Raw genomic sequence first — 144,179 nt, 5'->3', positions numbered from 1 at the left:
TTCTATTCGTCTTGTCACTGTAGATTAAAGATTTTTTCCCCTTTTTATTACCAGTGGATGTTTTAAGTTTTTCTCAGGTATATGGCTCAGGTGGATCTAGTAAATATACTCGTGAAGATGCTCCCACGACACTTCTTGCGGATTTGTCTGTTCTTCGAGGAAGTGCGTATTCTTTTCATTCGAGGGATTAGGAAGGCTTGTGGATCCAGCAAAAGTACACTTTTGGAGGTACTGCAGTTGGCGGTGGAACTTTTAAACTACGCGTTACTCATTGCGGGTTCTCAAACACAAGCAGGAACAATGGCCAACAGGAAGCAACATATACTTCTCCGAAAGTTCGGCCATATTTTTTTTTTTTTTTATCGTTGCATACCTTGTATAATTGAGCGGTAAGATAAACAAATAAGCGACCATTTCTCATAGACAGTGCGCAGATTTTATCTCGAAAATACTGCTAAACTTCAGTCTAGTTATACGCAGTTGCATGGCCACTGATAGATTGCGCCAGTGTGTTCTATCGCCATAAGCGGTTACAAAGGAGCGCAACGCACTGAATTGAGTGCGCTAATACAGAGATGTGTGGACTAAACTCACTGGATCTGGGAAAGAAGCGCCAAGCTCTCCGTATGCTCGTCATTTTGGTTTATGGAATGAACATTTTCATTTTGACCTTTCCATTTTGAACAAAATGGAAAAATCTAAGTTTGCTTGCGACGGATAAATTTATAGAGGCGTCTATTGTATACCAATATTTGAATTGAATTGAACTTATTTCCGCCACATTGTGCCGAGGACACCGGGCAAAAAGCCTTGATGAGGAGACTTGAAAGGATCGGGTGCCCTTGTAGGTGCGTGACATCGTTTATAAATGAAAGCATAAGAAAGCAAGAATATCTATCTAAACAAAATAAGCATAGAGTGCTTTTTGTTACACAATGAATATCAACACCATCTGTAATGAATCTGTTCAGCAGTTCAGGCAGGTTATTAACAAGGAATTGTAATACATAGTTGGTGCGAAAATAAAACGCATTTCAGAACTCTTTGAGACGGATATTGATGACGAATTCGCGTTTGGTTAGATTTGGTAGAACGGATAAAAAAGCAATGACCTCTGCGGATGAGAATAAATACAAAGACAACAAACGATAGTCATAGACACAAGAGACTTTCATAACATTATGGTTTGAAAAGACTGGTTCGGCATGGGTATCATAGCAAACATTCGCAATAAAACGTATCATCGTTTTTTGTAGAATCATTATTCTACTGATATTTGTTTTAGTGATGGTGCCCTATACCAGGTAGCAATAATTAATTTGCAAACTAAACAAAGCCTGATAAACTTTAGTTTTAACATTCTTAGGCAATAAAGACCTACGGTGACCGATAATACCAACCACGTTTGCCATTTTGTGCGCTAAGTATTCTATGTGATGCTCCCACTGCATAAATTCTGAAAAAAAATACACCTAGCGTTTTATGATAGCTTACTATTTCAATCTGACTGCTACCAATGGCTAGAGCATAACTAGTACGAATGCGCTCATTTACAGGTCTGAAAACAACAGCCTTCGATTTGGCAGCATTTACCTTCAAACCCTTTTCCTCCGACCATAAAAAAAATGTTCTCCAGGACATTGTTTCCGTTTGTAAAAAGTTTATCAATATCCGTCGCAGACAGGAAAATACTGGTGTCGACGGCATACATAATGAAACGTGATATATGGCAAATATTTACTGTCATTGATGTACAGATCGAACAGCAGCAGGCCAAGTATACTGCCTTGCGGCACACCAGATTTCAGTAGTTGCAAAGAAGGTGCTTAATTATTCACTGAGACACATTACTGACGCTTCTCTAGGTATGAATGAACAAGGGCTACAGAGGAGCCCCGAACACCGTAAGACGAGAGCTTATCAAGGAGCTTTGTATGATTGCTATCCACACACTAGAGAAACAAGCGTACATCTTCGTACCGCCACCACATACGGCGTCTCTGCTTGGAGGCGTTAAAACTCATTTCCTTGTCTTGAAATCCGTAAGGTCATTAATCTTGCAAAAAAGATCTGCGGAGAAAAGCATGACTGATAGGTTAATTGCAAACACAGTTCCAAAGGAGCCTTTATTGGCGATAGACGCTTTTAGTACGATGACGCTCCATAGACATCTTAGAGCGACTGATTGGGAACGACCCTTTCAAAGTTTCTGAGGTTTGAATCAACTGAAACTGCGATTTCCATGGCAACTGACACCGACCAGCCAAACCCTTTGCGTGGTTTTGTCGTCTGTATGTTAGTGTTTGTTTGTGTCCAGATAGCAGGCAAGGAAGGCAATGGTGGTACTTTCCCAGGATACAGTGACTTTAGTTCACACGGCCCCGTTTCTTTACGTTATGTTCCGTTATGTTACAAAAGTTTACGAGTGCTCACGCCAGAAGTCACCGAGACTACTGGCGTAGCCAGGAATGTTTTGAGGGGACGAGGGGGAAGGGCGGGGGGGGGGGGGGGGGGGGGGGTGAGGTGGCTGGATGTCCATGACTTGGGGTATGGAGAGGGGCGCAGGGGTTAAACTTCTTGTGTATATTATGCACATTTTCATTAAAGGGCATGATGGCGCGTTCATTGCTGTGTTTGTGTTTTATGCATGCATACTTTCTGGCTGTTGCAAATGCGCGGAAGCGCTAGCTTTACTGTGATTTATTTGCACTTGTGGACTATGATTTTATAGGAAACAGGAGAAACGTCCATAGGGTCGGCCTGGCTTTCTTCGGGGTGGGGGGTGGGGGGAGTAAAACCTTATAAGCCTCCCACCTAAAGCCTCTATATCCTGGGAAAAGTGGCGCCATTTATCTTTGAGAAGATGCTCAAGGACACGTGTCGCGTGACACTTCTGGGTAGAACATGGCGTCTTATATCTAGCTCAATGCTTGGCTGTGCCGCCATGATTTTCCGAAGGGCTGCACGTTACACGTGCCTCGTGTATCGACGCACGTTGCCCTACTTTTAAAACATAAAGGCGCTTTACTCCCACCTGGCTAATCCACTGACCGCGACACCTGTGCTTCATATTAAGCGCCGTTCACACACCTGCGACCGAGTACGACCGAGAGAGACAAGAACGGTTTTTAAGCCTCTTGTGACGGCGGAGGACCGTATGCGCTGCTGCGGAACAGGTTGTACGCCGCCGCAAGATGCTTAAAAACCGGTATTGTCTCTCTCGGTCGTACTCGGTTGCAAGTGTGTCAACGGCGTGGATGCCAAAAGTAGATATTCTGGCACGCTACATTCGAAAGACGAATGTTTCGCGTCGAAAAAAGCTTGTCTTTGTGTGTATGATTGTACAGCCTAAAGTTAGTCTGCCCCAACTGGCGACTTCTCTCTCAGCTGTAGATGAGCAATTTAGCCAGTGCAGTAAAACCGCAAGCCAGGGGTTATTAACGTTACAGACGTAGTAGTGATACATGACCGCACGCCGATAAGATTCTTATCCAGATGAAAACGGGCAGGGGTGGGGATTGAACCCAGAATCCTTGGGTTCCGCAGCGCGAGCTTTCGCCCCATGTGCGGCGAGCTGGTGTGCGCCAGAGCAATACCGCCTACAAGTCAAGGCCTTAGCGTTTCCTCCTCTAAACGTCATCACTAGTAGATCCTCTCAGCGCCCCCTAGCTAGCCCGGATAAGCACCATCGTCTGCTACATCATCGGCTCCATCGCCCACTTCAGTGGTCATGCTCAGAACGAGCTCACATTAATAAGCTGCTAAGGCCGGAAATCTTGATAGTGTCGCGTGCACGTTGCAATGGATCTGTGGAAGCTCATTATCAGCTCACGCCGTTGGCTCGCGCTCAGCAGTCGCGGCCGTACGTGGGTCATACTCTCGTCGAGCCTCGGGTGTTCGCCGCTTGCGGCGGGTCGGGGATCTACTAACGAAACGTCATGAGCAGGCCTTGTCTTCTTGGCGGTATTGGTCAGAGCCCTACATAGAGAGAGTTTGGCCATTCATTGGGAAGTATAGGAGGCAAATGAGGAGACGCCATTGGCCGAAAGCGGCGTTGGTCGTGTCCCAAGCCGTCTTCGCAGATTCAAGCATGGCCAGCCAGAAGCCGCGGGTTATATCCTGGCAGTGGTCGCAATAAACAAAATTAATAAGTGCGTAGGAGTAACTCTTGGTGACTGAAAATATGGTGCACGTAGTTTTTCTATTACGGTCGTGCGAAATCAAAATCTAGGAAAACGATCTACGTGATCTATGCGTCAGGACCCGAGGGCCGGGAATATGCCGTCTGAGCCACGTCCGAGCAATCTGACTGCGTTCCAGAAAAAAAAAAAAAGTTAGAGCGGCACATTTGATTCCGACATATTTTTACATGATCATAATCGAAGCATCACGTGCACTATATTTTTCACCATAGAGAGTTACACCATTTAACTCTTACGCATTAAATAAAAGTGTTTCTCGCTACTACCGCTAGCAAAATATTTCCGGCTTCTGGTCGGCCAATAGAGCATGTCAAGCCTCCTATCTGCATCTCGTGCACGCCCTGGCTCTGGCCTTTCATCTCATTGACCAGAGTCTCTCTATATGCGGCTCTGGTGTGCACTAGCACACTCGGCCACCGATCTCCTGTTGCGTCGACCACGTTGTGCTGCATTCCGGCCGGCAACACATGCGCCTCCCCATTGGCTTGTCGTAATTTTTGCGATGACAACAGCTCGACGCAAACAGTCTTAACACAGTCAAACGCAGGTGTCTGAGCCGTTCTTTATATGTAACGTATAAAAATGTAAAAAAAACAACAAAAAAACGGTGATGTGCGAACTAGCTTTTAAGAGGTTGTTGTACTTAAAATATTTCCTGCGTGTTGACCACAGCGGAGACTGCAGGTGCGAACTTATAGCTTCAGTAAACGGTCCCGCGGCGAGTGTAGTGTTGCCGAAACATGCCTGATTGATATTAGCTAGTGTTTGAATGTATAGCCTTCAGGTGGGAACTTAAGGTGAAATGAAACATAATAAAGATGAACCTTAGGTGGATAGATAGTTTCCTGATATAAATAAGTGTTGCCGTTCATACATAGACTGGTACCTCGATAAAAAAAAGACAAAAAAAAAAAAGAGAGAAAGCTCGGTGTCGCTGCAAGATTATAGTAATACATTTCTGTTTAGGGTAACTGAACGTGAAGTGCAACGAGCAGGATCAATATATCGAGTACAGCAATGCGATATATAGCCATATATACAAAAGGGCAAGTAAGGTCATATTTAACCACATTAGATATATGGTGATGTATGTCCTTATTTGCCCGATTCTTGCTATAGTCATATATGGCATTTCTTTACGTAACCCCACACTATAGCTCTGAGAATACCAGGAACCTTACAAGAAAGCTCCGATACATTACGTTAAAAAAAGTAACAGATAGGATGATACAGTCGGTGACAGGTCAAGAGTTCAGCGGGAAGCTCCTCCCACCTCTTTCCGCTTAAGCAGAGGGAACGCTGGAGAGGAGGTCTCCACTCCAGCCCTCGCTTTGTTAAAGCGGAAAGGCGTGGGAACAGCTTCCACTACACTCTAACTTGTCACCGACAATAGAAGAGGGGAATACCACTTGATTCCGGAACAGAAGCTGTATGACGTACATCTTAAGTTCTGAAAGTCATATTTAAACGTGACGACAATATCTTTGTTTCCGTAGCTACTTTAGCGTGCAGGCATTTGTTATTTTGAACCTTTCTTTTAGCTTGTGCAAGAAACTTGTTGACGATGATTTCTTTGAGTCGATGAATCGTAATGCTGGCTTAAAGGTCAGCACACGTTGGTTCTGCCTTTCGCTGCGATGCGATTGGCGAGCGATGTAAAGGAAAGAAATAACAGGAGGAATCCCTTAGTGAGTATATCAGCTTTTCTAGCTCTTGTCCAGCGCTTATAGCAACAGTTATCGTATGTCGTGCTGAGTTTTCTGAACAGAATTGGTGCCTCTACAAGAAAACGTCTTAACTCATATGTCTGGTTAGTATTCTGAGGTGAATATATATTTTCTTTTTTTGCATTGAATTTTTTTATTTCTTAGACATTGTTCATAGCTTCATACCGTTCTGCATCGTCAAAAAGTTACGGTTCTTCTTATTTACTCTTCCCATACATCCGACTTCCCGTGACGTATCTTAAATGATCTTGCGAAGATCAAGACGTCACAGGCCATAAGCACTGGATTTTGTAAAACACAGACAATTGTTTCTCGTATTAATGTTGGATGTAGGAAGAACAGAGGGATTTAGTTGAGTCAGCTTGTAGTTGAAAAGTACGTTACTTTTCGCGTTTCATGCACTTTTTATTTCTAACGTGCTCGCACAGTTGACCGTTATTAAAGATTGCCCCACAAAATTTCACAGGATTGAAATCTTAAAGTGACTCACACTTAGTCATACTTCTTCATATTTACGAAGGTGTCCTCTGGATGAGGACTGTGCCGAATTCGATCCTATTCTAGTGATAAATTGCTCAGAAACGATGTTTAATAAACGACACAATTTGAAGCTGATTTTATTCCCTTTTAATATGAAGTACTTTTTGAAAATGAAAATATCTAACTGCTTTCCTCACCCAATGGCAGGAGGACAACAGGCAAAAGACAAAAATGAGGAAACAAATACTTTTACACCTTTTCTTAGAAACACGTGTTATAGCGATGTAAATCAAAATACGTAGTCGATAAATGGCGAGGCATTAAAGTGAATTCTGGACTAGTAAAACTGTTAAGCAAACATGAAATTATACCGTATTTTTTTGGTAGAATGAGGTCGCAATTTCTCTCAAAAAGTTTCTTCAATGCATTTTATGCAATAGTGCAACGTATATGTGTATGTTTCGCAAGTATGAGCCTCAACTTTGCAAGATGTAGGTCGTATTAACTTTTTTACGACCAAAGGAAGAATGACAAACCACCCGCCGATAACCTGCTCTTCCGGTGTTCGAAGCCCGCCAACGTTTTCATGAAAATTACCGCTTATAAGAGGGTGGGACGTACACAGGGATGGGCAGTATTTAATATACAAGTATTTGGTATACGTCTGAATAACACTTCGGGCATTTTTGTATGTTGCTATTATTTATATATTGTATCTGTCAAATTTATTGAAAGGGAAGCTGAACAGGTTCTTGGAAAAAAGGAGTTCGAGGTGAATTCTAGCGTTTTTTTCTCCGGTGAATATCAATATCACAAGCATTTGACCCAAATGTACCAAGAACCGCGAAAAAAAAACAAAAAAAAAAAAAAAACACCTCGGTGTGGCGCTGTATTCAAAGGTTGTAACTGCGTTGCGCTTGCCGCTTGTAAGGGAATGCGTGAAGCGTTTTTGACTGCTCGGGTAACGCTTGCGGAAAGCGCAGGAATGTCGAAATCTCAGTATAATACGACATGAGTTTCTCTTCGCACCGAACGCGACGAGAAGGAGGAGCTTCAGCGCTATTTTGAAAGCGCTTTTGCGGCTACTTGCCGCATTAATTTGAAATATAATTTTGACATTCGTAATCTTGGAGTCAAAATAAAGACAATTTATGTGCTTTTCCTCAAATACAGAACCGCGTCAGTTTCCCTTAAAAATCTGCCAATGGGATATTTGAAATGCTGTCCAAATACAATTTGGACACTGTTCTTCGCGATAAAATGCAGTATTGGGCACTCCTCGCAATGGGAGCTATATGCAAGAAGCATAAAACTTGCTGTACTTTTTCCACAATAAACATGAAAAAAATAAATAGAAAGAATAGAACAAGAAATGAATTTGGCGGGGAGGGTAGTGTACACTTATTACATTTTTGGTTGAGCGACTTTTTTAACGTCATATCAACGACACGTTCTTTAAACAGGCTTTGCTGCATCAACTGAGCGTTTGAAACTAAACTCACAGCAAATACACTATTTTTTCTGATGTTGTACCCGCTTATCGTATAACCAATAAATTAAATTTGTAGAGCGGTGTCATTTTCTTAAACACGTGCTTCTTGGTGTATAGACACTCTTTATTTCGTCAAGATCTTTTTTTTTTTTACCTGTGCTAAATTTAATTCTAAGATGTCAGTCTACACAAACAAAATGTATTCGTAAGAGTATCTATGGAGGATCAAATTCTTTTGGTGTATTTACATATTGTATTTAAATACGTTTCTAAAAAGTGAGATTACATTTTTTATTGCAATTGTGTTGAAGTGCTTTGAAGATTTATTTCGAAACATTTTAGCAAGTAACTTTTTTATTTCTGAACTTACAGGAAGCTGCGATTTACAAGCCATAAATTAAGGTGTTGTTTTGTAGTTTTAAGGAAATTGTATTGAGAAGGGGCACGTGAAAAACCCCAGGCTCGCGGTTGTACTGCACTCAATAAATTTATCATCAACTGTTGAGACGCCATACGTACTGTGAGGCTGACTAACTTCCGTCTTTCTAAACATACACAAAACATTATTACCGAGGACCAGTATTGCGGAATGGGCACCCCCATTCCATTTCAGTTCCATTCCGGGGAATTAGAGGTTTCGATAATTCAATTCCTTTCAATTTCTAGGAATGTAGACACTGGGTCCATTCCCACTCCTGGAATGGCTGAATCGTTCCATTCCATTCCTCTAATTTCTAAATGTAAAAATGGGCACTTGACAGTTACATAGTGTTGCCAGCATAAGCAGCATAAAGCTGACATTATCAAACGCAGAGACAATTGCAAAAACAAAAACAACTCCTCAAAAAAGCTCTGAATTTACCCGCTGGTGTGGCACAAAGTGTTTATTTACATTGTACTGCATACATCGGGAAGCTCCCTTGATATGTCGATGCTTGTTTAAGACATCGGTCTCGCGACCACGTGGCTCACAACAAACAGCAAAACTTAAATCCCCTCATCTTCTGTTAAAACGGAGGTTCGGGCGAGTCGGTTCTTCATGTCTGACATGGAAACAGCGCACCCTCAAAACAAGCACTCTAAGCTTTCATGCACACAAAAGAAAGAACCACTTACACAGCGCTGACTGACAACTCTATGTTTTATTATATTTACAATTTTCGTTTTCGTCTTTCTTTGGGACTATGTTTCTATGGCAAAAGATTGCCCTTTTCTTCTTCCTTTTTTTCTGTGCTTTTGTAATAGGAAGCTAAACCATAAAATTATTGTATGGCTAGGTACTCAAGTTCTTTGTTGGACAACATTATGGAAGGAGTGCTGACGCATCTCTCCTTTTTCCTGGCAATGTTCTCTGCTTCCATGATTTCTCTTGTCAGCTTGTCGTAGTTCCTGCCTAACACTGTTCATTTCTCCAGCTGCCCTGTGCAGCCACAGTCTCGGCAGTGAATTCCCAGGTGTCCGGAGTTTTTGTTGGTGATAGTGCAGTTGTGCTCACGAAGACGATCGTTGACGCACCGTCCGGTCTGTCCTATGTACTGTCGTCCACAGGTTAGAGGGAAGGAGTAGACCGCCTTTTCGGTACACTGTACGAAGTTGTTTTTATGTTTCTTCGTGCACTTGACTGTGGTTCTTGTGGGTGTGTTTACTCGCTTGCACAGGCTATGAAGTTTGTTAGGGGCTGAGAAGACGATGTCCAGGTTAACTCTATTAGCTATTTTCTTTAGAGCGTGGGAAAAGTTGTGAATATATGGCACAATGATCGGTTTTTTGGCCCTGTCTTTTTCTTTTTGTTTAATGTGGTCCCCTTGCTTGATGTCTTTGATGAGTCTTTCGGCCACTGATGTTAGTAAGGAGGTTGGATACCCTGCGCATTTTAATCGAGAGACTTGCCCGTTGAAGCTTGTTTGCACGGAATGGCAGCATGATTTTGTAAGTGCGTTGTTGAGACTTAACCGCACAATGCTCCGCTTAACAAGTTTCGAGTGCGCCGAGTTGAAAGGTAGAAGCGGCTTTTCCCCCCTGGGCTCATAGGTCCAGCATACATGATAAGGTAAAATAAAAAGTCGCAGATCCAGGAATCTTAACGAGTGGTCAACTGGAAGTTCGTGCGTGATGTTTAAAGGGTTCATGCAGCCTTTAAAGCTGTCTAGAACTTCGGCAACCATGGTTGTAAAGTCTTGATCATCGGTTTCTAGTACGATTAAATAATCGTCAACATACCGGAATACTTTGATAACTTTGGAAGTATCCAAGGTGTGCTTTAACTGCCTGTCTTGGTGGGCAAGATAAAGGTCGCTAAGGACAGGGGCAATGCATGATCCTATGCAAACTCCCTGCTTTTGTAGGTATATATGACCATCCCAAGTAGCGACCGTGGATTTGAGATAGAGGTTAATCAAGTTCAAAAATTCTCCTTGGGATATGCCTGATGCATTCTGGAATGAAATAGTGCCATAGGTGTCTATGCGCTCCTCAATGCACTGTAGGAGACGGTCTTGGGGCAGGGCATAGTAAAGGTCCTTAATATCGATGGAGAACACTTGTAGATTTTTCCGGCCCTGATGCTCATGGAAGAAGGTGAAGACGTCGTAGGAACTTCTAATCTGGTACGGATCGTCAACGGTGAGCATATTCAGTCTTTCTTGTAAATATAAGGCCACAGACTTTTGCCACGTTCCCCTTTCAGAAATGATAACTCTAAGGGGGCACTCTGTTTTGTGAGTTTTTGCGCTGAAGAATAATTCTAAGCTCAACTTTTTACTACGATCAATATAGGAGCAGAGTTGTTTTAAATCTTGCGATTGGCAAAATTGTTTTGCTTCCCTTTTCACTTTTTCCAGAGAAGTCTCGTTGCGGCTGCAGAAAACAGACTCGATTGCTGTTAATGCCTTTGCTCGAAATGTGTCCTCCTGCATGAGAACAAAACCTCCTTCCTTGTCAGCGGGCATACGATATAGTGAGTGCTCTTTCAGGTATGTTTCTACCTTCTTGATGGGTAGAGGAGTAACTGATGGCTTTTTCCGAAGAAGTATGTCCACTCCTTCAGAGGTGCACCGATCAATCTCGGTCTCTGGTGCTCGTCTTGACACTTGCCTGACGATGGAAAGTAGCTCTGGTTTCGTCTTCTTAGGCTCCACCGCGTACTTTGGGCCTAGGCTGAGAACATGCTGCACATAGTCCGGTATATGGATGTCGCCTATTGTGCGCATTGGGTTACTCGAAGCCGTTTCTTTCTTTGGTGTGTTGATGCGGAGATGCCATAGAGTGAGTCTCCACAGATGTTCAGTCATGTTTTTCGTTAGGGAGACGTAGTCGCGCCATATTCTGCTTCCGAAGGGATGGTTCCTGTCCTCACGCAGTTGTAAGAACAGGCAGTTTCGGTAGTGCCGTGTCTGTCGATGCCATTCGGCTTGAAGGATTTTGCAGATCCTTTTGCCATGGCCTACGGATGGTACGAAACCTCCAAATAGGGCCTTGACCTCAGGAGGCAACATTTGTCAAGCGAGAACCTTTGGGTACTGCATACGAGTACAAATGTTGCCTCCTGAGGTCAAGGCCCTATTTGGAGGTTTCGTACCATCCGTAGGCCATGGCAAAAGGATCTGCAAAATCCTTCAAGCCGAATGGCATCGACAGACACGGCACTACCGAAACTGCCTGTTCTTACAACTGCGTGAGGACAGGAACCATCCCTTCGGAAGCAGAATATGGCGCGACTACGTCTCCCTAACGAAAAACATGACTGAACATCTGTGGAGACTCACTCTATGGCATCTCCGCATCAACACACCAAAGAAAGAAACGGCTTCGAGTAACCCAGTGCGCACAATAGGCGACATCCATATACCGGACTATGTGCAGCATGTTCTCAGCCTAGGCCCAAAGTACGCGGTGGAGCCTAAGAAGACGAAACCAGAGCTACTTTCCATCGTCAGGCAAGTGTCAAGACGAGCACCAGAGACCGAGATTGATCGGTGCACCTCTGAAGGAGTGGACATACTTCTTCGGAAAAAGCCATCAGTTACTCCTCTACCCATCAAGAAGGTAGAAACATACCTGAAAGAGCACTCACTATATCGTATGCCCGCTGACAAGGAAGGAGGTTTTGTTCTCATGCAGGAGGACACATTTCGAGCAAAGGCATTAACAGCAATCGAGTCTGTTTTCTGCAGCCGCAACGAGACTTCTCTGGAAAAAGTGAAAAGGGAAGCAAAACAATTTTGCCAATCGCAAGATTTAAAACAACTCTGCTCCTATATTGATCGTAGTAAAAAGTTGAGCTTAGAATTATTCTTCAGCGCAAAAACTCACAAAACAGAGTGCCCCCTTAGAGTTATCATTTCTGAAAGGGGAACGTGGCAGAAGTCTGTGGCCTTATATTTACAAGAAAGACTGAATATGCTCACCGTTGACGATCCGTACCTGGTTAGAAGTTCCTACGACGTCTTCACCTTCTTCCATGAGCATCAGGGCCGGAAAAATCTACAAGTGTTCTCCATCGATATTAAGGACCTTTACTATGCCCTGCCCCAAGACCGTCTCCTACAGTGCATTGAGGAGCGCATAGACACCTATGGCACTATTTCATTCCAGAATGCATCAGGCATATCCCAAGGAGAATTTTTGAACTTGATTAACCTCTATCTCAAATCCACGGTCGCTACTTGGGATGGTCATATATACCTACAAAAGCAGGGAGTTTGCATAGGATCATGCATTGCCCCTGTCCTTAGCGACCTTTATCTTGCCCACCAAGACAGGCAGTTAAAGCACACCTTGGATACTTCCAAAGTTATCAAAGTATTCCGGTATGTTGACGATTATTTAATCGTACTAGAAACCGATGATCAAGACTTTACAACCATGGTTGCCGAAGTTCTAGACAGCTTTAAAGGCTGCATGAACCCTTTAAACATCACGCACGAACTTCCAGTTGACCACTCGTTAAGATTCCTGGATCTGCGACTTTTTATTTTACCTTATCATGTATGCTGGACCTATGAGCCCAGGGGGGAAAAGCCGCTTCTACCTTTCAACTCGGCGCACTCGAAACTTGTTAAGCGGAGCATTGTGCGGTTAAGTCTCAACAACGCACTTACAAAATCATGCTGCCATTCCGTGCAAACAAGCTTCAACGGGCAAGTCTCTCGATTAAAATGCGCAGAGTATCCAACCTCCTTACTAACATCAGTGGCCGAAAGACTCATCAAAGACATCAAGCAAGGGGACCACATTAAACAAAAAGAAAAAGACAGGGCCAAAAAACCGATCATTGTGCCATATATTCACAACTTTTCCCACGCTCTAAAGAAAATAGCTAATAGAGTTAACCTGGACATCGTCTTCTCAGCCCCTAACAAACTTCATAGCCTGTGCAAGCGAGTAAACACACCCACAAGAACCACAGTCAAGTGCACGAAGAAACATAAAAACAACTTCGTACAGTGTACCGAAAAGGCGGTCTACTCCTTCCCTCTAACCTGTGGACGACAGTACATAGGACAGACCGGACGGTGCGTCAACGATCGCCTTCGTGAGCACAACTGCACTATCACCAACAAAAACTCCGGACACCTGGGAATTCACTGCCGAGACTGTGGCTGCACAGGGCAGCTGGAGAAATGCACAGTGTTAGGCAGGAACTACGACAAGCTGAGAAGAGAAATCATGTGTGTGTAAATATTGCTTTTATTATAAATTTAAAGAATAAATAAAAGAGAAAGAGGGATGCAAGACGTAATCGTGGCGGGAGCGCTCGTGCCCCGGCGCTTCGGCTTCTCGAAGTCAGCGCCCAGCAGGGGAGCGCGTGCTCCGGCTGCGTTTGGGGCGGCGGTGGGAGGCGACCTGTCCTTCCATCGCATCAGCGGCTATACCCTTCATTTCTGTTAAACTATAATAACGATTACGCCTGCGAAATTTATTGATTAATCTACCGATCATACGGTTATGCAATACTCGCTGACTAATGTTTCGAACGAGTATAAAAGAAGCTACACCTGCAATAATAAAAAGACTTCCTACTTAACATGGTTCCGACACATTGAAAAAAGAAAACAAAAACGCTTAGTCACTTTGTTCGAATCAAACCATTCAAGCCAGAATTTTTTCATTGAATCTAATTAGTCAATTACAGCTAATCAGTGAGCTTCCTGGTCATGGTTTTAAGGGCCAAGGTGTCAGATGGAAAGGAGTACAGCGGCTCGAGAAACACCCCAGGGAGCAACCATATTACGCTTCTCTTTCTTTTTCCTCCGCCTACAAAGTGACAAAAAGTAAGAGTGACGAAAATTCCTAAACTTAGTGTATTCGAAGCCAAAGAATATTTTTCTCGGGACCGCATTACTCGTGTTGGCGGAATTCAGAAAATGCGCGATACTCACTAATTAGTTCGCTAATTAACTAATTATGATTATATCATTTTTAAATTAGTGATAATAGAAATATGGTTTCGAGTAGAAACTTGCTGAGTGTAATCGAAAATCAATAAATCAGTAGTGTATTTGAGATTATGTACTTGAAGTACATAACCTCTGATAAACTTTGCACTTCACTTCAAGTACCTTTTAATTGTACATTACGCAACCTCGTAAGCAACCAAACACTTTCTGCAAAATCAAGCTCAGGCAGTGCTAAACCTCAAAGTATAAATGATATGCATCCGCAGTCTATCATTGTCGAATAAAAAAGGTTCAAAAGCAATTCTGTCAAAACACAAGCCGCTTTACATTTGTGTAATTTCTTGTTACCATAAAAATATAAAAGTAACTTCAAAAGTAATTCACTACTTTTTACGGTAGTTAGTAATTTACTCAGTTAGTTTCCATTTCAGTAATTTCTACTTTACTTAAATTACTCTTGAAGCCAATACTCAGTAACTTAACTTAATTACTTTCTTTGAGTAACCTTTACATGTCTGACGTGAGCGAATCTTTTATCGTTTAGCACGCGGAGTCGGACCCGCGCGAGCCGGCGTAAAACGCTTTTAGAATATCCTAATCATGCAAATTCCTACCTCCGCTTAGGATCTGGATTCCGTGTCTACCCCGAGCACATTATTTTCCTAAATGAGAGAAAATGTAACATCCGATTGGCGTTACTGTTAAACATCGCAGACATTTGAGCAAGAGCTCCGAGAAATGACACCGCGAGCAGAGACAGACGAGGACGGTCGTCTGCTCTATTTGTCATCCTTCTGCACGGACGCTGAACTGACTCCGGGGTCGCTGAAAAGTCTTGAGGAATTGTGTCTCAACTCGTTCAAACCTGGGATCAATCGAACGCGCCAATGCAGTGGCTATGCAACTTCCGGTAGAATCGAATGCGCCGATTCCTGCACTGGTGAACTAGTTCACCCAGTTACACGCATATAGACCCAAAAAGGGTCTGGATGCGTGTAAATTCTATATTAACTTGCCTTTATTTTATCAAGACGTGGTCGTTTCAAGCGCCAAAAGCATCGTTTATTCTTCGTCCGACAACCAAACCTTGTAACAACTACTTCGTATAGCGCACGAATAATGCACAAAACTTCCTTATTTCTTCATGTTACTACGAGTTTAGAAGAGTGGGGGCCGACTGGCCGAACATTTGTACCCAAAATCAACTATGCACATCCACGTCGTGCGTCGACACGTAAATTCCCCTTCACACACTTGCGACTTCTTAGAACCGAGTGCCTTGGCACCTCTTACAATCTCTCAAGACGAGAGGACAGACTGGCACTACTTGTTGGGTAGCAGTGTAACACTGAGCGGTCCCGTATATTTTTAAATTCTTTCACGCAATAATATTTTTGTTCAAAAAAGTTTACGTTACAAACGAACACCGTAAATACCGCCTAACCTTCGCTCCAGCGAAATGGAGTTCAAAGGTCACCGCATAGATGGCGCCAGCGTGTCAATGTGTCCTTCCGTCGTAAGAAATTTTACAAGGTTTTGAGGCCCACGGTTCTAAGGAGTCGCAAAAGTGTGAACGGACCTTCAGAGGCCACTCCATATACGATGCTTCCTCGTCTCTAATCATGCATTCGCAACGTTGCCGAAAAAAAAAAATGATGGAAAGGACGACGAGGCGACGTCTCGTAAGGGTGCAGATGCCCGTGCCACTTTTCTCATAAAATGCGATTCTGCATATGACGGCCTGATTGACAGATCTAAATATGGCTGCAAATATATTCTTCCCTCCAACTTTCATCTCCCTATCCCAAAATAGTAGTAGACGACTGAGGCAGGCCGCCTCGATCAACCTCCTTGCTATCTCCTTCTGCTTTCAGCCTCTTCCGAGGTGACTTTTTCAGATTTGAAGCAATAGCTTTATATGGGATCCCTCCTGGGGTCTTGACTGCTTGTGCTGGTTGCATTGCATTGAGATCATGCTGTCAGGTGATGTCACAAAGCCAAAGTCACCTGACATCATGGTGTCATATGACGTCACAGTACCACGTCACGTCATGGTGTCACATGACGTCACTGTGTGGCGTGACGACACAGTGTTGCGTGACGGGACGTCACAATTTTTCTACTAAATTTAGCCGGAAGATTGCTAAATTTCGATAGAAAGCAGTGCTCGTTAAAACTACATCAAGTGCTCTCGCACCTCCACTGCATTTGACGCAATGTCTAAGCTAGATAGTCTCGGTGTTTACGCTCTCCCGGTCTCTGCAGGACCCTATTGGCGTTCCGGGCCAGTGAACAACGTACTTTAGGGATCCATCACATCAACGGAATGAAGATGGTGGCACAGGTCCACCCCGCCGAGTTCGTCGTCTTTGGTGGTCTAATGGTGATCAACCTTGGTGTCGGCCTGTACTTCGCCATGCGCAATACGCATCTCGACGCGGGTACGGAGGAAGTGTTCCTGGGAAGTCGCTCACTTGGCGCCATTCCTCTGTCCCTCTCTGTGCTGGCAACCATGGTGACGGCTATTGGCATCGTGGGCTTCACAACCCACTTCTACGTGTACGGACTCCACTTGATCTGGGGTTCCATCACTGTGCTCGTCGTGGTACCTTTCATTGCGAAGGTTGTCATCCCGGTCATCTACAACCTCAAGGTCACGTCTGTGTTCCAGGTGAGAGGTTGATCTTTTGGGCGAAGTTCTTCACGCGCGATGCATGCGGGCAAGGATAATGCATTACTCTCGGGTTTCTGTTACCAAAACTCCGGAGGAACTTTAAGGTAAAACAAGCGTCCTTACAAACTTCAGGAGACCAATGGGTATCAAGTGCATTTTTACTTTATGCTGGCGACACCGCTGAAATCGAGGGCACCTTGTGGCTAAAACGAAAACGTGTGGCGGCAAGTTCGCTCGTCAGCCTTCTCAAGTGAATTAGATATGCATAGCGTCTAGCGGTCCAACGAAACCGTGAGTGTAGATCCAAAAACAAGCGATGAAAATGGCCAATATGCTTAGATTGCCCAAAAACTGACAACCGACAACATATTGCGCGACGTAATTACTTCTTAACAGGTGTCTGTTATTTCTTCTTTATCATAGAAAGGTTCTGTAAACAATATGCGCCGTAAAACAGGTAAAAAGATGAAAGACGTTTACAATCCCCTATAACGCGGAATTAGAGCGTAGCCAAATACGATATAGCTTCGCCAATACTGAAAACTCCTCCGAAAACCTATGGGAGCGGTGGCGAACGTGACAGTGGCGCCTCTAGCGGACTCGGAGTCTACGGAAGCAGACGACGCAATGGAAAAGTATAGGCTCTGCGACGTCCTCGAGCTCTGCGAGCCCCGTTTCTTCACCCCAACAGAAGAAACAATCCATTACGGTCAGTCCGCTTGCAACGCGGAATCCACTGATCGCAACTGCTACGGCAAACAAATAACAGCGCGCACATAAACAAAGATAGAGCAGTTTGTTTATAGGTCTCAAACGCCACTCAGGGGGATCACGCGCCTTTGAAGCGCACCAGGGAAGCGGAAAAAAGGCGTTTAGCTACTCGAACTACGTCGTAAGAGGTTACCGTTTATCCGTTATAAACTGCGTTGTCACAATTTCTTACCTGAAGAGGTGATTATTAAAACGTGCGCAAACAACATGTTAGAATTACCAGAGCAAGCGCACCAGCCTCTGCAGCAGTACAAAAACAAATAAGCAACAAAAAAAAAAAAATGACCGTGCAAACAATTTCCGAATTTTGCAGAAAAGATGGGGTCCCCATCCCAGACCAAAATAAAAAGAAATCTGGAAAAGTCGCGAACAACGGCGAATGAAAGGAAGAAGTTAGCAGACGATACAAAGATACAAATCACCCAGCAAAGACCTCCTTCAACAACGACGAACGCACGGGGCGTCGGCAGGAGCATTGAAAATTAGCAAATGATGCTCGCCATTAATGTTTACCACAAAAAAAAGCAAAAAAAAAATACAACAAAGTTGCAGACGGCCCTCCAAATGTCCGAGCATAGCGTAGCAGACGAACCGGTGGTAGTAAGCGACGAAGCGAAGGAAAGAAAGCAAAAACTAAGCCGAACAAGGCAAAGCAAAATACGCGATGGTTCGAACCTCAAGGGAACACAAGAAATAAAAAAGGAAACAAAAAACGTAAACGTAGGAGGAAGAGAGACGGCCGCGACGTAGCATCGCCTTAAACATTAAAACAAACTAGACTTTGAAACATGGAAGGAAATGCACAACCGGTCCAACGTGTGCTTTTTTTTAGTAATAGCTTCAGCTTTGCATGCGCACAATCGACTTCTTCCAGAGCATACTGACATCGCAGTAACGTACGTGGTTCGAAATTGTCTTTTGCTTCTTGACCCGGAGACGATCGGGATTAGCCAGCTCGCGTATTCGACGAAACGGTTTTAAGCAATACATTCATGAGACATTGGAATTGCAACAACAAAACGAATTGATCGATGTGAGCAGTAAAGTTGAAACATAGCAATGTTCTTAAACTTTTTTACATTGCCCTCTTTCAAGAAACAGTGCGAAGGTTCATTCGTGTCTTGCCTGGCTTACGTCAATGCTGACAGAGTGTTTTCTTCAGGAGAACCCGAAAATTGCACTCTACAAGCTCGAATATCTTTCCCACGCGAAGAAAATGTCCTTGATTCATGAGGTGGCACATATTTTTTCACATTCAAAGCAGCGAATACCGGAGACAATTTTTTTTCATTGGTCACCTCGCAGGGAGATAGGCAAAACCAATGCGGTGTGGAGAATTCGTCTGCAAGCGGAAACTCCGAGCTCGCCAGAGGCGCTGCGATCACTTTTCGCTCGCGATCCGCGGGAGTTGCCACTATTGGCTTACATGGTATTTGGCGTAGCTCTTGAGGAGGAGGAAAGTAAGGTACGGAGAGGAGGCTATGCCCCTCTTCCTCTCCTTCTCGCCTCCCATTTAGGGAAAAAATTTCCGCTAAATTTGGCGGAGTGTTTCCCGCTAAATTTAGCGGGAAAATTTTCTGCTAAATTTAGCGGAGAAAGTTTTCCGCTAAATTCGGCGGGGAATTTTTTCCGCTAAATGTAGCGGGGAGTTTTTTCCGATAAATATAGCGGGGGAATTTTTTCCGATAAATTTGTCGGGGAAACTTTTCCGCTAAATTTAGCGGGGAAATAATTTCGGTAAGTTTAGCGGGGAATTTTTTTCGCTAAATTTAGTGAGAATATTTTACCGCTGAATTTAGCGAGGAAGATTTTCCGCTAAATTTAGTGGGAAAATTTAACCATAATCACCGCGCGGTTACGCCGACGCCGACGGCGACGGCGACGGCGACGGCGACGCCGCTCAAGCCGGAAACGGGCGCCTAAGAGCTGCGCTCTAAAACTAGAGGGACACAACTTGAACCGTTTCGTGCTGTGTCCTGCTTTTCTTTTGTCTGTTTTACGGCGCGCAATGTTTAAAGATTCATGTACCAGCTATCCCATCTCTCCATTTTAATGCATACTAAGGTGTTTGCTACTGGAAACATTATTTTACTGTTTTGTTTTTGTTTGAGAAAAAAATATCTGGTTTGTCCCACGGACAAGTATTTCTTCATTTTTGGTCCAGGTTTATGTGTCTGAAAAAATAAAGGATATACTTATTATTATAAACGGTTCCCATTCTAAGGGCTGTGATAGCAGTCTGATAGAGTTTGGGGATGCAAAACTATACCTGTGAACGTAAGTACGTGCAGCGTGGCCTGATATATAGTTCCTTACCGGCCTCTCTCCTCTGCCCAGTACTTAAGGATGCGCTTTGGCAACAAGGTCGGAATAACTGCCTGCGTCTTCTATTTCCTCCTAAACGTGAGCACCAGAGTGATTTCTTAACTTTTCGAGCTGATACTCGAGTCTAATCGAATTCATGCTTTCCCCAGCAAGTTCAAGGAGCAGTGGGAATCTTCGCGGCCGCAGTCGCGATATCCACGTGTAAGTAACGTTTGTTCGCGCCTTTATATTTGAGCACGAACACTCATACATGCTATTACGTTTCGGGAACACATCAAACACTTTTAGAACGTCAATAAGCCATAGTCAACTTGCGAGTGTCTGAGCCGTGCTTGAATAATTCATGCGACGTATTTTACTCAAAACAATTGAAGGCACCAGTCACATGTAAACACTATCGGGCTTACATAACTTAAAACGCCACAATAATAAAAAAAATTTTTTTTTCCTTTTTCACGTGCGTGCTTGTGTTAAACAAAATAGACCCTTTTAAAACTCAATCAAGCAACAGTGCTGGTCGCCATTTTTGGGGCACGACGCATATGATTGGATCCGAGTCTCCGCCCAACGATGACGTAGCCCTCGTGTGCAATGCATCTTCAAAGTACTTGCCCAAACAATGGAGGACTCGGATAATGAATGTAGCAGCTATTAGACGGCGCGCAACTCTGCAAAGGATATATTGACACGAGTTTCAAGATGACACTGGATCCACGCTCATCACAAAACTAGCTCCAATGACATCACTTCCGATGGATTAGCCCAAGTATCGTAAAGAAACCGATATTTATTACCCCGCAAATATGAACAGCCACCTTTCTCAGGATCTAATGTTTACGTGCGACCACACTTGGATCATTGCTACGCATTGGGGGTGGCTGCGCCAGCCACACTGGATAGGTGGCCGCCACAAGCTTCCCAATTTAAATGTTACAGCCGTGCTATCGGGACTGACCCGTCTCCGAAAGGGATGGACGCAGCGTTCTTATCGGCGTCCCAGCATTTAAAGTGGGACTTCGTAGTGCCATTGCAAGTGACACTCCACTCCAAAACCTTCTAGGCGGTGATTGCAAATTGTCGTGTTGCAGATTCACGCTCTAGGAAACTGAAATACCGATAACACCGATAAGTTTCCTGTGCTTATAACCATTTGACAGCGAAGTGGGCCGATTCCGATAACCCGCCTCCCAAGACACACCGACGCTGATAGTTGCTCACGCTGGATTTTCTTCTGCTTGGATCGCATAGGAGGCTGCGATCCACCATATACGAGAGCCGTTCAGAGTCAGAGAATTTGGTCTTCTTGAGAAACTTTTGACAGTCTGGCAACCACAGCAGCGTAGTCGGACAACCGGGTGATTACTACGATCGTCCGCCATTTCGGGGATCTGACTCATAGGAAGTCTATGCGAATTCTCAGGAATAAAAAAGGTAATGAAGTAACTCCACTTTCCGTTATCGCAAAATCTGTTCTTTCTAGCGGAAAGCAAGTTCCGTCCATAGGCCAAACTTTCTCAGTATAAACAACTCTGCCATTACAAAATAACCCCCAAAATTTAATTTTTTGTTTTACCAGGAAAATAAATTACTCGTTGCCGAACGCTCATTCTCCGCCGAAATATAGTGCTTGCAGTTCGAACCAGATTCCAAAGTTTCAGAGCTGAGCATTATCTCATTCATAAGTTTTAGGCGATTCCCTAAAATTCTCACTGGGGAAATGGCGGCGGACGGAGCTCTCGAATACTGAATTGTGCCAGTTTCAGACATCACTTATAACTTCTGAATGAAATAACAGTCCGTTCTGAAATTTCGGCATCATGGTTAGGACAGCTAGCACTACATTTTGGCGGAGAATGAGCATTCGGCAAAACGTAGTTTATTTTTGCAGTGAAAAGAAAAGCAACCCTTCTTTTTTAGGACACTTTGTAGTTTATTTAGCACTGTGGAATATTACACGTGACTATGCGTCACGCATGTCACTGTGCCCCACTCGAAGATCAAGTGACGCTAACGAGGCATTGAATTGATTTGAGTGGGGTCCATCATGAGGCGGAATGTAGATAGAAGAATTGCGCATTTACAAACACGGACTGGTCAACCTACCTCTACAGCTGATTTGATACTTAGCAAGGCGAAACGGAGTACCCGCGTTCGTATGTCCGGCGATTATTGGCGACGTGCGCGACCAAGGGTTTAGCTGTGGTCGGATATAGCAACTTTTTACGATTGGCCAAATGCCTTGGTCACTGCGTGTTCCAAGGAGTAGTGTCCCATCGAACTCTCCAATCTCTAGTTATAAAAGGCACGAAAAGAAATATTGTAAAACGAATTAAACGATTAGCAAATGCAACCTGGTGAATATATACAGTGTAATCCACTTATAACGATACCAGATATAACGATATATCGCTTATAGCGATCAAATTTTTTAGATTTGATCGCTATTTTTTTAGATTTGATTTGATCCAGATATAACGATAATCGGCTATAACGATTGGATTTTGCGGTTTTCTCAATATCGTTATAAGTGGACTGCACTGTATATATATAGTGTGTGCGTGCGTGCGTGCGTGCGTGTGCGTGTGCGTGTGCGTGTGCGTGTGTGTGTGTGTGTGTGTGTGTGTGTGCTGCAACATTAGGTATGAAAGGTACTATCATCCGGACAAGGTAAATTATCGTCGAAGGAGGCTTCCTCACAAAAATAAATAAAAATATCAAACAGATCATTATGAATATTTAGCTCTTTTATTGTAACTTAAGAAACCACGTAAGAAGATTATTTACTGTGCGGAAGGTATCTGAGCCTGGCGAAGCTTCGAAATACCCGACCTGTGACGATTGTCCAAATCGTAAAATCCGCATTTAGACCTTAAAAAAAGAAACAATTAATGACATGACGCAAACACGGTTTTCAGTTTTCTTCTAGAAGAAAATTTTTTTCCTACCCTGTATATTTTTTTGAAAAACCATTTTGAGACCTTACTCTTTTTTTCATGCACGCCTTAAAATGAAAAGCGCCCCATAAATGACGAGACTTATTTGGAGCTTTCGAATGAATCAACGAAAAGTCAATTCCGAATTAGCCAGCAGGATTCAAACCCCGCCAACTCGACATAAAACAATACAGCTCTGCGAACGTCCTTCTTTTTCTGCATGAAACGACATCACGGTCGGGTGATGCCCACTCAGCAATTGGACCCGAGTACGATGCCGAACATCTTTCGACGTGCAGATCGAACACGAGACCAAGCCGACACGCTGACGCAGCACTTGAGTGCATTCTTAGTCTTCGATCGATCTTACTGTTATGACGGCAAGAACCAACGTTCTTTAGATCTGTCAGTTGAAAAGCTTCACGCCACCAGCTATTGCTGCAACACCTCCAGGAGCAACGGAGAAGTACTGTTTTCGAAGGATGCTCTGTTTGCGCAAACTATCGCGCAAACTTTTTTTTTTTTTTTTTACCACTAAAAGCCGCAATAGAATCCCTTTCCACTGCAGGAAATGTGCATCGAACGTTGCCCCGGCTTACCCCGCTTCTGTGCAGATGGTTTGATAGCGTAGGAATGGACCACCGACCGGACACGCCATCAAAAGGCGCCAGAGGCGTTCCGTGAAGCTTGCCAACTGGCTTCTATCTAAGTATCATTGCTCAAAACTGTCGTGGACAGGCTTTGAATATTTTATAGGTGGTGTTCACCCGGTTCATCCCCATGGGATCCGCGGGCACTGCTCACTCGGCCAAGAACGTTTTCTTTCTTTTTCCTCCCTCGGCTGCGCAGAAAACAAAAACAATACAAAGAATAAAAAATGGCTGAAAGTTGAACGATGTAGGAAGGGAGCGGCGTGGGTCTCAAACAAAGGGCAAAGTTGCCAGTTGTTTTGTGTTGTGACCTTTTGGCGTTTACAACTTTTTTTTCAAACACCGCAGCTTTCCGCGTGTCATTGGTTGGGAGTACGCTGGCGATAGGAGCTGCAGGAACTGTGTATACTGCCCTGGTAAGCCGGACCTTCAAGCTTGGGGCACCTTACAACCTAAAGAAACAAATATATTTATTTATTTATTTATTGACTTATTTATTTAAAGGGCAACTCCGCTCAATTGCGAAAACGTCGGGATAATGAGTTATTTCACATTAAAAAGTACTAATAAAGGCACTACGTCATTTGCTTCGCGAAAAATGGGATATATATTGTTAAATCTTACTTTAAACGTGAGCAGAAATGAGAACCGAAACTTTGGCTTCTTCCGGCGACCTTGGCATTGGGCCGCTTAAAACATGGCTATCACACGGTAGAGATGTCAGTGTCTTTTTAAGACTATACAAGGCATGTAGTTGGGCTAGTTGGTGGTTACAGTGGCCAAATTTTTTAATTATATCAAACGAGCGTCGACCGCCGGGACGTCCAGCGCTGCACCGCGGAGAAATGCGGCGTCACGGGAGAGAATAGGTGCGTGTGCACAAAGCTTTTTCCGTAGCGAGCGTCGTCTGCTAGGCTATTCCGTTGACCGCACAAAGCCCCGATCTTTATCTGCTGGCATAGCTAACCGCCTTTAAGCAAATATCTGAACAGCGCTTGCTTTTATTTTCTCTTTTTTTTTCGACACTGGTCAGGCGTGGGATAAACAGCGCGTCATCTCGAGTTTAATTTACTTTCTTTTTATTTCATGTTTGCGTTTAATCTTGTGAACACCAACAAGAAAAATACGGTGACGCGACAAACTGAATGCAGCGATGCATTAAACTATATACCCCAAACAATGCTACGAGCCATCCGACCAATCCAGTGCTTTCACCCTGCCACGTGACATCGTGCTTTCACGTGCAGTTGTACCCAATGGGAAGACCACGTGACACACTTTTAGCGACGGACTGACCAAGATGGCTCGTAGCGTCGGCTGCGGTACAACGCAAAGTAAAACGCAGTAAAGACAGTGTTTCCGCCTGGTGTTTTGTATTATCAACTGCGTTCTTGCTGTCGTCATCTAGCCTATGTAGCCGGGTAGTCACACTTTTCTTTGACCAGCGGGCGCGCCAGGGGCGGATCCAGATCTCCATTTTAGGGGGGCCGGTTCCTCGGTGTAAAACGGGGGGGGGGGGGGGGGGGGGGGGGGAGTGTTTATATTTTTTGTGGAGTTATCGTTTTTACTAAACTCTGATAACATAATATAGATCTTGAGAGCTTTTGTATCGGTTTACCTGTCGGGGATGAACTCTTTGAATTAAAACCTTTTGGGTGACCACGCTAGAGGTAAGTATCTCGAAAATTGTGGTGACACTATCCTTTCTGAAACTTGGGTTTCAGACCGACACTACGTGAGCAGTCGATTTAGGGCAGCTAAAAGACATTGCCTTGGCAGACATTCTGGTTGGAGCTAGTGCTCAACTGCTGCGGCAACGGGAAGAGCGGCTTAAATCAGCGGAGCGAGTACGTTGCAAACAAGCGACAAAAATGGCCCGGCGGCTTCGACGCCGCTCGCGGCGTCAAAACACTGTTCACGCAGCGAGCGAAACGAACGCTGCCATGCAAGTTCGTCGGTTGTTCGCCGTATATGTGGAATGTCCAGAGCGCAGCACATGCGGCATTGCCAACCCAAACTCGTGTTTTCACGTGTTCTGGATGCAACTTGAGAAAACGAAAGCGAATAATTGTTGAATATTTTTGAAAGCATGTTGCAGTTCGGCAACTATAACTTTTGAACTTAGACAAGACCTTAAACCAGCAATGGATCCTTCCAAATTATATTCAATTGCATTTCGTCTGGATATTTTCTGTATCAAAGGAACACTTACTTGTTTCTGGGTAGTTAGCTCATTCGTCAGGGTCGAGAGGACAGGTGCAGAGATATGATAGGGCAGAGCGGTTGTAAGGTCGGCGAATCTCAACTGGGCTAAAGGCCGATCACGACTGCAGCATGGATGTTTGGGAGTCGGTGTTCACTCGAACGGGCACAGGCACTGTCTATTTAATTTATGTATAGCCACATCTTTGAAAGGGCTCGTTTTCCCCAAGTCCGTTCGACACACACATATTCGCTCCTGCAAAGCCGCGCGAAAGTTCTGCCGTCAATCCACAGAAGCCGCGTTTAACTGGAAAATACGGCGCCAAGGGGAGACAAGGGGTAGCGGGCGCCTTTCCTAAAATATGTCCCGCCACCCTAAGTTGAAACGGCATTGTATACAAATAAACGCCTACGGCGTCCGCTTGAGGACCCCCTGTAAGCAGCCTCCAGCCTTTAGAGTGCTCGTACCGTTTATCTTTCTTTTATTAGCTTCCCGCCACGAGAAGTCGTACCGCCGGCAGTATGAAGCCCATTAGAGGAAACATCTCCCCTGGTGCTCGTCGGCTTCTTTCTGTATTCGCGACTCCAGCGACCTATAGGGGGCGCCACCACCAAACAAACATGGCGGCTGAGTCTAGGTCGCGTCGGCTCGGCCGGGCCGCCTGAACAGGTGGCGCGTTCACTTTAACAGATTTTCTTTTTTTTAATGCCCAATTTTATAGGTATTTGAACTGAGACGGTGAAGTGTAGCCGGTGCACATAAACTTGCAGAGCATAGTTTTGTTTTCCAAGTGTGTTTTTTGTTCTTTTCATGTCAAACTTTCGTTTTGGAGATTTCGTTCGAAACCGAAACTATGGGCTCTGGAGAGACGGTAAAGTACTAATCAGTTTTGATCGTCTAAGGAAAGCGGCAATGACTGCGAAATTCTCCCACCGACAGTAATTTTCAGCCAACTCGCATGCCTCGACCATGCGACTTATCTGTCCGCGAAATCGAGCTTTTGTGCGTATCCGCGTTTAAGAAACAGCTTCAGTCGTCTGCTCGGTCAACAACACAGGGTGCAGGAAAATTACGAAAATTAAGCAAGCGCTTCTTGAGCCAAGGAGCATGTTAACCCGCCGGGACCCCACTAAGCAGCTGATACTCGTATTTCAATTCAGGTATTAGTAGCAATCGAGAAGTCATTTTGACGAGCGGGTTAAGTATTATATTGCGTACTATGGGGGGGGGGGGGGGGGGTCCCACTAAAGCGATATTAGTATATTCTTCGGTTTGAAATATAAGCTTAGGTAACTAGCTATTAGGTGAACTACTGAATAAAAGTATATTTGACAGACAGAGAGATACTAAGTTAAACTTAGCCAAATGGTTCTAGCCGGTAGCACGGAGACGAATGCGGACAAACTGAATTGAGAGTCTTCATTGGAGATTCACGCAGAACCTCTCTGCATTGAACTTGACTTCGAATCCTGAAAGGAAAAAATGAGTATTTTTGTGGCCGGTCAACCTGAGCAATGTAGACGTATATTGCTGTTGGCTTAATTCGACGGGGGTATAATATAAATATTGGAGGCGCGATAGATCATAATGCCGTGACAGCGTCTAACGTTGCGAGACGCGTCCCCCACCTTTTGAAAACAGATAATTTCCCTCATTTATCATTTGCAGCGAGCAGGCTTTCCTGAATCAAGTAATTGCGAAATCAGCCCAACTCCTTCAGAGTGGTCCAGAGGATTTTTCGGCGAAAAGCAGCCAAGATGAGTAGCCAACGCACCGACCGGCGTGGGTGGCTCAATCTTGAAGCTAATCGAACACAACCAAACTAAAAAAAAGCAGTTATCGAACCTCATTCACTTGAGGATTGATGTGCCCTCCAGTGAAACACCTCGTCTGTCGTCCTCAGTCCGCTGTTCTACATCCGTATAAAGAAACCACTTATCAGTTACCAAGTAGTCGTCACTTTGAATGTGATTCGAGACAGGCAAGAAATCAAAACGTTTTCCCGCGATTCCTTTCCATCCAAGAAGTTGAAAACACGTGATGGAAGGAAACAACCTACTGAGGCTTCGCCACACTAATGAACACTCGGGCAAACCTAAGAAATGTTCGGATCTTCGTGAAATTACACTGTCCGCCACCGCGCCGACAACACGTGCCCGCGATAGCCACCAGAGACGCGGGGGGCGAGGAGCGACCTGGACCGGCTGGTTCCCGGTTTTCCCGCTTGGTGGCGTCCGTTTTGCTGGAGTCGCGAATTCCGCGCTGCGGCGCTGATCCTCAGTGAGGGATGGAGGCGAGGACGAACGCGGGCTTATGTTTAAGCCAAGGTCGTGGGGAAGTCCGGAGCGTCTTCAGGAGAAGCTCAAACCGACCACAATGTACCCAGAGCATTTGCTTCCTCTCTCAGTTGAGAAGAAAAGCAATTGGTCACCTGGTTGTACAAGCTGCATCCCCCCGCCTGGAACGTCTCCTCCCGGTACGTCCCCTCCGCACTTGCCTTGGCAATGAGCACACCGTGCCAATAAGATATCTTTAGTGAGCCCGTGGGCGACAGCATCTCAAAGCTAGCCAAAAAAGACATGCCAAAAGACAAGCCCAGAACCACGAAGAAACCATCAAACGAAAAGTGATGAAAAGGCGGCCGCTAGAGAGGAAGGATAATCCGCTACCCTTGAGGAAGGCTGCTTGACGTCTGCGTTTGGGAGCTTTCAGGGCACAAATTTTTCGCAGACAACCCCCAAAAAGGGAGAGGGAGACAGAAAGAGAGAGAGAGAAAGGGGACTAGATATGTTGAAGGTATTTTCCCCCCGTGCTCGACGTGCTGGCCTTGTTTGGAAGTGTGCCTGCAGTCGAGGACCCTGACATTTGGTGCGCCTCCCCACTGTCTCTCCACTTCGAAACTCCTGGCGCCGTCCCTCTCGGGAAGACGTACCGTGACCTTGACGGAGATAAACCCCACTTTGGAAGCGCCCAGCAGGCGCGTCCACGCACCGCTGTTTTAATCTTTTGTTTCTCGCGTCGATTGCTTACGTTTTTTCTTCGAGCTGACGAAGAACCCCGGGGGGGGGGGGGTTGCCTGGCGAGGCGTTCGGGGGGGGGGGGGGGCGGTGGGGGCGATCGCCCCCCCCCCCCTTGAATCCGCCACTGGGGCGCGCGCACATTTTTATGCCTCCTCGAGTGCCTATAGAAACACGGGAACGTGTTGTGAGAATAGAAAGTTTTAGTAGATCGTTCCCATGACTCCGATAACGATACCCGATACTCCGCCACCGCCTCCCTTGCGCATGCATAGTATCGTTATCGGGGCTATCGGAGGTATCGCAACGATCTACTAAAACTCTATAATGTCGATGGGCGGCATGGCGCCAAGGGGTATAACAACAACTTTCGGATTCCACGTCAAAATGTCCAACGAGACGAAATGTCCAACGTGTCAGAATGTCCAATATTGGACATTTCGTCTCGGTGGAATTTTCGTCTCGTTGGACATTTTGACCTGCTTGGACATTTCGTCTCGTTGGACATTTTGACTCTTTGGACATTTCGACCCGATTGGACATTTCGTCTCGTTGGACATTTTAACTCTTTGGACATTTTGACCCAATTGGACATTTCGAATCGGTGGACGTTTTTACCCGATAGACATTTTGACCTCTTTGTATCGTTGGCCCAGACTCTGGCACTGCATAATGCTGAGACGGACGTCTTTAGAATTCCGAATAATTACAGGCGCCCCGGGTTTTCGCGAAAGCGGTAGTAGGGTGATGACTTGAAGAAATCTGACAAACATTTTTTTGGGGAAAACAAAATATTTCTAATCGCAAAAAAAAAGAAAAAAAGAAAAACTAATTTACGTTGCGGACGCTGGTAGTCCGCTAAAATGTAACCCTAGCGGTTGGAAGAAAATGTCAAATTTCAGATTTGTGCTCTGGTTAAAAGGTGGGGGGGGGGGGGGGGGGGGGATTTTTTTTTAATTAACAAATGAGGCACGTTCCCGGCGACGGACGCTGTTCATCTTCATGTATTCCCGGCTATATTGACCACCATTTAAGCACTGAAAATTTCTAAGCATTGCCTAAAATGAATCAGACTACGCTATATGTTCCGAAAAATTGACTTAAGTTGCTCCAGCTTATTTTTTCGATGCTTAAAACAGGGTTTCCTTCCTTAACCTGCAAATTAGGAGACACCTAAGGCAATATAATTAAACGTGATGAATAACGGCAGCAAATGCAATAATATATTTTGTAATTAGGATACGGTGATGGATTAGGTGATTGAAGCAAAGTTAAAATAACGCTAACTAAAACTTTGGATTAGGTAGTTGGTTCATGACTAAAAGCAATGAAAAACGCAAAAAGACACCAACGGAAAAAAAGAAAGGTTGTGTTTTATGTCTTCTTTTTCGTCTGTATCTTTTTGCCTCTACAATGTTATCTTATATTGCGCCAATTTTAATGTATAAAAACCAAGGAGGGTGCTTCGTGCCCAGGTCCACGAGGTTCACATACGGACGTTTGCAGCAGAAGCGTTTAAAACGAGACTCAAGAGGAAATTACTCATTGCACGTGCATTCGTCATTACGTTATTTAAGTCGTCCACCCCGAATCTTTCCCCCGGATAGGGCGAGCACATGAATACGCAGTGTGCACGAAGAAACCCAGCACGTTTCAGATTCGGCATCGCATGCTTTGTTCGCTGCCATCCTAGCTTCCTTCCCTCGATAAAGGGGACAGATGACTGCACCCTTGTTATAATAAAGTCACTGACAGTGGCATTAGTCAGAAGGCCTTGGACAGGGGTCGGCGCATTCTGTGCCTCCCGCAGTTTTTCGCGCGTTTCTATTCCATATCTGACTCGAGCATACTTGATATAAGCAACATTGAACAGGGTTGCAAGAACTTTCATAATAAGCATTCTTAACGCAAGCCATACAGCGTGTATACAACATGGAACGGATAAAAAATGACACGTGGACATTTCGTCTCGGACATTTCGACTCGATGGACATTTTGACCTGATTGGACATTTCGTCTCGATGGACATTTCGTCTCGATGGCCATTCTGACCCGATTGGACATTTCGTCTCGATGGGCATTTCGTCTCGATGGACATTCTGACCCGATTGGACATTTCGTCTCGATGGACATTTTGACACGGGTGTCACGTGGCCTATTGGACATTTTGACTCGATGGACATTTCGTCTCGTTGGACATTTTGACCAGAAGCCCAACTTTCGGGGTTATACAGGCTACCGTTAATAAAATTGTGAACACGTTCCAAGAGGAGGAGCGTATCGGCGATGCACTTCGACATTGCAAACGCCCTGCCCTCCTTTGCTTCGGAGCAGGGGCTGTGTGCGATCAACGGAATCGCCTAGCAGACGACGCTCCCACCAGAAAGGGCTTTGTGCGCACGCGCTTAATCTTTCCCTTTTGCTGCACGCCTCCGCAGCACGGCGCTGGCCGTCCCGGTGGTCGACGCTCGCTTAATAATATTTAAAAAAATGGGCCACTCACTGTACATACTGTTTGGTGGGAACACCACAAAAAGAGGGAGGATCAGGACAAAGAAACACGCAGACAGGGCGCTGATGGTTGCAAAACCGAAATAGTTGATCGAAACAGTGGTATAGACCACAGTCTGAAGATGCCTGGTTTTCATCCATATGAGCTGTGGAGTTATCCATTACTGCAATTAAAATAGTCACATAAATGATGATAAATTCAAACTGCTTTGTAACACCAAGCATAAGCATCGCACGTTAAGTGTTCAACACAAGGCTGTACTTTGTTTTTTTGCTGGCCGCCATTTTATTTGGGAACAATTTTATATAAATCATAGCGCCTGCCATTTTCAAATTGATTTTAAGTTCGCTTTAATGCACAGTCATACTATGGTATAGCTTCATGTTGTCAGCTTATCGTATAATGAAAATAATACAATAAAACGAAATACACAAAGTTGAAATTTTGCGCCCATAATATTTCCCAATGTTGGCAAGCGTTCCTCTTGTCGTTAAGTGTAGCACGCTCAAAGTAATAGCTGAGGGACCACTTCTCAAAGATGTCTGGAGTTCTAAAAATTATTTTTTTCTAATTTGTCAGTACACTTTTAATTCCAAAAGGCGAACCTCCACTAGGTTTCGTTTTACTCTTTACAACTCGGATGTACTGATGAACTTGTATCTCAACTTTTCTTTTTATACTTTTTCACAGGGTGGCCTTCGGGGTGTGGTCTGGACAGACTCTATGCAGGGAATCCTCGTTTTAATATGCCCTATCACCATCATCGTCAAGATCATCTACGACTCGTTCTACGACCCAGAGATCCGCTTGCGCCCTCTTAGTGACCTCAACATTAAACCATACCTATTCGAGTATGTTCGTTTGAACACAACAAAAATATCGTATCGCTTTCATACACGAAGGGACCCGGGAACGTACTAGAAACTAATACTACATAACAATAAAATAGAATATAAAAGAAGAGAAGATAAAACAAATGAAGTGAAGATAAAAGAAGAGAAAAGTTCTACCTGTAGTATAATCACGTGAGCACAGAACATTATCGAGACAGCTAAAGCCTAAAGTGCATGTGTACCTGACCTCGGTTATGACCGAACAAAACATATTGCAGACTGCATATACCAGTTTGAAATGTTTACGTTCGAAATGTACACATTCACTAGAACGTTAAGACGACAACAGCAACAACGAAAGGACAACAATTGTAGCACACCATTAGACACATATATTTGCAGCGAAGAAAGTTACGAAAGAACACAGAAATGACAAATAGATATTACAGATCACTGCTCCAAGTTCCATAACGCTTTCTGAATGTTTTGTTTTCCCCTTAAACATAGTAAGGAGTCTAGTTTGCTGCGCAGGTAAAATAATGCAGCCTCCCTCAGATTAGCCACGCTGACATAATATTCCTTTTTCTGTAAAACACAAGATTTGGACTCCAATATTTTTAGCTAGTTTGAAGATATTTTTTCTCAAAGCCGAACTTGGATCTGCCGTTGATACCATTTCATAACACATATTATATGAGCTGTGTTGCTTCATTTAATATTTATAATGCTTATTTACCTCTCAAGAAGTTAAGCTGCAGCTTGTAATCTCTTGACCTATGATACTTCCATAGCTCTAAAGTTTCACGAGTCCCAGATCGGGTTCATTGCAAGTTTCTAATCTCACTTTATTCTCAACAGGGCCAGCTTGGATTTCACTAACGACGAGAACGTCTGGGCGTCCCTGATTGCTGTGAGCTGTTCACACTTCTACCGCATGGGCATGGACCAGATTGTTGTGCAACGGTACGCAGCAGCAAGGACGCTACAAGAAGCTCAAACGTGAGGAAACCTTAGCTACAGAAGTGACCTGATCCGTGCACACTCGGTGAAACGTTAAACTTTCTATGTGCAGGCGCCGATTTTTCCTGCTTGTTTACCAAGGGAAATTACGCCTGGGGCGCCCCGTATTTCTATATTTTGTTTTTGTTTTTGCACATCTTTTTTTTTCCCGCAGGCTTCGAATAATTTCGACAACGTTCGCAACTATTTCTCATAAATAGCGGGTAGATTTGATCCCGCACATACTGCAAAGCATTCAGTCTATAGACCAACACGCGACCCTGACGTCACGCAGCTGTGGTGGCGCTGTCGACGGCACTGCGCATGCGCAGACGCTTCACCTCACGCGAATTCGGTTTCTGCGCACGCGCAGTGCCCACACCTTGTGTGGGCAAACGCGGGCGTGTTTGTAAATAGCGTGTGGGTCTATAGTAACTGACAAAATGAGAACGTCAGGGTGACAAGTCCTTCGCACTCCCGGCCTCCAGCACGCGCTTCATGCCTTCCGCCGTGCTTCGGCTGCACGCGCATTCTCGAGGTGCACGAAACGCCGAAGCATTGTTGAAGGTAGAAAGCTCGCGCTAGAAGTCGGACAACTGAAGCTCCTCTCTGCCGTTCTCACCATGTCAATTGCCATACTTAGTGACATGTAGGAAACTTTCCAGACCTTCCCGATAGATCGCGCCACCGTACCAGTGCGTCCAGGCTCTAGAAGGAAACGCAACGCACTGAATCACAGTCAAACGCAAGTGTGTGTTCCAGCCTGAGATATGATCGAGCAATTTGAATGCAAGAGGATCCTTTCTGCAGGACGGCGTACGTGGGAACCATCCTCCTCGTGATTTCCTACATTTTTCTTGGATCTGTGGCAATATCCCTGGTGTACTGGTACCGGGACTGCGACCCTCTCCTTGCGGGACTCATCACCAAAATAGAACAGGTGAGGACCGACTACGACTATCGGAAACGTTTTAATACAACGTTATTCAGTCATATTTTGTGCAACGATTATTCAATGAGTTTTTACTAGAAAACGTCAAGTTAAAACGATTGGGTAACGAAATATGTATTCAACAAACAAACAAAAAAAAAAAAACGCGGATTACTGCTAAAGATTTAGGGTGATCGACGGCATAGCGAAGGCTTGTGACGGCTTGCAACGAGATAATACACTGGCGCCATCTGTCGTGTAGCACTGGAGCACTTAATTTCGGCGTAAATTTTATGCACCATTCTTTTACCGTGCACTTTAAACAGGGATAGGCAAAATACTTGCAAAAATGTACCAAAGCCCAATTACGAAATACTTGGACAAAAATGTATGAAATAAAGACCAATTTGCATTTTGTCGAAAAGTGTTTAAATACTAGCGACAATGGAACGAGAAAATTTTATCACCTTCAAATATTATTACGAATACATCCAGTTTTGATGGTCTGATATCTTCGACTTAAATTTAACCCCGGATAAAATAAAGACCGTGAACAAATCAAGAGTGGAATCTATAATGACCCAGAATCAAATGCTTAGAGAAAAAGGCAGCTCTAAAAATATAAATTGATTGTGAAAAACAGGTGGGTACAACTCCAGAAAAAAAAAAAACAATGCATACAGTGTGAGTTTAATTTCAAAGTTGAAGCAACAAAATATTTTCAGTTAATGCGACGTATTTAAGAAAATAAAGTCACATAGCCAAGAAGACAAACACACCCAGACCCCGTTCATTCCTTACTCCTCTCTTTCTTTCCTTTCTTGGCGTTTAATCGTGCGCGAAGCGATGCAAGTGTCGTGCTCTTTTGCATACACTCCCATCGTGAAGAGTGACCAAAATTGCATTTAATTGCGAAGCACAGTACGGAAAATTGTATATAGGAAGAATCTGAGATGCACGTACTTGACATTCTAAACTATCAGTATTTAAACACCATAAACAAATTCGTTACCTATTATGTAATGAAATCCGAAATACAAAATATGCAAAGTATTTTAAACACTTATTTCAAAAATTTGTACTTCAATTACTGCCAATCTCTGGACGGAAATAATGTGGACAATGTTGCAAGAGGCAATCTCTCATAGGTGAAACGTAGATTTCATCTCGCAAATATTGCAAAGCCCTCACTCCATCGTCTCGAAGCACCTCCCACTAAGCTCTCTGCCAACCACTATTGGAGGATTTTGGGGAAGGAGCTTGGTCCCGATCACTTTAATCTGTAGCAGGCTAGAGGTATACGCGAAAAATAAAAAAGGTTTCGAGGTCTTCCGATAGATGGCCCCAGCCTGCCAGTGCGTTCTCTCGTCGCAAACCATCACACGCGCTCGTCGCACAGTCAATCGCAGTCAAACGCAAATGTGCGAAGCAGACTTTACGTTCACTCACGTAAAAGTGCAAGATAGCGATTCACGTTTTTATGACACACGTCGCGTCCCACAGTATCAATGTCATATGAAAATATTTGACACGGAGGTTTAATTGAAGTGTCGCCCAAGCATTGCACCCCTCCCGCTTAAAATATATATATATTTAGATTTAAGAGGAGGCGTAGTGAGCTTCCTAAGATATGATATACACATTTCTATCTAACGTCAGTGTTTAATAAAACATTCGCAGTTAATTCCGCACTATCTGGACAAGAGGCTGGCCGGATTTCCTGGTTTCTCCGGACTTTTCCTGGCTGGCGTCGTCAGTGCTACGTTGAGGTAAACCTCTGTAGTTGAAATATGCGGTGAACCATCGCCAAATCCATTGCTATCTGCGCGATGAGTTCACGATTTCATATCCTCAACTAAGTGTAACGTCACCCACTTTTTTCTCATTTTGTTTCCGTCTTTCAGCACAGTCTCATCTGTCATAAACTCACTGGCAGCATCATTCTACATCGATATTCTTTCGCCTTTCAAACACCTCACCGATAGGTACGTGGATGTTATTACCAAGAGTATAGGTGAGTGATCCGGCGTCCTCACACCGCTATGCGCCGAGGAACCGAAGGAGGGGAGGAGGAAGCGAGAGCAAGCGGGGACGTCAGAAAGCCGATCTCGGGTAGAAACGAGTAGTGGGTACTACCTAAAGCTATAGCTGCTTTTGTCTCCACTGCATTTGTCGAAACCGTTAGAACGCGGAACGTTGTTTCCGGCGTTTGGCTTTCGCATTTGAACACGTTCGATGAGGGCAGGGGTGACTATAGCTTTGGGTCTACCCACTAATCACTCGAACCAGAGCTAGGCGTTGTGACGTCACCACGATCTCTCATCTCCTGCTCTCCCGCAGTTTCTCGGAGAATAGTATACTCAAAAGATGGAAACGCCAGGAAGGACTCTCAGTCGTCCCGCCGCCATCGCGAGCTTCCTAGATTCAAGAACACTTTGTTGACTCTTGATCTTTGAGCGTGCACGCGCAGCCAATGCGCGACAAAAGTGTAACAATGAGTGCTTGCTGGAGGACCCAAAAGGCACTTTCTGTCGTTTTTATCCTGTCGGTGACCATGGGCACAAAGCACTGAGCTTTGCATAACAAGCCACTAACCTGTCAATTGTCTTTCAGCATTCGCTTTTGGCGCAATAATGACGGCCATCGCAATCGCGATCCCTTACTTGGGTCCTGCAATTCGGGTAAGTTATTCCTTCCCCGAACTTAAGGCGCATTCATACTGGCGCTCAAATCGCAGCCGCGAAACGGATCCACTCATTTTCGTCATGAGATGCTCGTGTAATCGTATATGATCTTTAAAGGGGTACGGGAACGAAATGTTTGCACTTTTTTGTTCTTTGTTTAGATGTGGTCCATGTTGTGTCGGCCGCCCAGAAACATTAGCCTAGTGTTTCTATGCTGCGGGCAGAGAGGTCAAGAAGACTAATTTTAAAACGAATGAATTGATTTCAAAATTGCATCTAGTGGCTGTCTCTGAAGTTCCATTGGAACGCCGTTCGCGCCATGAGTTCCTAAGAAGCAGCGCCAATTCGCGGCACTATGGCTCTCTCGTGGAGTTATTTAGTCTTGAACTGCCCCGAATCGGTCGCTTTTCCGATCACCACTGTCTTTTTTGCGAGAAAGGGCTGGTTTGTCTCGACGGTACTAATCAGTTAAACCGGCTTTCAGTTCAAGCTTACAACAATTCCCCAGCGTTTTCACGACTACAGTAATGAGAGAACGCGCGGTATATAAGAACAAAGACTAGACGAGAGAGAAATAAAAATTGGTGGCAACGTTTTTGTCGTATTCGACAAAATATACAGTCAGAATAGTTTTTGATTCAGTAAATCTTAGCGTAAACGTTTAAGTTCTGAGGCTCACATACCGTTACTTCCGGCGAGAACGTAATTGGTGGTCGCTATGGTCACATGATCTCTTACACCAGCGAATGCCAATAGAGGTAAGACGCCATTCACAAGAGGTGGGGCGCTTCTGCGACGTTGACACCATATATTGTTCTCTCGGTCACAACACTTGCGCGTCCCGTTTTTGTGTCTCGACGTCTCGTCTCACGTTTTACCCTGGTCAGCCCTGCCCCAAATGTATTCTACTACGATAAAATATATGATAGGTCAAACGGTATATTAGTCCCTTTGAAAAGGGTCTATTAGACCCTTTTCAGAAGTTCATCAAGAAATATTGGCAGTCGCCATTGCTCAAACACAAAGTGCGTGATTGGACCCGAGTCCTCGCCGAACACTGACTCAGCACTCGGGTCCAATACATGCACATAGTATGTGAGCAAGCAATGTCGGACGGGCGTAGGCACGGTCTTTTGAAAGGGGACTATTGGATCAGAGGCTTAGTACGAAGATTGTGAGGATTGATTTTGAGAACCCATCCTACTTGCTTGCCCCTCTCGGTGGTATACTCTTATCGATTTTACCACTAAACGCATCTTTTGAAAACACACTACAGGTCTTCATGGTGGTCTATGGCAGTATTTCTGGGCCATTTGTAGGGCTGTACCTGCTCGCCCTGGCATTTCCTTGGGTGAACGCTAAGGTGAGTTGTGTCTTGAACAGTGCGCAAAAACGGATGGCCTAGTGCGCAAAACTATAGTTCGAGTTATACGCAGCCAGATTGCATACTGCGCTCATTTTAAGGTTTGAAGAGAGGACTAAAAAAAAGATTGCGATGACACATCCGAAAAACAAATTGTCCTACTATCAGCAGTGTTTGTAACGCTTGAGGAACAATATATTTTTACGGTCATTGAATCACATGAGAGTTTTTATACTTGGTCTACAACGAATGTGGCACAATCTGCATTCGGGTGCTTGTTTTAGACCACATAGAAACACATCCCATAAAAAGTTCCTGAGGCTGAGGTACCAATGCTTTCATCACATGTAATCTCCATCATATCACTAGCACCTATATATTTTGTTTGTTAAGACAAATTATTCAATCAATAATAAATGAATTTAATCATGATTTTAAAATCCTGTCTTAACTGCGTGCGTTCCTTATCCTACCGGGGAAAAAAATACATATCTTGTTGTCTATCTCAGGTCAGACAGACGGTGCTAATCATGGATTGTTTTAATGCGTTCACTGTATATTTTTCCATTATTCGTTGCGAGTTTGAAACAAGATAGAGAACTCAAGCAGGAATAGTTTACCGGATAAACACGTGTAGCATTCCAAACATTGTAAACATATTCAGCCTCTATAGTGCCAGGCGCGAACGTTCAAATATTTGCAGAATTTAAATAGTATTGTATTTGTACAGGTGATTTATTCGTTTCAACCATGTCGCCACTATCGCCGAAGTATGTCCTTGGCGGGTGCGCCGACGACACAAGTAACGACGTGTCCGAAACGACCACGTCACCCTTCTAAGCGGCACTGTGGACAGGGCTTGCGGTGAAATTTTTAGTTCAACTTTAAACTCAGAGGATAAAACGCGAAAACATATCGATTCATATGCAATAAATCATTACAAATTTTGCAAATTTTTAAAATTGAGGTTGCCTCCAATAATATAATTGCAGGCAATACTGCAATTGCCACACCACCCCTGAAAGAAATAATAAAAAAAACATTTAGTTTGTTAGTCAACTTGTAGTGACGATTATTCCCTCCCCTAATGTTCGCCGAGCCTGATAAATATATTTCGAAGCCTACACTAACCAAAGTCTCACCTTTTGTTTTTATCTGTTCCAATTAAAGTCGAACATTTGTATTGGATTGAACTTTGCTTCGTTTCAACGGAAGACAACAATGACAGTTTGGCGAACGTGTTGCTGCTCACAGGGCGCGGCTGTGTCCGCCATTTTTACCATGGCCTTGCAGATTTGGGCCGTGGCCGGAAAACTTGAGGCGGGCATCCACCCTCCCCGAATGCCCGTCACTCTAGACTACTGCCCCAAAAACATCACGGCCGAGATGATCCTCAAATCGACGTCCACTTTGTCGACACCGGATGTCCACGGGTAAGTTGTACCTTAGGCTGAGGTTTGTCATGTGTGGCTATGCGTGTTCATTGGGCGACACTTTTGACGCGAACAAGCAATCGCCGGCTCCTTCTTTTAGAACCCGAGTTCCACTAGAGCGACAAACAGAAACAAAAGACACCGACAAGCTCCAAACCGGTAAAGCATTCACGCGAAAGTATCTTTGGCAGGCTTCGAATCACTCACGCTTAGTTCACGAGCACCGATAAGCTGAAAGCCTGCCAAAGGAACCATCGCGTGCATGCTGCACCCATTTGAGGCACGTCGGTGTCGGTTGTTCCTGTTGGTCGCTCTAGTGAGACTTGGGCAATAGGCTACCATCAAACTAGAAGTTTGATGCGAAGGTCTCATTCGGGGGACTAACGTAGACTGAAAATTTTGATGCCCGCTAATAAACCTTTTGAAGTAAGATGCGGATAAGCGCCAAGGTCGGGTTCGCGCTAACCGTATTGTGCAGTCTGCATGTTTAGGATAACACTAAGAGCATTCCCAACGGATAATCGCGAAAGGTGTGAAAAAAGGTTCTAGGTAGAGCCTAAAGTGTGTCGTGACTTCGGAACCGGTTGAGTTTTGTTCCAAGTCCCAACTGAAGAATGGCGTCACCCCCCACGCCAATCTCTAATTACTTCGAGGCATTGAGCATCGGGCGGAGAGTTCTTTGTAAGCGGAACCTTCCTTGCAGGTGGTGTCTAAGCGCGCAATAATCTATTTTTTACTTCTATGAGCGCATGTATAGTGTCATAAATGAATATTAGCGGCGCTGTAAAACCGGCCGGATCAATCGGCGCCTGCACATGTCGAGTTTAAACTTTCACCGAATGTGCACTTAGGTAATGAATTTTAGTTAGGGACATTTCGAGGCGTAGCTTACTTCCTGTGAAAAAATGCGACCAATAAGCTTCCCAGGGTCAACGGCAGGAGTATTCGCAGACGACCAGGTGAACGACGGCAGAGAGTTTAGATTGCAGAAAGGGTCCAATTCAAATCGTGCCGAGCGTTTGCGATGTAATGTCCGATGCCTCCAGCGCGTAGCGAGGAGGATAGCAGGCGGAGAGGTGAAGACGCTTGCAGATGATCAACGATTTCGCCACCTTCTCGCAGCTTGTATTGCAAGCATGGCCCATCATCCACGTGATCCCCATCGAGCAATTGGAAACGCTTTGTAATACAGGCTCTCTAAGCGACGACTGGTGCTTGTGGCGCCATCTACCGTAAGCACAGCGCGCACACGACAAAACACAGCGAGCGAGCATAAATACCACTTACACGGTCGTCTGCGAACTACTTCATATTGAACCCTGGAAAGTTTGTTCAGCTCATTTGTTGTGGTAAGGAACTTTCAAATTCCCCCAGGTAAAATGAACAACCAAGACGCGCATTCGGTGAAAGTCCGAACTATACAAGTGCAGGCGCCGATGTCTCCGGTCTAATTCCCTGCGCGAAATTCCCTATACATGCAGGGAATATAATATTGAATATTTTGTGCACAAATGCCGAGTGCATATTCGTCTCCTTTGGGCAGTATGCCCAGAAGTAATATGAATTACCTTATGAAACTGGTTTTGTGTCGTTTTGATTACAGAACAAAACCACTGTTTCTGCTTCACCGGCTCTCTTCGAACTGGAGTGGCTTTTTTGCGATGCTTTTGACTATCGTAGTCGGCCTCGGGGTTAGCACTCTTACAGGTGAGTCTTTACACAAGTCGATAAAACAGCTGAACACTGGTTTACTCCGTCCGCTAAAAGTATTTATAATACTTGATGTCGTCAATATTTGCTATACTTTTAGGGCAATGATACATTTAACAAAGAGCTAAAAAATATGTTGTCTATATGACATACGAATACCTTGGCAAGGTGATGGCTTAAACGCAGTCCACCGCATCCTATATTTTGTGTAAGCACGTGCTTCTTGTTTATGCGAGTGTATAAAAGAAACATTTTATAAATTTAATTGAAATTTAACAAGCTGTATTAAGGTCTGGTCTTTGAGACTTATATTTTGCTATTGATAAAATTACAGAAGACAGCTCTTTGAATCCTGACGCACCCCACTTACCTTTTACCGTTGCAGCTCAAAACGCATTCTCCATTATTTCGGTCACTAGTTTGGAGATATGTACAAGTTACTAAAAAAAAGCAATTAAGTTAAGTTACTGAGTATCAGCCTTAAAAGTAATTTGAGTAGAGTATAAATTGCTCTAATAAAAATTAATTGAGTAAATTACTATTTACCATAAAAATAGCAAATTACTCTTGCAGAAACTTTTATATTTTTATGCTAACGAGGACGTAGCCGAATATAAAGCTGCTTGTGTTTGTACAGAAATGCTTTAGCAGCTGACACTGCTTCTGTATGCCTAATTGTTGTGTACTTCTTTTTTAATGCGAAAGCATTAACTGTCTCAAGGAGCGAGCCGACGTCATCAGTTTGAAGCGCGAAAACGGCACCTTAAATCCTTTCTCCAAGTGAAGCCAGCTCCCAGCTACGAAACCAAGCGAAATGCCGAGACAATGGCACCCAGTTTCCCCGATCCCAAAGGAGCGAAGTAAAGCTGATGGATTTTCGGCCTCGGTCCCATTGGCTCCAGCCCCAGCAAAATGATTTGTTGGCCTAGTTGGTTTCTTTTTGGTGAATGATGTGCTGCGGGTGCATCGTTTGTCTATTGTGGTTTAGCACTGTCTGAGCTTAATTTTGCAGACAGTGTTAGCTTGTTTGCTGTGTTGCGTAAAGTACGTCTAGAAACTACTTGGAAGTGCAAAGTAAATGAGAAGGTATGTACTTCGAGTAAAGTAGTAAGCACACCGGGTGTGCAATGTACATTAAGTAAAATACTATAAATGCAATGTACTTTCAAGGTAAAGTAGAAGTACTTTTTAACACAATCTTTAAGAATGACCTTTCGTCCACTATAAAGCGTTTTTTTTTTTTAATTTGTATGGATTGCTAATGGAAAATCGGAGGTGCATCCGTTTTTTTTCGAAAAGAGCGGAAAATCGGAGGTGCATCAGTTTTTTTGTTCGGAAATAGCGGCAAATGATACTGTATAGGTCGCCACAGAGTAATCGTTTTATTCTCACTGACGAACTTTTTAACACAATGAACTTATTAAGCACTTATTTGTATCGGTCTTATAGCCGAGATTACTTCACTCAGAGAAATGACCAGATGACCTCTCGAAAGACAGCACAAACTATACAGGAGCACAAATATGAGATTCAGAGCGGCTGCTGCACTTTTTTAACTCTTTTGAGTGAGGATGCAGTGTGTACACCACCTGTAGTGTTCGAGAGTTCCTACGTTGGGAAGAAGCAGGGTCAATCCCTTTCTTCAAACGCCTCAAGTCTCCTTGAGCTTCGGGACACCAAGAAACGCCAGTCTTCGGTGCTAATCCCGCAGTTACTAGGCCTCATTTGCGATGTGTCTGTCCGCTTCTCGCGCCCCGTAGCAGGGTTGCTGCAGTGCTCGTGAAAAGGTTTAGGGAGTTCCGCACAGATCAAACTTCTACACCCCCCTTCCTCCCCCCCACCCTTTGCCTAGGCCACATGATTCCCCCTATTTGCAGTAATCAGCTGATCTTCAGACATATCTTTGTTGTGCAGGAACGTTTGTTTATAAGCAAACTTACCACTAAAATTTTAAAGTAGTTTGTAATTTGAGTAAAAGTTACTCGGAAAAAAGTAATTCAAGTAAACTACTAACTACCAAAATAAAAATGTAATTGAAACTTACTAAACTACTCAAAAAAGTAGGTAAACTACAGTAACCTGAGTACAGTAGTTGAGCTACGTACAAGTCTGCTGGTTTGCGAGCTCTCTCCCGGAGGGACTGCCGAACCCAAAAACGCTGTGAGCGCCGAGTAGAGGCTGGCGACAAGTAGAATAATTGCGATAAATAGAAATTTTAAGGAAATGTATTTACAATGATCTTCTTGGAGAAAGCTCGCAAACAACTGTGCGCAGACCAGGAGCATCCGGTATAGGACATTGAAAACGCGCGGCCGCCGTTTTTACAAATTTTAAATATTTCACCAGCTCTAATACCCAACTTATACGGCAGCGTAACGGTACATTTGGCACAAGTACCTGTAATAAAGGGAGCTGGAGATCGTGATCACACAGCACATAAAGATCCCTTTCGCTAAGGGAGGTCCTGTGTTAAACGGAGCTCGCCAAGCTCCCTTTACAGCTACAGGGAGTAGCCTCGGACCCACGAGCTCAAAATAAATATCACAGATCCTACCTTGTTTAATGCGTTATAATAACTTGAATATATATAAGTAGCAAATTATGAAATTATTGTGAACACAAATGCGATGAAGTAATACATTAACGAGGTAGGCATACTTCAGTTAGCAGGTAGCAGCGGCGGAGCGTGGAAAGCAATGTCTGCTAGGAACCCGCACGCGATGGAGCACTGCGAGCTCTTTTTCGAGGTTGTAGACGAGTCGTCGGGCTCTCCCGCCCAGGACCCTTTATCCTTGTCGTCGTCCATCCCTTTCAATGGCGTGACTGGCGTAACCGTGAGACTCCGACGTGGTTCTTTTCTGCCGGGCACTATTTAGCTACTTGAGTGAGAGCTTTCCGGAAAAGTGGAGCTGGTAAACAGAAAAAGGTCCCCCACCTCGTAATTGAAACTGGTAAACGGAGATGATTTAGGGCCAGTGTGGCCAGACGGGTTGGACGCTTTAAAACGAGACTCATTTAGTTGCGCGCTTAGACTTAAAGAAAAATAATTAAGTGCCGCAAAAGCAAACACAAATGACATTTAGGTTTTAAACGTGATATTTCACACGCAATAATCAAAAACTGCGCGTCAAACCGATTTCGAGGAATCATTGTTTATAAGCTCCTCTCGCAGTTTAGCAGGAATGCAATTGACATCAACTCAAACTGCTCCGTTTATTTATCGTGTGATGAAGAATGCCGTTTACTACAAAAACCTTTAGCTGGGGGACCTAGGCTAAAGGTACCTTTACGCTGCCGTGTGAGTTGGGTATTAGTTGAGCTATAAAAAAGAATAGACATAATCCTTTTTTTGTGTGTGAAACGGCGTTCGCGTGCAATATTTCAGGTAATTACAATTAGAACTAGAACTTCGCAAGGCGCACCAAATGTGCTGGGACTTACGGCCACACCCAGCACAACGGAAAAGCCCGACAATTTCCCGCTCCACTCGGATTCAATGTGGGCCTGAAAAGAGGCCTCATGGGATGCCTTCTAAAGGTATATTGCCCTTCTCGCCGGTTTCCAAACTGGTTGTATAATTGCACTGGTGTGCATTCGTTCAAACACTGCGTAACGCACGTAAAAGGCGAGTTAATAATCGCAACGAGCTAGCTAAATTTTAAGCGGAAACATGCAACGCAACTTCAAAACGACAGTGTGATTTTCCGCCTCCCAATCATCTGTATTAGAGTGCGTGTTGATAGGAGCGTGGTTTTGGCTGGAGTCATCAATGCGCTTTTATTTTATTCTCCCCTGGCAGGCGAAAAGCGATACGCGGGTAAGAACGTCCACCTCACTAGTGGTGTCTTTCTCAAACTCTGGAAGAAAATGCGCCTTCTGTCGGACTTTAATGCAGTAAGTGCTCCAGGATGTTTATTTTTAATTTGTTCATTTCTCCAAGAAGCAACCAGAAAAGGACGCAATCGGCAAGTGTGCAGTGCACACTGTTTTAAAGAAAGTTTTATAGAGTCCCAACTGCACATCTTGTTCGATAATATGTTATAGACCACATTAAATTTATTATAGGTCGAACAATGTAAAATAAGCGTGCTGAGTATTTGCCTACATTGATCCTTAATTACTCTCTTTATTCTCATATTCAGGAGGAACAGCCAGGAGGAAACTGCGTGGGCGAGGAACTTCAGGTCTTCACGGTGACCGGTCACATAACACCATAAAGAAACCATACGAAACAGAACCGATAGGAAAGTGTTAGAAATACGAGCCACAATAGGTTCCGGATCTAGCGATGAACCTACGCAGGGCAGAAGTTCTCGCCAGTTCAATCAGATACGGGCTCCACTTACCGTAGTACTGTATCCTTAATCCCATTTTTTTTTTATCCTTTTCCTATTTGTTACAGTACAAGCCTTTGGCTGTCCTTCTCTTCCTGCCGCCTTTAATTTCCGAATCAGTACGTCGCCCGAACGCCGTCCAAGGCGTACGGCACCCCGGTAAGATTCTCCGGCCAGGAAAGGTCTCAGGAATTTAGGACCATTACTCCGACCGGTGCATGGAACTGTCGTCCTATTTTAAAGGGATTCTGAACCGAAATATATATTTCGTAAAATAAGGTAGCAGGAGTGTTCAACGGGGCGCCACAAACCCCAAAACACCACTCATAAAGCGATATCTTGAACGGATGGCCTATTTTTGTAAAATAAGGATGCGATTGAGTGAGAATCGCGACTAACTCTGTGTGACATGTCGTTTGGTGCACCGAGTAAGCAATGGGTATTTTGCAAGACTGGAGCTCTCTTGTTGGGTCAGATGCATCCGGGAAAAGAATTGTCAACGGAGTGCAGAGACTTATTTTTAGTACGTGCGAAAGGCCTACATCAAGGGCCCCTATAGACAAAGGAAGGCCCAATACTAAAGGGGTACAAAACAGATAAGAAGCCACCCGGATCCGACGCCTCAGCACCAAAACGGCACTCACGCTGGCAAAGTAGGCGACTTTCAGACTACTGGAACCTGAGGATTCCAGGTGCAAGATCTGGACCGCTAACAACGTGGCAGAACCTCAACAGAAAATCTCTGACTGCAAAGAAGTGAGAAGACAAAGAAGGAAATACCTCGAAACTCTGCAAGAAGAGGATAGATCGAGTACGCTAGATGAATGGGTACGAACAGAAAAACAAAGAGCCATTTTCGACTAACAGGTAGACTACAGCAGAAGCTCGATTGCCCGATAACTTGTGTAGTTTCGTCCTAATCGCATACCCAGCTTTCTATATCTCCCAAAATGCTCACTGACTCCTTTGGCCTCGGGATAATTCGGCTAAGGCAGTTGACTCCTACATTACGAAATAAACTTTTTCACTCTCGCATTCTCAGCTTCATATTTTGTGCCATGGCACCATCGTCTCCGTAGTGTCGTTGCAGCCGTCCATGAATTCCTCCTGGGTATAATAGTTCCCGAAGTACAGTGCTCCACATCTCTCCGTCAACCGAATATTGGGTTGCATCACCGTCTGCTTGTCGTGGGTGTGGGACGGCACAGGTTCACCGGCTTCCAGGGTCGTCCAGGGGTCCCTTCTCGTCGGGGCCGCTGCATGTTATCAAGTTTAGTACACAGGAGGTAACTGGCAACGGTACGGTGTCTCGAAGAGGCAAACCTTGTGTCAGAGGATCCGGCCTGTCATGCTGTCGGATGTCGCGATCCTGGCGGTTGGGGTCGTAGAAATGCTGGCCAGAAAGGCGAGCGGACCTAAGGGTCGCTGTCGTCGCGACGTCCCGTCTGTCTGCTTTGGTTTCTGTTCGACATCAAGACTTCGGAGTATCAACGATGATCAGAACTCAGACCCGCTTTACGTACACTGTGATGTACTCTTCTTTAATTACCGTTTAAGTGTCAGATTTTCTGATAATTATTTTTTGGATTTGCTCATTCCCTAGTTGTTGAACGCTTTAATATATTTTTGTACTGGCCCGAAAATGTCGTCTCTTTGTCCATACCCTTCGCGTCGCACACCCACGCAAGCGTGAACACGGTCCAGTATAGAAATGTATTGCAGCGCACTCTAAAAACAAGATGTTTACATTACAGGTTATTCAATCCGTTTCCCACCTGTGTCTTCCGGAGATAACTTCTCGTATGGCATGCTAATGTTCCTAGCATTGTATAGAACGTAGGAGTCCCGACTTGACAAAAAAAGAAAGTGAAAGCCGTTTACAACTCCCTGTAACGCCGAATTGGAGCGCAGCTCTTGAGGAGGAGGGAAAGGTACTGAGGGGAGGGTAGACCCCATCCTTTTCCTCCTGCTTTTCCTCCTCCTCCCCTCATTCTTTAATATGCTCCGGGGGGGTCACCTGACGTCGGGGGGAGGGGGGTCACGTGACCTCGGGGAGGGGGGCCACGTGACCTCGGGGGGTCACGTGGCCTTGGGGGGTCACGTGGGGGTCACCTTGGAGATCACGTGACCTTGAGGTGACCTTGGGAGGGGTCCCGTGACCTGGGGTCACGTGACCTTGGGGTGACCTTGGGAGGGGTAGCGTGAACTGGGAGGTCACGTGACCTGGGGGGGTCACGTGACCTTGGGGTGACCTTGGTTACGCCGACGCCGCTCAAGCCGGAAACGGGCGCCTAAGAGCTGCGCTCTAAAAGGAAAGTTCGCACCCAAAAACTGTACGCCTACACATTTCATTGACCTTGCCATCCACGTCAAAAGCGAGTATGACATTCGGACAGTAGTTTCTGACCGGCTACCTCTATTTAACAGTCTACAAAACAACCCGAAGTGTTAACATGACAACTAAAATTGTATAAAGTGAACCCTGAATGACCACGATGGGAATCTATCGCATCTTCTTCCAAGTAATCAAAATATGAAAAATACACAATGCCCGAGTGCTCTAGGCCGTCGCCTATGGAAGGCAACGTATGCACGTACTTTCGTTTTCGAGCCCTTCTAGGGTCATGTCCTTTTTCTTGATGATTATTTTGACCTAATATCCCGTATATATATATATATAAAAAATCCGAGGTTATGTATTTCGACATAGACTGACGCTGCGCTGCAGTCTATGTCGAAATGCGATCGCATTGTTTGTCTTCTATAAAAGTAACATTCCGTTTATTCAAAGGGGTAAAAAAATGAAATGTTCGTACTTATTTCTTTGTTTAGATGTAGTCTATGTTGTTCCGACAGCCCAGAAATACTAGCCTAGACTAGTGTTTACCGGCTACTGGCAGAAAATTTAAGAAAACCAAGTTTAAAACGAATTAGCAGATTTCAAAATTGCGTTTGGAGGCAATCAGTGAAGCTCCTCTGGAACGCCGGCACGTCATGATTTCCCAAGAAGCAGTGCCAGGCCGCGGCAGCATGGCTCGCTCGTGGTGTTACCTACTCCTGAATGTGACTTGGCAGAAAACGCTAACGAGCTTGTTCAAGCTTCGACAGTGCTTCCGCAAAGTGCATTCAGCACCATCAAGTTTTCCCTTCTTTGCCTACGTTAGGTAGGAGCTTAATCTGAGTAAACGGTTACCACTGCAAAGTCACCTATACCGTCGCCCCCCCTCCCTCCCCCCCCCCCCCCCTCCCGGGAGGCGCTGTGAATAACGCGCTCAGGTAATACATAGCTTGCAGGTGTCGCCATTTCTGGGTGCTGACGGTTTGTTTTACTTACTGCATGGTTCCCTAGAGCTACCACTTCTGCGGTGTGAGAGTAACACGGTGAACTGAACGGTCGTGGCACATAAAATACATGCATGGCCCCGAATGACATTATGGGCGAGCTTGTATAGTGTGTTTTCACCGACGCCATTTCGTCCACAATTTTGTTGTTATGAGCAGTCTGACGCGCTCAGAAGGCGCTCAGAAGGCCGGCAGTCCGAAGATTCGCATCACACCCTCAAATTCGTACAGCACAAAAACTTGTCAGTTTCATCATGCTGACAGCTCACAATAAAATGGCGGATTGACGTCATGTGAAAACGCCCTATAGGCCCTAGGGCGTACAGTCCTCGGATCTTACTACTACTTGAGAATGTCACGCGGTGACGCCACCAAGCGGAAACGCTCGCAACCACAGTAGCCTTGGCCATGCAGGAACTTCTGTCGTCCCGAGCACGATACGGGTTGCGCTTCTGGCTGGCCGACATTAGAGAGTTTTAGTAGATCGTTCCCATGACTCCGATAACGATACCCGATACTCCGCCACCGCCTCCCTTGCGCATGCATAGTATTGTTATCGGGGCTATCGGAGGTATCGGAACGATCTACTAAAACTCTCTATTAAAGCGAGGGTTAGAGAGCTCGCGCTCACGTCATTTCGGTTTCGTACCCATTTAGGTGAGACACGGCGGCCAACTAAGCATCAGATGTGTCTTGTATCTCTACCCCTGGCCAAACGTCGCTCTCTTTCCTGCAGCGTCTCTGACACATCGAGCCCGGTCGTGAGTAGCACGTCGCCGCTTCTGTTTAGTTATCTTCTATTCAGTTCGCTCCTTCCTCTTACGAGGTATTGAGGAGACGGCGTCAAGGTATATATAACTTAATTGACTGCGGCACATCCAGGGAGCGCCTTGTCCCTCGACCCCCGCACGCGCGAGACAAGAAGATGAGGTCGGCACGTATACGTCCTCATCCTTTCGCGCGCGGTCATGCAACTTGGTGTGACGATAGGAATTTTTCATGGAGGGGGAAGGGGGGGGCGGAGAGCATAAGGAATGAATTGACTTCAAGACGCTACGGTATTTAAAGACAAATGACTGGGATTCAGCGCATCTGAACGACAAAAGTACAGACGAGCGTCGGTTGCACGTACCTTTCACAGGTCTGAAGTCAAACAAAAGACGGAAGAACTACGTCACGTCAGTCGTAAGAACGTAATAACTACGTCGTGCCGTGTCCTGTGTCATTAGCCGCATTCCGTTCCGCCTAAACGATGACTGACAAAGAAAGCGGAATTTCGTAGTTTAGAGTGACAGGGACTTTGTTGCCTTTATAGCTGCACTGTCATCGACGACGATAGCTGTATTCGGACTTGCACTAACCGGCATAGAGCACTCGCAACGTCACAGAGATCTCTTCTTGGTGCACCTGATTCATAGAGGAATTTAAAGAAAAGTCTGCTTTCGTGCAACTTCCTAACTCAGAACTGTGGGCGGATTTTAACAAACTTTTTTGACATTTACACTTTCCGTCTGTCAACATGCTTTGCACTGGATCTTCGCCACGTGTTATACCGGGTCGTTTTCCAAGTGCTTAACAAGAAAGAAAATCTCATCGTCTACGGTGTAAAGAGTTACTTCAGCTGCACAAGGTGATCTATACTATGGAGGCGCATGTACACCTTGCGGACTATCTCGTCTTCGGCGGCTTGATGACCCTCAACCTGGTCATCGGTCTGTACTTCGCATTGAGTGGTCGGAGCCACCGGATGGGCGCGGATGAGGCGTTTCTGGCTGGCCGTGACATCGGTGTTAACCCTCTGGCCGTGTCCGTCCTCGCATCGCTCTTGTCAGCGACCAGTGTGATAGGGCTCACGGCTCACTTCTACACCTACGGTCTTCACATGCTCTGGGCCAGCGTAACCGCGTTGACCTTGGTACCCCTCATCAGGAACGTCATCATTCCGCTTATCCACGAACTCAAGGTTACCTCTGTGTTCGAGGTGAGACGCCACTCTTTCATTAGAAGGTACCCAAAAATTATTTTAGACCGTTATAAATAGGGTGTTGATTTTCCGGTGTTTATTAATGTGAAAAATCGGCGGATGTTTTACGGTGTTTATTTATTTTCTAGACACCGGTGTATTTCGGTTGGACGACTCGCGACGAGACAAAAAGGAACGGTGATTATCGGTGGAAAAAAAAAGTGCTATCCCCCAGATAACACCTTTGAGGAACCTATACGGGGAGATGTTTCAAAGATAAGAGCCGTCGCTGAAACAAAAACATTGAACAACCGTTTTTTTTAATTGGGGCGAACACATTAAATTACGGGTGTTTAACACTTTTAACCGATTTGGTTTTTTGTCGCCCGCGGATGTTTATCGGTGTTTTTCGTTAAAACAAGAAAGTCCTCTGCCTAGCTATAATATATCTTCGAAGTCGGCGCCAAAACTCGCGTCCTGTTTAGATGGAGTTGTTGCTTAGTGATGTCTTTCTTAAATAACCATTTCGAGTTCAAGTTTTCAAGTTTTATTCGCTTCAAAGACGTTCGTTCGTACGTATTGTATAAGGGGGGGGATGATAATAAAAACAAAGGCAAAGATACAATATCAATGAAAAAACTAACATGGGTTTAAACTAACATGGTTTAACCATACGGATATCAGAACAAAATTTATACAACCGGACACAACAGAACTGGGAGTACAGGCCGCAATTTCTAGCAAACAAAAGCAGACATGGCGGTGAAAACACATCAGAGTACCAAAGCCGAAAAATTTTTCTCTCAGTATGCTTTAGTTGTGTTCAATGACTATGTCGTTTGGAAGAGAATTACAATTTTTAATAGACAGGAAAAGAAAAGAGTATTTGTATTCTATTAGTGCGACCGAAAATGAGTTTAATTTTTAAGGAATGATGATGACGCACAGAAATGTATAAGGAAGGCTTACAGTGAGTGAGCATGAACAATAGGGTTTAGAAAAAAAGAAAAAAAGAAAAAAAAAACTTATGAAAAATGGTAAGACGAGCGACTGTCCGGCGAGATTAAAAAAAGTTAAGTTAGAAAGAACCTTTAGTTGGGAAATACTGGCTTTCGTACTGTGGTTACGATGAATAAAACGGACAGCCTTATTATGAACTGATTCTAGTCTATTAATGAGGTAAAGTCGATGAAGGGCTCATATAGAGCTAGCAATTTCAAGTTTTTTTTTTTTTTATCTAACGAGGGGTTTATCTGCAGGAAGTCTCACGTCCTGTTGTGCAGGGTATAAATACCTTCTAAGAAATCCCAGAGTTACTGATGAGGGGTTAACGATGTTTTCGATATGAACATTACATCTTGGCTCAAAGTGATACCTATTACCTAGGCACTTGTATGACTAAGTGAACAAAATAGGACCGCAAAAATTGACTTAAAAGGATTGTGGTGTTCTGAGGAATTGAATGAAATGTGCTTGGTTAACATTATGTTCATTTGCCAAGTTAAGCATCATTCACCCATAATGTCGATGTCGCGCTGAAGGAGTTCTGAGCTGCTAGGTTCGGAAATTCCGCGCTACAGTACATAGGCATCAGCAAACAACCTTACTAACGACGAGATTCGTGAATGCAAGTCGTTCATTTAGATGAGAAACAAAAGTGGACCTAAGATGTTGTCCTGTGGAACTCTGAGTTTTACTGTAATTAATTGAATTTTACTCCGATATTTAGTGTAATTCACTGCGATCATGACCCCGCCGCCTCTCGAACGAAGGTTTTATATCCGGAAAACGTTGTATTATCCAGAAAAAGCAAGTTTTTCATTTTCTATATCCTTAGATAACCAAGTTTCGGACCCAAGGATTATATGCGGACTACACGTGTCAGTGATTGAACCAACGTCATGTTAATTAGACAATATACTACGAAAGTTAGAAAGTAAAAACAAAAAGTTGGAGGTAGGGTTAAGTGATACAGTTTTATTGCTATGACAGAGGGCCCAGGTGGATGAGATGCAGGCTTGGTCTCTCATCGCGTAAAGCTCTATTACACTGTTGCTGACATCATAAAAAATAAAACACTTGTTTCAAATAAAGATATTATCGATGCGCTGCCGTAAAGGGGGTATTTGTGTTTTTTTGAATACTGAATCAAGCGCTTGCGTGCATATATATCTTTTTCGGAGTCGTCTTCGGTGATATAAACTTTTTGTCCTTTTAGCCAAGGAGCGCAGAAAAGAATCGCTTTTTTTCCTTTGAATTGATTGAAGCGTACTACAATCGGCTTTTGATTCCCGGTTTTGAATTTACCTATAACGTGCACCCTGTTGATCAAACTGGACTCTAGTGGCACTTGCAGTGACTAAGTAACAAATTTAGCACCGCAAGTTCCGACTGATGCCACGTTTCGTTTGGCTTATCGGAAAGCCAAAAACAAAAGTGCCTATCTTGGCTGAGAGTCCTGAGGCAGAAGAAAGGTGTTAACTTGATGAGAATATCTTCACTCTCAAAGGGCAACTAAATCCGCCCGTTCTCTGTGCATCGCTAAGCAAGCAGGGAGCTGAAAGCTACGTGCTGGTGGACCAGGCAATCCCTTCCATGTCAACGCCTGACCTTACTTCCCGTGCTTCTACACACAGAGCGCGTGATCACGTGGTGCAAGGTTCACAGTTGACTGACCCAACAAGTATGTCACTTTTACCGCCATGTCAATATAAAGGGGTACTCCGGCAATTTTTTTAGCTGCCCCAACTAACTATTTTTGTTTTGTAAATTCCCGGTCTCCATTTTTGTACGCACTTAGTATCGCGAAATTCAGAATAATTATTGTGAAATCGGCAAACGAAGTTGCTGCAAAACCCACCATTCAAATATACCCGCAATTTTTACTGCCGTAACGTCAGTGGAGGGCAGGCTTGCCAGTCGAGCAAGAAGTCTAAAATATATGCTATGCTAAGTATTTGTTCCGTGCTTGTGCGCGGGTACTGGAGCGAGTTTCCAGTGCATTTATTTGACAACATGAAACGGTTTGGAATCAATTAATGGAGAACAAATTCTATAGCCCAAAGAGTGAACCCTGCCTTCCGCCTGTTACCCTTTTTTGTTGTTGCCAGGACACAACTTTCAGTTTGAAAAACACGATTAGGATTAAAATACCAAATTCAGTAGCTTCGAAAAAAAATATGTACATGTGTATTCTTTTACCCAATTTTCAGGATACCATTTCACCTATGCTCGTTGGTGTCTTTAGAAAATGTTCAGGTAAATCGGAGACCATGAAGAAATCGCAGGTGTATCCCTTTAACAAAATTCTCAAAAGTGACGGGTGTGCTGTTAGGATAACAAATAGGCGTCACGTAACTTACAAATAAATTGGGGATAGGAATTGAGGGTTAATAGCAAACGCCAGATGTCGGCAACATATATTTGTATAATGATAATCCCATCGCACCATAGATATTAAATCGTGCACGCAGCACTACTAAAGGAAGACGTTACAGTCCTTAAAAGGAAACTAAAGCGGCTCAGTATTCGGGGAAAAACACTTAAATAATCTTAATTTGGTCTCCAGGATCAAGAATATCGAAATGGTTTTTAGATTAGGTGAATGGAGGCTGCAGAAATTACTTTTCAAAGTACCACTGAGGCTGCTCCTTTTCGGTGTGTGACGTCATATTAGGAGTTTTCGACATCTCCGCTCTCGCGCATCTTCAGCGTCTATCACGCGCACTGTTGCTATTTTCGTCAATGTCAGAAAGAGACTCACAACTGGCATCAGTCTGGGGGAATATACTTGGCAAGCTTGCAACTGCAGGCGCTGCCCACACGAGCGACACGCGCTTGGCGGCCCAAAGGTCCTAGGATGACGTCACGACTGGTCGTAGGTTTTTCGTGTTTTCTCGTGTTAAGTTACAACTATGGAAAAAACAAAGAGGATATTCAGATTCATGTTATAAAAATACGCCAAAATCCACCTTTAACTCGTTTTTTTTTTTTTTTTTTCAAGACGTGTTCCAGTTTTTCTTTAAAACTGCAAGCAATTAACTCGTAAAGGTTTCGTGCCGGTGAAACCTTCGATATCTTTAACGCAGGTGCTTAGTCAAGTTTCTAAAACTGCTATGAGGTCAGCATCGCAGAAATTGAGAACATAATATAAAGATTCATGGCTGTTGGTAATGTGGCCAATGTTCGTCGAGAGTATAGATCACTGAACCTCCAAAGCGCTGACCCCCATTTTTCCTGTTCGATTGCTAGGAAGTTGGGGCTAAGGCCCACGCGAGTACTTCTAGAATTACGAGATGTAACACGAGCGCTTGCAGATAAAACAAAAGGCGCGATATTTGTGACAGTATAGTCGATATGGCGTAAGCAGTTTAAGAACAATTCCAATCCTGATATCATAAGTGCAATTCCCATAATTCAAAAGAGTTTATCATTGCGAATAGGGCTGGGCGTCCATCAAAAATTTTAACCCGATTAATAGGCCCCCTTTGATTGATTTACTAATAGATTAATCGGTTTTGCTTGGCGCAATGTACAATTTAGGATTTTAAAGCAATCTTGATGTAGCCGACAACGGTCAAAAGGCACCCACACTCACAAGATATTACTTCTGCCGCAGAGGCAAAGAGGTTGCTGATATTCTCTGGCTATAAATAACTCCTTTGATTGCGCACAATATTCTCCGCTGCACTAAACGGACACTCGCACAGCGTTGAAAATGCTGGGACACGTATAACCTTCTCCACTTGTTTGGAGTTGCAAATCTCGTCCCTATGGAATACTTAAGGTCGACATTTCACCAAAATCTTCCCTTCATACAAGTGTACTCGTCCACGTCTGCACGGTGGAAGCGTTGAATTTTTCCTTTTTTTGTTTGTCAAAGTTTAAATGATTAATCAAATAAAAAGTCAATCGTCGCTAAAAATGAATAGGAATTATATTATGAAGTGATTAATTGGTGCGTGAATCAATGAAATGCCCAGTCTTAGTTGCTACGCCATTACGCAGATGAACGTAGCAAAGCTTCATAAATCTCGATTAATGTCTTAAGTGCAAGCCGCGTCTCATCCTAATATATATTTATATAAAAAGATTGACAAGTTAGAGCTTAGCTTTGCAATATTAGCCAGCACAAAATCGTTTGTTTTGGAGTTCTAGACAATGACTTAATTGACAGGTCGACACTTTTTCCAGCCACTGAGACCACCAGAACGACGATTCAGTTTGATCATCTCAGGTCTGAGCTTAAAGACAAAATTAGAAGAGAAGGTTCGAACTACATTTTCTTCAATGCAGTGCGGCCTCTTTGGTCGCGATTATAATGCTTATAATGCAATTAAATGCAAAGGTGCAACTGAGCTGGACAAGCATGACGAAAACAATCCCCAGAGAAGGGGAACAAGAGGGGCAAGGGACAAACATAAACCTCCAAACACAGCTAGGTGACTGGTGCGCGACCGAAAAAATCTGCCTGGTCCGGTCGAGCTCGCTTGTACCTTTGCATTTAATTGCATTATAGTCATAACCTTATAATGCAAGCCTTTCACCTTTGTTGGTGTTAGACAGGTGGCAGCTGATAAAACTCGTTTGCTCTATACGTCTAACCCCTGGTTAGCTCAGTTGGTAGAGCACTCCACCTGTAATGAAGAGGTCCCGGGTTCGATACCCGGACCAGGCTAATTTTTTTGATCGCGCGCCAGTCGCCTAGCTGTGTTCGGAGATTTATGTTTGTGCTTTGTCCCTCTTGTTCCCCTTCTCCAGGGATTGTTTGCGTCACCCTTTGGCCGTATTTTATACTTTTTACTTAAACGGCGCCGCGCACGCAATCTGACCGTAAAGCACGAAACACATGTACGACGAAAACCTTCCGATCCGACGTGCGGACTGCCGGAATGACCTTGGGGGGAGAGGGTGCTCGTAGCATCGGAGAGTGTTGAAAACCCTCGCCTTCGACCGTCGTATTGCGCGGTCGGACGTCGGATCGGACAGTTTCGTCGTACATGTGTTTCGCGCTTAAGACGCCTCAGCACCTCAGTGCTACCCTACTTGTTAGCACCCATCGAGAGGAAAGTTCTTGTGTACCGCTAACCCTATCTTCCCCATCCCCTCCACTGCGTGTGGTGCTAGGCCAATGCTCACGTACGTTAGCTATGGGAGAGCGTGAAATCATGAAAAAGAGAGTGTTCCTTACATTTGCTCCCATGACCTTGCTTGCTAAGACACAACCAACACGAAGAAGAAAGACCCGTAGAGGGTTCCCATATAAACCGATCCCTTTAAGATAAATAAAGTCTGGGCCAATACAAAAATAAATCTCCTGTTTGTTCATTTATGGTGTGCTACCAATGGGGAATGCGACACGCACGCGTAAGGCACGGCGGAAACGGTTGACAGCTCCGGAAAGCGGCTGTCGCGCTACGGGTGCTGCTTATGACCTTGCTTGACAACTTTGCTGTACCTGTAGTGTTACTTTGTATAAGAGCAGCTCGGAGTGCTAGTTGAAGTGTCGTAATGTAAGTGTCGTAATAAGTCGTATCTTAGGTCTGAATCGGTTATAACAGTAACTGCTGAAGCAGTGTATTGTTCGTCGCAGTGAGCCCCACGTGACCATTCATTCTGGGTTTTTGGCGTTTACGAGAAAAAATCTTTTTGTCTTTGCAGAAATGTAAAAAGTATCGATTCCTGTCCAGATTGATAGAATGTGATAGAGAGGATAAAAAGGTAGGACCAATCATTATGCAGGCAGGTGTGATGCTGGGGGACTACCTTTTTTGGCAGTTTGATATACTGTACGCATCGGTTCATGGATACTGGGTAACATCAGCAATCGTACGTGTACGAAATTCATCTCTCAGAAAATTAAAACGTGCTAGTACATCCTTTAAAAAAAATATATATATATATATATATATATATATACATTCCTCCATAAGGGGGCGAACGATCTTGTCCCCAATGCTCCTTTAGAAACGGAGCGTCCCTGGAAACGGGGGAGCAAAGTTTCTCCCTCGTCTGTGTACAACTATGGAGACGCCGAATTGAGTGAATCGAGCTTAGTGAAGCTTAACGAGGACGCCATGAACTCTACGCGAAGCGCCAGTCTTTACGCGAGACGCTGCCGCAATTCAGCCGAAAAGAGTTTGCATAGTTTTCGGACAGGCAAGTACCTCGCACCACCGGAGGCCCCCCAGGCCTGCTGAGCAGCTTTCGCAAAAAGTGCAGTCAACCACTCTGACACATTTAGACAAGATTTTGCTTTCGGGTCGAAAGCTGTAAAGAATGAAAACGTAACACGAGCTATTTGCGAACCATATTTATTGCCGAAACAGGCTTCCCGCGCCGGTAAGGAAATGCATTTCGAACGCTGTCACTCAGTCTTCTGGTATTCAACACTCCGATGTTAAACGGAGGCAACCCAAACCAGGGCACTGCGCGCACATGATCAATTCTCACCTTTGCAATTTCTCGCGCCACAATTCCTTCGTTAGCACCGCACGCTAGAGAGATGTGGTAAACCATTCGCGAAACCAAAAGTCGTAGCAGCCTCATGGCACTCTCCAAAAAATATCGCGAAGCGTGAAAGAAGGTTAAATCCCTAGCCCCTGGGTGGCAGGCAGAGACAGAGTAATTGCAAATGTCCAGGCTGGGTTGCACTAGGTACCGTCCAACTGATCGGCCACGGAAAAAAAAAAATTTGTTTGTATTGCACTTTTTACATCTATAATATACACACATATACAGTTCGCGTGCCATTATATGCGATACAGTACAGTTCACAACAAGGAGAACATACACATAGATAACACTTACAAACGTAAACATGAACGCAAACTACCCCCATCACTGACTCCGTACGCTGCGCTACCGCCTTTTATACTCGTTCTTTTGAGGTCACGGGTCTTGTCGATGATCACTTAAGCGCAAAATATTATTTCTAGCATGCCGATTTTTCTCAGTAGTGTCCCGCGAAAGTATTTTGAACTGCTCAGAGGGTAATTCTTTTGTTAAAAAAGTAAACGCTCATGCCGTAATTTTTTGAAAGCCAGTAAAACAAACCGCTCCACTGCGGTTCGAAGCCGTGTTTGGTTCCCCGCACACCACGACGCAGAATAGCGCGAATGGACGCCTGTTTTTCTGTCGTAATATTTGTTCTATCTGTGTTGTTTGCGTTAGCTGCAAATTGTCGGCTTGAACTAATCTCTGTAGAGGGAGTATTCACTCAGCTGGAAGCGACGCTTCACGGACACAGAAGTCGCTTTTCAGAATACATGAATGCCGTCCAAGTCGCGACTTGCGGCAGGTGTTAGGTATACGGAGCTACGTGCAGCACCGTGGTGAACTCAAAAACCTCTAGCGGTCATCCCAGCGCAACCACTTTGAGTGCAGTTTCTCCAGGAACCGTAGTATATTTAAACAACAAAATAAAGAATACATTTTTTTCGATTTGATTTACCATATTCTCTTAATGCTCAATTCACAACTGTAAATATACGTATTTTCCATCATATTTCAAGACTGTTCAGTCCTTCCCCCAAAACGCAGTCGCTTTCGGGAAAGGGACAACAGACTATAGCAGGCTACGGTCACATTGGCCACTGTACGGTTCAAAAGAAAAGCTCTACAGCATACTGATTCAATCTCAGTGGTAGGTATATTAGCACGCACACTTTGTTGGTAATCATAAACAAACAAGAAAACATTGCCGCCATGATATTGTGTCGATCTTGGCGATATACTGAATAACCAGACTGAAGTACTTCGGAGTCATCGACGGAGCCATCAGACCAAGATTTAATGCTAAGTACAATCGACGTCTTAATTACACTAAACAAACCATCAAAAACATCGACCATGTTTTTCTGCGCAGTTAGTGGAACACTTCACGGGTATCGCGCCGCCAACCGCACTCCATATCGACGCCGGTCTTTTTCGGCACTCCGCAAAAGATTCTACATTGATGTCACGCCGCTGACGTCGCGCCACTCGGCACGACCCCGACGTCACGCGGTGCATCACGTTACTTATTACCTGGCGTCAGATGACGCCATTACGTGACATTGTCATGTCAAGTCACTTTGCACAGTGACGTTACGCGACTTAATGACGTCATGTGACACCGTGAGTTACGTGATGCCATTACGTCACGTGGCACTATGACGTAACGTGACATTCAGCCGTCACGCGGCGATACGTCGTCACATGAAACTATCACGGCATGTAAAAACCTAAACACGAGACTGCTGATAATGCAAAAGATAAAAACAAAGCGTTTTCGCTAATTATGCCAGGAAGGTTCTCGTGCGTTAAAATGAATAAAGCTAAATGGGTCTGAAGCCGGCAAAACCACGGCCACGAAACTAAGTGGAGGTACACGCTTAAAACTTGAGTGCGCGATTTTTTAGGTGTTATCAGTGACCACACGCTGGTGTTAGTTTGTGTACAATAACATTGTATGAGACGTTCAGGCAGCCATATCAGCGGCAGGGAACGGTACATACATACACATGCAGTTTCGTCGTTCTCCGGATTTCAAGCTTGGGCGCGCAATTTTCGAAGTGTTGTATTACCACAATGCAGTCCTAGTTTGTGCCCAATAAAATTGCTAAACAGGCTCACGCAATGCTCCCTACTTTAATACACTTTCATTTGTTCCAAAACGCTCTTCCATTTTCGTCCGGTTCAATTCTCGGTTTAATACGAAACGCACATGCAGACTCCATGATGCACGCTCGTACTTTTACCGTTTATTCAGTTTATCTGCTCCGACACGACACCTTAGCGTCTCCGACGACACATCTCAGCCGTCGCAGTGTTTTACTGTACGGGTAATGTAAGTGTTTACCAATATTTTTTTATACTACGACAGTTGATAATGGGAACTTCTAACGTTTTATTGGTGTCCAATTTTTTTTTTTTTTTTTACTAAGCGTTGCCATGACAAGCAATTGCTCAGGTTGGTGGTGGTGATATAAACTTATTTACAAAAGGTTAGAAAACCAACGAGTCCCGGTCAGAGTCCTTAGTGCAGGGCTCCATTGGCTCCTCCAATCAGGCGGGCACACTGAACCAGCTCACGCTGGTCCACGAGCTCTAGGCTGGACAGGGCCGCCTCACAGGAGGTTGCGGTGGGGGAAGGAACAGGGATGATGCCCCTGCCCGGAGGGCTAGGGCATTCCCAGACGGTGTGGTAAACTGTGAGACGGGAATTTACCATCCCGGGCAGGTGTTCGGGTAGCGGGTTGGAAAACAACGGTGTTTATGAAAGAGATTAGCAAAGGAAAGAGTTTGGACTGGCCTCCAGTCCATCGCCTCGGCCCGGGTGAGTTCGGGATGGAGAGGTGGAAGTGTTCGGCGGCTACCACGGTAGTATTTTGTGACGAGCGCGTATGTGTCCAGAATGGCGTCTTTATGTGTTGTGGGTACATTGGGGTTGGTCGTGTCCCGTTCAGCGTTCGTGTTGGGGCCCGCCCACTTTGTCCCCTCCGGCAAAAGCCCGGTTCATAGCTGCAGCTCGGGCAAGCGCATGACCGTTCTCATTGTCGGGTAGACCGGAGTGTGCTGTGTCCCAGAAAATTCGGATGTCTGGTGTAAAACACCAGTTTGTGGGTATTACGTATTGGTACTGCAGCGTGAGCGAAAGCTCGAGCTGCATAACCCAGAGATCCTGGGTTCAATCCCCACGCCTGCCCGTTACAATCTGGATGAGCATCCTACCGACGTGCGGTCGTGTATCACTACTGTGTGGTGCACGTTAAAGGCCCCAGGCTAGCGGTTGTACTGCACTGGCTAAATTGCTCATCTACAGCGAGTGACTCGTCGCACCTTCGGAATTTCTGACCAAACACACGCTGTACAAATATCCGCACGAACCCAATTAATATTTATCCGCTTATTGCCATATCCGAATCGAGAAAGTGAACCAAATTCAAGAATGCTCGCCGACAGTGGACCATAACGGGTTCAAATCGCAAAAGAAGCCATCGAGACAGTCACCCTTTGTGCTTTCTGAAATATAGCAAAAATAATGAAGATAAATATAATTATTGGTTTCAATGGAGCCAACATTTTTTAAGAATTTTTCCAGGTGCAGGGTAGTTTGTTCGGAGACACTGCGCGTTATTACACCGGTGTAAAAAACAAATTGTGAATAGCGATACAGTTCTACACTTGAACACCCATTACAATCTCAAATGGGTGGAAGCATTGGGAAGACCGGTGTTACGGAATTGCCACTCTGTAGTTAGAAGGATTCCGGAATGATTTCGCACTTTCGCGACCCCAGAATGGAATGGGATTGAAATGGCGGAAGCCATGTAGGGAAGGAAATGGGAATGGTATTAGGTACATTTGGCCCGGAATGGACAGGGAATAGAATGGACTCACTTCTTATGCGAGCCGTGTCGATTTTTCTTTAGGGCCAACTTGCTGATGGCACAAAGCCAGGTGACTGCCGGCTTGATTGTCTCACTGGCAGATGCTCCTTCGAAGATGAAAATGGCGCGCTTTCCGTGAAACAACCAAAACTGAAAAGTTGTCGACGAACAGGATGTCGTTCCTGTAGCCCCGAGACGCGTCAAAGTGGCTTTTATAATCATACGCAATTAGCAGGTGGATTTGAACAATAATGTCGAACCGAGCCCGCACCGAAAACCGGAGCAAAATTTTTATTTTTAAACGAACCGGAACAAAAACTGTAACCCAAATCAAACATTTGATATTGAACCGGAACCGGAACGGAACCGCAATCTCATGTGAAGGTTACCGGTTCATTGATAGCTTTTCGGCGTAATGAAATGTCAGCCGCGCCTTTATTGCAGCTGGCGGCGAGAAGCAAATAAATATTCTCGATGGTTCCGCCAGTGGCTCATTCTTGACCGAACAATCGGCAGCGACGACATAGAGACAGGCCAATAGTGAAAAAAACAGGATATATTGCACACTTATGAGCAGCATGAATTGGCGTGGGTAAGTCGGCGTGGTGGCTTACACTTCAATACTTTGTTTTACGTTACGATGAACCGCAAGGGGCGCTGCGTGTCACCAGAGCCAATGCACAGCTCGAAAGGTGTCACGTGCCCTCCCGGTTCGGCGGACCGACGCGGGGACTGCGAAGTCACGAGACAAGCTACGATTTATAGATTGGCTCGTGTAGCTAGCCAATCCATAAGCTAGGATTTATGGATTGGCTCGTGTAGCGCGTAGCATCTATCGCGGTACGTCGCAAGTTGAAAGTCTGAGTGGCTAAATAGCTTTTCTTTGTGTGTGTATGTGTGGGTGTGCGTTCTTCTCTTGCTGCTAAGCAATATTCCTGAAAGAAGGAGGAAGCGAACGTAAACAATAACACTGAAACAAAACATAAATTACAGACGTTTACGCTTCTCTGTAAGGTCTGTTGATTCTGTGATATACAGTGATAGAGAAGTTGAGAGAGAATAATATATATAATATTTTTTTTTATTTTGTTTGAGACTAGGCCAGGGAAGACCAGGAGGGTACGGTGGGAGCCCCATAATGCAACGCGCGCGGTGTTTGTTTCAATGTGAAACGTTTTTGCTTAGTTGCTCCCGATTTCGTTAAGCCGCATCTCGTGAAGCCGTGGCATGTGACGTCACATGACGTAAGGGTTTACAAGCTAAATTTATCTGGAAAATTGACGCCGCATGACCTCAACACCAATTCAATTTCTCCGCTCACATGACCTCAAGGGCGTCACATGACCTCGTGTCACGTCACCTACGATCAAATTCAGTTTCCCCGCTAGGTTTAGCGGGAAAACTGACATCACGTGACCTCGCTAAATTTAGCGGGGAAAATAATGTCAGACGACTTCATGTCACGTGACTTATACAGAAAGTCGAATTCCGCACGAAATTTAACGCCACAAGGACGACTTTTAGAACGCCACATGACCTCAACACCAATTCACTTCCCCGCTATTTAGCGGGGAAACTGAATTAGTGTTGAGGTGATGTGACGTCAGTTTTGCCGCTAAATTTAGCGGGGAAACTGAATGCGGTATGTTGCATTATGGGGCATCACAGACCTACTCACCAGTTCAGTTTGCTCTATAAATTTGGTGGGGAATTAAATTGGTGTATAGGTCTGTGACGTCTCAAAATGCGATGCGCACGGTTACGCCGACGGCGACAGCAACATCCGTATACGCAGAAGCGGGTGCCTAAGAGCTGCGCTCTAGTGGCGCGTTCAAACTGGAAGCGAATCCGCGCGTTCTCAACTGCAAAGCGGCTGGGATCGAGCGGTTGGAGCGCGTTTTTTGCGAACCGCTACGGGACCGAATCCTCCGAACCGCTTTTGCGAACCGCGAAGCGGCAACCAATCACAACGCGACGCTGATGTAACGTCTGTGGCATTCGAAACAAGATGGCATTAGTCACTGGTGAGGCGTCCAAACGCTGCAGTCCTAGCGTTGCAATAGACAAATCAACGAAGAAACGTGATGTTCACGTCCGTCAGTTGAATCCGCAACAAAAATAATTGAACCGTATTCTTAACTGGATTTTCTCCAGTGATTTGGTTTGGAATAGAGTTTTTTTTAATATTCGGGGTGCCAAAGCCCGTCTCTGTCTGCCTTGTTAGTCTTTGCCCGTATACGATCGGAACCCGCCTCCGATCGATCGAAATGGCAGCTTTTGTATTCACTAAAGCAGTCGCGTGAACTACTGAAAGCGATCGACACCGTGCATGACCACAACGAAGGCCGATGGCGACGTTGTGAGCCCAATTACGCAGCCAACACACCTTCACGGGGCTGGAAAGGTACTCGCGTTAGCTCGACCTGTAACGTTTACTACTACCAAAAGGAATAGAGGGAACCTACTCAAGAAATAAAGTGTACGTACCAGACGATGCAAAGGTACGTGCGGCGTTTATTTGAGCTTAATGTCAAACAAACGGTAGACTCGATCGACCTGTGAGTGACGAGAGGAGAGTCCGCCACCATCGCAGCCACGAAAGACTCCACAGCACCACGGTCCACCAGTGCCACTCAAAACTCCCAAAAGGATAAGAGCGAACAATGCGGGGAAAAAAAAACTGGCCCTCTATCCTCAAAACAAGTTCAGCTATTCATGCGGGAAGGGTCCAACTTCAAACAAAGGGTCAGAGGCATCCTCCTCTGAGTCAGCAAGGCGCGCATACGCCTGGTTGGGCTTTGCCTGTGTATGAAGTTGCGGGAATCGCAAGCAGGTTTTGCAGGTCCATATCTGGTTTCTCGCTGCCCAAAACGTGTAACGCATGCGAACAGTTTGAGATCTTCAAAGTGCAAAAATAACTCAAGTTTGGCTTTGGATTGTGGACTAAAGTAGATTTTGGACTGTAAAACAGGGTTGCTGAAAGCAAGCCTCCAAACACCACGCGTGATCGCCGAGAAACCGCCAACCGAGTCTCGGTGTGTCTGAACGGGGTCGCTCTTGAACCGCACTTGCAACCGCTTCGTAAGCGTATCTCAACCGCCAGAGTGAATGCGCCGTAAAAGTTGACGGCTGTCGGCGCGTTTGTTCCGCGGTGGCGAAATCTGGAGGCGCCAAAGGTGAAAGCCGCGACGAGCGCGACACTGCGTCGCCAGTCACCCGGACGCCAATCGCCCAGAGCCCTGGACGCGACTTGAAGAAAATGTTTTGTGTATAAGTTTTCTACAAACAGCAAGTCGCCCGTTGCCTTTTTACAGCTCGCACCTAAGCCGGTTTCACACTGCTCATACACAATAGAAAAGAGAGTCTGAAAACTTTTCATGTTCTGCGAAGCGGTTTTAGTTTATACTGCGTACTTTGCATGGTTGCCTGTCTGCTATGGACCTTTGAATTTTCGCGTGCGTTTGAGCAATCCTACCCAAATTTAAAATTATAGTTAGTTACGGCAGACTAGGTGACGCAAGCTACCGCCCCATTCGAACGATAAAAGTTACCCACCCAGTCAAATAGCAGTCATTTGTCTCAAGCCATGTTAGTGAACGTAGTGAACGGTTGGTAATGGGCTTTTCGGAGGTGCAATGGGAAAGAGTGGAGCTTGGGCCGCCGGCTGGGCGCCGCGAAGCGACGTATAGGGATGGGCCAGGTGGTTTAATATTTTCAATGAGCCATCTTTAGACCGTCACTGCGCAGCGGCGTAAACGGGAGGAATGGGGGGCCGTGGTGTTTGGGTTAACACGCGACCCAGTGATACGCCCACCGTCCCCCATTACGCCTTAAGAAAGTGCGACCCGAACGGATCCGCCTAAGCAGGAAGCCCAGACCAACTTCGCCACAGCCGTTAAGTGCGCTGGCAATCGAGTGAGCCACTGGGGCCTTTGGAAGTAGCCCTTTACGTTGCTCTATATCGCGCTGTGGTACGGGAACGCAGCGATAGCCTGAACGTAAAAAAAAGAAACGGACTTGGGACCAACCTCGCTGTTGGTCAGCTGTGTCCTCTGAAGAATCGCATTTAGGTTGTGATTTCAATTAGACCTGTTTTACTATCATGATTCAAGTAAAACTATTCCCGCAAAACTGATCCCGAAAATATTGTGAAGAAGGGGCGAAGCAGGCTGGCACAGGGAGAGACATAATGCTGACCGTTCGTCCAACCGCAAATATTTTACTCTGCCGTTTTTGTTTATCATTTCATACTTTCAATGTGAATTTTTATTTTTTTATTTAACTCAATGAATCTCCAAGGAAGAAATATTTATACCGTGTTTTTAATTTTAATTCGAACATCTCTTTTTTTATTTTTAATAGGGGATAAAATTTAGACGAGTGCCATTTTCATGATGTATTTATTAGCCTCGGTGGACATTCGATGAGGGTATAATTGTCATAGCTTGTAGGTCAATAAACTAAAATCAGTCAATTTACTTTTTCCACGCTGGTTTTAGGGATCACGTTGCAATTGCAGTGTTGACGGCAATTACTATTGGAGGCCGGACCAACGAAAATAATTTTCAAAACAGTCATGTTTTTTTTTTAATATTCATTGATAAAGTATCACGTTCTCTGACCCGATTCAAAACTTTCGATCAAAAAGCGCGCCGCAAACCCTGCCCAGAAAGACGTTTAGAGGAGTGACGTAGTCGTTTCAGTCACGTCGTCACTTGTGTCGTCTGCGTACCCACGAATGACCTGTTTGCCAACGTTATTAGATTACCTCAGTTGTGGAACTCCCCCGGAAGGGGTACCCCCCCTCACTCACTTCAGTTCGCCTCCCGTCGTTTGAAGCGCCATCTAGGGTCTGCGCGTCAAAACACTTTTTTTTTTTGTTATTTTTTTTCATAAACCTTTTTAAAATGGCGCTGACTCTGAACAGTTGGAAACACTGACGTCTAGCCACATAGCTGCTCTCAATCAGCTGGGCGCGAAATAGAAAACGATGATATAATATATATTTATATATTTATTTATTTATTTCAACTCAGGAGAGCCACGACGCCACAGAAAAGCAAAACGCCCGTACCTTGAAGGCCTGCGGCCCCGCTTCTAATGATGATGAAATTGTATTGGACAATTGAATTAAGAATGCGAGTTGGGCTAGTTGGTTTGGACACACGATGGGAAATACACACACACAAAAAAAAACGAGGACAGAGAAGAGAAGCGCACGGGACAAGGCGTATTTCAATCATATTTTAATAGAACATACTCATAAAAAAATTAAAACCACGCATCCGCACAAAAAACATTTAAATTAAAAAAAACAAAAAAAAACAACAGAATTTAGACGTAACCGCTGGGTGTCTGAAGCTTGACTGATAAAAGCTTGCTCCTTATCAATGAGTGCGATATAGGGAGCGCTGATGCAAACATTCGGATCATAGACCTTTATCATAAAGGCCTCATGCATTTCACGCTCCAGTTGCGTTTCGAATCTTCCCTCAGCCTTAGTTCTATGGAACTCCGGTTGGTATTCGCATCTATCGCAGTGTACAGGCAAATGGCCAGACGGGGATCGCCTTCTGGCAGCTGAGTGCTCTCTAATCCTATCACTGAGGCACCTCCCCGTCTAGCCCATGAAAACCCTGCCGCATGACGAGGGAATTTCATAGGTGACCCCTTTGGCGCACTCACGAAACGTATTGGCATGACGCTTGATGCACAATCCTTCCACCTCCCCTGACTCTCCTTCTTTTCGTTTATTCTTTTACAAAGGTTAGAAAGTTTATTTGGCGCGGAAGTCTCGGGTACTGAAAAAAGTATCAATGTCCTCCAGCTAACCTGCGACCGACTGCTACCACGCAACGGCTGCACAAAATAAACATTAAAATAAGTAACAAAATGGTTAATAAAATCCTGCTCTTCGTAATATTTTTTATATTATTTTTAGTGTTCCTCCTTAGAAATATAATAAAAATAACATCAGTGGACGCAAAAAAAAAACGCCATTGGATTTTTCCGTTCCCGTAAAAATGTAGCGAGTTTCGCTTCCAGCTCCACGAACGCAAAACGAAACGGCGGCGTTCCTTCATTCTTCCCAAAAGGAACGCGTTCCAGGAACGCCGTTTCTTGAAGGCCGTTTCGTACAACACTGCTTCTATCAGGCCAGTCTGGAGTGCCTGGCGACGGCTCGTCGCTTGCTTATAGCTTGCAGTCGAGCCGGCCGAATTTCTGGGGACGCATAGAGTTCAGACTGAAAACTGAAAAGAAAAATCAAATGAAGTTCTTAAGTAACTAGACAAAACAAACTGTTCTTTCTCTAGTATGCCAGGATAACGGCGATAAAAACTTGTTGATTAAGTAAACTGTACATTACGCTTACAGTGATTATTTCTTCCGCGCACTGTTGTCAGAGATTGGACGGATTGATCAATCAATCAATCTACCATCTTGAAAAATACATCCTGTAGTAAACAATCATTATTTCCTAGCTTGCAGTTATTTAAATTGAAAGAATCTAATTTAAATTCAATAGATCTGATATAAATAAAATATTTTGATATAGACATTTTTACTAAAAATTTGAAAATCAGTATTTAATAGACCCTCTCCAAAATTCAGTCTGGCCACTCTGATCACTATAGTGATGAATAGACTGGTGTGCTGGTGGAGGAGGGCAAGAGAACGCGACTACGACAGTGGCTAGTGTAGCTGCTAGCCAGACTAGATCCAGCACTGCTGAGATCCCCCGACACAAAGGGGTTAGCCCCAAATCCAATCCAATCCACTCTGAAAAATGGCTTATGTGCTATACTAATGGCGGCCTTCTGTTCACTCGTAAAGAAAAAGTTGAAGATGCTTCTATTCAGTTGATTCGAGGCCTCTACACTCGAGACGTTAAAGGGACACTGACAGGGTATTTATACTCGCCGAGGTTTTTAGTTGTACGTGACATATAAAAGCTCAACTACCCAGAACAGAATTTGCGGCTCGAAATTCGGTTTCTTTCCGCCCGAAAACCGCCGATCAAGAACTGGCCGGTTCGAGTCTCGCTCACTCTCTTTTCCGCGGTCACGGGCCGTTTTCTAAGGTATCGATGCGACCACCAAATTTAATCAAAGTCGTGGGTCACTGAAGGCACACACTCTGTATTAAAAATATAAAAAAATATGAAACCCATTTTTTGTGGCTTCTAAAAAGCTGCAAATACGTTGATTAAAAAAAAAAGTTCCAAAGACAACCGGAAGCATTCTGTGCGTTCGACGTTTCGCGTGACGTGGGACTCGCGGGGACGGCGATGGCAGCGGACGACGGGCGTGGGACGTCTATTTCAGAACTGTCGTTCGCGGTACCGGCGAATTCTGTCTACCTTTAAAAGAGAAATTTGGGACTGATCAAAAGAATTGGTATTCATCCAGTACGACACGCCCGACCACCAAGCCGATTTGCACGAAGACGTCGCCGAGCCGTCGCTCCCTTCTCGTGGCTGAAGACATCGCTCGCGCAAACGTCAAGCATGACGTGTCTACTTCGAGTTGAATATGCACGCGTACGATTTCTTTACTAGGTGCGAATGTCGCCAATGAGTGGTGCTTCACGACTTCAACCCGGGAGTGCTTTTGCTAGAGGAAAATTGGCAGCAAACTTTCCAACTTAGTTTACCGGCTAAATTATTACTAAGGAAAGAGATCCGCCAGTTTAGAGGTGCCCCAGTAGCTCGGTGGGAAAGACGTCCGCTTCACACGCGGTAGAACCGGGTTCGATCACCCGTGAAACTTTTTTTTTTCATTCATTTTCCGTTGTTTACATATCTTTTTTTTTTTACAATTATCACTGAAGAAACAAAGAAAAAATAACAAACAAATGTTGTGGATGACACTTCGCTGAATTAAATGGTATGGGATTTCCTTTGTGACACCTGCAAACTCAATGTGATCACTTTCTACAAAATGCAAGGAGCATATAAATGGGGTTGCGTCCGCTTTCCGAGGTGCCCGTATATGTTCTACAGGAATTGCAGCCAGCCATTGGTCCCGATCCCGTTGATCTTTCGGAAACTCTGTCGCACAATGCCCCCCCTTTTTTTTTCGGACGCAGGACATCTGAGCCAGGTCTTCACGCAACATCTTGGGTGTATTTTTTTCGGAGCCGATCATGGAAATTCACCACGGGCACTTACTACTCATCTCCAACTCCTCAATGTACGAAACAACTCATCTTGGAGTACAGAACAACGAGCGGAACAAACATAACTGCAAAAGACTCGCACGGCAAGCAGTTCCCGCACGCCGCATTGCACGCCACATTTCGTGTCGTCTGCTACGAATAGGAGAAAAAAAAAAAAACGCACGGTCGGGTGTAGCCACGTGACTTCCGCCACTCACTTTCTTCTCTCCACTTCTCCGACCTCCGTCGGGTTTCGGTTTCGGTTTCGAGCAGTTGCGTCTTTTGGCTTTATTAAAAAAATACGCTACTCTGTTGCAAAATATTAATTGGGTAGTCCTCCGACACCATAATGAAGCGCCTGGCAAAAAATGGAAAAAATATTTTGGGGGGTGTCAGTGTCCCTTTAACGCGATGCGGAGCAGGAATTGAATGCAAGAGCTGCGTAAGCATTCACTTAAAACTCAGGCCCAGTTACTTTATTAATACCACATAATTTGCTTCAAAGCCCCTTGATGTATAGCCAAGGCGTCTATGTGGACTGGCGCTTCGATCTGACTGGTTGCATCTTTTTCGCCACCGACATTGACTGTGATTGAGAAAGAACGGTACAGTGAAACGCACATTCTCGTTTGTCGGATTTGAGAAAGTGACGGTGTCCGATAAAATACTGCAGACTACAGGATCATTGCCGCCATTGGTACGGTAAAAACTAAACTGCCATTTGAGCCACCAGATGGCGCCGAATTTCGGAAAGGGTCTAATTTATGATTTAAAAAATTCATAATTTTTTTCATCCTGTTGCCGCCCCTCTGCTTTTCAAGCCATTGACGATAGTATCGATAACCATGAAACTGGCCAACCGAAGATTGAATTGCGCACCATGCATGAAGCCTGAGTCCACGCAAAACGTCCTGTCACAGACACGCTGCTGCGGTTGCCGCGCGGACGGAATGAGTTGGTCGACGGTCACAGAAGGAAAGAATTTGGCATCCTTCTTGGTACGAAAACGCGGCGATAGCCTGAACACCAAGAAGAAACTGATTTTGGACCAGCATCGTTGTTGCTCCGCCGCGCCCACACGCGACTGTATGAGAGGAGTCAAACCTGGGACGACGTCTGCGTAAAGATGCCTCTCAAGATCGGATCCGAAGCAAGTCTGTGCATCCCCACGTGATTTCAGGTGACGCCGTCAGTGTGGGGTTAATGACCCTGCTTCAGCAAGGGACGTTGGCCGGAGTGAGCAAGGACCTTTCGCGGGATTTTTGCTCACTCCACAAAAGTTGCCTGCTGGCTGCCGACCTTTTGTAGTGAGAACCAAATCTGTAGTATTTTGTTTTGTCAGCCATGATAAACCAGTAAACGGGGAATAATAATAATAATAATAATAATAATAATAATAATAATAATAATAATAATAATAATAATAATAATAATAACAGACAGCACTACAGTATAAACTTTGTTTTTCATTGCGGTAAAATCACGTGGGGTACCACGTCAGTTTAGGGTCATGATTATGATTATGGTTATGATTTTACGATTATGGCACCTATATTGTGGGGTGAGAGTTCTGCTCTTTGCAACTAGATGTAGGCCATTCATTGCATTGGCCAAAGGTATTTTTATCGTCTGCTATTCGTCTCTTAAGAAATTCGTTGATTAGGCAACTTCCTAAGGACACCTTTGTCTTTGACAATTTTTTTTTTCTTCGCGTGTTTTTTTTTTTTTTTTTTTTAATTTGGCGCTATCAAACCGGCGCCTTTTGTCGTTCCTTGTTGTTAGCGTCCCTAGATAACGCTATGCAAGGTAACGACAAATCCTCCTCCCTCGATGCTCCTCCCTTCGATCGTGTCGTCTGCTAGCGCGCGGTCCGCCATCTTCTTCCTAACTCGCCCACTGTGGATCTGTTTGAAATTTCCCTAGTTACTCCAATGGGCCATGCCACGTGACAATCCAGATAGAACAACGCCGGACGTGGGTAGGTTTTCGAACACGAAGGTACCAAACGTTAGTCGAGAGTGAGGTTGAGTCAAATCCGCCATGTTATTCCTGACCGGAAACGGAACGCGGGCTCGGCCCAGTGGGAGAGCACGTCGACACAGCAATCGCTGTCGGTAATTAGCGAAGCATTAATCGAGGAAGTTTACTTGTTGTTCGAGGGCATAATAGTCTCACTACTTGACACAGACTCAAGCGTGCACTGCAACGCTTTACTACACGGCGGGACCAAGGGACCGGGACGTCACCGCCTGCTGCGATGTGCCGGTCCCTTGGTACGGCCGTCTAGATGAATACCCCTGAAAGCTCATTCTAATGGCGCGCCTTCCTTTCTTCTACATTAGTTGTTTTTTTATTAAAAGTGCTCTGCCGACGTCGTTAAGTTTGCAACTGAAGCCTGGATGCGTGATCTCCTTGCATCCGCATGAAATAACCATATACAGTGCTCCAGACTTTTGCACTTTTTGTGCTGCTGGAGCCAGTACAAGGTTATGTGCTCACACACCGCTGAGAGGAGCATATATCTTTCAACATTCCGACATGCAGCGGTCTCAATCAATGGAGATATTATTGCGGGAATGGCCACCTGAACACGTGGGATAGGCACGTGTGGTGCCGCTTAAAGGGACTGTCCGGTAAAATATGTCTTTAAGAAAACATTTAAACTATATTGTCGTTGCCTTTAAGAACACCATCCGCTCGATATCCGAATTTTTGAATTTCCGCAACACATCAAATTTAATTTTAAGCGGAGCCCAACTGCTCAGATTGCACCTGCGAAACACACAGCGTTTTCATTGGCAACTGCAAAGCTCTGACGTGACCACCTCAACTCATGACTGCTGTCTCAGTAAAAGAATTTCGTTCTAAGAAAGACAAGATATACGGCGCTGTGAGAAGCTCAATTCTTCGATGATGATCTTTCTGCGCACCATCAACCACGTTGATCACCATCGGGAACAAGTCAACGCCCGCGACTTTGACGTTACCATGCCTGATGTGACGTCACCACGCGACCAGCCATACATACTTGCGAAATTTGGCGTGAAGTTTCGTACTGATGTTTATGATTGACTTAAGGAATATCGGGACGTTTATTTTAATGAAATAAATATTGCATATGTCTATTTTTAGTCTCTCTATAGACCTTTCGAAAAAGAGCCCTCTGGCCGCCGCCATTTTGCGACTCGAGCGACTTCTATCAGCCAGAAATATCTGCCACGCGCCTGAGCTGTGGAAACCCGGTAAGCGCGACTCCCCACCTGCATTGGGCATTCGGAGTTCGCCGGCTTTCCTTGAAACGTTTTACTTCATTTGCCTGTTCAGGATGATTACGTGTTTTCTGTTATGTTCCACTGTGAGAATCAATGAATACCAGGGCTCGTAGCCTACTCGGCCTTCGCAGGAAACGAACGAAGAAAGCAAACGTCGAGCAGCCCGCGACGCAGGCAGTTCGACGTTCTTCGAGGATTATTTCCTTTGGGGCCTTCCCGGCTATGTTCCCGGTCTTGGCGACAAATAGCTGACAGGGTCCGGGGTATGGGGACAAAGTAAACACGTTCGTTCATTTATTTTTTGTGCTGTGTAAAAAAAACACTCCCTTCAAAACGGGCCCTAAGACAAATCGGATATTACGTCCCATCGTCGTGAAGTGACTATCGTCGACACTGTATATTGGATATGCTGTGTTATCGGAGACCTTTCTCAAATCCTGTTCGAATAACGCGGCACCGTGGGGTACGTACAATATATGTTGTTCGATTGATGACACTCGTTGAATTTTATGTTGTGAGCGGGGAATATGCAGTTGGGCTATCTTGTGGTGTGTTCAAATATTTTCGGCAGTTAAGAACTTTGTAGATTGACACGGCTAAGTGTATGGTGCCGTAAAAAAATCAACATAAAATGAAACACACATTCCAGTTGCATATGTTCTGTTGCGCACGGACTCACCAAAAATAGCTTTCATTTGTTTCTTTTTGTTCCCAAAAATAGTGCAATGCTTTCTTAAAAACCCCGAGAAATTCTCTTCGCCATAGAACACAACTAAAAAATAAAACGAGGCAATTTAGCCGCTACCAGCGTCCGGAAGTGCGCCTACGCAGGCTGCCACAGCTTACTGACGAGAAAACCCACAGCCCAGCGCAGTCGGGCAAAACTGACTTACACTCTCAAAACCAGAAACTCGCGCTGTAAATCGCTTCGTTTGAGACTGCCGCTGGAAAGGTCTATACGTGACCAACGCCAAAACGTAGTAACTTCCGTGTGTCGCCGGACAATCCCTCTAAGAGAACTGGGGATTCATTTCTGTCTGTGGCGCGTGAGTTAATGTTTTCTGTTTCTTTTCTTTCTTTTTTTTGTGTGTGTTTTAGTTGTCAGGTTTAATTCTACAGACAAATCCTGCTTTCTTGGCGAAGTGTGCAGGGGGTTAGTTTGCACAGAGTGGGTGATTCATTCGCCACCGTCGTAAATTAAATCCGTTCCTGCAGTCACACGCGCTCATTGCCCTCCGTCATATTTTTGTGGCAGCTGCACGCTCGACGCTCACAAGACGCCGATGTGTCTTCAACGGTAGGAAGCTCGCACTGGAGACGGGAGACCTGAAAGGACTTCCCGGCCGTTCTAGTCCTGCCAGTGACTAATGTGGAGGTGCTTTTCACGAATACTGCGTTCATCGTTACTAGCTCAAAGTCAGTTGAAATGCTTCGAACGGCTGGCGTCGTTTCGTGACACTTTCAGCCTGCGGTGGAAAGTGATTCTGGTTTTTACGGTAAACATACAGATTGCTCAAACGTTTGCGCAAACAAACCGTCCTTCGAAAACGGTCTTTCTTCGTTGCTAGTGAAGGGGTTGCCGCTGGTGGCGTTATGAAGGCTATTCACCCGTGTCTATTCTCCCGTGCCGGCAACATCGAAAAACCGTTTTCGAACGACGCTGTTCTGTGGAGCTTACCAACTTACATATCTTGGCACGTTGACTACCCTTGAATGGCTGCTTACAGTATTCGATTGTGCACTATTTCGTTTTGCAAAATTTTTGGAACTAACACTTCCCAGTCACATGCGTTTCTTATACCAAACAAATGCACCCCACCTCGCCACCCTGAACGCATTTTCATGAAATAAAGCGCAAGCTCGGCGAGCAGCTGTTGCAGCTGTTAAATATCCCGACTTCACACGCAGCCTATAAAGGTCGCGCCTCTACGTCATACGCGTGTGGGTAATATCCTCATTCTCCTCTAAAAACAGCCATGCTTCCTTTATCTGTGATCACTCAGCTTCAGAACTTATCTCAGAATGGAGGTGGGTAGGCCGAGGAGTTAGATTGACGCCCTGAACCGATTGTATTCTCCACTCATCACTATCGCAAAAGAGGCCGGAACTTACGTAAAACATTAAGATAAAGAGTTCTTTGGAGACGATTGAAAATACCCCTGTTTGTCGCCAGCTCGTCCTCATTAACACTGCAAGCGAACAAGCAAACGAAACCACCGACAGTACGAGGAAACAAAAAGCGTTCGCAACGAAGCCTAGAGTGACAATATTTTTTCGCTAAGTCTTCAGCAAAATGAACGCAAGTCGGAGATCGTGACAAAATCAAAGGGTTCGTCTTGTCCACTGCCGTCCCACCTGCACATCTTTTCGCCTCCCTGCGATTTTGTCAGAGACTTCTGAAGCTCCCCGAGCCAGTCAAAGAGCGAAATGGGTGCAGTGGTTCACGTGGCTGAGTATGTGGTTTTCGCAGTCCTGATGATTTCGAACCTCGCCGTCGGTTTGATATTCGCGTTCCGAGGTCGCGCAATTCACTCGAACACGGAGGAGACGTTTCTGGGAAGTCGGACTCTGGGCATCCTTCCCCTGTCCATGTCCATCCTCGCATCGTTGGTCACGGCGATCGGCCTGGTGGGCTTTACGGCACACTTCTACACTCACGGACTGCACTTGCTTTGGGGAACCATCCCCGCCTTATTTATGATGCCGTTCATCTCCAGAGTGATTGTTCCGGTCATCTACAAACTTGGAGTAACTTCCGTATTCGAGGTGAGGCTTCTTAAATATTTTGACGCGATACTGTTACGTCCCTTTGAGAGAAAGTGCATGATTTGTCGTGATCCCTTGCAATCATAAAGTCGAGTCCCGTGGTCTAAGCATTTGTTTTTTACACGGCGGCATGCAATTGGGGGGGGGGGGGGGGGGGGGGAGAACAGGCGTTTATATTCACTAAAGTAAAACGTATTAATTTGTTTATGCCTTCAGTCGTGAGGCGAGGGCAGGAGTGAAATACTGAGATTTTCATAAATCTAGGGACAGGAAGCGAGCTTATTGCGCAGATTAATACATTGGGCGAGAATTAGGTGTTTGATGGGATCAGTCAAGTAGCAACACTGATTTATATATAAAGGCTTTTTGTATATTTTATGTAGGATAGGGCTTAGAGAACTTAATATATTTGAAGCTTATATCTCATAATGTTAGAAAATACAGAAAATAGCGTAATTATCTTTACATTGCCTTGAGTTTTGTGACACAATCGGCTATTCGTAACTCTTGCTTATCAATCAAATAGCATTTTTGTTAAATAATTACTAAATTATATTGTCCTGATCGGTACATCTCTCTCAGACAGGACTTGAGTTATTAATGTTTGGCAAAAATAATAAATTTAAGAACTGTGTCTTTTACTACCGACTTTACGTGTTACAGAATTGTTTTCAACAACCAAAGTTTCTTTAAAAAATTTACATACATTTTCAACAAAACTTTTAATTCGGGTCAAGTCTCAGGTATATACCATGGGCTTAAAATCAGTACATTATTAAGCAATAGGCAATCGATAGTAAACTTAAATATTAACGTATGTGTTTGCATTCGATCCAGAATTTAAAGCGTCCCCTTTTATTGTAGGCTCCACCTGTCGTTTAGCATAATTATTTCCTACTTTATGCGAAAAGTCTCTTAAGTCTTCTCTCAAAATGAACAAAAACAATAGATGAAATTAGATGATTTGGATTCAAATATGTTGTTTAAATGAAATCAGTCTTGTTTTGTAACCCAAGCTCTGAACCCTGCGGAACGTCAATACTACCACGGCCCTTTGGGCCACGTAGTATTGATAAAAAATAAAGATTACTGGTAATAAATATAGTATATATCTAAATTTCGTTATATAAACAAATTGCTTCCATTCTCTCACATACGCGGCCAATAAATAAACAATTTGGCTATTTTTTTTTAAAATCTAGCAAAGATTATAAAAAAATTTGGAAAGTGATTCGCCATCAAACAATTTTTAAAGGCCTAGAAACACCATATACATCCGTCTGCCTTCATTTGTTTACGCTGACGCTACCATTACCAAATCTGTCTAGTAGGGCAGATTTGGCAATGGTAGAAAATAATTTAGGAAATGTATCAACCCTAGTCAAAAATCTTAAATGTGTAATACATTTTTAGTCCAATAAGGGCATATGATCAATACTACCATATAATCACATATAACAACACTACCAGAGTTATAAGAAGGTATAAGAAACTGATAAGAAGTTTCCTATAATTTTTCCATGCTCTTTTGTTCTTAAATGTTCGTATAAGGATCCTATAAGCTGCTATATAAAATTATTTAATTTTATGCGTTTATTGAACCAAAATATCTGATACATATAAAATATCTTACTAGGGAAATGTCAGTTGCGAAAGAAAGTTGCGAAAAAAAAAGTATTTAAGGCACTAACTCAGAATCAGACAAGGTCTTTTACCATTATCAATGTTAATGTTTTTTTTTATGACCGCACATTCAGACCTTTATTATTCAGAATGAAAAACACACGAAACTTACGCGCGATGATACAAATTCCTATTGACGTTATTGAAAAAAAATTATTGAATACAATTACAATTGCTCTTGGTTAAAAAAGAAAATCCTTTAGCAGTTATACATTCACAAAGCAATTTTACAATGCCACGCGTTACGACATTTCCTCTTTAGTTTTTATTTAGTTTCTGGGACAATTCTAAATTGGAAGCTCAAACTTTTTTTTCCTATGAATTAGGGCAAAAAAATAACAACCACTATTTCAGAAAGACAAAAAAATATTTCCAAATAGGTAAAACAATCTTTTTATAATCCTTCGAATACAGCCATTTTGCCGTTCATAGGTTCAGATAGTTACTAAAGATAAGGACCAAAAAGTTGCCATAAGAAAAATACAGGATCCCAGAGCTGTTTTGTCCTCTTGAAGAATTACAGGGCGTGGCCTATTATATACTGGGTCTGCCCAAATATTTACAAAGTTCTTTTTTTTTCCGCAAAAATAAACTAGCACCCCAGAACGCTCATTCTCCAACCGAATGTCAATGTTTGAGAAATAAGTTATCTTATTCACAAGTTAGAAGCGATTTTTTTTGAAAATTTAAATAGGAAAATGGCGGCCGACGGAACTCTGGAAGACATAGAGCTGAATGGTGCAAGTTACCAAAAACGGGCCAAAACAGAACCAATTTTCCCATTAAAATTTTTAGTAACATTTTGAATGAGAGAACGGTTGTTTTGGAATCTTTGGTATCCGGTTCGGACCTCTCGCGTTACATTTCGGCGAAGAGTGAGAGTTCAACGATGCACTGTTTATTTTTAGCGGTGATAAAAAAACAAAAAAAAAACACGTAAAATTGTTAGGCTGTACGTTATTACTTTTTCCTTCATCATCAGTTTTTTTAATTCTTTTTTATTCTCTAATGCTGCAATGTCATTGACTGAGCAGGGATAATTAGATGCTCGGTATTCTCCAAGACCTTGCACGTTTTGTGACTAGCGCCAAAGGTTCGACAGATGTTCCGACTAGCGCCGAAAATAACAAATCCGTTAGTTTACAATCGTCACTCGCATGACTTTTTGGAAGTTTTTGTGTTTATTATTTTTACTTTGAGAAGAACTTTCCGAGAAACGTCTAGATAATTCATGTTCGGATGTCTTCTGTCGTAGGCTCAAATCGTTGGAAGCTAGATGAACTTTAACGGGTTAGAAAACGGAAAGGTTTTTGGCTGTTGTTTTCTGAGAAAAAGAGCTATCCGAGCAGAACTCAAAACAACAACAATTATTTGTTGCATGGTAGAAGAGCGTGTTGGTTCAAGTCATGGATGGCCTTACATTCACGAAGGAAGAACCATCGAATGAAGGTCTTCAGTACCTAGATTTGCGGCTTCATGTCAGTGCCACTGGACTCTGCTGGGCCTTTAAATAAAGGTCTGCCAAAAATGTCCTACCGTTTTCTAGCGCCCATTCGAAGTCGGTAAAACACGGTATCATCAAATCGTTGTTTTCTTCATCCTTCACAAAGTCTTGCTGTGATCTTTCAGAAGATAGCTTCAAATTGCAGCACATGAGGTTTGTCAGGGCAGGGTTTCCCGTCGACCTTCTCCGATCAGTAATGGAAAGGATGATTCGCGGGCCTGATCGCCAGTCACCAGCCACAAAAAAGAAAGCCCGATTCGCCGTCATTCCTTACGTACACAATTCAGCCCATCGGATAAAATACATTGCCTCAAAGTTCGACACGAATGTTGTCTTCTCGTGCCGCATGCGTCTTAAACAACTCTGTCGACAAGTAAACAACAACCGGATTCCGATTGGCTGCACTGTCAAACACGAAAAGAAATTCATTCCATGCAAAAAGAAGAAAGTTTGCTCCATCCCCTTGAGCTGTGGCCATCAATACAGAGGACAGACCGGCGGATGCATGAATCACAGACTCCGCGAACATCACAACGAAGTTTCTAAGGCCTCTCCAGATTCTTATCATCCCATAGTCATACATGCCCGTTCGTGTTTGCGTTGTCATCCCCTCTTTGATGACATAAAAATCCTTGGGGGGCATGACAGCAGATTCGGCAGGGAAATCATAGAATCATTCGCCATGACCACAGCAAAAAACAACGTGTCAAACCCTTCCCTCCTGCTGACGAAAACTGAGCTTGAATTTTTAAAATCCGAGATAACCCTACCACCCTGACTTGCACTTCGCGTGTTTTATCTTCCCTTCTCTCCCCTTCTCCCCCCTACTCCTACTGGGTATAGTCGGCTGATCGCTGTTGAAAGTTTACTCGTCTGTTGCTAGTTGAAAGATGTGGTTGTGTTGTCCCTGTTTTAATTATTTATTCTTTCTTCATCCATGAATTATTTGTTCTCCTCTTGCCCTTCAATTGTCAGATTATAGCAAGAATAGAAGTGCGTTCGGAATGCCTTTACATCATGACTGTCAGGTGAATTACGCATCTAAGCGAGAAGTACATACACCCCCCACCCAAGCTCGCCCTATTTGCATAAAATATTCTAAGTAAATAACTAAAATAAGGCGTAAATAAACACGCGTGCAAATTGCCATTTTGTTTTGGGCTTTGGCTTTAGAACAGTCACTGCTGAAGACGCCAGCACGTACAGCGCATGTAACTACACTCTCGCATGGCCCTTGGAGCTTAGGTAATTTAACAAAATGCTATTAAATATCACTCGCCCAGCACAATAAAAAAATTATGACAAGTTTTTAAATACACAATGTTTTACAAACACCGCGGCACTCTACATTAAAAAAAAAAAGTGAACTTGTTTGGACGTTATGGATGCAAGCATAATCAAAGTTTAAAAATTTAAAAAAGAGATAAATACAAAGAACGTTTGCCCAAAATAATTCACCCCACCGTGATAGCTCGAGGTATTGGCGAGTTTTAGCAACTCGTGTTTTCATAAAATATTAAATGATCGGAAACTCTGTACTTTGGTTTCAGCTTAGGTCCGAGTGTGGCCGTTCTTATGAGCCGAAGGTCCGATCAAAGAGCGTAAAAGCGCAACGTCATGGCGTTCTCCGCTCTTAATAGGACAAGCCGGCGGAGGAGCATGCACTGAAAGACGGCGAACACCGCTGGTCCTATCAACTGCGGAGAGCACGCCATGACAGTGCGCCTTTTTCGCCGTTAGATTAGCCCTTCGGCTCATAACATCGGCCACGCTCTGGCCTAAGGTGAAACAAAGTATAGCCATCCAGTCCAACCTTGCTCTCAAGCGCTCGCAGTCAGCGGTAACGAAAGTTGTTAATGCTATGTTGTGGTAATGATTAGAGCTGGAAAGCGAATGTTACCGTGCGGGAATAGAGTCTATCTGTAACAATGAGAAGTCTTAAGCAGCCAGGGGTTAAGCGAAGAAAAAGAAGGAAGACCAGCGGAGCTGTGCAATGTAAAGTAAGGGCCGGCCGCAAGTCGACAAGCCAGAATGGAAAGGCTGCCGCCATCTAAGAGTGATGGCGGCAACCAGATACGTGGCTTGCCGCGGTCGCTCATAGATGGCGGTAGGTGTCCAGAGTTCGGTGTCTTCATTTCTTTGCAGGGGACACGATCCTGGGGAAACCAGCACTTAACAGCTCCACTGCAAAAAAAAAAAAAAGAAAAACGAAAAACGAAATAGGTGATGACAAGAAAAGCTTTATCATGGCATCTCATTAACGTTTAGCAGACGATCAGATTGCGGCATTGACCTTAAGAACGCCGGAGTATATTGTAGGTATTTAAGGGGGAGATCGATTTTCGCATAAATAAATCTTGTGAACTTTTCGCATGTTGTTATTTCGTTGAACAATATTGATATCGCGAGCTTGCGCTTGCAGTTCGACGCTTGCTCTGAAGAGCGCTCCCAGTCCTATGGGGAGAGCAAGTCGTCTGCCTCTTGCGCAGGGGTTGCAGTGACGTCAGAATGACACAAAGTTCTGATTGCCTTTGATTGTAAGATAACAGGTGGACCTCAAAGCACGATTCTCTGAAATCTACCCACTATCTTCCTATCAGAGCTCGGCGTTCTGACGTCACCAGAACCTCTGCAAAAGAGGCAGACGAACTTGCGCTCCGCACACCAGAGCTTTTAAAAACAAATTTCCTAGACTTTTCGAACAGGGCGTTTTGCTAAACATAGACATCTAAAAAGTAAAAATCATGGTTGACTTACACGTTGGCATTCTTTAGAACTTTAAATGTCTGTTCACCCATGCAGCGGAGCGCCACAAGCATAGCGCTGGCCTCGCGCTGAACACCTGCTGACTGGAGTGTTCACCAGCTTCGTATCGCACCACCAAAACTGTCGCTCTTGGCAAATGATAAGTAGCTGACGACACGTGAGCAGCGCGAAGTCCGCGCTTGGTTGGATGTGAGAACCGGCCTTTAGGCTGGTTCTCACATGCCAAGGCATTTTTCTCAGCCGCCGTTTGGGCAAGTCATCTGCTGCGCCAGCCTCGCTTCCTTCGATCCTTGGAGGTTTTCTTTTATACAGTATACGCTGTCTTGGCTTCGTCTTTGTCTGTAATATATATATTGAACAATAAGAATAAGTTCTTTTCTTGATGGGCTTCTGAAGCGCTAACCGAGCGCAACGTCAAGGGCAAGTCGGTGCCACATGAGCGCTGGTTCCAGCCCTCATGAGGCGCTAACTTAGCGCTCCGCTGTATATGTGAAGCGGCATTAAAGGGGCCCTGCAAAGCGTGTCTGGCTTTTTTTTAAATTTGCATCGCGTTCGCTCGAACTAGTGTCGGGAGTCTATCAACAGATTAAAATTTAATCAAAAAGAAATCTAATGTATATTTAACATAATAGGCGAAAGAAGTTAATAATTTAGAATCGCTTCTATAATTGTTGATGATGTCATTAACGACAATAGTGTGCACCAACCATGCACGATCTCCCTATTTGTTGTAATTGACATCCAGTTATGAAGATGTGACAGCCCCACCGATTTACGGCTCTTCAGTGCAAACCTTTGAACGAGAATGACGCGCTTGAAGGGATCAGAAGGGTCAAGTGCACCTATTCAGTCAGAACTACCTCTAAAATTCTATGTCCTCATTATCCGACGCTCTACAGCAATGTCGTCACTGAACACTCGTATTCGACACTGATAGGCACGCTCTTCAAAGCAGAATTTGGTTTTCTTCGTTACTTTGCAGTGCACCTTGAAGGTCAGAGTTCCCCAGCCATTTTTTCTATCATTACCTCAACTTTTAGCGGCAATAGGCACGTAATATTCAGGTTCCGCTTGATTTACATCATTCGAAAGTGCAGTGCCAGGCTTTGTGAGAATAAAGGAGGCTATGCTTGTGCATATACATCCGTTCACCCGTAAGCTGAGACTAGAAGCTCCGCCCTCATCGCGAGCTCGCTGGCTTCCGCACTGCTTTGGTTGCGCGTGCCTGCGCGTTCACGCTTGTGTTAGCAAGGACAGGAAGCTCAAGCTGAAGGTGGAGCTTCTAGCACCAGCTTAAGGGTGAACGGAGTATAGCTCTTCACTTTAGTTGTTTTCCCTCAACAACAGCTAAAATGAATGATGCGCTGTAGAACACACATCGTTCCGGTCCAGACTTAGACTTGAATTATTTTTTCCTTTAGTATAAAAAAACCGTAGTTAAAATATTGCACCGTATAAGAGGTATGGTTTGATGTCGTACCGCCAATCTGTCTGATGTTTTGCGAGCTGTAACTGATGCCTGGCTCACACAGCAGCGTTGGTAGTGTTCACGGCATTAGCGACGAAAACATCAACAGCAGAGTGACCGGGACCACTGTTTGACATGCACAACCTGGCAAGCAATGCAAGAAGTAGCTTCGTGTAGCAATCATAAGTAAGGGTTGTTCGCGGTGTCCAAGTCATTGTTGTCGTTTTGGCTGCTCTGGATGAAACCGGCGCAAACGTATTCCCCAGCCGTTATTCTTGCTATGTGAGCTCCAAGCTTAATTGTGAGAGAGAAAAAAACTGGCGATTAAGACCAGTTCGCAAAGGCACCTTAGCGCTGAGAAAACTCAAATTCAACAGTGCAGCAGCGTCAGCGCTGAGTCAACACTAGTGGGTGCCTGCCATAGCCTCCTCTATACTCGCAAAACCTGGCAGTTCCATGAAGGCGCCATAGAGTGCCCGGTCGCAGATTTGGAGCGCGAAGATCTGGTAGCAAAGAGCATTTCTCGGGGAGTCTGGTATTCAGCGCACAGATTTTGCAGCGGCAAGGACCCAAAAACATGGTCGTCAAACCCGACAAGGAAAGGGGCGGTAGCCCAAGGAACGCGAGAAGCACGAGCGGACTCGCTGGGGACAAGTGCGCTTCGGCGTATCGCCGCAGCCGGCGCCCGTTACAAGACTCTTGTCTGACGCTCCACCTTTTTACTTTCAGCGGCCGCGCCATGTTACGATCTGCCAGGCTTTGTCAGTATAGAGGAGGCTGAAGTGCTGCATCTTGTGTGTAAGCAAGAAAAGGTGGGGTGACATGCGTCGAAGTGCCGTATTCTCCAGACTACAGTCCGCACCCACCGCGCAGTCCGGAGAGGATGATTTCGGCTGAAAGGAAAATTCCCTAAAGAGTCCGCCCCTGGTGCATATTCCTCACTTAGTGCTTAATCCGAACGTAAATATTATCACACACAGCACATCTTGACAAATAAATATTGTATTAGCTCACAAAGGAAGTTGTAACATACCTAAATCACCATTAATATACTTTCATAAAATTCCTCACGTCTTGTCACGGTGAACGATCTAGACAAGCACAAATATTTGTATAGTCCGCCCCTGTGATAATCCGCACAGGGTAAAATTTCACTTCTTAATCATGTATAGTCCGCGGGCTATGCACCTAAAATACGGTAGTAGTAACGCAGTGCTGATACGGCGTAAAGCTAGAGCTTTGTTTCTAGCGATGAGTTGACACTGCGGTCTACGTGTGAACAAGCCCTTATTGTTAATCCTCCCGAGTCTAGCAGCATGTGTTAGCTATGTACAAAGGCTAACGTAACATCTTGAGGTCAGTGACGTATGTCTCTTCCCGGAAGCATGCAAATATTGGGAAAAGGAAAAATAATAGATTGAAAGAGAATGGTATTTAGCAGGCGCTAATAGCGGGGCTATCCAACAGCTGCGGTGGCCATTGACCTTTTATTTGTCTTTCGATTTCTATGTTTAACAGTATAGTTCCGGTTAAGGGGCCTGTACAATATTTTTCGTACTTTCAATTAATACCGTTTAGAATGAATTCCTGATGATCATACAAGGGTTTCGTGTTTTCGATATTTATTCATTGCAAATGATGCGGTCAGCAGCACTGCTTAGGAAGGAGGCGGTTTCATTAGGTGTGACAAAACGAAATGCTCAAATGTATTCCCATCTATGCATTTAACAAGCAATGTCGGCAAGCAATTCTACCTGTCAATTGTGTAGGGAAAGAACGATTTTTTAAAAGAGTTTAGTTCTGGTAAAGTATGGTGGAATAACTTTAGAGTGATTTACTCTTGTTCATCTGTGACGAAAAGGAAATAAATATGTTGCAATGGATAAGTCCGATCTGTTGTGAACGATAAACCCCGCCAAAAAGTAACCCTTGAGCTGGTTTTACCAAAATTGGGGAAAACTGAAAAAAAAAAAAACCGAGTAGGCACTGTTCTTGGATAATGAAAACCTAAGTTTTACGAAAATAACTTTTCATGTACAGATTTATTTTTTGTTGTCTACACTCCCCCCCACATATGTAAATACACAAAAGTAGACACACACAAACGCACGCACGCACACACGAAAATTATCAAAAATTCCATAGAAAATTATTCCCTCGGAGCGTCGTCAGAATAAACCATGGATGAACCACTAGTTACGGAAACTTCTTAATAAAAATAAACGTGCACTAACTCAATACCGAGCTCGTAATGACCCTGCATTATACAATAAACTAAAGGAGATAGCTGTCGCCTCTAAACGTGCAAGCACTTCGTCCCGGGCAAACTGCTTTTCAACACAAGATGTGAAACTCAGGCAAAACCCAAAGGAATTCCGGTAGTTTATTCGCTCTAATAAAAACGATATCGTTGGAATTTTCTCCCTGTTGGTCCAGGGTCGCCTTTTAGAGGATGACTCTTTAAAGGCTGCCAGTTTCAATGATTACTTAAAGTTTGTTTTCTCGGATATCGTGACGGGAAATTATCGCGATTCCGAAGAAGTGATTTTTTCTACAGATTTTATGTCTGAAATCTATTTGGATAGACACGGTGTATTCAACCTTCTAAAGAAAATTAGACGAGGTTCAGCACCTGGCCCCGATAGAATTCGCAACGCTGTCCTGAAGTCTTGTGCTGAAGTTATTTCGAACTACTCGGTAGTTTGTTTTACGGTATCGTTGAAATGTGGCTTCTTACCTCTGGACTGGAAATCTGCAAATGTCGTCCCCGTCCACAAGTCTGGCCCAAAAAATCTGGTACAAAACTACAGGCCCATCTCACTGACAAGTGTGTGCTGCAAAACTATAGATTTTATTATTTACACTAACCAAATAAAACGCCTTAGTCTTATCAATTTCTTTAGCCCATCTCAACACGGCTTTTGTACAGGAATTTTGTGTACCACGCAGCTGCTTGAGTTCTATCACGACATTTCACAATCGTTTGTTAAGGGCCGACAAGTTGACTGTATCTTTCTGGACATCAAAAAGGCCTTCGACATGGTTCCCCATGCTCTCCTTATGAACAAGCTTCACAAACTAAACATAGATTTGGAAATGTTTAATTGGATTGGCGATTACCTATATTCAAGAAAACAGACCGTGTTAATTAACGGTTTACAGTCCCCCTATATAGAGATAACATCCGGAGTTCCACGGGGGTCGGTACTTGGCCCTCTCCTTTTTTTTAATATATATTAATGATACAGTTGAAGGCGTCTCTTCGCATATTCGATTATATGCAGACGATTGCATTTTGTACATTGATGTGATCTGTGATGCTCAAGTGATTTAGGCAAAATTGATGACTGGTGTACCAAATGGCGCATGCCTCTAAACGAATCTAAATGTATTAGCGTTAGATTCACTACAAAAACTAAATTTATTCCTTCATCCTACAGTATCGCTGGTGTCTCACTTGAACTGGCATCAGAGGCTAAATATTTGGGAGTTATTTTTTCTTGTGATTTAAGATGGAATAGATATGATGAGTATATTACAGCGAAAGCAAGCCGGTCACTGGGATTTATTAACCGTAATTTTAGGATGGCTCCCCCATCTTTGAAGGAAGCATTATATTTTTCTCATGTGCGGTCTGTCCTCGACTACGCCAGTGAGATATGGGATCCGTTCAGTCAGAACCTTATAGATCAAACCGAAAAGGTACAGAATCGTGCTGCGAGATTTGTTACGGGTAATTATGATTTCAGAGCTAGCATAGCTCAACTTAAATCGTCTCTAAATTGGATGTCTCTGAGTCAACGACGGAAATTGTTCCGTCTCGAAATGGTACATAGAGTGTTTTACAACAATAGCGCAATTCGTGGACCAAGTACATTTTTGAACCTGCCAATGTATCAGAAAAAAATAGAGATAATTCAAGAAAATTTTGTCCATTTCACAGCAGAATTTTTACAAATGCTCTTTTTTTCCCGCGGTCCATTGAGGATTGAAATAACCTGCCAAGTTACATTGGTGAAACAGCATTGTCAGAGCTGTTTATTCAAAAAATGCAATGTTACCTCTAACTACCGTTGTGCATTACTTCTTCGATAATTGTATTGGACCTTGTGTTTGTAGTGTACAAATTTCATGTATGTGCCCCTCCCTACTATAATGCCTCTTCAGACGATGTAGGTATACAAATAAATAAATAAATAAACTGTCAGCGAGCCCGCTTCTTCATCCGTGAACTCATTTTCTATCTGGTTTAGTTCTCGATCAAACACTTGCATCACGCCCACGTTCCCCGGAAGTTTGGGAAGATCACATGGCCGTGTCCTTGTATTTTTTTTTCAGCATAAATGCTGATAGACGCCGATCTTTTTACCACACAAAAAGTAGACAGCTAAAATAGCAAAACAACAACAACAACAACACTGAACTCTCGAATTTTAGGAAAATTAATTTCCGAAAACACGGATCTCTTTCCATATATAGCCTCAAAAACATTTTTTTTTTTTTACAGCGGTATTTGTCTAGTTTGTAGTGAGACATTCGGCGGTTCAGCGCTCCATATCGACGCGAATCCTTTTCGACGCTCCTCCGAAACATTCCACGGGCAGCTGATAGCGAGATAACAAGCTTGCCAGATAACATCCATGGTCAGTAGAACAGACCACGCCGGGCAACCTGGCAGTCCAAGGTGCCCGTGGGACCCAGAATTTGCTCAAACAACAATTCTCGGGAGATACGCAGATAAAACTGCCTTAGAATATTACGATGCATTCTTTATCGGAAAGCAAGGCAAAAGCAAGTGCGGTAGTGTCTCGTCAATGCACTTGAGTGATTCAGCTTTACTTTCTAAACGAATTGCCAGAAAGATGGTAGTAATAGCTTGTGTTTGTTCCCCCACCTTCATTTGAGAGTGCACTTCGTCTTGTCTAGATCCTTATCTCTATTCATTCGGAGCTTTTCGTTTAGCTTGTGTGACCATTTGTTCGGAAGTGACGTACGAAAACTTATGCAGTCAACTGAAATGCTCTCTACCAAATACACCCTCATCGGCTTCCAAACGCTATGGAATTTTCGTCCGGTGTGTTACTCGGTTTAATACGGAACACCTATGCAGACTTTATGGTGCGCGCTCACACCTTTACCGTTAATTCGGCCCGTCTGCTCCGAAATGACACTTTAGCGGCTCCGATGTCACACCTCAGCAATCGTCGTGTTTCACCTAACGGGTTGCGTAAGTGTTTACAATATTTGTCTCTCCGTGTGATGGCCGAACACATAAAAATATAAATTAGAAAACAAAATTGCCCGAATCAAACGGATAAGCCTTGGGAGCACAAAGCGTGTGATGCATATATCATGCGTCCGGTCACAATTTGCCATACTTTCTATGTGAGTGTCCCAACTCAGTTTCATTTGGAACCACTCAACAAGAAACGTTTGTTCTGTAACTTCTTGTATGACTTCATTTTTAAAACGTATGGTGATGACAGTGCTATTGCTTACGTTGAATTGTGTGAAAATATTGCGCACTGTTTTGTAACTTTAGTTGGAGTTTGTTAATTTGAAGTTACATTGCCAGATTTACGAAATAGCTAAACGAAATAGATCCTGAGGACGCTTTGGAAGCATAAATGACGTGTCAGTGTCACTGTACGCATACGATAACTCCAAATCTTTCAAGATATTTGTGACATATTTTTTATACAGAGAATAAATACTTTTCAAAAGTCCATCAAGCATCATCGATGGTCGCCATTTCTTCTGCATGAAGGTTACGATTGGGTCCGAGTCTTCGCCGAACGGTTACGCAGCCCTCGTGTCCAATCAATGCTCAGAGTACAATTAAGCAAGCAATGGCGTACAGACGAAGGGGCGGCCTTTTGAAAAGGGTCTATTATCTGAAGCGAGAAGCGTCCGACCCTCCGTGTATTTCTAATGTTCTATCCCGGACACTGGTTAATTCATTTTACGCTTTCCTGGTATCAATACTTAACACAGTGAAATCGAAAAAAATACTCGCTCGATTATGGAAAGCTATTTTACAATTAGACGTCACTTTTCTTTTATTTCAGTATCTGCGAATGCGATTCGGGAACCAAGTTGGCATCACAGCTTGCTCCTTGTACTTCATCCTCAATGTAAGTAGTTCTGAAACTGTCATAGATTTTTTAGACATTTTCTCAAAACGTAATTTTTACAGCATAAAGAAAAAGTGGTTCGTCATTTCACTGGGTTCATAAAGCTTCCATATGAAGTCATTCGTGTATTTTAGGCCCATGGGCGTGCGGTTTGGCGCGGCTTCAAAAGCTCATAACGCCGATTCGGTCCATTGGGCAGTTAATGCTTTCGCATTAAAACTTTTTTATATATGAAAGACTTCGTACGCTTCCATTACCGCGGCAGCTTATGCAACCGCAATTTTTACCGAGAAACGCACGCGGGGAGCGCTACGTGCTTATCATCGTTCGCGCGCACTTTAAAGTACATCACGTGATTTTGACACACTTGTGGTTGCTTTATTAAAACAACAGTGAAAACCTCTTGATAAATGATAAGGCGCACGTGAACGGTGATAACGCGCGCGTGATGGTTTTCTGTCGACTGACAAGAAAAAAGAAACGCGACGTACGAGTCATATGAACCTTAGCTGTAAAATAACTAAACATCGTATTGAAAAAAGGGGGAAAAAACGCACGGGCTGGTGGTATTTATCTTATAAAAAAAAAAACTCTTTTTATGCCAAACGCTACCAGGTGGTGCTCCAGTCGTTGACATACTAGAGTGCCTTCATACACACGCGCGCTTTTGCTTGAGTGGTGACATCTCAGCCATTTTTCCGCCCAATCGTTTTTTTATGCATTTTGAAGTGCGTGCAATCCGGTGTCACTGAGCTCGAGCACGTAGCTTTGTCTAATGCATAGATGCCATTTTACCGCCCAAGTTGCTCACCGAGTGCGCCAGAGCGTCACGCGCTGGCACATTCAGGGCAACAATGGATGTCTTCACCTTGGACAGACAGACAGGTAGGCACCCTATGACGTCCTAGAGAACTCCCGGTTCACAAAAAGAATGAATAAAACCCACCTTAACACCGCTGCTTGAAATGTCGATGAAACATTTAACCACCAAGGCTCCAGGTGAACGCACAAAGAAGTAGAAGATATGTTAACATTTTTTGAATAACCTTATAAATGAGCTTGTCTCCTTCAAAACGTTAAAGGGACCATGATATGACTTTTCAACTTCTTCCTCCTTAGCTATTTTCCTGAACTCAAAAACGAAACGAGAACTCACGCGGTCGTGAAGTGCTTGGGCGCCGGAGGCGATGACTCGAAGCTTCCGCTCTATTTTTAAGCACACTATGGAACTTGTCATTCTCAAGTGATGGTAAGTGCCATCAAGGCACTCTTTGGCCACAAACGCGAATTCAAATATTCGTTGACGGCTTGATCGTTGACGACCACATAGGACCGTGTGACGCAGTGCTTGCATCCAACACGGCTTTTTCGCTCGGCTGGGAGAACTTACATTTCCGGTAGAGAGGCATGCTTTACGTCACGGTCACCTGATTTCACATGTTGGTGGGCGAGTCCGGTTGAGTCGAGGAGAAAAGTCGACGTGAGTTTTCATCTTTTTTTTGTGCAAAACTGGGGCAATAAAACGAATACGGATTTGTGCTCCGGGTTCTATGTACATTCAATGTTGATTGCAATCTTCATTTGGAAAACGCTGAAAAATAATTTCATGGTCCCGTTAAAGTGTACAGCCGAAAGCCCTCGTAAAATATCTAACTTTGTTGTCCGTGTAGCATGTGTGATTTCTAGCACTGCTGCACTAGTGAAATAAGCAAACTCGACGGGTTTGCAAACACGGAGTGACCGGAAGTCGTTTAGGACGCGAGCGGAGGTTCATGTTTGTAAACAGTAAAAGGGTCTATTTGCGTTGAAGAGCTCGCGAGAGGCGCTTCTGTTTTCCACACTCTAAGTAGTGCACGTGCTACCCACGTGGTAACGTTTTAATTTTCATAGTGCATAAAAGCTTGGTATTGCATGCGCTTGCACCAGCAAAGGAAGTTGAAGTACGCTCACTCTGTGTTGTGACAAAAAGTTCCACCAGGCTGCGATACACAAACTTCTCGCCACGAATACGCTCGTACATATTGCATTCAAGATGGGTTAATACCCGCGTTTTGCGAAAATAGCACGAAACAATGTTCATATTGGCGACGTGCGTGACCGAAATGTCGCTGTGATCGCCCTGGTATGATTGACCTAACACTCGCGGTGACGTCTTGAGTAGGATTACTTTTTCCGATCATGAACGGAAATAAGAAAAAGGTCGGACTCTCAATTCTGACGGTGTCGAGTAAGGAAGGTAATAATTCTAGGCTTCCGTTGCGCTTTTTATGTACCACCAAACTTGTTGCTCGCTACTAAGAGTCTTGGTCGTGACGTCAGGAATAAGAGTCATAAAAGGGAGCCACCGAAACATATCCTCGCCATATTCCGCGCAATGTCTAGTGGATTTTCTCCCCTTTTACAAGCGATTTTGTCTCTTATTGGTTCCATTTAACTCCGTGCAACCGCGCAGGGGCAAGCATTTAGTGCAACCAAGCGACGGCTACTTCGCCCCCTAAGTAATAGTAACTAGCGGTCATTTTAAGTTATAACATTTTTTCCCCTACGTTGACGAAGAAGCCTAAGAAATCGGTAGCGTTCATTTTCTCGTATATCACCTGGAAGAGTCGATCGCTAAAATCCACGAAGAAAGCTCGGCGAATAAGGATGCGGCAAATGTGTTGGAAAAAACCCCAAAAAATGGGAGTGCGCTGTCACACACATCACAACGTTTGACTACTCTCATTATCCCAGCGCAGATTCTTTTTTTTTTGTCAGGTTTGCACTTATTATTAGCAGTGATTCCAACTAAAAAAGTCAGAAACCCGCGATAGAAATTCCAATAGAAAACAACTGAAACCGTTAAGTTATAAGTAAAGAGCAAGAATTACTCTTTTTAAGCAAATTTCTTTACCCCCTAAAATCCCAGTATACCTTTTCACTATCTGGATTGTGGAACTGCGGAAATCTAAGTGGTACTGTTTCTGGAAACCAAAAATTGAGATTGCAGACAAAGAAATCATTTCTGCAAAAACCTAAAATCAAGATACAATCCAGATAAATTCCCAGTTCCATAATCCCGATAGCAAAAATATTTACTTTTTTTTTGTGGGGCTACTGCTATAATTAGTCTAATAGAAAATTCACAAATAAAGTAATTCATAAATAGAACTACGATTATTTGACACAGGATCCCATCCACGCACATAATTATGTCCATACTGCATGATCCTGATGCCACCAGGTGTTACTAGGTGTGGTCTTGCCATGCACCTTCATCGTTCCTATCTTTAATGCATTATTTGATACCCCAACGACAAACGTCACACGCTTTTGCGAAGGTATCTAGGGTATCTGACTCGTCTATCGTCTGTTGGTACTTCCAGTAAGCAGTCTCGAAGCTTAGAATCATATATCCCCCATGCTGTGTGAATTTGTTCGCATAGTACACTGGGCCCATTTCGTCTGGCCGAGTTGGAGAAATAATGTATACGTTCTCGCATAAATCAACTAAAAGCATATGTTATTAAGTGTGCCACTCTAATATCTCAACGGCGTCGCAAGTGTCACTCTCATTGAAAACAATTTGCTGACAGTAAGCAAAGATGGCGACTACATGACTCTAACTTACCACAAAAAAAAATAAGTTATTTATGATTCATAAATGAAAGCTCGGAAACAATTTAGACTGCTAGACGAAAAATGTTAACATGGCTTGAAAAGCGCAAAAAATAACGCCGCCCACAAAATGGCAATTTATCCAGCTAGAGGATTCAGAAAATGGCTAGATTAAGCGGAACCCTAGTGAAAAAAGTCATTTGTATGAGAAATTTCTTGTGTCCAATAAACACATATGAATCATACAAGATATATGAGAACATATAAGAACCGAATAAGAACTATATAAGAACTGTACAAGAACCATACAAGATATATAGGAACCATATAAGAAACTTATAAGAAACTTCTCTCAGGTTTCTTATTTGATGCATGCATGTTCTTATATCTCTTGTGTAGTTCTTATATAGTTCTTATATGGTTCTTATATGTTCGTATATATCTTGTATGATTCATGTGTGTTTATTGGACACAGAAATTTCTCATATATATGAGAATTTCCAATAGGGAAAGACCACTAAATTCGCAAGAGTTATTTTCAGCCTTGTATTGTGCATGGCGATTGGATCTGTCATGCTCTTTGCTGGAAAGTAGGCGCTCCCGATTTCTTACAGAGAAGTCTTGGGTTTCCCCTCTACCGGATGTCTGCAAATGCTCATCCCGATCATTTACACGGGAAACGAAAACAACGCACTTCGTCTAAAGAACAACAACAACAAAACAAGTTGACATCTTACGTAGGCAGAGGCGCAGTGCAGCTCGCCTTTCCTTATTCCAAATGCCATCTGTGGGAAAGGTTGTCAATATTAGTGCATCGTCTATAGTCTCAGCGAGAAATGCGCGTTGAACTCTGAACTATAAGACAACATCATCCCCATGGTATTTCGGAGATGCTTTTTCCGCTCCTACCGACTTTTTTGTTTGTTTTCTCATTGTTTTGTTCGCAGTTATTCATTGTTCAGATATTGAGAATGCGAAAAAAAAGATTTAAAAAAAAGCGAGGCATTTCAACTTTACAAAATAAAAAGCAAAGTAAAAATTAGCCGCAGTCGCCGCTAAAATGTGAATACCTTCCAATGTCGTGGCGAGAGCAAAGCGACGTCTTCCCGCATACTGCAAGCTCTGCCATTTGATACGCGTCGGCCACGTAGAAAAGGTCTACGCACGTTTACGGTCGGTCAGTCGCCTTCGGGCGCTGCTATTTTCCTAGTGGTGCTAAAGAATTTCACCTTCTTCAAGTCTTGCTAGGGCACAATAAGTGACAAATTGTCATACTTTTTTTCGTTTACAGTGACAAAAATAGTCCTAGGAGCTCGGTCACTCGCAAACCTGTATACTTCATTGATATTACAAAGTGCGCGCTGCAATTAAAAAATAATCTAAACTGGTTTCTTAACTTCAATTCCCACAACACGTGCGGTCCATGCAAAAATAAAAAAGAAAGAAAAAAAAAAGAAAGAGAAGCTACACAGCACGAATAAGTGATCGCTGATTTTTCTTGTTCTTCTTCAAGAAAGTAAAAGAGTGCTAAAAAGAACAGTAGCCTGGAGAAAAGAGCTCATTCGGGAAACAGACCTAACCATTAAAACGCGTAGCCCGCCATTTAAATGTAAAATATTTATCTTTGGTCACCAGTGTTATTTGTGAGCAATGCTGCGCTAGAGACGGCGGCATCTTCTCCCAGTGCGTTATCTGAAAAAAACTCATGTTGCTTGAAATGTTGTTGTGTGTTCTGCAATTCTCAAATCATCTATTTAACGAACGCGATCCACTTCCTTGTTGTTGCTGTTGTTGTTGTGGTTCTTTCTTTTTTTTTTGGAAATCAATTGCACAATGAAGATTATGTTTTACAAAAAAGAAAAAGAAAACAAGTTCATGCTCGAAGTGGTATTGGGTCTGAACAACAAATTTCCAGAACTGTCAATTGTTGTCGAATAAACTAGCGTTATGCCTCTGTTCCCTTGATATTACGTACGCCTTTCAAACCACAAGCATTTGAAATTAAAAAAAGTGTCGCATTTATGCGGCCAAGCAGAATTTCTAACTGGCATTTGGGTAATATCAATAGAGAATATGTACTACAATAGACGATATGCGTAGAGCCCCTAGAGCCCCTGGTTGCCGGTACTTTCTTAAAAGTACCGGCAACCATTCTGTATCAACGCGCAAGACACGTGCCACGAGTGGATGCTCCTCCACCATTCGCTTCCAAGGGACGCTAATTTCAGTGCTACGCCGCCATTTGCTTTTAAGGGTCACTCGATACACGAGCCTCGTACTCATTCGCATTTGACGCTACTTAAAAGAAAAAACACAAGCACACTGAGGGAATTAGCTATGCGTAGAGTTCCTCGACATACTTCACCGAAGGAAGAGCAGAGTTGCGCATTTGTTTTCTCCGAGCCGCCACACCGCTATTCGCCGAGATCGATCACGCGAGCAGCAAAGCATCCAGTGCCTTGCAGGGAAGCCAGCGCTACGTTCGCTCCGCCGGCATTGCACGCGCCCTGGCGTGTGTTCCCCAGCTTCCGCCTCCTCCTCCTCCTCCTTTTCTGTTTTCCGTGCGCGGCGACGCGGAAAGCGTCGTTATTTGCTGAATTATGTCACGTGACGAGCGAAGCATCCAGGGCCGTGCAGGAAAGCCGGCGCTACGGCCACCCGCCGATGCTGAATACGCAAGCCTGCGACCGTATGTCGCTAAATACAGAAACTCTGGATATGCGAAATGTAGAGCGTTATCGCACCGAGAACTACGTCTGTCATCTTGGCAGCAACAAGAAAACGAATAGCGAGTTCGTTTCACAAGCACTGTCACCGTTCGAGTTCTCTCCCAGAATGCATCGCACCTGCGGAGTGTCGCACGGAGAACTAGCGTCAAACCTCCACAAACGAACTTGCCAAATCCACCGAGTGCAGAAGACTGATGCTGCCGCCATCTATGTTGTAGAAAGGGTACCGATCTCAAACCGAAACTAGCGCCTTTCTGCTAGGAGGGATGGGTGGAATGCGAGAGTGCAGTTGCTACCAACGTTTATCCATAAATGCTGGTCGCTGCAACCTGTAGTTTTTGTTTGCGATGACTTCCAACAACTCGGCTGTCGTAGAGATGTTTACAGACGGCGTAAATTTCCGCAACCAGCTGACTCCAAAGCAGCTGGGGTTTCCACTGGAGAAAACTGCTGATGCTGTCCGCGCAGAAGCTTGATCTGTGTGAGCATGGTATTATGCGCTGAAAGGTTACAACTTAAAACTAGTCGTTTGAATTTACAGCAAACATTTTGTGGGACTTTCGATTTCGATCGTAATTACAGGTGGATCGGGTTTTAGCTTTGGTGAGGGCGTCGCGCTGCTGCGTTCTGCTGAGAAAGTAGCGATATACCTTCGACTTGTGCGTGACGTGGACGCAAGCGTGAACAGGATTCGCATTCTTTTATTTTTAGAGCGCAGCTCGTAGGCGCCCGTTTCCGGCTTGAGCGGCGTCGCCGTCGGCGTAACCGCGCGGTGCATTATGAGTAAATTTCCCCGCTAAATTTAGCGGAAAATCTTCCCGCTAAATCTAGCGGAAAATGTCACCGCTAAATCTAGCGGAAAAATTTCCCCACTAAATTTAGCGGAAAAATTTCCCCACTAAATCTAGCGGAAACCTTTCTCCGCCAGATTTAGCGGAAAAATTTCTCTGGGAGGTGACGTGACCACCCCCTCAAGGTCACGTGACCTACCATGTCACGTGACCCCCCCAGGTCACGTGCCCCCCCCCCAGGTGGAGGAGCAGGATGAGGAGAGGAGGGGAGAAGTAGCAGGCAGGATCACAAGGGAGGAGGAGGGAGGAGGGGTATACCCTCCCCTCAGAACACTTCCCTCCTCCTCCTCAAGAGCTGCGCTCGAATTCGGTGTTACAGGGAGTTGTAAACTGCTTTCCGTTTCCGTTTCCGGCTTGAGCGGAGTCGCCGTCGCCGTCGGCGTAACCGCGCGGTGCATTATGGGTAAATTTTCCCGGAAGAACCCGAGGTCCTCCAGAAAAACCTCGGGTTCCTTCGGGGGGACATCGGGAGAGCCTCGGGTTCCTTCGGGAGGACCTCGGGAGGACCTCGGATTTCTTCGGAAGGACCTCGGGAGGACCTCGGGTTTCTTCGGGAGGACCTCGGGTTCCTTCGGGAGGACCTCGGGAAAACCTCGGGTTCCTTCGGGAGGACCTTGTGAGGACATCGTGTTCCTTCGGGAGGACCGCGGGTACCTTCGGTGAAATCGGGTAGGGGGTTCACGTGACCCTGGGGGGGGGGGGGGAGGGGTCACGTGGTCACTTGACCTCAAGGGGGATCATGTCATCCCCCTTCCCAATGTCACCGAAGGTACCCGAGGTCCTCCAGAAGGAACCCGAGGTCCTCACGAGGTCCTCCCGAAGGAACCCGAGGTTTTCCCGATGTCCTTCCGAAGGAACCCGAGGTTCTCCCGAGGTCCTCCCGAAGGAACCCGAGGTCCTCCCGGGGTCCTCCCGAAGGAATCCGAGGTCTTCCCGAAGAAACCCGAGGTTCTTCGGGAGGACCTCGGGTTCCTCGGGGAAAATTTACCCATAATACACCGCGCGGTTACGCCGACGACGACGGCGACGCCGCTCAAGCCGGAAACGGTCGCCTAAGAGCTGCGCTCTAAAAATGAAGCCGTGCGCCATTTGTATTGTTATTTACGACGCCGAAAATACTTAAAATTTGGGATTATACTGTATAGTGGCGGGGAATACCTATAATTTGTAACATATATTATGTTATATTTCTTCAATAACTTGATGCACGTAAACCAGAAACAAAAGTTATCCAAAGAGATGACAGAGTTTCGCAAGGTCCTTCGAAAGTAAATTTTATATGGCGTGAATGCCATATTCAATTGTTGTGTTACAGAATGTAAAGCCACTTAACGCAATTTAGACTAGCTGTTTAAAAAACAAAAGTGCGACGCTCACGACATAACTTTTTTTAATTGAAACAATTGAATGGATTTGTCCCAATGTGTTGCTCTTTGTTTTCTCACAGCAAGTACAAGGAGCAGTGAGCATCTTTGCTGCGGGAGTGGCGATTGCGACATGTGAGTGATCAATCGGTTACCTCTCGCGTATCGTTTTAACACAAAACTTATTTTAGGCTCGTTACCAAGCCTAGCGCGATACGAAACGTTGTAACGAAAGCTCTGCTAACACGGCCAGTTGTGTTTACCAAACGCTGTGTTCATAAGAGGGATATGAAACCACAGACATCTCGCTCAGTTCTCTGATACCCTACACTCTAAGAAATGCCTGCACGTCTACTTACCCGCAAAACGCTCAAAGAGCCAATCTCTGTGATCTACGAATTCAGCTCATCGAATGATGAGGCGCAACATCTGTTTAACCTCAAAATTAAGTCCGCGCTGTGACATAACGTAATGCAAGCATGACGCTTTACATTGCGTAATGCAGCAGCGTAGACTTCATTTTAGGTCTAAACCTATGTTCCGCCTCATTATTCGCTGAGCTGATTTCGTAGATTGTAGAGATTGACTCTTTGAGTGCTTGGCGGGTAAATAGACGCGCGGGCATTTCTTAGAGTGTAGAGCACAACGGAGCAACAGCGCATGCTCAGAAGGCGTTACACAGCCCAGAAGAAAAATATAAAAGCGCGCAGATGGGGATATTTGGAATGGTCTATACCCTCGGGCTAGCGGGGCGTCTTTTTCGTATAGCTTTAATACACAAATAAAACACAAACGTCTCGTTATTACAATTCATGTAAATTCAATACTGTCATAAATCAAACCTCTCACTTCTCTTGGTATGAAACGTGCAAAACCGCTCGTACTCAACAATATCTGGATCAGAGAGTAAGAAAACACAAGGATGAACTTGTAGCACAAAAGTTTAGCAAACGGATTCAACTTCATTGTCGTCTCACCAGGAATTAAAACTATTAACATGGCAGGAAACGTATCATACACTGCTTCGCGAACTGGCTCTACTTATAGAAATTAACATATGTTTTGAAAGAGGGATAGGTTAGACACGCTCTTTAATTTGGGAATTTTTATAAAACAGGAGACATTGAATGTGGTTGTTCAGCCTTATTATATATTCTGCGGCATTTCCACAGCCTATACAAACGTAGAAGCAGGAATAACTCGTTAAAAAGAAGTTCACATAGTTCAACAGGAAGAAATCATGACGTATCTTGTGAAATTGATGTCCTTTTCGCAGTTCGTTCAAGAACAGGCCCCCAACGACTGCAACATTGCTGCAAATAAAGCAATGTTGTGTAGTGTCAGGTTTGTTGCATGGTCGATAGTTGATTGACCATGGCACGAAAATCATCCCTCCTAAAGGCATCGTTTGAGGGTTATTATGTTACACTATATCATTATAAAAAAAGCCTTTGCGCTGCGTGATTTAAGAGTTTTTTAAACGTTGCAAACCATTTTGTCCTGCAGTGTCACTAAACGCTGACCCATAACTTGGGAGAGGAAAAAGGTTTTCCACTGACGCTTCAGAAAAATGTTTCCATAAAGCGCTGAACAAATATTGAGAAAACAAATAAACACATCCGCAAGTAATTCCCCAAAGCACAAAGCCTGCATGGATCAACGCCCATAGATGTAACTGTCGTAAATGGTCGATGTGACATGAGTCTTGTTTGATCAAGAGCTAGCAGAGAATGATGTGTCCTATTTCTAAAGAAAAACAGCCCAGTAACCAGTTGTCGCAGAAATGAACAAGCCAGTCCTAGGTCTCCACAGTCAAGAGGGAAAAAAATGATTCCGACTCATCCGTCCTTAGGAGCAACTTTTAATTAAAGTGGCTAACAGGCAATGAAATTCATGTACAGGTCGATTAACGCAATGTCACACGTAATAACTTTCAATGGAAGAAAAATATAGCACACGCACTCCAGCCTTGGTCAAGATAGAAAACTCTCGCCCTTTCCATGCATAGGCCTTATGTTTCAGAGCAACTAACATCCAGCAGTCTCCCGTGTTCCTAGATTGATTAAAAGGCAGATCTGGCGAAATTACTTTAAGTTTAGAATCAAATTGCGTTACTAATTACTGTGCTTGAAACGGTTAAAACATAATTAAATTACATTACAAATTACCAGGACAGAAAGGTAATTAATTACAATTACAACTTACTTAAAAAGCAAAAAAATTACATTCAAATACCTTTTTAATTTCGCTACACAAACAGAAGCAATCGTTTCTTTCTACGAATAATTTTATTTACAGTATATATAGAAAACTACAAGCAGCCGGTATACAAAACGGCTGCTTGCTTTGTTTCCCTTCTCCGGCATATATCCACGAAATAAAGAAAAAGAAAGATAACACCTTCCTCCTCCTTCCCTTGCAACTAGCAATATAAAAAGATCCTTCTGGCAAACGCTTGGCAGTAGTTCCACAATTATGAAACTCTTTTTTTTCTTTTGAACTCGTCCTGCCCTCAACTTATCCCCTCTTGAACATCCTGATCAGTGAAGAAAATACGAGACCTGTGGGTGTAGTATCCCGGAAAAAAGGCTCGAAGTACACCTAAGCACTTATGAGTTGTGAATGCGAAAGCATGAATGCCGTTCTTCGCGCCGCGGCCGCTTCTGATCTTCTCGGCGCTCTCGGCGCCTCGGCCGTTTCTGCTCCGGCGCGGGCACGCAGCGCCATGGGGTGGCGCTAACTGAAACTGACGCGCATAGGCTTCATATCACTAAACCTTTGCGTGGCTTTTTGCGTGATTTCAAAGCTGGGATGCCTGAGATCGCGGTTTATGGAATTGATCAGCTGTTAGGCGCGGCTGATGACGTCGGCTCGCTCCATGGGACAGTTAATGCATTCGCATTAACAACCCGCTCCAGGGCTAGTGCCCAGCTGTCCCGAGGCCTGTTCGATTTTATCACACCCTTGCACAATCAAAGATGCCTTCTAGCTCTAGATTGATTGTGTCAACCTTTGCATCCGGAATTCGTCGCAAGTTTGTAACTTTTGATCACAAAGGGGCAATCACCTTGTTTTTTTTCGACATGAAGCCTTTTCGAGAAACCCCGGCACTGTCAAAATGTGTGTGCCTAGGGTAAAGTAGCATCTGCGGAATGCTGCATGCGTCTCTGGCCTGTACAATCCACATGACTAGGCAGAGCCTTGCCACAAGTCTGCTTACCATGATGATCTCAGGAGCGAAAGAACAAGATTTAGTCATTTCCGTCTTGCATTAAGTTCCTGTTCAGTTTTATATTTTATTATCTTTTACCTCTGAAGTACACTACCAGAGTGTGTCCGAGCGCTCGCAATCAAGCTATTGTACACTTCTCAAAATGCTTGTGGTCTTCGAGATGCGTCCCTCCATGAATCATCTAACGCAGTTCTTTCATCTCCTTTTTTTCACTTTCTTTTTTTTAACTCTTTGCCCAGAAATGTATTAGCTCCTAAGGTGCCCTTCAGTTTTGCAGTGTTCAAAATATGCTTGAAGCTAAAAAGTAATTCCAACATTTAATTGAAATTACTTCCACAGAGTACTTTATTACATTACTAAGTTACCTAACCGAAAAAGTAATGATTACATTACTAAACACTGTCAAAGGTAATAAACCACTGTAATTACTTTACAGTAATTGCATTACTGCCACCTCTGTGAAGATGTGCGCGAAAATATGAAATTGATGGTTGATTGCACTTTATTCCTGGAAATGTTTGTAGAGCTGTTCCCTACACGCTCAACCAAATGCGCCTAAATTTTTGCAGTATTTTCTGATTCGCCCGTGAGCGCCCAAAATCTTGCCGTTACACGAATTGCTCTTTCCACACTTTCCTTACAAAAAAAAAAAAAAAAAAAGAAGCCACCTGGTAGGTTTCTTTTTTTCTTGCTTAACGTGTTTATCTTTTTTTTTTTTCATAAAAATCTTAGCAATGATAATCAGTTTACCTTTGAAAATACTCTTTGGAGATTGTTATTGCAGCTTACTATACTCTTTTTCACGTTAATAATGACAATTTCAAATATTCTTTTCCAAAATGGTTCAGCGGTTCCTGGATATCGCAGGTAAATGGACGCGGAATTCACGTACGTATTCATAATAGAAGGCGAGGCGAAAAACAAAACGAAAACCTTTCTTTATCTTACACAGCAGTGAGAGTCACCGAAGGGCCGTCAGTACAGACATTGTACAGCGTGTCTCCCACTCCAAAAGAACACAATTACAGGGTTTTGTTTTACTGCTAAACTAAACTACGCAGCCCCATAGCTCATCCTGCGCCAAAATGTAACGCTAGTGGTGCGAAACCCATGTAAAGGTCTTAGAACTAACCGTTATTCCATTCAAAAGTAATGTTTGTTTGTTTTCTTTTTAAACCAAACGTTCCTTGTTTTTTTTTTTCAGTTTTGGTACGAGTTTTTTTTTTGTTTTTTTTTTACACTTCTGAGAGTGGAACGCGTCTTATTTTTACATATTCGTATAAAATATTGTGCCGAATAATCCACCGATAAAATGAAGCAAGGGAGCGAAAATACCCACGTCCAACAATATGTCCTGTGCGTCACGATCACATATGTTCTAGTTCCTTGTTCTCGACTGTCTTTCAAACAGTTCCCCTTCGCCGGAAGTCGGAGGTTGAAATAGTAGAGGATAAAAAATCTCCGAGGACACCTAAGCACTTCTCAGGAGTTGTGAATGCGAAAGCAGGAATGTCGTTCTTCCGCTCGTTCTTCCGCTCGTTCTTCCGCTCGTTCTTCCGCTCTCTTAGTTTGTCTGCGACGTACTGGCGTGGACAAGCCACGTTTCGCTACTGCCGTGGTAGCGGCCGACGGCCGAGCGCGGGCTCTCGTGAAGTGACCGCGCCGCGCTGAGCTCGACCGAGCAACATCTCCGGAGTTTTCCCGTGCAGGCTCTGTTCCCTCTTACCGGCGGCCGGGCCGATGCGTGCGCTGCGCCGGCATGCAGAAGGATTCTCTGGTGGCGTGGCTTGGAACTACGCCACGCGAGCGCCAATGGGAGCCTCGTTCCTTGAAACTATGACGTGCACCAGGCAATGGGAATTCAGTCATGAGATTTCTGCTACAGACGACAGGCTTCGCTCCATTGGGATAGGGGAAGGGGCCATTTGGCTCGGCCTCAAAAGCTGATGACGTCGGTTCGCTCCATGGGGCAGTTAATGCTTTCGCATTAAACACCTAAATGCCTACTAAATTTGGGTGACAGTACAGAAATAGGACACGGAAAAAAAAGAACGCCGTTCCTTCTGCTGCTTCCTCGAAAATGTTCCACGTTTCCGTTTCAATTACACCGACGCAAGACGGTAAGGCGTTCCTTCGTTCCTCCCAAGAAGGAACATGCTCCGGGACCGTCGTTCCTGTGAGGGCCGTACTGTACAACACTGGTTCTTGGGATAGCTGGCGGGATTTAGCCTCATGTACTCGAGAGCTCTGTCGGCTGCTATTTTCCCATTTAAAATCTAAGAAATCACTTGTAACTTTTGAATAAAATAGCAGTTAGTTATGAAACTAGGGCATCTGGTTTGTACCACTAGCGATACATTTTGGGCGGAGAATGAGCTTTCGGCGATGCGTAGTTTATCTTTGCGGTAAAAAAGAAGCAAAAAAAAAAACTTGTAAATTATTTCTGGGACTTTTTGTTTGACGTGCCTTTTGACGGAGTCCGGCACAGTCAGTTCATGAACGAGAAAACGCGAGCTCGAAAAGGTCTTTATAAATATGTCTTGGCAGCGAAAGTTAATGTGATGTGGCAAATTACTAAATGATGCCGGTACTGTACTTCATCTAGATTGCGTTACCAGTATCACCCCTCGGGTTAAGAAAAAAACACAACCAATGTACAGTCGCGATCAAAGATCAGTGCAAAACGCGCAAGTACGGGTTGGATTTTTTTTTTTTTTGGCAGAGCGAGAGCTGGTAGTCAATCGGTGTAAGTATATTGTCACGTGACACAGCTTCACTTGATGTGTGATTGGGAACTATATTAATCTCATCATAATATCAAGAATTAGCATAAGCAATAGTAACCCTTCATTACATCACTTGCTGGTTCCCGCTAATCTGGTTTAAACTGCCCTCTGGTGCGGAATTTGAACTACTATTAACGTATTATTGATATCATATATATACTTTTTAAATTTATGCACCATTGATTACTTTTTCTTTTTACTATGTGTAAGTGCGTGAGCAAACTAACTTCAGAGCTCCGTTGTTTTCATTTTGTATTTTTTAAAGGCACTTCAAATGAATGCTGCAGATATCTGAAGTTTTACTGGAAAAAACTGAGCATATTAGTTAGATAGGCTCCGCAGCTGATTTGAGAACAAACTGCACTATAAGAAACTGCAAGTGTCCTCCTTAGTAAGAACAAACATGGAATGAAAGAAATGTTGACGGTGCCTTTTTGTTGCAAGTAATTATTAAAAAGGTTCCAGAATGTTTTTTTTTTTCATTTCTTTTCAAACAAGTGTTATTTTTATTTAAAAGGGGGGTATTGGTGTTATCATTTTGTGTACGATTCTGTTTAACCGTAATAGCGCTCAATTGGTTGTTCTACTGTGGTCATTAAAAGTTCAATGAATCTTGTTTCTGTTTCTTTTTTTTTTTTTCTGCATTGAGCGATTTCGAGACAGCCCAGAAAGGCTGTCAATATTGTAAGTAGTTAAATAAATAATGAATTCTTCATATTTCAGCCTTCCACGTGCCCTTGGTATGGAGCATCGTGGCAATTGGAATCACTGGTACCTTCTACACCGCGCTGGTGAGTTTAAGCCTTGATTTGCACCGAAGACCATTGCTATGTCGTTAGTGGTGCAAAACTATCGATTGTAGTATCGATCGTCGACTATCAAAAAACTATCGATAGAACTATCAATAGTCGACTATCGAAAAGCTATGGATAGTACTATCGATAGTCGACTATCGGAAAATTATCGTTAATCGACCATCGGAAAACTGTCGATAGTACGGTCGACGGTTTACTAGTTTTGCGACACTAGTAAATTGCGTCGCTCCCTCTCCTCTTTTTCTCGATTCTTTTTTTTTTCAAATGGGACACCAACTAGCCCCAAGCACTTACCATCCCCACTTTGGTTCAGCTTTCAGTGATGACGAAGACGGAGTTTGGGCGAAGAGAGGAGGAAGGGAGGCGAGCGGCGGTGCGGCAACTGTGTTCGCTCCGCACGCGAGTACTACTACAAACTAGCGGTGCAAAACTATCGATAGTACTATCGACAGTCGACTATCGAAAAACTATCGATAGTACTGTCGATAGTCGACCATTGATAGTTCTGGGACACTACCGATTGTTTTGGAAAAGCTATCGATAGTATCGACAGTCAATGTATCGATCGTTTTGAATCATATATGACCATGACCGCGGTGGGGCTGCCGTGGACTTTTGTGAAACCTTAAGCTCAACAAAATGTTTTCGTTCGAAGGTTCGCCGACATTTTGTCGAATGTAATGGCCGACTGGTTCGGCGAGTCTTCAAAGTTTTGGTAAAGCTTGAGAAAAAAAAAAGAGTTAGACTTTTCAACAATGTTTACACTACCCTAGCAAAAAGAAAAATTGAAACTTTCGGGAAAAAAAAATATTTTATGCGGTAGTTCCTTTTATACGTTTACGTACTATAGAGAAAAGCACATAAAAGTTTAATCATTTTGTTTATTCTTTCACGTAAAACAATAACTGTTTTCAATTTAGGCGCGTTCGGAATATGGTGAACGAACTTAATCGAACTTTCGTCGAACTTAGTGGTAAACGTTCGATGACGTCAAACCTGGCCCGAAGTAGAGCTTCGGCTGATTCGCGACATCTCTATAGACGTTTTCCAGCTCTATATCAAACGGGTCAAAAATGCCGAGTTACTGAGCTGTGGACGCACGCAGCAGCGTCTGATAACACCGCACAACCAGACCTACGGCGCGTGCTCAGAACGCCTTCCCCAGCCCAGTATACTGGGCTGGAGAAGGCGTTCTGTGGGCAGCCATCTTTGTCTATAGACAGAGATGGCTGCCCACAGAAGGCGATAATATTGAAAAGGTCCGTGGTAACTGCCAGCGTAAGAATGGGCCAGACGAGGCGAGTCTCAGTTAACCTCTTGCCGCTCCGTAGCCTGTGAGAGAGTATCATTGGCCGACAAAGGAGAAACGAATAACCAATCACGAAGCCGAAAGCGTAAACATAATGAGCATCGCCCCTGTGTTCCTCAAGTCGCGGTCATACCGCTATAATACATCGTACAAGAGGCAGTCTGCAGAGACTGTCTGAGACGTGCTTCTTCCTTTTGAGACAGTCCAGTCATGGCTGTCCCGCAAACACTGAATTTGGACGTGTCCGAAACGTACCCAAAACGCTTGAACCTTGTGCTAGAGATACCTGCAGCGGAAAGCAATGTCTTTTGTGTATGCGGGGCACAAGTTCGTCGGTTTCTTGCACAAAGGTTCCGATAATGGAGTCAGAGCCAATCGGAGCTCGGCGTCTCTCAGACGTCACTGCAACCCCTGCACGAAAAGCAGACGAACTTGCGTTCCGTATAGTCACTGGTTTGTTCAATCACTAAAACAGAGTTGTGTCCCACTATCTTCCAGGGCGGCCTCCGAGGCGTTGTCTGGACGGACACTCTGCAAGGCATCCTCATCCTCGTCTGTCCACTGACGATCCTCATCAAGATCGCCTACGATTCGACCTTCCAAGAAGGCCTCAATCTTCGTCCTATCACCGACATCAATTTAAGGCCGTACCTCTTTCAGTAGGTTAAAAAAGAAAAAAAAACTTTCTAACGCGGGCCGAAAATAATGATCAAATTTGGTTAATTAACCCGAATATCTACTTCGAGAGGTATCAAAATGATGGGACATTATTCTGTCAAGATTACGAGTAGCAAACAATAGATGCTCTTAATTTAGTTGAAGAGTTTCGCGCTCCACAGTAGCTCAGACATTAAATGATGTTCCATTTGACAGGATGTCTAAGCCAGAAAAATTTTCATTGTTTGTATTGTAGTTTCGCTCAACCTGTGCAGCGGATTTGGTTTTAATGACCCAGGTGAAAAAGCTCGCGCAATTCGTAAGAACCTTAAATCGCGTCGTAGTAATGACAGACACTAGTCCCGCTCAATTCGTCACAATTGCTTCCCGACAAGTAAGCGGCGACAACCGCTCGGTGGCAGCGAACAATTAGAGAGCCTGTATTGCAGAGAAGTTCCGCCTGCTCGATCGGTGTCACGTGATTTATAGGCCCCGTTTGCAATACGAGCTACAGGTGACGAACGCGTTGGTCATTCACGAGCGTCTCCGCCCTTCTGACTGTTCTCCTCCTAGCCACGCGATAACGCAGCGCATGCGCACTGGCGACTGATCTCCGATGGAGGCGTCCGCCATTAAACTGTAAATGCTCCACATGGTTTGCGTTGGACCCTCTCTACAATCTAGGCTCTCTACAAAAAATAGGTGACGGAGGCGACGCCTATGGGGTGCTCCTTTCCCATAGTCACTGACAGGTTAAAAACAGGGCACCTGTTTCGAATGCCCAGATTCAAGCACGTGCTCGTTGACTTTGAAAGTGCCTTGCCTGCATGTGCACGCTCAAAGCTTACGAGACCACGAAGCGCTATCAAAGGTGATTTGCTCGCTCTAGGCGGGGCAACTGAAGCTCCTTTCTGCTACTATCATTCTGTGAGCGACTGTAGTCATTTAATATTATAAAGAAAAATGAGCTATCATAAACCTGATGATCCCTCCAAACTCGTACAATACTTTCTAGCAGTTTGCACAGATCAGCAGTTTGGAGGGTATTTGAAATGCTGCTAATCCCTGTATTTTAGTATTTGCGAGAACAGAGCAGTTAAGGAGGTTTCGATTTGCAGAGCCAGCTTCGACCTGACCAATGACGAGAACGTCTGGGCCAACGTGATTGGCCTGATCGCTGGCCACACCTATCGCATGGGCATGGATCAGATGGTCATTCAACGCTACGCCGCAGCTAGGTCCGTCGCTGACGCCCAGAGGTGAGCCACGTGATTTACTGTGCTTTCTGTTATCCTCGGTTCATAGGGAAAAGGCGAATCGCTCTCCAAGTGTGTTGACGAACATCAGCTCGGAGCACGTGGAGCGAAAGCTCGCGCTGCAGGATCGAGGGATCTAGAACTCGATTCCCAGCCCCGCCCGTTTCAGTCTGGTTGAGCACCTTATCCGATGTATGTTCGTGTGTATGCACGCGCACGGCACTGTTATGCACGGCTAGCAGTGGTGCTGCACTAGCAACAATTTCTCGCCTACAGCGCTGCCCACGGTGGAGGAACAAAGAACGAAGGGGCGTCCAAACGAGGCCAGCCAACACAGTAAAGGTTTAACTTCACTCATCTCCCGGCAGTGCCACTATCAGCTTAGGACACTTCGCGCAGGCGCAGTCGTACACCTTGAGACATTGAAAACGTGTGCCCGGATGAAGAACGCCCCTCGATTGGCTCTCGTATATAGGCCTCCTACTACGCTAGACATGCTGCACCGTCTCACGGCGTTGGTCAGAAATTTGAGCGAAACATGGACACCAGTGTTCGAAGGCGGGGAAGTGCCGTTCAGGCACCTCTTTAATCTTCCACCGTACAATAGACTTCCAGTGGTGCTGACTAGGTTACCGTTGTTTAAAAGCACACATAAGATAATTACACTTTCTGCTGTGAAGGCCATACAGCATTTTGTAAACCGAACATTTGTCCAAACACGAGCAAACAAACAACGGTCGGTTAGTAAGTATGCGTCTCTCTAATAACCGGCTCAAGGAAATAAAAACGTAAAACATCAAATAATAAAATGACTTGCCGAAATGTACAATCATAATAATGGTAACAACTGAAAGAAAGCAAGCGGCAATACCGCGTGTTCTAAACAATCGCTTTTATTTATTATATCGGTTGAGACGCGGACGATAGCGAAAGTTAAGGCGGCCTGAATAGGTGTAAACTTATCAATGGCTTTTTCTTATCAACGTTGTCAAGTGCTTCATCTAGTCACTAAAATCCTAATCCTACATTAAAAAAAACACGTACAAAGTTGGCGTAGTTTGGAATCTATGCGGCTTGATTAGTTTGCCCAACCAGGAGCTCGCCTTAATTCCCTCATTTTGTTTGGCTTGAACAGAAATTAATAGAGCTTTACCAAGTTGATTTTTGATAAAACAAGATACGTATGCGAAGACGTCTTTTAACAAACCGGGATTGGCTTGAGCCTAGAAATTATTAACTTCTCTCAAGGGTACAAGTACCAGTCGACATTACCAACAATCACAAGCATCAAGAAGAAACCTCGAACTTTCACGCTATAAAAAATATGAGCGGTTTACAAATCTCCGTATTGCAAAAATTAGAGCGCAGCTCTTGAGGAGGAGGATGGGAGGGTACGAAGGGGAGTTTATGCCCCTCCGTACCATCCGTTCATCCTCCTCAACCCGCTAAACATAGTGAGAAAATTTTACCCGCTAAATGTAGCTTGGAAAATTTCCCGGCTAAATTTAGCCGGTTAGGTTTCCCAGCTAATTTCAGCGGGGAAATTGACGTCACGTGACCTCAACACCAACTCAGTTTTCCTGCTATAATGTAGCGGGAAAATGACGTCACATGACTTCGTGACACGTCACCCATGAGCAAATTTAGTTTCTCCACTAGTTTTAGCGGCAAAATTGACGTCACGTGACCTCTTTACCAATTCGATTTCCCGCATAGGGCCGTTACGCCGACGGCAACGTCGAGGCGGACGGCGACGCCGCGAAACCCGGAAACGGGTGCCTAAGAGCAGCGCTTTAAAAATAAACACCCGTGCTTATTTTGTAGTGATGCGCCAATTCCATCAACGTTCTCACCGTCTAAACTTGTACTGTCATGTTGTTATTCTTTCTAATTCACCAAGTCCTTTTTCTTTTGAAATGTGAAATATTGTTTGGCTAAATGCTCCGAATTTTGTAAAGCTGCGTTTCGTGAAGGCCGTGGGCTGTGACGTCACAGGACTTCAGTTTCACCGCTAGATTTAGTAGGAAAATTGACCTCACATGACTTCAACACCAATTCGATTTCCCCGCTAAATTTAGCGAGAAAAATGGCGTCACATGACCTCGTGTAACGTGACCATCACAAAAATTCAGTTTTCCAGGTAGATTTAGAGGAAAAATTGACGTCACGTGACCCCAACGCCAATTCAGCTTACCCGCTTTCGCTGAATTTAGTGCAAAAAATGATGTCACATGACTTTGTCACGTGACCTATGCACAAATTAGGTTCCCCGCTAAATTCAGCGAGGAGACTGACGGGCAGAATACAATTGGGTGGAGTCAATTGAGTGGAGAGGAGTGCAGACACCTGCTGGAGGCACAGCTCGACAACGAAGGCCTGGAGGTCATTAGAGCTCAACCAAGAACGTTTCAAATGTCAACACAATCGGAACACGCTTGGCCCTACAATCTTTTTTTTTTTTTTCTTGCTTATTAGTTGCATGTTTTTTTTTTTTTTTTTTTTTTTTTACACTACTTGCAGGACCGTGCTCATAAGCACCCTCCTGCTGGTGACCTCCTTCTTCTTCCTGGGCTCAGTGGCAATGGCTCTGGTCTTCTGGTACCGAGACTGCGACCCCTTGCTTTCCGGGGCCATACGGAAGATCGAACAGGTGTCCCCTATTTGCCTTTATATTCTCTTACGTCAATACCATTTCAAACAAAACACATGGAGGTGTAATAAGCAGCGAAGCTTGCCGGATTGAGAACGATTTGGAGGGTACAGTTACTTGCAACTTAAAACAAGTAGGGTGCGGCTTCTGACGTTGACGCTTCTTGCTTTGTGATTCGCTCTTCAGCGTTCTTATCGCTCAGTGCCGCACTCTCAGTAGCTCTGGAGCGATAAGAGTACGCTCGGGATTTTGTCACTCCTGAGTTCACCTCAACTGTCAGAGGCTACTCGCGACTCCACGCTGTTCAGGCAAAATGGCAGATGACAGGAGGTCGTTTTCGTCGTTCAGCACGCTGACCAGCATAAATTTCTTGCACTGCAGCGTAAAATCGGTGTCACATATGAAAGCGAAGCGATTTTTCGACGGTAGAAACCTTCTCCTAGTTCGTGCGTAGGAATGAGACGTCGGAAGCATACAAATTTTTACTGGAAACGATGTGTGCTTCTGTGCTGCTTACAAGAGCCAAGCAGAAATAGCAGACGACTGAGTCGACACGACCCCCTTTCTTGAGCTTCTCGGCGTTGCTCCTGCGCGGTGTCGATTTCGCTGGAGTTGCCCGTAGGCGAGAAGCACCCTCTTTTGAGAAACGATGAGCGTACTGCAATTTATTGCAGGCCGACCTTGGGCGGACTTTCCCCCCAAAAAATGTGTTCGATCCTTAGGCCCTTAGCGATCCTCCAAGGAGTCGGCCATTGGTCTGTGCGGCCTATGATCGGATTTTGAGATAGCTCCAGCTTGTTACTATATACGTTTGACGTTAGAAAGTTCCTTGTGTTGCCGAAACGCTTATTAGCAAGTTTCTGAAGGCAGTGGTTCTTGGGGATTGACAATCGCGTTCCCTAATTTTTGGGGTGAGTTACCCCCCAACAATACAGAAAGTTGCTTTTATGTTACGCGTATATTTACTTCACTGCGAACGGTTCGCTCCTTTAGATGGCACAGTGTGGATAACTTTCACGCCCTAAACACAATCAAGTTTTCGTGATGTATGCCGATCCCCATAATTTTGTTTATTAAAAAGGGAAATATTGAAAAGGAGTTGCCTTGGATGTCTTTTATTATACCATTAGTTCTATAAAGAAAGGAACTACTTCTAGGCTATGGATCTTGCGATTAATTGGTGCGATGATGGTGCTGAGAGCTTTATGAGTGTCAAAGCTTTCTGCTCATTTTCGCAGGAACTGCATTAGACTATAATCGTTTATGACATGTTGTAAATGCCTCCGTCTATTCGACAATAGCTACTCATGAAAAGGTCGTTCATATATCTTTTAATATCATCAATGATATGGTTTCTGTTCACCTTAAAAAGCCCGCTTTTGGTGGCAGCGAACACCAGCAATCGGTTGACAGAAAGAAACTCGTCAATATTATGGTTTAAATGATAATAACATTGTGTGGCAACCACAAATACCGTATGTCTCGGCAGCAGCATTTTTTTTCTGAAAATTAAATCTAATACAAGCTAGAATTCCATATGAACCAGGTATTTTACACTGCGGATTAAATCAGATATTGTTTAGTCAAAATTTCTACATAATTTTTTTTTTTTAGTGAACAAAGACAGTCACATAAAAACACTCAGCGAGAGAAAGCTACGTATTTGTGGCTGCTGTACAAGAAATAAAACTATCTTCTGCATGATACACGCACGCAGTTTTTTTTCTGTTGTAGCTGGAGTTATGTCACTGTTTTAAAAAAAAGTAAACTACAGGATTAAATGAACAAGATACGAAAAATTAAGATTACTTAACTCATTACCCATTTCGCAGTTGGTCCCATACTACGTGGACACAAGCTTGGCTGGTTTCCCTGGATTTTCCGGGTTCTTTCTGACTGGCGTCGTCAGCGCCACTCTAAGGTATATGTCCCCACCCTTTTTGCTTTTCTATATACTTAATGGTACAATAAAGAGAGTTTTAAATCCGCATTGTAATGGTGTAATCACAATTCATGCGCACAGGACGCCGTCAGAAGTCAGAAATAATTGTTATTCACGACACCTGTTGTATCATAAGAGTTCCGTTCAACATTTATGCCGCGCTGATTGTGGAAGTTACACATTTCAGCGGTCAGATATGCAGTGTAGCATGTTTTGACAAATCTGCCCGAATATTCATTTACTGTGTTCTAGATTTTTGAATACAGTCTACAAGAAATATAGAAAAGTAGGGATGCATCGATTCACTGATTCGTAAATTCTGCCCCCGAATGCCGTCTTTACCAAGAAATGCTCTTAACAAGTACCCTGGCGGATATATACTTTTCTGCAGTGCATTTAGGGAGGAAGATCGGCGAACGATGAGTCCCGCAGTGCATTTAGACCAGAGATAAAGTCTCTGTCTCTCATCCCGAGACCACTTTTTTATATATACAGGGCGTTTCACCACAAAAGGACAAATTCGATATTGCGAAAACTGCTCTTCGCCACGAAAAAAGGCTTGTGTCGTTTTGGTCCTAGGCCAGGGTCCCATTTAGGAAAATTATTCAAGTTTGGGATAATTAAGTTGTTAATATTTTTGCGTAATTAACTTTTCTAGTATTATGTTTACGGCCATGGTTTAAATCAATAAATTGCAGAGCGGTAGAAAGCATGCGCAACATTTTACGTCTTTATGAAAAATCGCACAACTTCGACGGGTATGTAAGTTTCGGTTTGCAATCGGAGCACTTCTCGGCACCGACTGCACCGCACCCCGTGGAGAAAGAGTGCAACCAGCCTCTGCTGCGTTGCGCGAGAACAGCGCAGCCCAGGTTGGTTGCACTATTTCTCCCCGGGGTACGGTGGTATCGGTGCCGAGAAGCGCTCCGATTGCAAACCGAAACTTAAAAGCCCGTCGAAATTGTGCGGTTTTTCAGAAATCCGTAAAATACCGCGCTTGCCTTTTATCGTTCTGCGATTTGTGTATTTAGTGTTTTTCGATGATTCTCAGCAAAAGTGTGATTGAAACCATGCCCGTAAGCTGAATATTGAAAAAAGTTAATTACGCAAAAATAGTTAACAACTTAATTATCCAGAAATTTATTATTTTTCCTAAATAGTCCCCTTGCCTCGGACGAAAACGACAAAAGCCTTTCTTTTTTGGTGAGATACGTAGTTTTAGCAATATCGGATTTCTCCACATTTCGTGAAACATCCTGCATATCTAAGCGTACTAATTCAGGACTCGTTCATTCGCCGATTTTTTCTCGTATACATTGCGGCGACTCACTTTTCGAACGCTTCGTGAGAGGTCATACGCACGGACATTGTAGTAGAGTGATGCAAGCAGGACCCGTGGACTCGAGACAGAAGACGTGAAACATATCTTATGAATAAGCGTAAATGTTTTTTCTTCTAAAGCCGCGGCTACACCGCTAAAGATGCGTCACACAAAAGACGGTATGCAGACACTGTCTGGTGCGTGTACCTTCCTCGTGTGTGCAGGTCCCGTGACATGGATGGACGAATGGGTGGATGTTAATGGCCATACCTTTTGTAACCGGAAGTAGCTTGCGCCACCTAGCCGAAGTAGGAAACGGTGTTAGTCATGCAGAAGTCTGTCTGCAGACATGTTGGAAGCACAGATGTGTGTGAAGCAAACGTGATTTCAAAATGTCGCGAGGCGTGTTCGCAGATAATTCTCTCATCGTGTCCACAGGTCCTGTCTTTTGCACGATGCATGAGCGGCGTAACTCCGTGCCTTAAAGGGGTACTCCGGCGTTTTCTTAATTTGCCTGAAAAAACTTTCTAAACACACCAACAAACATCGCTGAAATAGTAACACAAATATTTGGCCAAAATAACTTTTTTTCGCGAAGTTATAAAATTTACAATTTTGGTCCTCATTGTGTCTTTCAAAGTGAAAAGCTCTAATGGCAACATTGAAAAAGTGACGTCATGGGAAGGCAGGGGTTCACATTTTGGGCTGTAGAATTTGTTCCCAACTGATTACAAGCAGTTTTATTGTGTCAAATGAATGCTTTGGAAGGTCGCTCCAGCTGCCTATAGCGAGCGGGTTGTCTATAAAGGAACTAGTTCCTTTATAGACAGCCCGCTCGAACCCCAAGCCTGCCATCCCGTGACGTCACGGCAATGAAAAGCGCGGGTATATTCGAATCTTGGTTTTGGCGTCATTTTCATTTGCCGATTTCACAATAACCAGTTTGAATTTCGCGATACTAAAAAGCATACCGGAAAGAGTAAAAGATGATTTCGAAAATATAGTAAGGTGGAGTTGCTCAAAAAATCACCAGCGTACCTTAACGGTAGTCCGGCAAATTTTGAGACTGCTGCTTCAGCCAACGGCTGAAGCAGCAGTCTCAAATACTGCGGACAACCCCGCCTTTTCGAACTCTCAAGAGTGCTGGGGGGACTATGAACGTCTTCGGATGTTCGTATGAGAGTATACCGCACGTTGTCGACGACTTACTTTTAAAAACTAAAACTGCAAAAAAAAAAGAAAGAAACTACCAACTGTGTTTATGATCGCGACTGTTATAGTTGTATATCTATATATAAGATTGGGTAATTTATGAGGCAAGAAGCGTGGTCACAATAGTCTATGCCCAGCGTTGCTCGAGTTGTCAATAGCTACAAGGCAACTGTAGCATTGTTTTTTTGCTTTTTTCTTGTGATTTTATAACTTGTCCGATTTCAGGATATCTCGCTCAACGATAAACATCAACTCAATCGTGTTGGTTACGCGCAAGATTTTTCTTTTTTTTTTTTTCTCTCATGTAGTTATTGATTGCTGATAGAAGCGAACTATTTTCAGGAGTGCTTTCGCTTTACCAGTATCAAGACAGCACTCCTGAGGGTGCCCTTAACTGTTTCTACACTTGCAGCACCGTGTCCTCTGTTATTAACTCGCTGGCTGCCACTTGCTATGTCGACATCTTGACGCCGTACGTTCACATCAATGAAAAATACGCTAACATAACCACAAAAGCCTTAGGTAAGAGCAACAATCCTTCACTGTGCGAGTCGCACCCACATTCACCTCAGCATGCCATGTCCTTGGCAATCTCTTTTAATTTGTATTTTTTTTTTATGTTGCAGCATTCGCATTTGGCACTTTGATGACAATTTTGGCGGTTCTTGTTCCGTACCTGGGTTCTGCAGTGAGAGTAAGTTTAGCTTTCAATGTTTGATCGTTTAGCGCGTAAAAGAACTAAGCTCCTCTTTTTTAAATCGCTTTCATAATGATTAAGAAGAAATACATAGAGAGCCTGGGCAACCTAAAAAAATGGCAAAACTACGTGATTTGTTCATCATTGATTTTCAGGGCACGGGGGCGTATTACAGTGTGGAATAAAAATATATACGGTGTCCCAAGTCGCCAAGACCTATCTAAATTGAACCGTAAAAATCGGCGTCTACAAGTAGCAATCTAAACTCTTCGTCAAAAGGTGTATTTCCCAGGTCAATTTATCCTTGTAAAATTACAAAGCGTAGTTCTCTTTCTGTAAAAAATAGGGCCAAGAAACTTACCAGGATCAACGGCGGGCGGCAGCGCAAACGACCGAGTCGAGTTGCGGGGTGTGTTTGGCGCTCGTATTGATAGATGGCGCTACCTCTTTATCGAGACTGCTTGCGACCACTGTGGTTTATTAAAAAGAACATAATTTCTTTGTAATGTACCCCTGGTTTGAAAATAAATGCGGGCAATAAAATCAAAGCTTAAAGTTTAAAAAAAAAAACGTGTTTGCAAAACCAGACTTGAGCTCGTTACTTAAAAAAATGTAATGAATTACAATTACAGATTACGGAGCCTCAAATGTAATGGATTACCTTTACAGATTACTTTCGCTGAAAAGTAACGGATTACTTTACTCGTCACGTTAAAAATTACTTTCACGTTCTTTTTTCCGTACACTTATCCAGAAAGCAATTATTAGAAAAAATTATGATATTTTTTTAAATGTTCTGCCACACTACTTTTCATTTCTCATACGCCCGTATTATGGCAGTCTTTGTAAAAATAAAATTTTGTATTTAAGAGAAAGAGTGTAGGGTGCACTCCGTTCACTTGTAAGCTGACAAGACACCGAAAGCTGCAACCACTCCCGCCATCCTCTAGCTTAAGGCCTCCGAAAATGATCCTTTTAATTCTGCAGACAAAGCTAGCGGTGCGCATGCTCAGTAGCAGCGTCTACCTCCGCTACGAGATTCGGAGCTAAAAAAGCGATCTACGAAAGCTTCCCTTTAACTCGGCTGTTTCGCCTGTTATTCACACACAAAAAAAAACTCGGTTCTAACGTTACAATGTATAGCCAAAGCAGAATGCAGGAGTTCCAGTTTACCTTGATGTGCTTCCGTAGATTAGAGTTTGTTGCTTTTGCTGATGACAATGTGGGATTTTTTGGCAAGCAAAGTATAGGCTGAAACTGTAGGTTTCCGCACTCCTTAATGCCCTGAATTTTGAACATCTCAATAAAAGATGATCATGGAGACGACGGACACTCTATGACCGAAAACTTGACCAGTCAGAGAATAAGTGGCGGTTACGGGTTATCGATCGTTCATCGGTTTTCACTTTCATACCAATACTTCTGGAGGGAGGGGAGGGCATAGAGAGCGAGAGAAGTGGTTGCCATCGGTCTCACAAAACAAGAGGATCCCACCGGTTTCACGCGTTCTCTCTTTCTGTCAGCACTTTTTAGATGGCCTAACCCCCCCCCCCCCCCTTTATCCCTTCCCTCCCCGCTGTAAAGTGAGGAGTAGACTCGACCACCATGCCAAGACCATTAAACCAAAAGAAGTATCGTCTGCACCCTCGAAGACGATGCTAACCTAGCACCGGGTGCTTTTCAGCTGTGCCCCAAGAGCGTGCTAGAATACAGTAGCGCACATCAAAGACAAAGAGAATTCCAGCTCCTCGCGCGAGGCTACATTGCCTGTTACGCGAATTGTGAGCCCACGAATCGAGGCGGTATGGACCCGTGTTTGATGTTTGTGCAAGTGGCGGGGATGTTGAAGAAGTTGGAAAGGGTGAAACGGTGTAAAGGACAGACACAGATAACTACGAAGAGCTTTCTTCTGTCCGGGAGGGGAAGAAAAACACGATAGAAGGCGACGGAGAACCTACATGGCGTTGTCTTACTTGATCTTTGTCTTTCGCATATTTGTACATGCTTTGCCCGTTTTTCTAGTGGTTCTACTGACCGGTCATACAAAAAATCGTGTTTTCTTTTCGGCTATTCTCCCCTTCCTGATGTTTTTTTTTATTTTTATTTTGTTGAACTTGCTTTGCTCTCTTTATGCTGCTGAATGTTCTGATCGTATAACTCCAGTTACTGTATTATGCTCATATATTTTTTAAAGTAACGAGTAATTAAAGTACTTCGTTACAAATACTTTATAAGTAAATTACTTTTCAAATTATTCCGGAAAACACTTACGTGGCAATTACCAAAATTACTTAAAAAGTAACGAATTACAAGTAATCCGTTACTTTTTGTAACGGATTACTTCCGAAGTCTGTGTAACGGTGGCGCTTTTGCTGCCAACAAAATTCGTCTGCATGTCGTCTGCTTTCTTTCGCTGGTCGGCTACACCCTCAGACCGCCGTTGACTCTGGCAAGTTTCTGGGCCCTATTTTTTACAGAAAGGGAGTTACGCTTTGAAATTTTACACGAAAAAACCCGACCTGTGAAATACACCTTTGGCGAAAAAGTTCAGATAGCTACGTGCAGACGTCGATTTTTACGGTCCATTTCAGTTTGAGCCTGTTGACTTGAGACGCCCTACATATGAGACAATAAATAAAGGTGTTGTAATTAGTAAGAACTTTAAACCAATCTCAGGCACTGTTGACAGCAAGGCTAGAAAGATACCTCTAACAATTCCCTATTCATGTATCAACGATCAAAACATTGAATGTGGTCCTAGCCACGTCTTGGCATTCCAATCAAATTAGCAAGACTGACCATCATCGTCATCATATTTTGTTCCTTGAAGACGTGTATTATACTGAAGACTGAGCACAAAGGTCTGAAACAATCGTGCCCTTTTATACCACCATAGTGAAGGGATAATCGTGGTGTTTCGGTGCTTGCAAGTTTAAACGGGACTTCTACTACCTACCTTGTTGTCCCCTATTTTTTCAACTATGAAAGGAGAATCTAACCTCGAACCAATATTGCTTTTCGTTGTCATCAGCTGTAATTTGGCAATCTGCTAGTTACCACTGTTGCATTTTCCGAGCGCCCTTTTCTAAAGTGCGCTCTGCCTGAAAGGTGTTGCGCCAAATATTTGTTCGTCATAGTTTGGGCAAGTACTCCGAGCAGATGTCAGACACAATGGCAACGTCGGCGTTCGACGTGAACTCACGTAAACTCGTATCGAAGCAGAGTTCTGCGTCAGTAGTTGCCAATATGTCGGATACAAATCAACGCGTTGTGCCCACAAAAAAAAAAAAAAAAAAAATTGTCAGATTTTTTGATGGGCTTTAAAATCGCTTTATTTAGGATTCAAAAGTAGAAACCTATGAGCGCAGCAAGCTTGTAGCAACTGCCGTTTGTAGCTTCGATTTCCTGTCACTCCAAAATAGAGTTGCTGGGTTATTTTGTTTGAAATAAAGTCAGTAGTTTTAGTGTGCTAATTACCTTGAATATTTCATAAACATTTTATTAACCTGTCTCGCATTCTCTTGCAGATTATTATGGTTATGCACAGCAGCACTGCGGGGCCATTTATTGGCCTTTACCTCCTTGCATTGGCGTTCCCCTGGGTTAATGCTAAGGTAAGTTAAAATAAACCCTCCTCAGAGGTCTTTTTTAGTTTGTTTACCTAAAATGCTCTTTGAAGTGGTTCGTATTTTTGTGCTATCAAAATATACAACTAAACCCTTAGCTGTTTTTTTTTTTTTTTTTTTTTTTTTTTAGGAGGGATTTTTCTATATACAGCGTGAGTCAAGAAGATGGTTGTATGTATGAAGGGGTTGCATACATCGGTTTCTTAACGAATTCAGCTAAGATTTTGTACAGAGAGGTCCGAAGAAACCGCTTTAAGTGTATCAATATTTCTCTGAACAAGCTTACCTGAGTAAACGTTAGGAATAAAATACTTGAAATTACTACCCACGGCATTCGTCTGGTAACAAAAGGCGTCTGATTGGCGCAACAACCAACTCAGGTCGGCTGTGCTACCTGCGTCGACAGGTGGGAGTGGGCGGTTAGGGCACCGAGTACCGTATTTTTCAGTGTCAGCTTCGTGCATGACACCACCGATGTCGGTGGAATGTTTTAAAGGCCTACGTCATTGTTGAGGTGCCTCACCCATTGTAGGATTTTTGGAAACCTCGGAGGTCGCCGCCGAAACTCCGTCCGAAAACGTCGGTGAATATCTTTCGCCCCCTGACACTCCCCGTACCAGAGAAAAACCTTCACTCGCTATTTGGGTACCATAAAGATTTCTTGCAGCTTAAAATAGCACAAATGAAAGTTGCACACAAAAAAAGCAACGCGGCAACAACCGGTGACTGCAAAGCAGACGACGGCATGTAGTTGAAAATAATAGTCGGTAAAACAAGACCACACGTCTGTTTATTTATATTTTTCTCCTTCCATGGCAATTTTTAATGTATTATTGGCAAGAATAAAATAATCGCGCACTGACAACTGGCACCAAAAAAAAAATCGCATCGCTTCTGGTTCAGAAACGTCGTCTGGTATTTCCGAGATCGAGGAAAGCGCTCGTTGTGCCGCTTGCTATCTTGCGTTGCCAACTGTTGGTTGCCGCGCCTACAAGTCGCTTTTTGTTAGGTGACGAAGACCTTATGTAGGGTGTTCAAGTTTCTGATTTCTAACTTTCTACTCAAGTAAGCTGGTTCATTGAAATTTTGATACAATTGATGCACGTTGTTCGGCCACCTCCTTACGAAATCTTAGCTCGATACGTCCAGAGACCAATTTTTGTGGCCCCCTTAAATAGCCGACGACCCCTTTTTGGTCACGCTGTAGGTATGCGCGTTTACTACCACCTTTTGATAATCCAAAACTAAGAATCCTAAATGTCCATTATAGGTGGCACTGGGACTGCTGAAAGAGTTAAACGGTCTAAATACAAGTTTCGGGGGAATCATTTCTACCGACTTTGCAATGACGAGAGAAAAATATCAACCCCTTTATTTACTGAAGGCATGACGTTAAAACACAGTGTTTCTGCGAATAAGCTTTCTATACTTTGTTTTGTACATAGTGTAGAACCCTGTCAAAGCCGCAAAAGCGTGCATGGGGTTTTGTCCCGCAGATCATTTGCATGCGTTTTTGCGCAAACGAAACCACGCCTGAAGCCATGCGCTCGCTCCAGTAGCTTTGACAGCGTTTTGTATGGAGTATCTACTGGCGGACATAGCTGTGTGCGCGACTGCTGAGCGCGTGCTGACGGCGAGCTTCCACAGTTCTTTTGCAACGTGCATTCTGCACCTTGAAGATTACCTCGCTTAGCAGCAGAGTATTGTGAGCTCCTTCTGAGCATGCGCTCATTGTCCTCAAATATGGCGCCCAGTGAATGCACCTTATCTACCTTTTTCTTTGCAAACGCCACCAGGCCGTGCTTCACTCTTTGAGATCCCAGCGAATTTCCGGTTCATAAAAAGGATAAACGAAGTCCAGCTTAGCACCGCTGCTGGAAATGTCAATGACACATTTAACCCCCAATTCTCCAGGTGAATGCCAACAGAGCAAAGAAGCGCGAGATGTGCTCACGTGTTTCGAAAATTTTTGTAAACCAACTTGCCTCCTTCAAGTCGTGCAATTGTACAGCCGCTTATTCTGGCTGCGAGTTGAGGAAATATACGCGTTTTTCTTTAATTTTTTCTGCGACTTCGATTGCGTGTGGTGAAAAACGAACGGTAGTTTCTTGGGTCATTAACGTCAGGGATGCGTTTTAAGTGGAATTTGCGCGAAGTACAAAAATCATTGCATCGCCCCTTTCAGATCAAATATACTCCCTAAAGCGTTGCTTTATAATGACCGTCATTTAGGTTAATATTAGTTACTCAGCATTTATGCATGAATAGAATACAAGTAAAGATAAAATACGTCAAATAACCTACTATACTGTCGGTGCCAATTTATTTCGTGGATAAAACATAGCTCTATTGGTAGCACGACGTATTTCGGTAAAAACAAACCACGGTTAAGTTCACCGCGATACCCATTCTAGCAACTGTCATACGGATGCAGGGCGCTGCAGTGTCAGTCATCATAACGATGGCCCTGCAACTTTGGGCTGTGCTGGGAAAGCTCCTGGTCGGCGTCCACCCGCCCCGGATGCCTGTAACACTAGACAACTGTCCCGGAAACTTCACCTTTATCGCCGCAAACGTCACTCATGCCTGGTTGGCCCAGGAAGAGAGGTAATGAGAGTCGACGTGCCAAGGCGTCACCCCAGAATCGGTGCCGATTTCGAGTTCTAGTGGTGGTGGAAACAAAACCCTTGCAAAATTCATTACAAGATTGATTTATAGCTTCATGAAGCATAAAAATAAGCGTGATTGACGCTCGATAGGCCCATAGTATTGGCTCCATCAATTTTGTTTCCAGAGTTGTGAGAATGACGAATTATTGCAAGTGCGGACCAGACATCTACGTAAAGCGTTACTAGTAGCGAGTTACTTATACCTAGTTACTTTTTTTGGTAACAAGTTACGTATTTAGTTACCTGCGAGTAACGTACTGGATTCCTTTTAAGGCCAAGTAACGAGTAACGGTGTTTCGTTACTTTTGAGGAGTAGCGTGTACAACACCGTTTATACAGCCTCATTTTAATTCTAACCTGAGTATGCGTCCATTGCAATAAATCTAGATTTGCAAACCAAAAAGACAACTAATCAGTATGGCAGTATAGCAACGGTCATCGTTGAACAGGTCAACTCTAGAGCTGGGGATGTCCTTCACCCAGCGAACACAATAAGGTTCGTTGGTTGAACCTTCCAGTGTTTGCAGGTTGCAAACACTGGAAGGCATCAAACTCATTCTCAACTTCGAACTTCAGAAGCCGGGAGAACAAAAGAGAGGGCAATAGAGGACCAAGGGACGTCGAAGGGGGCCAATCACTAGAACAAGACCAGTGATTGTAAACTTTGGGGTGAAACATCTTTTGTTCCACTTGCGCATCCAGATTGAAGGCTGAAAAATCCGGGTGGTTTTTTTTGTTGAGAACATGGGTAGTCTGGCTGTACCACGTGACCATCTTGTTCTATAAAATGAATAAGTCATTGCAACTCTTGGTAAGTCAGTTGTTGACCGACAAGCTAGCAGTGATGCCGCCCCTGGCGTCTCCGTGGCCTCAGCTAGCATCGATATTCGAAGCCAAGGAGGTTAAAGACAGTGACTGCATCATCTTTAAATGCTTGCTCTGTTTGCCGAAGCTCAAGGAGATCAGCGGATCGGGAACAATTCATTCAAACTTAAGAAAGCACGTCAATGTGAGTAGGGTTTTATCTTTTAGCAATATATGTGTTTTATGTGTTTAGACATCGCGGAAGGCAACGAATGGATCAGTTTACTATAATTCAACAGTTAATAACATTCCAGATTTGACGCACGCCTATATTTGACCGATATTGTCTTTTATCTTATTGGTGCAGTCTGTCCATTCGTCAACTCTCAAACACTTTGAAGCACTTGTTTTGAAGCTACAACCGAGTGAAACTTTAGCATCCGCCGCGGACCAGCAGCTGTTAAAGCAATTTTGTATTGACACTTTGGTAACAGGTCATCATGTATCGCAAGAGAAGTATGACGATCTTGTAGTCCATTTCGTGGAGTCCAGTTTGTGGTGAAAGTTTCTCACGCGTTCAGCATTGTGAAAGAGCCTTCTTTTGTGGAGCTGGTGCACTCGCTGGCCCCGAACCAATGTCCCTTGACTCGGCGGATGTTCGTGAAAAGGATTAAGAAGAGGTGCGACGAACTTAAAGCGATCCGCTAAGGAACAACTTTGAAGATGTACAATATACTGCTGTGACGGCCGACTGCTTGTCAACGCTTCACAGGTAATTGTTGCGTATTACCTAGAGTGCAGGTGTAGGATTTCTAGACATTTCCTGCAGGATTCCAGACATTTCCTGGGCGTGACGGCCACTGTGGCTCGATCCGGAGACATCGGAGCGCCAAGTGGCTAATTTGGCTTGCCGTCGAATGATGGCCAGAGTAACCTATGACCGCGTGGCCAATGAAATGGTTGGGGCGTTCGATGAGTATGGAATTGACGGAAAAGTTGTCACGGTCATCACTGACAATGCCTCGAATTTGTTAAAGCGTTCAAGTAAGCATCTGTTAATGTTGTCAGAAGTATTGCAGGCTGAATGTTTTGAACTTGAATTTTCAGATAGATGCTGTCGTTTAGAAGTTTTAATGCACGAGATGTAACATTTTCAACATCTTTCTTTAACAAGATCTGCTGGGGAAACGAGGAAGCAAGTGACGGCTACACGACGCTTAGCTGAAAAATTTGACTGAGCAACTTAGCGATCAGGACTACGCTGTGATTGTGGGCAACTGCCACCACATCAACGCTACGCCGCCAATACACTGCACCTCGTAGCAAGAAAAGATGCTCTGCACGCGGAGAAGAATGAGGAGAACTACGCACATGCTTCCAGGAGCGCGTTCTAAAACTGCACCTCACTTTGGATCCAACAAGGGCAATCAACGCAAGCCGCTGACATCGTGAAAACGTTCTCTGGCACATACATGTTGGGCCCAGTTCAAACAACTGGAACTATTTTTATCGGGCAGTGAGAGCGTCATGAATGCTATCAGCGAGGGGAAAGGCATCGACGGAATGTTCCAAAGACTTGGGATACCAGAGCTGGAAAGGCCGAACGATATCTAGTTCATTGAAGAGCACTGTGGCGTCAGTACATAATTTTAATCTTGAGTGAATGTGAATACTGCGATGACTATGCAGCCGGAAGGCCCAATACTCGGTGACTGTATGATTCCCACGCAAAAAAGCAATCGCAAAAAAAAAAAAGAAACTCCTTTTTGCACAAGTTATTTAGCATCTCGCTTGCGCTTTGAATGTGCTTCATAAAGAGCAGTACATGTTTCTCGGACAGCTGCTACCAACGCTAACGATGCTCATCAGCAAGCTGGAGTACGACGTAATGAAGGGACTAGTATTCTCCGCGCCCCTTGTCACCGCTCTCTTGAAAGGTGTTAAGAAAAATGAAGCATTTGCGGCATTTGTATCAATGTTTACGTTTTCATCGAAAAATGTCCCTCTTTGCATCTTTTTTGTTCATTACAGCTGGGTTTCTAAAACATTTTCGCACGTGGTTTGTCAGAAAGACCAGCGTGTCTTTTACTAGTTGCAAAGTTTAGGCTACAAAGTTTGTTATTTATAAATTATAGCATGTGATTGTAATGGCGGTCACGGAGTATGTGAAGATATAACTAATATTTGACGTTTGAATTTTTCTAATATATTTACGGTTTTTTTTTTCCATTTGGAGAACATACTAGCGCTTCACGACAGGGACGAAGGGTAGGAACGAGACAACAAATGCGCGAAATTCCATTTCGTGAACAAACGACAGCTGCTCCTCGCGGTAACTATCATCCCATGGTTCAAGTAATCGTGCAACGCAGATACCTCATGTCGCTTTCAGACAAGCAGCATGGCGAAGGACAAACACTTAGAGTTTCAAGGAAGCAGGGATTGAACCACGCGCCCAAGGAAACCTGATCTAGCAGACGACTTGTTTATTTTTCCACCCTCAATGTCCGTCGAAGACCCGGAGAAATTAACCCGCTTTCTCCTTGTGAAGGATGGGTACCCGCTGTCCTCAGGGAAGGTTCAGTTCCCGAAGATTTACCAGCACTTCCTGAAGCACAACACTGTCGTTTCTTCGAGCGCGTCGGTAGAACGACTCTACAGCGCCGCCGCGGATCTGTTCTCAAAAAACCGGAGGGACATAACTGATGAAAGCTTCGAGAGGCGGCTATTGCTTAAGTGCACCGACTACTAAAAAAAAATAAACCATGAAACAAAAACAGTTGTGTACTTGGTCATCAAAGTAATGCGTTCCATTTGATAATCGGTAACGATTAACGTATTTACTATTTAGTGACTTTTTGAGCGAGTAACTAGTGACGCTATTTAGTTACTTTTTGAGTAACGTGTACATGTCTGGTGCGGACTATGTGATAATTTTTTTAATAATGTTTAATGTGTCGCGACTTAACTGCATATGTTAATAATTATTTCTTTATGATGCTACATTCGGGGTGTTTTATTTTAATGAGAAAATATAAAAAAGGGGGACGAGGGTTAGACGACGGCCGTCTTCACCATGTTTTTTAACACTCGGCAGATATTAGATGAGGGAATAATGGTCATGGTAAGTTTGCCAATTAACCAATTCTGTTCATTAACTTTAACAGCATGAAATGTTTTTTAACTGAGTCCCCCCATCCCCAAATATTGTCCGTGCATCCGTCCGTGCATTTTCCGCTAAATTTGGCGGGAAAATTGGCGTCACGCGAGCTAGGGACCGTAAGAAAATTAACGTCATGTGGCCTTTACGCCTATTCAGTTCCCCGCTAAATCTAATGGGGAAAATTAAAGTTACCTAAGCGCCAATTTAGGTCCCCCCTAAATTTAGAGGGAATATTAACGTAACATGACCTATAGACTAATTCAGTTTCCTTTTTAATACAGAAGGTAAATTGACGTCACGTGATCTAACCACTAATTCAGATTTCCCGCTAAATTTAGCAGGGGAAATCGAGGTCACGTGACCTGACATGGGGTCATCTATACAACTATTCGGTTTACCTGCTTAGTAACGAGGAAATATACGCCACCTGACATATCGGTTCCCTCCTCATGCCTCTCCTCCTTTTCCACTCCCTTTCTCTCCCCATCCTTCCCCCTTCTTGGGTTTACACCCCATCTGCCTCCTTTCCCCTCGCTCCCTTTCTTCTCCCTTCGCTCCCCACCTACCTCCAATTCACTTTCTCTCCCTCCCTCCCCTCCCTGTTTCTCCATGTTCTTCCCCATCCTCCTAGGGCACTCTTTCTCTTCCTTTCGTCTCTCCCTTTCCCCTTTCTTGGTCACGACACACCAAATCAGTTTCCACGCTATTCGCGGCTCCAGCAATACGGACGCCACCTCTCGTAAAAACACTGAACTGGCCGGTACTGGTTCTTTCGCGATTTCTGCTCGTCTGTTGTGGCTTGCGCGAATGCATGTTGTGTCGGTAGTTTGCGCGATAGAACAGTTGTCTCGGTGACTCTGTCGCAACTCTAATATCAGCTTGTTACCCAGGTTGCTCTGAACGGAACATACGCAATTGCGCGAACCAGATATTCCGCGTTCATCAGCGTCCATCAGCACCGTGGAAGGACAGTTGGCAGTCCTTTCATCACTTTCCGGATGAAATTCAAGCCTCTGGATGCTCGCTTACTCCAACACATCGCCGCAGATTCGAAATGTGGAGGATAAAAAGCGGGTCAACCCATTTTGATTCCAATGCTTGCCTGCTGATGCCCCAGCGTTGTGCGCTGATCTGGCACATGGCACGACACGAGCCGTTTTAGACCGCCATGTTTGCCCGACAGTAGTGTCCCCTACAGGACGTTGGAGTCGCGAATAAACTATCGCAGAGGGTGGCTTGGTGTCCCTTAAGAAGCGCTTGAACTTCGTACTTAGTGATTTGTTCTTTAAACGAGTGCCAGCCTTCGCCATGCATTCATCAGGCTCGGCATGAAGGGATAATCGACATCGTAAGTTGACTAAACTAAAATATGTTAGACAACTTTTTAAAGTATTTGTTTGTGGGAGTCATGTAATGGCAGGATGGACAGCAACTACCATTAGGAGCCAGACCAGTTAAAAACATTGCGAAAGCGTAAGACATGTTTTTATATATTAATCAATTTCCAACGTTGTTCAGCGCTCTAGATTCAAAAATTGGCCCCAAAAAGAGTGCCGCAGGCCCTGCCCACAACGACGCCTAGTAGTGTGATGTAGTTGTTTCAATCAGGTCGTCACTTATGTCGTCGATGCACCCATCAAGGGCATGCTGCCGAGACAGGGACGACACGATTCGAACGGCCACGACATTCTACCAAGCTTCAAGCGTCATTGTTGACCGGGCTTGAGGCGCTGTTTTGGCGCGCAATTTGAAAATCGGGCTAAGAAACGTGCAAATTGATCAATTAATGTCGAAACAATTTATTACATATCCGAAATTTCTTGAAATTTGTTTGACCTCAATGATTGCCATCAATACTGTAAAACGTGACCAATAAAATCAAATAGAATTAAAAAAAACGGGCTGCGACCTTACATTTCAATTTGTAGAATGCATGAAGTGCAGTTTTTAGCAGCGATTGCTTCAATTTTGAAGTCATTAAACGGTCGTTTCTATATTTCGTTCGTACATAGGGCCTCTAAAAGTGTAGGTCCTATAAGAACCTATATTTTTATAAATTTGGGGGCAGCTTAGTTGATGGGTCACGTGACCAGAAAGGGGGTGGGGGAAGGAAGTAAAGGGAGGGGGGAGAGAGGGCATTATCGAAGGGAGGATGGAGAGAGGTAAGGTTGAGGGAAAGAGAAAGAAGTGAGGGAGAGGGACGGGAGGAGAGAGAATCGGGGAGAGGGAATCGGTGTGTCACGTGATGCATATTGTCACGAATTAAGGCGACGAGAAGACGAACAGTGAACTGAAAATGAAGGTTTAATTGGCAAACTTGTGCCAAACAAAAAGGTAAAGAATGAGCGTCGAGGCAGCAGAAAAGTGGTACGTCTGGTGCGAGAATGAACGCGAATCTTCTAGGGGTCCGTGACCGAGCGTTGCTTTCTCGGCCCTGCGGGTGGGGGTGGCATTACCTCCCCCCCCCCCCCCCTCCCTTTTAAAAGTGCATCGTTACGATGCAACTTGAAAGGAAAACAGAAATTGATGCAAAATTTATGGTGAAACGAAATAAACATCTAGTGTTACAATCCTAACGCGTGTAGAACGGCTTGAGTCGAACTTCCTGGACGTGACTAATATATAAAAAGTGTTTTACATTTTCGCAAATTTCTTTAACTGGTCCGACTTCCATTGGTAATTGCTATCCACACTGCAATTACATTACTCCCCCAAACGAATGAGTAAAAAGTTGTCTAACAGATTTTAGTTTAGTCGACTTGCCATGCCGTGCCTGATGAATGCATGGTGAAGACGGCACTCGTCTAAAAGAACAAATCACTAAGCACGAAGTTCAAGCGCTTCTTAAAGAGAAACCAAGCCACCCTCTGCGATAGTCTATTCGCGACTCCAACGACCTGTAGGGGGCATCACTGTCGGGCAAACACGGAGGTCTAACACAGCTCTTGTCGTGCCACCTGCCCGGTCAGCGCACAACGCTGGGGCATCAGCAAGCAAGCATCGGATTCAAAATGGGTTACCCCGCTTTTTATCCTCCACGTTTCGAACATGCGGCGACGATGTGTTGGCGTAAGCGAGCATCCAGAGGCTTGAATTTCTTCCGGAAAGTGACGAAAGGACTGCCAACTGTCCTTCCACGGTGCTGATGGACGTTGATGAACGCGGAATATCTGGTTCGCGCAGTTGCGTATGTTCCGTTCAGAGCAACCTGGGTAACAAGCTGATACTAGAGTTGCGACGGAGTCACCGAGACAACTGTTTTATCGCGCAAACCACCGACACAACATGCATTTACGAAGCCACAACAAACGAGCAGAAATCGCGAAAGAACCTGTACCGGCAAGTTCGGTGCTCCCCCGCTAGGTGCCGTCCCTTTTGCTAAAATTGCGAATACGTGCCTTGAACGTGACGTTATATGGCACCGTACCAGCCGCCATCGTTCCGTGCCAGGCGCATGTGCCCATACCCTCTGCAGCATTCATTTTGCAACATGCAATCTGTTCTTCTCGGCAATGCCTCGCCGAGAGGAACAAATTCGATGATTCCAAACTTATGCTTCAGAAGATACGGACACACGAGCATGGGACGGGGCAGTGGCGGCTTATCTGACGTTAATGCAAGCCATGTATTCACGGTCGTGACTCATTCTATGAGTTCTAAGCACACTAAAAGACTCATGTTACATTCATGCGTGCCCGATATCTTTGTGGAGCCCAAGTTCGTCGGCTTCTTTTTCAGGGGATGTTATGACGCCAGAACTCCGAGCTCTGCATGGCTCCAAAGTCAAATTGGACGTTTCGTGATTTATACAGCGTAAGGTCGGACTACCAGGATGGGGCGACACTGGTTTACACTGTAGATGAGCAATTCTGCCAGTGTAGTACGACTGCTAGCCTGGGGTCTTTAACCTGCACTACACAGTAGTGATACAAAACCGCACGCCGTTACGGTGCTCATCCAGATCGAAACGGACAGGGGTGGGGATTGAACCCAGGATTCCTGTGTTCTGCAGCGCGAGCTTTCGCTTCACGCGCTCCGAGCTGGTGTGGGCTCATATTGGCTCATATTGAAGAATACCTTCAGGCGGCTTGCTTGGAGGTCTACCCTCTATCCTTAGATCACAGTCAATCACAGCTTGGCGTTCTGACGTCACTTCGACCCCTGCTAAAGAAACAGACGAACTTGCGCTCCGAATTAAAATTGGTATAAAATATTGATTGCTTCGTAACTATTGCTGACCCAACTGGCGCCGTTGCACGAGGAAATGCAGGGTTCTGCCCTTTTCGTCTGATGGCGCCGTATGCTGTCAATCTCTTGATAATAACTTTAATGGAGAAATTGGCCACACAAGAATGTAGCGCTTTTGTTTTTTTAGGATGCTTAGCGCACAGGGTGAGTTGTTACCTGAAGTAGACTATCGCAGAAAGTGGTTTCGAGCTCACAAAACAAGACTGGACTAATAGGCAGGACGCTGAAAAACCGAAAAACATCACTCATGCAGCGATATCTGTGATGGATCACCGTGTTTTTGGAAAACAAGTGCAGGTTTGAACACGGCCAACGAGACAAGTCACGTCGCGATTCTCATTCCCTCTCCTCTTCACTTTCTACCATCAACCCAGTGAACCGAAGTGAGGAGGAAAAAAGCAAGGCCGCTTCCCCTCATTCTCAACCGTTCCAGGAGGATCGTGATGTCATAGCCCTCGCTTGATCGTATACTTCTTTTTTTAAAAGTATGGCCATCCGTTTGAGAAATCGATGTATGAGTGACGTTTTAGAGTCCGTAGCGTTCCGTTCAACCCTTCTGCGACCTTAGTTGGCGAAATCCAAATTTCGGTTCAATATCCCTTTAAGCTTTCTGTGACTTTAGCTTCTTTGTGCGCTAATAAAACATGCATCTTTGAAAGCTCCACACAAAACGTTTTAGATGCAAGGTATGCGTCAGGGGAGTTATACGAGCAGTGTTCGGACCATGCACTAGACTGACCTATCAATAAAAACGATTTTTTTTCCTTCCAAAATTTGCTTTTGCGGACAGTGCACCGGGTGCCGACTACTAGAGTCTAAAACATGCTGTACTTCGTTCCGCTATAAGTTATAAGCAACATCACAATAAAATGCTACAAGGCTGACTAACACCGATGCAAAGAGTAAAAGCGTAAGGTCCCGTCCATTCTCAGCATTCCAGAGTTTTAACGTGACCGAAAAGAATACGAGAATTTCGTAACAAAGACGTCATAAATCACACTAGTCGGAGGCTCTTCCTAAGCAACAGAGATCACAGTTGGATCATCGCGCACTCACAGCGGTGGCGAGACAGCAAATTATCGTGCAACGTACACAAACGCAGCAATGAACACGCCCTGAGATGCTGTAACGAAAGATATACTTACTGCACCCATTCAAAGCTGGCAAACGTAGTCATACTTTTGTGTAGGCGTATTTAGTGACAGACTACCGATACGCTAAACACTCCACGCCGGTGCAACGCAAGCGATGGCACTTCTAACCATCTTGGGATCTCTGATGGACAGGTTTGCTGCTAAGTCTCACCATCGCGACGATACATCTATAGTTCTCAATGAAAGAGCATACTAGCGTTTTGGTGACCCGATCAACAAATATCGTGGGAGCTTTTGCTCTCAAATACGTTGTTCGCCAGCCAGCTACGAGGTAAATGATTTTAACATGGGTCCATTTCCCATGGCCCGTGAGAGATTCAATATGCCTAACGAAATCGGACATGATTCTTCTACTAAAGCCATAAAAGCATTATGTGCTCCACATATCTTCGATTTTAACTTTTTTTTTTTCAACGTTGTTGTGCAGAAAGAAAGATATTTTCCCGCTGTACCGGCTGTCCGCCTACTGGAGTGGAGTTCTGACGGCTGTTTTGACTGTCATTATTGGCATCGTCGTTAGCGCAGCAACTGGTAAGGTTTCGTGTTTCTTTTCTATATTAAAAAGCATTTCAAAGAGTTTCTTTTTATCTTTTCACGGATCTTTGTTTTAAGTTTTGCAGGAAAAACAATTTTCGCGTAATATTTACGCTTTGAGACGCAATTTAAGTGGATGTCACGGCCCGCTGTAAACCCCGCCCACAGATCAGTGGCTCCGCCCATTACTACTGGATTGGCTTGGCTGCTCGGCCGAAACCATTTGGAAGCCTAGTGTCTCCCTTTCGTGGCATCCGGTGCGCCTGCCCGGAGTCCCAAATTGCGGCAATGTATTTAAACCGACCGCAAAATTCAGTCTCTTGAGCTATCGTGCTACGATTTTGGGCAGAGTTGCCCACAGATAGTGCTTTTTTCCCCAAAAATTTGCAAAGAGCGAACTAATTTGAGGAAAAAGTAGAAAAAGACTCCTATAGAAATGCAGCGAAGCCATTGGTCTTTAAACAATAGGGCTTCTTACGTTCCAATACAAGCGTCCGTCAGCGTCAGTCGATATGCAGTAAAAAGGAACCCAGGGGACTAAAAACATACGTAGTTCTTCCTGTCTTTGTTTTTGTTATATCTTCTTCTTTTCGCATAATATCCTAGAGAAAAGTGGGTGAGCGTCATGACGCACAATTAAAACGCGACCTAAAAATATTCGCTTCGGCAAGGGAAGCACACTGCGGAACTTGAGAGCTACTTGTCTTTCGAAGCGAAATGACGGAGACATACCTGGACAAACTTGACGCTACGCGAACGCCCGATAGCGTCTAGCCAAACGGCTCGCAAATCCTTACATGTGCAGGCATCTTCTCGGTATTGAAACCATGGCTGCACGAACGACGACTGCACAGTTCACAAAGCAGCGGGACCCCTTTTACGGGGACCAACCCCCTTATTCAGCATCAACACGCGCAAACGAGCGAATCAAACGAGATCAAACCGCAGATCAAGCCAGACGCCCGATTTCGTCCGCGTGTCGCCTGCTTTTTTTTCTTTCGCTAATCGGCTAAACCTTTCGACGCTGCTCCCGACGCCATCTATCAAGCGTGCGCCAAATGTGCCCCACCACTCGACTCGGTCGTCTGCCACGCCGTCCGCCTTTGACCCTTGTACGTTCTTATTGCGGAGCTTTTAAGGGCTCTTTTCCCCAGGTTCGTGTCCGTGGATAAATAAATCTCGACAACACAACCCTCTGGACAGCTCACGCTATCTATGAGCGACGTCGACAACAAGACAACCGGCTCGCTGGTTGTCTGGTTACCGCCGTCGCTCATAGATGGCGGCACATAGATCCAGCTCCGCTTCTCTTCCTTCTTCACTAGAGTGGAAAAACGAAAATATTTTTTACCCTGTAGATGGCCGAGCATGTTGGTCTCTAATTTACGATACGGAAAGAGGGGCATTGAAGTCTTGTCATGTCTGTTTGTTTTCAATATCCCTCTTTCCGTGTCGTTAATGTTTTGACCTTATTTTTGTTTTTACAGAAACGGAGCTACGCTTTGCAATTTTACAGGCTAAAACCGACCTGTGAAATACACACTTCATGAAAATTTTAAATTACTACGTGCTGGCGCATTGGCCTACGGTTCATTCTAGATGATCATGATGTTAAAAGCCTAGAAATGGGAAAGAAACCTGAAAGAAAAAGTGTGAGAAGTCACCGAAATCAGAGAACAGACAAACGTCCGTCCACAGCTTTTATAACCACCTCCCTAAGTCACCACCGTTGGCAGTGACCTTGGGAGGTGGCTATAAAGCTGTATGTATATATATATATATATATATATATACCGGGTGTTTTTGCGAGGACTTTCAAAAATCCTAAAAATTAGGGCGATTGAAAAAAGAAGAAGCTCTCTTCGGGAACAAACTACGAGCCACGGCGGACGGCAGGAATTGCCAAAAACCTACTAATTAGCCAGATAATTAATTAAAACTTGTTAATTAACTTTTTAATTAGTGAAAATAGACATATGATTCCAATTAGAAAGTTGCTGAACGTTATCGAAAACCACTAAATCAGTCATTTTCAGAAAGACTTTAAGCGTTTGAGAAGAGTAGTAGCGCACTAAAATTACCACTCGTGGAGCAGGTACAAGGCTGGGGCTAGATAAGAGGCAGAAAAATCGCGCGGGCGCCTTACCGCAAACGCTAGCCTTGTACCTGCTCCACGAGTGGCAACTTCAGTGTGCTACTACTCGTCTCACGCGCTCAAAGTCTTTCTGAAAATGATTGATTTAGTGGTTTTCGATAACGCTCAGCAACTTTCTAATTGGAACCGTATGTCTATTTCCCCTAATTAAAGAGTTAATTAACAAGTTTTAATTAATTATCTGGCTAATTAGTAGGTTTTTGGCAATTCCTGTTGTCCGCCGTGGCTGGTAGTTTGTTCCCGAAGAGAGTTTCTTCTTTTTTCAATCGCCCTAATTTTTAGGATTTTTGAAAGTCTTCGCAAAAACACCCGTATATATATATATATATATATATATATTGGAGTAAAGTATAGGTACCAGGCACCATATCTATTGCTTCACAAGTGCTTTTTCTCTGCAGGTGGCGGACGGCACGCAAGCAGCCAACTGCGGTTTACAAGTGACGTCTTCATCCGGCTCTGGAAGAAACTTAATCTTATATCGGACTCCGATTTGGTAAGATCTCGTTGTTTGTGCTTCTATTGCATTCATTTTTAGGGACGTTTTTTACTCCCATGGGTGACGTGCACGACTGAGACCGTCGCTTTGGTCGCCATTCGGGATTGGTGAGCGCCTTTAGATTAACTTTGTGTTTGTTCAAACGTATATTTATTGATTTGAAAGGTTACATCAAAACCTATTAAGGAAAGTTATCCAAGTGTGATCAGTGTACGGTAGACGATTATAAGGGGAAGGGAGAGGAGACTAAATAATGCTTAGTGACCCCTGAATGTCGCAACAGCCGACATATGGCGGGAGCACGGACCCGGCGGTTTACGGCAGCTCAGAAGCAGCCGGTCGCGCCAAAAGCTATACTCCGTTAACCTTTAAGCTGAGACTAGAAGCTCCGCCTTCAAAGCGAGCTCGCTGACTTCCGGAGTGCTTTCGTTGAGCGTGCCTGTGCGTTAGCAAGAGCAGAAAGCTCGCGCTGATGGCGGAGCTTCTAGTAGTATAGACAACCTTTTGGAATCATACACGGCGCACGCTTTTTCAGTGCTGCAGTGGTTAGTGAATGATTTCTTTCTCGTTCCCAATAAACCAGATTAAATGCCCAGAAAACAAATAAAACCGATGTTTCTTCGAGTATTTCAGCTAGATGTCGTCTACTTTTGGCGCGACCGTGCAGTGGCTGAGCAGTGTTGGCGGTAACGTGTTACTTTTTTTCAGTAACGTAGTAACGTAATTCTTACTCTTCGAAAACAATAACGGGTAGCGTACTTACGTTACTTAAACTGAGCACGCGTAACGTAGTACTTTGCTCGTTGCCTCTTTTTCCCGATACCTGAAAAAAGTACACCTATTTTTTTCTGTGTGTATTTTTACACTTCGTTTTATCTTAAGTAAAGACGCAGCCGACGCGACGAACTGATAGGACCAATCAGACAGCGACAAAAGGGCACAGATTTGTTTCTGTACGTGTTCTATTATCTTTGAACTAATCATAAACAAAAAAAAAGGCCTAGTGATTTGCGATTTTGATGCTGCTTTAACGTTCCTTTCCGTTCGTAGCGACGGCTGCTTTCGGAAAGAAAGTATATACTCCAAGTAATTAATTATTGCACTGATTCCACATACCATAATATTTTTGCCTTTCGTTTCCCCACGCAAGATGTACCACTTTAGAAAAAACACGATGCCCACGCCCTTTGTTCCAGTGTAAAAAACGAAAAACGATAGCCAGGGAAACGCTGTTGTAGTAAAATTATAAATAGGAAGTAACACAAGAGTAACGTACGTGACTTTTTATTCTTAACAATAACGCGTTCCTTTTCTTTTAAGGTAACCTAGGTTGGCAACGCATTTCTTTATTTCGCAAGTAGCGAAAAACGTATTTCGTTACTTTTTTCGGTAACACTGAGCTCCTGTAAAACACCAGGGCCGCGCTGCCGCTATCTGTTGGTCGTTGCACCAGCCAGATGCTGAGTGGTTAGCAGACTGGCGCCGTAGGTAAAGAAAACCAGTTCTCTCTTTTTTTTTTTTTTTACTTTTAGTAAATCGTAGGGAGGTAAGTTACCGAGCAGAATTATGCCGTTGCTTGGAATGCTTCAACCAGATTTTGGCCCCGGCGTGGTTTCAGATAATACATAAAATAACTGGCAACAATGGTTTTAGCTCGCATCCAAGAGGACTGAAGAGCCGTTTCTCTAGAGACCAGATTGCTTAGAGGCACTAACTGTAACATTCAAGGGAGAGAAGAGGGGGGGGGGGGGGGGACAATGCATTTTGAAGAGCTGTCTGAGACACTTCGCCATATAGCTCTAGCGTTAGTGAAAACACAATCATAAGTACTCCATTATGTTATCAGAAATGTTACGATTTTTCCTATTCATGTTTTGTTGAGTAGCCATCTCGGATGGATGGATGGTTATACCCTTTGTAACAGGCGGCAGCTTGCGCCCCCTAGCCTAACATTTCGTCATCCTTTCTTTTTTGAAAATTTCCAACGTCGTTACTCACAACATACTTTTTCTCTCCGAAGACAGAAAACCTATCTGTGAGTAACGACGTGGACTTCATGTGAAACAAAATGGCTGACGTTTCAGGGACACTATTAATTCTTGACGAGAAATATTATCGAAAACCCCATTGCTGGTCGGTTTTGTTTTCAGAGAAACATGCTAGGTTACGCCTACGTTTGAATCAAGTCGGTTTTGTGAGCATCTAATAAATTTCCACTCCCGCCCTTTCTCCCTTTACCCCAGTTTGTGGAGGGCCCCCAAAACTTATGGGAACATTTATGTGCTGGGAGGAGCTAAAATAATATAATACGAAAATGCGTTTTTTTTTTTTTTTTACTTCGAAGTTTTATTGGCATTGGGCCGCTGTACTTGTTTAAGTTTGCGTTCAGAGCATCACCTGAACCACTTGTTCAACATTACAACGTAATCAGAGTCATATAATGCGTGCGGACTGAGTAAGCCACATTTCGGAATAACATCCCCTTCAGCCGTCTTGTTCTTGCTTAGAATCCTTCTTCACAATTGCCCGCAAGTTTTTTTGTTTTTTTTTTAAATAAAAGTTTTGTTTTGTTTTTTTCTTTCGCGCTTAGAGTTGGTAAAACAGTCCGTAATAGAGCACAACAATATCGCCTGAGCCTTCTGAAACATCTAAAGCACAGGTGGTCGCTGTTTCAAATCTTAACTATCGTCAATTGCGCACGCTATGCACTGGGAAACAAAATGGCGGCACCCACAAGACAATCCGAGAGTGGAGTGTCCATGCTCTGAGGCGCAAATCCTAAATAAATTTACAAGGTGTCCCTGAAAAACAATTATAGTTTTTATTGTTTAATTGCTGAAATAAACTACGCATCGCCGAACGCTCCTTCTCCGAACAAAGGTTACGCTGGAGGTCCGAGCCAGAGATCAAAGTTTCAGCCCGGACCGATATCTCATTCAAACGTAATAATTGCTTTTTCTGAAAGTGTCAATTTCTGGCGCCATAGAGCTCCGTCGGCCGCCATTTTCCCAATGAAAGTTTTAGAAAATCGCATATAACTTTTGAATAAGATATCGGTTCGGGTTGAAGCCTTAGCATCTGGTATGGACCTTTAGCACTACCTTTGGGCGGAGAATGAGCGTTCGGCGACGACTAGTTTGTTTTTGCGGTTGAAAAAAAAAAAAAAGACCCTGACAATTTATTTTGGGGACGCCCAGTAGAGCGGGCGTTTTCATCGATCGCAATGATGGATCGCCGTTTTTTTCAAAAGGGAGGCATATTGAAGGCAGTTATTGATATTATCACACTGATTGATATACAGCAAAAGGCTGGGTGGTGTAATTTTGGGCACCTGCGAGATCACATTTTGTTGGATGTTAGCCACATGGGTCTAGGTCACAGCGGGGATTCGATCGAGATGTTAATTTGTTGTGGAAGGTTAATTGAAACCTTACGCAGGAAATAGTATGAATTCAGGACAACTCAAAATCCCAAACGTTGGCACCATATTAAAACTTAGACCAAAATACCTTTACTAAACTTGAAAACAGACGTTTAGAAACCGAGGACCTTTTGATTACAGGTGTTCACGTTCAAGATAGTTTATCTGGAAGACAGAAACAAAGACGATATATTAAACTTGTTGAGGCAATACCGCTGGAGGTGAAGAAATAAAACGGGATAAAAGAAATAGGGAGAGTGGAGGCAAGCTGGTGGCAGATGATCTTAAGTTGCCTGAGACGACTAAGTAACTTCTCACAAAGTTGTCTGCCTAACTTTTGCCATTTTTAATTTGAACGTCTTCGATTTTCTTACCCGGTGTCGTGTAATTTAACATCGTGTTGAAATGGGGACCTTGACCACATGATAATGTCAGCTGTAGTGTCTTTTTTTTTAAGCCACGGCGGCGACGTTGTCTTGGGAAAACCTTTATTCAATGAATGAAATAAAATTATTACAAACACCAAGGTTCAACATCCGATTAAAAAGAGAAAATCGGGAAAATATAACTTACTGTTAAAATTCAAGTTATGTAAAATTCTGAGAAGCGAAATAATTAAATACCCGCAAGCCGATGGAATAAATTTCTTAATACTAGTGGTTCTAAACTGGACTAACGTCTGAAAAGGACGGACACTACCCAGAAAAACAAATTTCTGAAAAAAAAGTTGATTTTGAAAAATACCATATTTACATCCACAAACAAATGGAGAGTATCCCCAAAATGTTTCATTAGTTTACACTACATACCTAATTTTTCATGAATTAATTTCTGTCTCCCGATGCTAAAGGAAAAGTAGGGGTTGGAGCGAATTGAACGCATTTTTCTCGGTTCCATCATTTGGTATAAATTTCGCTTTAGGAAACTATCGTTTGTTACTGGGACTTTATGAACAATGCAAGTGTGGAATTGTTTTGTTGGCTTTGTGGATGTCTTTTATAAAAGATGTTAAGATTTTGTCGACAACATAAAAGGCATTAAATTTATTTCATTTTTCACTGCGATATTAGCATGAAATAAATTACCCCTGCAAATTTCTTTTTGTGTTTTCACTGTTGCACTTTCCAGGCATTCTGCTGCAGATCTAGAGTAGACAAATGCTGGGTATTACATTAGTTTGTTAACGATAGTTTCCCTAAACAAAGACGGTATGTTCCTGATAAGAACTACTATAATTTATTTTACAATTCGTGTGCACAAATGAAACTTTGCACTGTCTTCTGCCTTGCAACTGCCAGTATATACTGTAAATTTTATTCATATGAAGCCACAGGTTCAAAAGTTGACTCTCTTGGGTAGTGCCCCCCCCCCCCTTAATTGAACGTCGCACATTCATTTTATATTGATTTTTAGTCTTGCACATTTTTATGAAAATAAATAAAAAGAAGTGCACAGAGCTTTACTACAAAGACATTGGTTACCGGTGTTTGTGTTGTCAATTAAAATAGCCATCAAAATTCAATGCCTATTGTTTTTGCCTGCTTATGACGAATCCACGTTAGGAACTCAGCTTGTTTTTAGATATTGGCGATCTTTGAAACATGGGCTTAAGCTGAGCAAGTTGGTTTACTGCTTATGAGTATGGCCAGTAGTGCAAACGTTATAATTTCTTTCTCTTTTTTTTTTTTTTGAAATATGTTTTCTTATAAGTTAGAGCATTTAAGTTATATTTACGTACCATCAAAATTACCGAGGTTAAGTCAGAGCAAAGAAAAGCCCTGGATGAACTGCGAGCTGAGAGCCATCATAACGAAAAAAAGGCGTTCTTATTTAAGATATCGTAAAACCCGAACCCCCCGTGCATCTCAGGCAACTAAGACAATTAAATAGTACGCATACAGACACAACTTAGAAAAAGCGAAACAAAGCTTCGATAATTCTCTGGAACACCTTCTGAAAACAAATCCCAAATCTGTTTGTAAATATATCAGGGGTAACAAAAAGGAAGTGGCTGGCATACCGCTATTTAGTAATAATGGCACATTGGTATCTGATGACACTGAGAAGATAATTACTTTCAACCAATTTCCTCCGAACCAATGCCGAATGGGCCACAGCAGTACCTGGCTGAGTACTTATCTCCAATGGCGAATTTTGAAATAAATGCTGACGGAATCCAGAGCCTCCTTCTTAACGTGAACCCAGATAAGGCCAGCGATCCTGACGAAATTCCTAATCGCAATTTGAAGGAATGCACAGACGTCGTTTCCTCTTTTCTTTTCATTTGTTTCGCAAAGTTCTTGTCATTTTCAAATCTGCCGGTAGAGGGGAAGGTAGCAACTGTTGTGCGTGTGAATAAAGCCGGTTCTAAGTGTAAAGTAGGTAACTACCGACCTATATACTTTTTATCTGCCTGTTCAAAACAGTTAAAGGGACACTGATAAGGTATTTATGCTCGTCGAGGTTTTTAGTTGTACATGACATATGAGAGCCCAACTACCCAGAACACAATTTGCGGCTCAAAATTCGGTTTCTTTCCGCCTGAAAACCGCCGATCAAGAAGTGGCCGGTTCGAGTCTCGCTCACTCTCTTTTCCGTGGTCACTGGCCGTTTTCTAAGGTTTCGACTCGACCACCAAATTTAATCAAAGTCGTTGGTCACGGGAGGCACACACTCAATATTAAAAATAAAAAAAATATGAAACATATTCTTTGTGGTTTTTAAAAAGCTGCAAATACGTTGATTAAAAAAAAGATGTGCACAGAGAACCGGAAGCATTCTGTGCGTGCGTCGTTTCGCGTTTCGTGGGACTCGCGGGGACGGCGATGGCAGCGGACAACGGGCGTGGGACCTCTACTTCAGAACTGTCGTTCGCGGTACCGGCGAGTTCTATTTGCCTTTAAAAGAGAAATTTGGGACTGATCAAAAGAATTGGTATTCATCCCGTACGACACGCCCGGCCACCAAGCCGATTCGCGCGAAGACGTCGCCGAGCCGTCGCTCCCTTCCGGTGGCGGAAGACATCGCTCGCGCAAACGTCAAGTACCGCACGATGTGTGTACTTCGAGTTGAATATGCACGCGTACGATTTCTTTACTAGGTGCGAATGTCGCCAATGCGTGGTGCTTCCCGACTCTGACCCGGAATTGCTTTTGCTGGAGGGAAATCGGCAGCAAACTTTTCAGCTTACAGTTTATCGGCTGCATTATTACTGAGGAAAAAGTTCCCCCCGTAGCTCAGTGGAAAGACGTTCACTTCATACGCGGCAGGCCCGGGTTAGATCCCCAGTGAAAGCGTACTTTTTTTCAGACATTTTGCGATGTTTATATTTATTTTTTTACAATTATTACTGAAGAAACAAACAAAAGAATAACAAACAAATGTTGTGGACGAAACGTCCCTGAACTAGATTGTACGGGATTTCCTTTTTGACACTTGCAAACTCAATGTTATTACTTTCCACAAAATGCAGGGAGCATATAAATCAGGTAGCGTCCGCTTTCCGAGGTGCCCCTAAATGTTCTACAGGAATTGCAGTCAGCCATTGGTCCCGATCCCGTTGATTTTTCGGAAACTCTGTTGCACAATGCCACTTTTTTCGGACGCAGGACATGTGAGCCAGCTCTCCACGCAACATCTTGGATGTATTGTTTTCGAAGCCAATCACGGAAATTCACCCACGGGCACTCACTACTAATCTCCAACTCCTCAATGTACAAAACAACTCATCTTGAAGTACAGAACAGCGAGCGGAACAAACATAACTGCAAAAGAACCGCACTGCAAACAGTTCCCGCAACGCCACCAGGCATGTCGTCTGCTACGCAGAGGGGAAAAAAAAGCGCACGGTCGGGTGTAGCTACGTGACTTTCGCCACTCACTCTCTCCTCTCCACTCCTCCGACCTCCGTGCGCGGGTCTCGGTTTCGGTTTCGAGCAGTTGCGTATTTTGGCTTTATTAAAAATATAATTATATATTTTTAATAAAGCCAAAATTTAATAAATTAATTAATAAATATAATTATATATTTTTAATAATAAATAATTAAATATAAAAATATTTAAAAAAAGAAATTCAGATTAACAGTCTCACTCCCATTATAACGATAAATAGGACATAATATGAATACAACTAGTAGCAGCGCGGTGCTACCAGTTGTAATCATGAACCAACTAGCCGGCCTCGCCAAATTAATAACATGAATGCCCCTCGTAAAGGATTTTCACATCCTAACTGTTCAACCCTCTGAATTTGGTTGTTCGAATTCAAGGAACCAACCACGCGATGCCCCGATAGCCCTAAAATGAGGCTTTTTTTTTTTTTATTTTTGCAGGAACCAGAAGCTTCAAAGGAGAAGGATGACTCTCTGGAGCTCTACGACTTGACGAAAGCGCGCAACAGCGTCAGCTTGTAGTCCTCTAGATCATCAGTGCTGCCTAAGTTGGCTCAATGTCCTTCTGTTTAGGGTGATGCCACCATTTGTAGTACCATAGCCTTCTCTGTACTGACTAGCCTGGCAGATCGCCATGAGACGCGGCCGCCGAAAGTGAAAAGGTAGGGCGGCAGACAGCGGATGAGAGGAGAGTCATGTAACGGGTGCCCCGCTGCGGCGAGACGCCGAAACACACTTCTCCCGAGCGATGGAATGGTTGCTCGTGCTCCTCGCGTTCCTCGCACGTCCTCGTCGCTGCAAAAGCTGTGCGCTCACTACCAGCTTCCCCGAGGAATTGAATTGATTTGAATTTATTTCCGCCACATTGGTGCCGAGGACACCTGACAAAAAGCCTCCATGAGAAGACTTAACAGGGTCCGGTGCGCGTTAGGTACATGACATCGTTTATAAATGAAAGCAAAAGGACACAAGAATATCTATCTAAACAAAGTAAGCACACAGTGATTTTTTTGTTAAACAATGAATATTAACACCAACTGTAATGAATCTATTCAGCAGTTTAGGCAGGTTATGAACAAGGGATTGTAATGCATAATTGGCGCGAAATTGAGAAACATTCCAGAACTCTTTGCAACTGATATTGATGACGAATTTGCGTTTGGTTAGATTTGATAGAACGGATAAAAAAGCAATGAACTTTGCAGATAAGAATAAATACGAAGACAACAAACGATAGCCATAAATATAAGAGACTTTCATAACGTTATGGTTTGAAAACAAAGGTTCGGCATGAGTATCATAGGAAACATTCGCAATAAAACGTAGCATCTTTTTTTGTAGAATCATTAGTCTACTGATATTTGTTTTAGTGGTGGTGCCCTATATCAGATGGCAATAATTAATTTGCGGGCTAAACAAAGCATGATAAATTTGAGTTTTAACATTCGTAGGCAATAGAGACCGACAGTGGCCGATGATACCAACCACTTTTGCCGGT

At 44.1% G+C, this 144,179-nt stretch overlaps 2 protein-coding genes across 2 annotated transcripts; both read left to right on the top strand.

Moving 5' to 3' along the window:
• The first annotated feature begins 16,631 nt into the window (after positions 1-16,631).
• Positions 16,632-45,945, top strand: LOC8041709 (sodium-coupled monocarboxylate transporter 2). Its single transcript, XM_040215788.1, has 15 exons — positions 16,632-16,970; positions 20,082-20,147; positions 20,219-20,270; positions 24,001-24,068; positions 32,075-32,235; positions 33,076-33,216; positions 34,027-34,156; positions 35,828-35,916; positions 36,052-36,161; positions 36,761-36,828; positions 38,108-38,194; positions 39,449-39,627; positions 41,231-41,334; positions 45,137-45,231; positions 45,480-45,945. The coding sequence occupies exons 1-15, from the start codon at positions 16,632-16,634 to the stop codon at positions 45,552-45,554; spliced, it is 1,764 nt and encodes a 587-aa protein (XP_040071722.1). The 3' UTR covers positions 45,555-45,945.
• A 29,829-nt stretch (positions 45,946-75,774) lies between these two features.
• Positions 75,775-143,278, top strand: LOC8027738 (sodium-coupled monocarboxylate transporter 2). The gene is made up of 15 exons (XM_029983390.4): positions 75,775-76,543; positions 90,033-90,098; positions 98,723-98,774; positions 105,381-105,448; positions 107,280-107,440; positions 108,557-108,697; positions 111,215-111,344; positions 113,177-113,265; positions 116,232-116,341; positions 116,446-116,513; positions 120,044-120,130; positions 122,577-122,749; positions 132,608-132,711; positions 135,271-135,365; positions 143,123-143,278. The coding sequence occupies exons 1-15, from the start codon at positions 76,205-76,207 to the stop codon at positions 143,201-143,203; spliced, it is 1,764 nt and encodes a 587-aa protein (XP_029839250.2). The 5' UTR covers positions 75,775-76,204; the 3' UTR covers positions 143,204-143,278.
• Positions 143,279-144,179: the final 901 nt, after the last annotated feature.

The sequence above is a fragment of the Ixodes scapularis genome, unplaced genomic scaffold (assembly GCF_016920785.2).
Source record: "Ixodes scapularis isolate PalLabHiFi unplaced genomic scaffold, ASM1692078v2 PGA_scaffold5__190_contigs__length_132052651, whole genome shotgun sequence".
Classification (NCBI taxonomy): domain Eukaryota; kingdom Metazoa; phylum Arthropoda; class Arachnida; order Ixodida; family Ixodidae; genus Ixodes; species Ixodes scapularis.
The sequence above is the reverse complement of the archived record's forward strand: the minus strand, read 5'-3'. Positions and strand labels throughout refer to the sequence as shown.

Bases quoted from the DNA above. Each gene is read 5' to 3' on its own strand.
- LOC8041709 (XM_040215788.1), top strand. From the start codon at position 16,632: ATGGTGGCACAGGTCCACCCCGCCGAGTTCGTCGTCTTTGGTGGTCTA. The intron at 39,628-41,230 runs GTAAGTTGTACC...TTTTGATTACAG, and splicing joins TCGACACCGGATGTCCACGG to AACAAAACCACTGTTTCTGC. The intron at 45,232-45,479 runs GTAAGTGCTCCA...TCTCATATTCAG, and splicing joins TTCTGTCGGACTTTAATGCA to GAGGAACAGCCAGGAGGAAA.
- LOC8027738 (XM_029983390.4), top strand. From the start codon at position 76,205: ATGGGTGCAGTGGTTCACGTGGCTGAGTATGTGGTTTTCGCAGTCCTG. The intron at 90,099-98,722 runs GTAAGTAGTTCT...GTTTTCTCACAG, and splicing joins CCTTGTACTTCATCCTCAAT to CAAGTACAAGGAGCAGTGAG. The intron at 132,712-135,270 runs GTAAGGTTTCGT...TTTTCTCTGCAG, and splicing joins CGTCGTTAGCGCAGCAACTG to GTGGCGGACGGCACGCAAGC.